The sequence below is a fragment of the Coregonus lavaretus genome (genome assembly GCF_964263955.1).
Source record: "Coregonus lavaretus genome assembly, chromosome: 23".
NCBI lineage: Eukaryota > Metazoa > Chordata > Actinopteri > Salmoniformes > Salmonidae > Coregonus > Coregonus lavaretus.
The window spans coordinates 21475090-21619268 of record NC_140010.1 but is presented as its reverse complement, the minus strand read 5'-3'; the positions used below and the strand labels follow the sequence as shown (position 1 = coordinate 21619268).

At 43.4% G+C, this 144179-nt stretch overlaps 1 protein-coding gene across 1 annotated transcript; it reads left to right on the top strand.

Moving 5' to 3' along the window:
* Nucleotides 1-69512: 69512 nt before the first annotated feature.
* On the top strand, nucleotides 69513-124076 carry LOC311150443 (cadherin-12-like; the record flags this gene model as incomplete). The annotated part of the gene is made up of 11 exons (XM_084187930.1): nucleotides 69513-69755; nucleotides 72917-73211; nucleotides 93298-93417; nucleotides 93991-94158; nucleotides 94531-94718; nucleotides 102152-102405; nucleotides 104725-104861; nucleotides 118924-119045; nucleotides 119344-119458; nucleotides 122460-122711; nucleotides 123550-124076. 11 exons carry the CDS (start codon nucleotides 69513-69515, stop codon nucleotides 124074-124076), a joined length of 2421 nt encoding a protein of 806 aa, XP_084044056.1.
* Between the last annotated feature and the right edge of the window lie 20103 nt (nucleotides 124077-144179).

Here is a 144179-nt window from a genome sequence, read left to right as displayed (position 1 = left end):
TGTGTCCAAAAACAAGCTACAAATGGACAGTACCAAAACAAATGATCTAATCATTCTGTCTCTTGCTATTGGTAGCAAGAATTTTATATAATAATTTAAATTGAAAGATTCTAAGTTTTGAATCCGGTGTCATTTTGCGTATCAATTCATAAACACTATGCCATGGGATCGGTACGTCAAAAATCTCTTCCCAACTATTTTGCAATCTATATGGGATGGCTGTCAATCCTTTGGTCCTTAAATGAAACTGGTATACTTTTGTATTTATCACAGTTTTCCTTAACCAATTATGTTCTTTAATGCAAGGCCGACAGACAAGTTCCTTACTTTCTCCCCCTTCCACTTTCCTCTTCCATTTTTGCGGTAAGGCTGCAATTATTTGGTTGTAATTTTGGGTAGAGCAGACATTTCCATATGTTTTTGTTAGCAGCATGTGCGACATAACTCCACCAGTTCTACCGATGATATCATTTACGAAGATTATACTTTTTTTTTTTTTGGGGTCAAAAAAAAAAGGTTTTTTGTCAATTAGTATATTTGAGTTTAACCACAATATTTGTTGCATTATTTGTTCTGTCGTTTCTGGAGGATTAAATTGAAATTGCAACCAACTTTCTATGGCTTGTTTTAGAAATAGTGATATTTGGGAGATGATTTCCTTTTCAAATAACTGAAAGTGAGAGGTTGTAATCTGAATAAAGGGAAAAAGGCCATTCTTGAACATTGGGTGAGATAATCTTACTAATTTCCCACTCCTCTTTGCAGATCTTCTCCAAGTCATTAAGGTTTCAAGCCTGACGTTTGGCAACTCGAACCTTCAGCTCCCTCCACAGATTTTCTATGGGATTAAGGTCTGGAGACTGGCTAGACCACTCCAGGACCTTAATGTGCTTCTTCTTGAGCCACTCCTTTGTTGCCTTGGCCGTGTGTTTTGGGTCATTGTCATGCTGGAATACCCATCCACGACCCATTTTCAATGCCCTGGCTGAGGGAAGGAGGTTCTCACCCAAGATTTGATGGTACATGGCGCCGTCCATCGTCCCTTTGATGCGGTGAAGTTGTCCTATCCCCTTAGCAGAAAAACACCCCCAAAGCATAATGTTTCCACCTCCATGTTTGACGGTGGGGATGGTGTTCTTGGGGTCATAGGCAGCATTCCTCCTCCTCCAAACACGGCGAGTTGAGTTGATGACAAAGAGCTCGATTTTGGTCTCATCTGACCACAACACTTTCACCCAGTTCTCCTCTGAATCCTTCAGATGTTCATTGGCAAACTTCAGACGGGCCTGTATATGAGCTTTCTTGAGCAGGGGGACCTTGCGGGCGCAGCAGGATTTCAGTCCTTCACGGCGTAGTGTGTTACCAATTGTTTTCTTGGTGACTCTGGTCCCAGCTGCCTTGAGATCATTGACAAGATCCTCCTGTGTAGTTCTGGGCTGATTCCTCACCATTCTCATGATCATTGCAACTCCACGAGGTGAGATCTTGCATGGAGCCCCAGGCCGAGGGAGATTGACAGTTATTTTGTGTTTCTTCCATTTGCGAATAATCACACCAACTGTTGTCACCTTCTCACCAAGCTGCTTGGCGATGGTCTTGTAGCCCATTCCAGCCTTATGTAGGTCTACAATCTTGTCCCTGACATCCTTGGAGAGCTCTTTGGTCTTGGCCATGGTGGAGAGTTTGGAATCTGATTGATTGATTGCTTCTGTGGACAGGTGTCTTTTATACAGGTAACAAACTGAGATTAGGAGCACTCCCTTTAAGAGTGTGCTCCTAATCTCAGCTCGTACCTGTATAAAAGACACCTGGGAGCCAGAAATCTTTCTGATTGAGAGGGGGTCAAATACTTATTTCCCTCATTAAAATGGAAATCAATTTATAACATTTTTGACATGCGTTTTTCTGGATTTTTTGTTGTTATTCTGTCTCTCACTGTTCAAATAAACCTACCATTAAAATTATAGACTGATAATTTCTTTGTCAGTGGGCAAACGTACAAAATCAGCAGGGGATCAAATACTTTTTCCCTCACTGTAGATTTGCTTGATGAAAAATCATGCTAATCGAAATTATGTTGTTAGAAGTATTTCACATTTAACTTTAAAATATGCTCATTGCAACAAAATAACATAATTCACATTCTGACTGAATAATAATTATTTCCCTCAGTGCCCACATGGCAACTTCTATTCTCCTTGACTCTTTCACATGCTGTTTTCTGTTCTTATAAACAGCCTTAACTAAAACAGCATGATCCATACTAAGAGGCAGTTCTCTTAATGTAATAATTGGCCTGCTAAGGGCATGGAGGGGCTAGGCCAACAAGGTGGGGTGCCAATCCCTGCACAGCAGGCAGGTAAGTGAGCGCTGCTGAGTTTACAGGTCAAGGATCACACATTCTAATATTCAACCTTGGGCCTGGTAGTATTAGCATGTTTTTCAATTGCTTTTAACAAGGTGAGGAGATAATGGGATCACTCTGGTACCTCTGGTGACAACAGAGGCTGTCCTTGGATCTAGTTCTTCCTTTACCTTGAGCTGGAGAACCGGAGACAGCTAATGTGATATTACACCCTCTCATGTAGTTAGACTGGACTTAAATCATACAGTACATCCTTGTTATGATTGAGTAACTCTAAAAGGCATAAAAGGATGTGCCTGTAAAGTTTCATGAATGTTTTTGATGGAACTGTTTGATGTATCTAAAACCATGATAGTACCCATGTTTTTGCCAGATGATGCAAAAGAGTGAAATGTGGGATGCTGCAAGATATCATGAAATATGCCCAGGGCAATGTCTCAATGGACTAAGGATGTTATTCAATGATATCAACTTAGGACAGTCAGGACACAACATTTCCTGAGTTAGTAGTAGCTAATAGATTTTTGGCAAAACACAAAACCACTATCAAATTCGGTCCGACTGCTAGACAGTCTGGTTTGATTGACATTGATGTAATCGTGCCAGACATCATATAGGGGAGAATGGCTCAGTATGTCAGTCCAACAGCCAACTCACTCCAGCAGAGCCATTGGGTTGAAAGTATTGATGTGCAAATCACATGGCTGATGTTCCAACATGTGTGAAACACACAAACACACACACTGCCCACTGGGCACACACTGGTTGAATCAACGTTTTTTCCACATCATTTCAATGAAATTACGTTTGTGCCAAGTGGGAGGTGTTTAGGCGTCCACATGCTTCCCAGCCAAAACAGTTCGGAAGAGTTTGTGCATATGTAATGACGACATTTTGTGATGTTTTTGTTCGTTTTCGGCATCGGTAAGGGTTGTTCGGGCACAGGAAATGTTTTCTTGAAGCAAGCCGAAATCGGTAGCCGAAGTCCACACCCCTTCGTCGGTGATTGGTCAACAGTAGGGATTCTTCAGTAAAGTATTTGCTGTCATTCAATGAGAGACGACTCGTTTTCCTGCACATTTAATCATTTAGAAATACTGCACCAAACATCTTGTTTAGATGTAATATTGCGCAAGAAGATCTCCTCGACAAAAATGTCAAAACTATTTTATTGAGTTATCTTAGATTAATTAGGACTAAGTGTATACTGGCTACAGCATCTCAAAATTGACAAACAGTACTATTGCAGTTTTTTTCTTGTTTTTCAAGCAAAGGTCTTTTAAGGGAGTATGCGAGCACACTCGTTCGGTTCGCCTAGCCGAGTTCAGTTAGCTGCCAGCCGAACTGACGCATGCTGACGCCTTCAGTCTCAGACTTGGCTCATACAAAATAAAATACTTGGAAATGAAACTCAAAAAAACTGCTGTGCTGATGACTTGATGATTGTGATGTTCCAAAGGTGATGGTGATGATTCTCTGTTCTCACTGTGTTGAAACTAAGGCTGTGTCCAAAATCTGTCTTGCCTACTATAGGCTACTTACTAAAACGTTAAATACTGCATACTAAATCGTACTTCATACTATCTAGAATGTACTATTTAGTACAAATGTATGCAGTAAGCAACACATAACACACTAGGCTCTCCCATACTGAGAATGCGTCATCTGATGAGCAATTGCGTTGTTTCCCACCATTCATTCATTTTTATCAGCTACTGTATAAACAACTATAAATCAACTGTTGCCAAACACACGTGGGCATGAAAAGATCATTATCTTCCTTAATAGCATGCAGCAGATTCTATTACATGAAAAGCCGAAATTATATTTGACATCCTGGCATTTAAAGCATTCTCCATTTTTACACACAACAAAACGTTCCATTTTCACTGACCCAAGTATAGAACCCAAGTATAGGTATTCAGACACGGCCTAAGTCCAATTTTTAGGTAACCGGTATACAGTATATGTGTCCTTGACAAAAGGAATGAAAGCTGACAGGCCACCGCGGGCTCCACTAACCTGTAAACCATTACTGCTGTCAATCTCAATGCACATGGCTCAACAAGCCACAGCTGGTGGACAGGCTTCCATTTCAAGGTAGCGATTAAGTCCCTTGTTTTCACCTGACACCAACTGCTGCGATCAGTGATTCAATTATTAAAACTATGGTTCCCTTCGACAAGCCTTTCAGAGCAGATAGGCAGGTCCAAAATAGCTTTCCAAGACAATACCCTTATGCATTTGACTCAAGAAGGTATCTGATGTTGTGTTCTTCACATTGTTGGGTTTTGTTTGATCTAATATATTTTAAATTCAGTTTAAATTATTTAAACTGTGTATTTCATGCTACAAGGATGTTGAAAATGTTTCATTTTTTAGGTTATATTGTTTGTAACACAGATCAATCTAGACTACAGTTTTCTATTTTTCTAAATTCAATATAAACAATCTCAGGTATAGTTTGACCTTGGTATTCCTGCCCTCATTCACTGATGACACCAACTGAGAAAAGTAAACCGGTGACCTGGGGCTAGCACAAATAATGTTGGCCGAGGATGATATATCTCTAGCCAATGGGAAATTGTCCCATGTCCCTAGATTAGTGTGAAGCACAACCCTAACTACTAACAGCCACGAGTGAATGACAAACTCACTTTACTAACAACCATGAGAGGATAGTAAACTCACTTTCCTTGTGTTTATGACTGGAAGCTCCTGCATTCTAAGAAGTCTATTGAACACAACCCTGGCCTGAATGTAAACAGTCACAAGACCATTTCACACTGATAAAGATCATCAATAACGCAGCAGCTTCCATCAGACCAGTCTGGCATAGCAGAAATTTATCATTGCACTTTCAGACAGTATATATGCTGTATCGGCCTCACAATGAATCACTCAATGAGGCTTGTTCAAATGTGATTTATATAGGATTTCACAGGCAATCATTCACAAATGGTATTTTAACCATCTTATAAAACAGGGAATAATCTCAAGAAGAAGCAGCAGTAAATTGAACTGTCAAAACAAAATATGGGAGGTAGTTTATCAAAGAGCACAATGTGACTACCAATGTTCCCTATTTGTCTGGTCTTTGAATTTCCCTTTCCATTGAGCAGCGGAGAATTTCTCTTCATGTCATGTTGCTCTAGTGTGTGATGCTAGCTGCTGCATACTGGGTAATAAGGAACGGGAAAACTCCGGTGTAGTCAGAAATTAAATTCTGCACTTGTGGAAATAGCTTAGAACCTTATCAGATAAAACATTTCTGACTGGCCTGAAAATAGTCTTCAGATGCTGTTATTATGGCATTGGTTTATCGATGAGAACAATACGTGTGTTTACCCTCTATCACCTCAGGGTTGGAGGTTAACTTAGAGAAAAAGTATTACCAAACAGGGGATCAATAACTTGCAAACACAGCCTCAAGCTGTCTGGCCTTGATTGCATCTGGGCACAGTTAAATCACCATTTAACGCATAAATCATTGCATAGAACCAAACATTCATAATTTGCAGTATATCTGAGAAACATTGCCAATTATAGAGGGCTCTAACGAAACAGTATTTTTTCTCTAGCAATGCCTGAGAAATCAGAACTCATTGCCTGAGAAATCAGAGCGTCCAGACATTCTGTTTGTGTAGGGGCCATCTGTTGGCTGAGAGAAGGTGAGAGACTCTCAGGTCCTCAGCAGGCTGTCGAGTGGGCAGGGCCTGATTGGTCTATTTTGATGCTGATGGTGTACCAGCAGGATTTTGATGGCACCTGGGCTCTCACCGACCACTTACTGCATGATTTCAATCAATCAAGGGTGCCGGTGCACTGCCCAGGTTGCTAGGATTTGACTCTGACTGCATGGGATCATTATGTTCTTTTTTAGAATGTTGAAAAGTGTGATGTGTGATTCACTCATGCTTGGAAATCGTCTAATCTGTTCGAAATTAGCCTGCAATGGCTAAACTTGGTGATAATAAGGCTATTACGTATAACATGATTAGGTGCAGATTACTTGCAAGTGCAAAACATGGACGCAATGAAAAATGTGCACATTGTGCTTTTATGATGAGGGTTTTGTGAGCAGACCAGACAATGTGTCCCTACCAATCTCAGCCACACACACACCAGTGGAGAGCGGCTCCCTCCCTCACCTCTCCACATTGACAAAGCCGCCCACGTACTGTAGAGCTCCTGTACAGCTCAGCTTGATGTTTCATCATGTGCCTTTTCCTTATGTGACATGTAGCATGGGAAGTCTGAGAAGGGAGAGGCAGGCTGACAGTGAGTAAGGAGGGTGAGTGTTCCACACAAAAACCCTTTTGTCCTGAGATCGCTGATATGGTGGAGCATGTGAATGAACTGTTGAGCTTGGGTACCATGGCTCAGCTGAATCTAGTTTACCAGAATATTATTAAAGCTTTCTATTTGCAAAACAAGAACAGCATTTTGGTTTTGATTGAGACAGAAATGACTGCTACCATCACTGGTACAAGGAGCAATAATGGCAAATATATTATAATCCAATAAAAATTAATATGAGTTAAAGTACTTTTAACTCGGAACAGAAAACCCAACCATGAACCTGTGAAATATCATTATTCAGATGAGCGCACAATCTCTATGAAGATACATGTTTTAGTCTTCTGAGTCTACTACATCTAGCCTTGGTAAAGCAAATTAACACATGCATGTAACTTATTGTACTTTGTTAAAGGAGGGGGTCACAGTTCCAGAGCGATCCACTAGGTGTCCTCCTCCAACAACCTTAGCCACCTCCTCACTCACAGTCTGGACTAATCATGATCCTATTGGTGTCACCTGTGTCTACCTGTTCACCTGTGTATTGATGCCCTCAATTCCCTGTGTTCCCTTGCTCAGTTTTCTCTGCTAGTTTCTCTATGCCCAGCAGTACTAATCAGTGTCTGATCGGAGACGTATGTACAGGTACTTGAGAAGTGTTCTCCCTGTTTCTTTATTTGTTTCAGTCGTAGTTAGTATTTCGTATTTTGGCTGTCAGCCTGTTTTTGGAGACTTATTTGCTCCGCCTTTCTTTTATCGTGATAAGTCTGTTATTTTGTATCCTGGCTTCGGGACCACCCGTAAAGATCCTTGTTTCACCATCTCTGCCTACTGCCTAGTGTCTATCCTGCACCGCATCTGGGTCACACCTCACACCAACCCTTACAGTACTTGATGTATTAAACCTAGATCCAGAGTGAGAGATTGGAAAGCATTAACATTTCATTTGTGTTCCATCTGTTTCCTTGTCTACGATCCTGTACTAGTCATTCCCAGTGGGTCTGCCTCACTATCAAAGTGTGCCAATTATGAGAGACCATTTTATAACAACATGGGTACATCCAGGAAGACATTAGGGAACAGGAAGGAAGAGAGGAAACTTCCACCAGAGCTAGTTGGAGCTGAAGCGCTAGACAAATGTCCTGAAGGGGTATTTTTCATTGGGATTGTTGGAGCTCAGCTCAGACAAACCGTACTATTCAGAATTTATGCTTTTGGGATGTTGATATATTTGGATTCCAGTCCAATTATTTATGCCTGACAATAGTGGCACCATGACCTTTTAATTATTTTAAAAAATTGGAACTCAGTCTGGGTCTCAATTTACTGTTGAGAGTTAGAATAGTAGAATACACACGGTGAAATTTCGGAATTTGGTTGTACATCAGCATTTTTTCTATTATTATGTCAGTCACTGACAGTCACTCAATTAGCCCATTGTAGTGTCTGTTGTTGGTGGCTATTGCTGTCAACAAGGAGTCCGCTTAGGCTGCACCGTGTTTTAGAGGCTTTTATTAATATCACACGTTTACAGCATAAGTGACAGATGTCATGACATCCGGAGAGCGACGCCTCAGAATGGCCGCTCTGCCCTTTCTTTGTCTAGCCCCTACTTATAAACAATGCAAAAAGATGGGTGGCTCCCTCTTCTGGCCAATCACCAGTCTCCCCTGTCTACAACACACTTCCTGTCTGTTGTATGTGGCGTTACACTAAAACATTCCCTCTTGATACTAAAATTAACTCTGGTTCCACTTAAAACATTTACAAAGGCATAATCCTAATACACGACATTTCCCCCCTTCGAGACGAACTAAAAGTCTCGAAAACAAACAGAATAGGATTATGACAAGTGACAATTTATCTTATTGAGTATCTTTAACATTAAACCAAAAAACATTATTCTCTAGAGTGTAAATACCTTTCTATGAAATATGAATAACTGTTCATGAAGTGTGAATACATTACTATGAAATATGAACAAATCTTTATGGAGTGTAAGAGCGAAAAACTGTCCGGCAACCTTCGTTATCCATCCATCCATCAATCAAGACAGTAAAATTCTCTCACGGTCCCTCTGCCCCAGGCAACCACCTCGGTACTCCAGATAAACTCATAAACAATGTAAATGCATTTGAAACTATGATGCAATCAAATACACATGTAAGCCCCTGCAAACAAAATCCTATCCAAAAAATATCCACTCTAAGGCTGGTCAACCCATTGGACCCTATAGTGGACCTCTCCCTGCCTAGACTCCCTGTCCCTAAGCATCAACGAAATAAACAAAAACATCTAAGATCCTCACATGTATTCAATAACATCAAATATCATTCTACAAAAATTAATACGTAAGAATATGACACAATTATGTATTACACATCAAATATGTCTATATTTCATTGCAGACACTGGAATGTAGTCCACTACACTTCATCTCCCCGTAGTCTCGACTTCCAATGTATTGTTGATGATGGAATCGGAATCTTTCCACACCCTCCTTGTTTCATCTCCTCCAGTCATATTGTCCCTTCATATTGTCCTTGTTTGAGTATTTCAATCTCCATATGTTCCCCAAATGCTTCTGGAAGAAAAGGAAAAACCAAACAGTATCTTTTGCAAAACAACACTTTCAAATTAAACATCAATATCAACTAAGAATATAAAAATGATATATAAATGATGTATGAATCACATTAACCCATTCCCCCCTTTGATTCATAAAATCATACCAAAATCAGCCCAATATTGAAAAAAAAAAAAAAAATTGAAAAATGATCAAAAAGGATATTTATCATCCAGTCCCTCTTGTCCATCTTCATCCAGATCAGGAACAGTCAACAACGGCATCTGAGTGTTGTCTCCAGGCATCACTCTCCAACCTATCTCAATATCATAGCTTTCTCAAAGGTCAGTAACAAATTACAAACATCACACACAGTGCTATCAAAGCTGCAACTAAAATCTGAACCATCACTGCCCCTACTGGGCCTAACTGATCTTGCAACCAAGACTTCGCTGACTTCCCCTCCTTCAGATCTACCAAATGCATCCCTTATATTCTTCAATGCATATATAACCCTAGTGATAATATCTGAACTATCTGGACTCAAAGTATAACTAATATTATCAATATGATCTTCCCAAATGTTACACCATACCATGGAAAAAGTCCCCCCTTCTCCCTTAGCTTTATCCTTCAATGATAGGCTTGAAGACTATGACATGTAGCCATGTCTCTTTCCATCCAATTTCAAACCTAGCTTCAGATTTATCTGTGTTCGGTGCTACCCCTCTTTTAATGGTAGAAACCTCATATGGAAGCTTCAACGTCGACATGTAACAACATCCTGTCCATCCATAGGGTAAGAATATATATACTTTATCACCACAAACCCTCCAAATATCTCTAAAATTCCCCATAGTCACATTGACAGGCAAAAGCTAATCTTTTAACCATCAAAGTCCTGCTCTTCTTACTACCTGGAACATAAAAATTACATTATATTTGTCATTACTACCCTTAAGGTCATGCATACCCAAAGTTATCATATAACATCACAATCTGATATTCCCACAAACATACCCCTTACCTCATATGTTTTTATTAGAACCAAACAACTTTTAGCCCTCACTGCTTTCACCTCAAATGCTTCAGGGTTTGCTGTTACCTGAGTTTCCTTCCCATCTAACAAATGCACACAAGTTAATTCACTTAACCCAATACCACCTAACCCTAGGCTTAAACAAATGTTTTGACAACAACATTATTTTATCGGTTACTGATTGTTGCTGATACCACAGTCATGACAAAGCATAAGACTGACACACACTTGATAGAGGTCGAGCGACCGTCTCTAACATGTTTGTCTGGAATTCTCAACAGACATGGACCCTCAAGATTCCTCACTGATCTTACAGAATGAGCTGCTGGAACCTGCCCATCTATCTCTAATTTTCACAACAGAAGAATCAAACCACTCCATTTAGTTTATCTCTTCCCTAACGAGCGGTACTGATCAGATACCTCTCCTTGTCTGTCATTAAAATCAAAGACCTCATCCTGTACCTACATGATAGTACCCTTCACTATTTCAAATGAATCTATATTGTCTCTATTACTATCTGTTCTCCTATTTTAACCCTATTCGTACTATCATTGACAGCACTCTCCATCCGTAACATAAACCCCTGAGTCCTTCTTGCTACCCCCTTTAATTTCAGAAAAGTTGTTGTCGGTGTCATACTTCCTACATTTGCTATTGCCATCGTATCATTAATCCCTTATATACTCTGTGTATTATTTATTGTTGGAGTGACTACTGTAATAAACTTATCCTGAACTCCTTCGGTGACTGCGGAGGCTACAACAGACCTCAACTCTTCCATTATAAGCGTTACTTTATGAATTACATAGCCTTTTAACCAATAATTCTTAACCGGAACAAATTTTAATGCTTGCACTAGATAAGTACACATATTTCTCCCTGATCTTTCTCTGTAACATTACGCCAAATAAGTGAACAGTCACTCATAACCCTCTTCCACTTCATATCGTTGTACAAACTATATCTCCTTTGATTAGGTGCAACAGCTTCTACATCTGGTCCTGATAACAATACTTCTTCTCCATAATTATCTCTCCATGTGGGAGGAACGTCCCCATCCTAACCCTAATAAGTATTTTTCCTCTAAAATTGGTGCTGAAGCCATTGGCTCCCTTATAATCAAATGCGATATATTTATGGCTTTAATAACTATCAATGTTGAAAGAGTTAAATTGCTTCTCACTGTTGTTTTAATAGACTGAAGTGTTAATGTCCTTAGTTACTTCATCCATTTTCCCCAAAGCTTTGAACTCTTTGCTTGTACTTCCATCTATCACCACTAGTGTCAAATGACGTAAATGTAACTTACATTCACTCTCTCTCTTCCTACTCTAAACCCTAACTTTCAAACTTTTGATTATAAAAATACACCTATAATTACCTTGATCTTCCTACTCTAAAGTGTCCTTCACCATTGTTCTCTCTCTTACTACTAACTTTGAAACTTAGTTTACTGTCTTAGAGTTCCTTCAACCCTAGTTCTCCTAACTTTTTTAATCTAATCTTTTCTCCTAACCTTTAAAAACCTTTTCCCACTGATTTATTCACAAAATGCCTTTACCACCAAATTTAGAATATGTGATTGGGAAAGTCCCCACCTGCTTCTGACTTCTTTACACACAGACTTGGCAAACGACTAAACACCTTTTAGCCTAGCCTGAAATCTCTTGGTGTAAGAATGTAACCCAGAATAACAGTCACCCCTTTTAACTTTATTTCCCAGACAGATTGTCTAATAGGCAGTCTAATAGATTATCATCCTTCCTATGATATTATCTTTTTAAGCAAATATGATTCCAAAAAACCCTATTCTTTTAACATCTTCTACCAGACAGCCGTTTAGTGTACATCCTATTGTACAGTTCAATTTAAACAATGCATCTCTTCCCAACACTGCAATAGGTATATGTTATAATATTAGTATGTCTATTTTAATTTCTCCTTGATTTTTTATAGCATAGCTCAATTGGTTCCCTAAGAGTAATTAACTGTTTTACTACCTCAAATCCCTATCCTAATTAGTTAATTTTACATAGTGAGATGTTTAACCTCTTTAGGCTGAACACAGATAAGTTTTTCCACTATTCACTATCACTTCTCATAGTCCTGTTTTTACTTCAATTGTTGGATATTTTCTCTTCTTCTCTAATCGATGCTATCAGCTGACACCCCCCTTCGTATCTTCTAGGCACTCTAGAATCTTTAGGGTTCACCTGGAGAACAGGTGATCTTGACTGACCCCTGTATCTTCCTTAAAAATGTTCTCTGTTGTTTCCTCCTGACTTGTTGCAGTCACAGGTAAAGTGACCAATCTGTCCACAATTATAACCGTCTTCTGGAGATTTCTGGAAGTGTAGCTGAAATCTTCCTCCTCCTTCTAAGCCTTCTCGTCCTCTTCCTCTCCAATTCTGTGTCTGTCCAGAAACTGGCTGTGGATATGAAACACCTGGTACCCCCCTTGGCTGGTACAATTGCATTTGATATTGTTCAGTTGAAGCTGTAACAGTGATTGTTGATTTGGTTCACTCTGATTCTTCCTAACCAAAGCTTCTCTTCTCCACCAGTTGTATGATTGAGTTTTCTGAGAGTTTCTTGATCCTGTTCTTTCTTGCTGTTTACATATCAGGATTCTTCAAAAGCTTATATTCTAAGTTCTGTCCTCGAAATATCATCTTCCATCATCTTCTTACTATTTCTTCTGTGCCAGTCCTTGTAGGATAAACTCCTTTTGAATACACAGCACCTTTAGTCTACTCTTTATCGCTGTCTTCATCTGAACTCGAATCTCTTGTATCCTTCTTCCTTCAACTTCCATCAGAGATCAAATCTCTAGTATCCTTCTTTCCTCTCTTGCCAACTTCCTTCTGATCACAGAGTCATATCCACCCATGATCTCTTCTCAATCACTCTGATCATCTTCTTCATCATCTTCTTCAAACCTCATTCGTCTCTTAGTTTCCAGACATCTCGGTTTTTCTTACTTCTGGAGTTTTGGATTCATCTTCATTGTCGTTTCTGCTTGTCCTCTATCTATTATTCGTTCATCTTCCTCTCCGATGCAACAATCACCCTGCTGGATGATCACTGGAAGCTGAGGATAAACATCCCTAAGCTCTACTTCCTTCTCATAAGGTGGGTGTTTTACCGCTGAATCCGTATGTGAGAAAGGTATACTGACTTCTGCGCTTAGTTTTTCTGTCGCCTTCTCTATACCGTTGTTTATCTTATCGCTGGAATCTTTTATCCGTTTTTGTTTGAGAATGAAGGGCAACTTTCGTTTCATTTGCCGGATAACCTAGCAATACTCTAGTTAAAGGGTTACTATTTTTTACTATATCAATCGGTGTACTGACTTTTATAGCCTTGCTGTCCTTTCTCCCCATTGTAACAACCCTTTTATATTCCTTTATCGTGAATTATTTTATTTTAGACTATATAGCCTATGGCTTCCCCCCTTCAATTATTAATAAATCAATTAAAAATCATGAATAATTAAAACCAATTTTTATTCCTATATCCTATGTCACCAATTTATCAATTAGTGGTGGCTATCTTACCACAACCCATCAAATGCAAATGTAAGTTAGTCAACTTCAAAGCAATCCCAAACCAAAGCCTCTAACCCTTCAACACTACAATTCCCATAAATCCTTATCTTAATTTTACAGAATAATGTCAGTCCTTGATTCCCAACACATCTGTAATTAACCCAAGTGATGCACATAGCCTCCAAAATGCAATTTTTAATGAATCAGTTTGCCAAGCCTATGTGAAATTGTCATAACATCAAAGAAGATTTTGTAACCAGACCAGTCTCAAACCCTTTTTGACTTGATCCTCTGTCGCGTCACGTGACGCTACGTCACGCACACCCTCTCCTTCTCTCTCTCCCTCCTGTCGTCTCGTCCTATCGCCTCTCATATGACAAAAACAGAGACACAGAAAAAGATTTTAGTAGTTACTGCAATCACTGAGTTATCTCAACCATATTCAACATTCCTTCGTTCACCCATTATTCACTCTAAGACTAAACTCAGAACTAAATAGATCGCTCAAAAACATTTTTATTTTATTTTAATCCGTCATTTAATTTAATTCATTATACTCCGTCAACATATATTTAATGTATAAATTCACTACATCTCAACAAATAGTTTCATGTTCAAACAGCAGCCGCTTTAAAACTATAAGATTCGTGTTAAAATCTCTCCTCTTTGTTCCCTCGTCTGTGTCTCTCTGTCTCCCCCTGCAGTGTAACCCCACAGAATATGACACGTTACCCACAATGCCGTTTTGTAGTTTTACTATACCCTCGTGTTGTAGTTTAGTGCCGTAAAACAAAACGTGTCCTAATCTCGTGCCATAAACTCCCCCTTTCTGTAGTGTAGTGTCGCAAAATTAAACGCATGCGCAAATGCATTCAATGATACGATTCCCAGACAATAGAACGATAGCATTACGCTACAGCTTCACTATTTTATACCTTATACTCGAAGAATTACACGTAACAGAGCTCACATTTGCGTAGAACTCTGAATTCCACCCACACACAAACAAATTTAAGAGGCTTTAATCCATCGCAATGGCCCTCTAAGGACACGTTAGCATGTAGCACGCAACACAATTAGCATTTAGCCCTAGCATTTAGCATTAGCCGCTATGTATAATGTGGCATGACCCACACTCCAGCATTTAGCATTAACATTAGCCTTAGCCTTTAGCTAACTGCGGCCTACCACACACAAATAAGCATCCTGCACATCCCTACCATTTTGTGCTACCGTGGACTTAATGACAATTCACCGAGAAATCACACCCATGCAAACCCCCCGTCGGACGAAAGTCGAGCAATAATCACAATCAGATACATTTCATTAATCCGAGTTTTTCTTTAAAAAACACACCGAATTGCACATTCTATCGTACAAACGGATTTGTCGGCCCATTATCTAAAATGGCCCCCCTGGGGTCTTTAAGCGGTACAGTGCTCTAATGTATGCGCATATCTGTTTTAATTGTACACCTTCAATACTTAATTCCTACCGTTTTATGCTCTAAAATTCCAATTACCTGCCGTTTACCAATGGAATATATTATAACAGACTCCTAGTCGACCACAACAGCGCACATCAACAACGACCCAAGTACTTTTAACTGTACACCTTCAATGCCCTCTCATGAATCAGCGGAATAACCAATGCCCAAATTTTGTGAGTAATCTCACCTTTAAAGCCGGCTTGGGCAGTAGTTAACTCGCGACTCAGGAAAGGCACCAAGAACGATGCAATCAGAAATCCCGGGCGAGCCCCCATTTGTAGTGTCTGTTGTTGGTGGCTATTGCTGTCAACAAGGAGTCCGCTTAGGCTGCACCGTGTTTTAGAGGCTTTTATTAATATCACACGTTTACAGCATAAGTGACAGATGTCATGACATCCGGAGAGCGACGCCTCAGAATGGCCGCTCTGCCCTTTCTTTGTCTAGCCCCTACTTATAAACAATGCAAAAAGATGGGTGGCTCCCTCTTCTGGCCAATCACCAGTCTCCCCTGTCTACAACACACTTCCTGTCTGTTGTATGTGGCGTTACACTAAAACATTCCCTCTTGATACTAAAATTAACGTCCTCTCTGGTTCCACTTAAAACATTTAACAAAGGCATAATCCTAATACACGACACCATGTCAGCAAAAATGTTGTTGATTGGTAAATTAGTCTAGCAGCCAGCTATTTAAACTTATAGTAATCATGGTCGAATTGCCGACCCGGGGGCCCATACTGATTTTGTTAGTCACTCTCACTCAGATATCATATTAAAAACGGCAAACATTTCTCTCCACCCTATGGCAAAATGTGTAGAATTGCATGAAATTAGTTAGAATTGCAACAAACTTGCTTTAAAACTGCAACATTTTCTCTCTGCTCATAAGAGGAGGGGAGCTAAAATGTGTGTTGGGGGGGCTTAGGCAGACCCGCGAGCCACTGCGGCCCCTCGTGATGAGTTCAGATTTTCTGTGGCCCCCAGCCCCATCAAAGTTGCCCATCCCTGACCTAGGTCATGAGAAATAAAATACCTAAAAGCAAAGCAAAACAATTTATAATCATTGCCAAGATTATAGGCTACTGCAAAAACAAGTATTTGTCTGTTGACAGAGACAGCCATACAATAAGGTACCCATTCATCTTTCACCTGCACTTTAAAACACATTCTGGTAACAATGACTGCGGCAACCTCTCAGAATGAAAAAAGCAATACATCTATTATTGTGGGTTGTCTGTTCTCAAAATCATCTCTGGTTACAGTCATCTAGTAACACAAAAATCATATACCACTTCGTTTTTGAAAAATGAAAAGCATGTGAATCGTTGGAGTGATGTTGACCACCACCATTCACATTGCTAATTTAGAATATAATGAAAGCCAACAACTGTGTATAGAAACTCATCCCAGCACCGCTGGCCACAGACAGAGGTATTGATCTACTCTTTGATCCAGCTCATATACTACATCAAAATGAAAAGAGAAAAAAATTATATTTGCCAGCCCCTTCCTCTGCTCTTTCTTCCATACTGAGGATGGAGCATAGTACAGACTGTGGCTATGCACCTCCACACTGTCACCTAGTTGTTCACTTTCACCCATCCACTGTGAAATCATCCCAAATCATCCTGACACAAAAGAACAGAAGAGTCGAACATGAATTTCCAGCCTAATAGAACAGAGGGATACTCTAACACACACAGAACCATTACAATCACAATTCTGTAATCATCTTAGGTAGAGAGATGGTTTCAAATGAAAGCAGTGACATTTTAGGGAATTATATTTGACCATCTAGACCATTTCCAGGAAATACCTTTGAAATCCCAGGCAGGTGTGTTGAAAGAAAGAGGAGTTGAGGAGGTGAGAGGTAGGACCGCAGCATTCAGATGAGGAGTCTTTAAAACAAGGTGACAGTTAACCTTCTGTGGTGATTACTGTAACTGTGGGAAGATCATTTCAGAAGTTATCAAAAAACATTATCGACTCAGAGATTATGAACTTCATGACAAAATGTGTTTATTCGATCAGATAGACTATGGCAGTATATGTTATACTTGAGTCAACAGCTGTGTTTTTGTTCTGTTCCCTATAGTAGCTTCCCAGGAGCAAAACGCAGGTTGACATTTATTGTCATGAATCTTTCCCTGGAGGCAGAACTGAGTGATTTCCACTAGATGGGCCAGCTGCAAAGTGGCTATATTATAAAAATGTATGAAAACAAAAGTTAGCTTTTTGGTCTTTTTAATTTAATTTAAGGCAAGGGTTAGGCATAGGGGTTAGCAGTGTTTTTAAGGTTAGGGTTAAGGTTAAGGTTAGGTTTAAAATCAGATTTTATGACTGTGGCAATGCCAGCTAGTAATCACTCTGCAGAGCTGCCTCCAGAACAACATTCATTGTGAAAAATGCTAACCTCCGAACATTTTTACATTTTAGTCATTTAGCAGACACTGTTATCCAGAGCAACTTACAGTTAGTGCATTCATCTTAAGATAGCTAGGTGGGACAACCACATATCACAGGTATAGAAAGTACATTTTTCCTCAATAACGTAGCTATCAGTAGTTTGATGGCACAAGCGGGGAGCCCAGCCAACAGCGAGTTGCAGTAGTCCAGAAGGGAGAGGACAAGTGCCTGGATTAGGACCTGCGCCGCTTCCTGTGTGAGGTAGGGTCGTACTCTACAGATATTGTAGAGCATGAAACTGCAGGAACGGGTCACTGCTTTGATGTTTGCAGAGAACGACAGGGTGTTGTCCAGGGTCACGACAAGGTTCTTTGCACTCTGGGAGGGAACAATATGAGGCTACATCATAGTAAATATACAGTGATAAAACACAAGTATTCTTTTGCATCCTTGTGTTGCATAAAATGTCATGGTGCTGGAGAGACAGAGAACGAAGAAGAGACAGAGAGGAAGACAGAGAGAGAGAGACAGGAAGACAGAGAGAGAGAGACAGGAAGACAGAGAGAGGGCGAGAGAGAGGGCGAGAGAGAGACAGACAGAAAGAGAGAGACAGGAAGACAGAGAGAGAGAGACAGGAAGACAGAGAGAGAGAGAGAGAGACAGGAAGACAGAGAGAGAGACAGGAAGACAGAGAGAGAGAGACAGGAAGACAGAGAGAGAGATACAGGAAGACAGAGAGAGGGAGAGAGAGAGAGAGAGAGAGAGAGAGAGAGAGAGAGAGAGAGAGAGAGAGAGAGAGAGAGATTCTCACATTCAAAATAACTTCTAAGATGTCTAGCATCTGACATTCTGTTTGGAATTGCCATTAACTGCTATCTATTTTTCATCACATCCTGATGTTGGTGTTTCTTAGCATGTGTTTAGAGGTGTGTGTCTGATCTCTGGTAATAAAGATATCATGCAGGGAGGATATATCCTATGGGACTTTTGACCAGGTCCCATAGGAAATAGGGTGCTATTTGGGACATAGCCCTAAACTGAGCCACATCTTCTATTTTTTTCTTCTCACATTCTATAATTAGTGATGAACATTTCAAATGGGCAGAGCCCTAGGGATGGTCCTAAGCTTCTCTCTGGACCATGTGCCAGTGGATGGGAGGGGAGGGAGGAAGTAGCTTGTTATTAAATACTTTACTGTGGAAAAATGTCATCCACAAGACAATAAAATGTAATCCCATTACATAACATGTTAGATTTGACTTAATACAATATAAAAAAGCTAATTAGGAGTAACATACCATACAGCATAAGTAATGCTATGAGTATGATCCTTAAGAGTAAGGCTATGAGTCTTTCAGACTTTTCACTGACAGCCTACTTTAGCCCAATCCTCTTTACGGTACACAGTATAGCCATAATTCACATGAGCACTATTCAGAAGAGCAATCTCATATAAGTGTTTCTGTTTTACAGATATCCATGCATACACACACAAATCCTTTCAGTGCTATTGTCACATGTATAATTGGCTCTCAACACAGATAAATCATGTCTGTAGTCGTCCATTAGTCACACTTTGCCTCATGACAGAGGAGATCATCAGCAAAGCAATTTGCTTCATAATGAGACAGACATCTTCATCTATCATTATTCCTTTTTGGGGGGGATTTAAATGTGAATGTGAAGATCACTTATAGTTTTCTAAGTGAAAAGCAGCATCAGCACCCATATCAAACACATTAGATTGTAGTATTGATGGAGCAGAGGCAATGCATCAACATCTATCTACAATCTAATATGTAACATAAATGTTCGATACACCAAGGCCAGCATGCACTTTGTGCCTTCACTAAAATGTTCCTGCCATATTATCTTCTAATCGTAATATGAATTGAAAGCCATCTACTTTATTTACTATCTTCCACTTCACAAATGACCTGTGAACACTCCAAAGTGTGAGTGTTGGTATTCACCTGCCAATTGTTTCAATTTTCTCTGATGGCTAAGGCATTTCTCTGATGCTAAATGTAATACATTATGTGAGTTGTTATATTTAATGATAAGTTAGTCTTTCATGCCAGTGAGTGAGAGAGTCCCCCATGAAGACAGTCAAAATGCATCTTGGTCCAGTCCGTACTTAAGACTGCTAATAAAGAGGATACAGTGTGGAATTTCAGATGTGCCAGTTATGACTGCCATCCAGAATGAGGGATCAGGGATGGATGAATGATTGGTAGCATGCAGGAAAGGTCTTGGGCTCCACCAAGTGGCACCACCAGCACCTCACACACTGTCATAACTTTGTCATTCAATCTAAAGTGGGGAGGTGCATGTTGTAGGCTACTTGTAATTATTGTTGAAGAATATGATGCATCTTTTGCTATCAAAATCTAATTTGTTATAATGGGGTTCTTTACAGCTATGTAAGGAATGTCTCACTCTCTCTCTCTCTCTGCACGATTCACGACACTATTTCAATTAGTTTCAAACTATGACTATCCTAGAAGAAAAGGTTGCCTGAAAACCGAATAGTTCACATCAAATACTACAGCTTTTCTTCTTTTCAAATTACAGTATGTCACTAAACATTGCTCTAATGAGGACTCATCACTGAGGACTTAACAGGGTCCTCTCACACCAGAACAGTTGTGAAGAAGGCTCAGCAACGCCTCTTCTCCCTCAGGAGGCTGAAACTATTTGGCATGGCCCCTCAGATCCTCAGGAACTTTTACAGCTGCACCATCGAGAGCATCCTAACTCGTTGCATCACCGTCTTGTATGGCAACTCAACCGCCCTCGACCGGAAGGCCCTACAGAGGGTGGTGCGGACGGCCCAGCGCATCACTGGGGGTGAGTTCCCAGCCACGCAAGACATGGACTGTTCTCCATACTCCCATCTGGCAGGCGGTACCGGTGCGTCAAGGCTCAGACCAACAGACTCCTAAACAGCTTCTATCCCCCGGCCATAAGACTGTAAATGGCTAAAAACCAGGGGTGCAACTTTCACTGGGGATGGGGGGGACACCCCCACATTCTGAAATTGCTGTCCCCCCCCCCCCCCCTCCCACAGTTTTATCATTGGAATGTGATACAAAACGAGGAAACGGTGTGCTTTAGGACCATGCTGACTCCTCCGAGTGGTCGGGTAGGCTGTTTGGAGTGTTTCTCCGGCTGGATAAAAAAAATAAAAAATAATGTCCCCCCCACTTCTAAAACCAAAGTTGCGCCCCTGCTAAAAACTACCTCTCTCCCTCTCCAACAGACTATCCACACTGACTCTATGCCCACTGGCAGACCTTTACCCACTCACACCTTCACTGTCACTCTTACTCAAAGGCACACACACATAATTACATACACACACTCACATATACCCTCACTCACACACTCATTACTGACACCACACACTTACACCCTCACACCTACGCTGCTGCTAAATGATTATTGATCAGATTCATTACTACCATTATGCTGCTGTTATTGATTATTGAGTGCCATTACCGTTAGTATCCATCTATTTATCCTGCTACTGGTCACTATTACTCTTGTTTACTTGTTGATATTACCATTAGTATGTTACCATAGTAGTTATATATTCCTGCTCCCAGTCACTTTTCAGCCCTGTTTACACTGCTATATTGTTTGCTATTATTATTGTTTATCCTGCTACCTTTCTCCTAATCCCTGCCTACATGTACATATCTACCTCAACTACTCCAGTATCCCTGCACATTGTACATTTGGTACTGACCCTGAATAGAGCTTACACTCCCTTTTGTTTCTTCCTTTCTTATTTCTTGTGTTTTTTCTTTGATATTTTTCTAGTTATACTATTTTGATATTGAATACTGCATTGTTGTGAAGGGCTCGTAAGTTAAGGATTTCACTCTACTTGTGCATGTGACAAATACAACTTGAAACGTAATGCTACACATTCAGAAACATTTGAGTCATTGCTACTTTCAAAACAGCCACATGGCGCCACGCAGAGGTTTAGAAATGAATGACTTCTTTCTCATTTAAGTGTAAGAGGCAACGTGAGCTATTCACCGATGAACACTAGGGGGTAGACTAACATAGAAACAGCGGTGTCACAAATACGGTATGAACCTCTCAAACTGGGTGTTCAGTGTAATGTCATTCACTGTATATATATATATATATATATATATATATATATATATATATATATATATATATATATATATATAAGGAATAAGTTCTGTCAGTAAAATATACATACAGTAGGAGAAGAAGTACATACTGTAAGTCTCTCCCAATTAGATACTTTGCATTAAGTATTAACTAAGTATTTCCCAATTAGACATTTCTGTATAATTCATTATGATATATCGATACTGATAGGTAGCTGATTGACAGTGCTGGGAATGAGACCCTACAGGATAAGTAACCTACTTTTAATCTTATCGTATAAAATAGATAAAGCTGAGGTCAGCTCGAAGTCTTCAGTTCTGCCAGGTTTCAATGTCAGCTCTAATGTATGTCATGAAAACTAACGCTAGGACAGTACCATCAAGACTAATGACAGTGCTGCACTGAATGGACAATCTGTCTGAAAGAATAATATGCTTTCAGTGATCATGTTAAAGGTTATTGTCATGCTTCACTGAAGATTCAAAATGTGTTCTCATCCTGGTGGGTCGGTATCATACAGTTATTCTTGGTTACTTCTTGGTTGCAGATGGCGATATGATTGGTTGTCGCAACCAGACATTTCCTCGACTCACTGTTGTCACCGTTGTCAGGGGGTGCCAGCAGCAGTTGCTGCATGGCAATTTGTTATTCCTCCATCCCTAAGGATGTGGTGACATTGTTCAATGTCACTTTGTGCATGTGGAATATCTATCTTAAGGTCAATGCTCATTCGCCATTAACTGTGCTGTTGGAAACTGCAACCTGTTTCGTTGGCTTGTATTTAAACCTGTAACAAATTATGAACAAATTAATGATTAACGTGGTAGAAAATACATAGATAAATCATAATATGTTGTACCTGTCATGGCTTACAAAGACAATAGGGGTAATTGATAGTGAACTCCCATGGACTCCTATTGTACAGTATATGAAGACATGTTATTTCACAGTGCCTTCGGAAAGTACTCAGACCCCTTGACTTTTTCCACTTTGTTACGTTACAGCCTTTTTATAAAATGGATTAAAAAAAAGAAATTCCTCAGAGATCTACACACAATACCTCATCATGGCAAAGCGAAAACAGGTTTTTAGAAATGTTTGCAAATGTATTAAAAATAAAAAACAGAAATACCTTATTTACAGAAGTATAAAGACCCTTTGCTATGAGACTCGAAATTGAGCTTAGGTGCATCCTGTTTCCATTGATCATCCTTGAGATGTTTCTACAACTTGTTTGGAGTCCACCTGTGGCAAATTAAATTGATTTCACATGATTGGAAAGGCACACACGTCTATATAAGGTCCCACAGTTGACAGTGCATGTCAGAGCAAAAACCAATCCATGAGGTCGAAGGAATTGTCCGTAGAGCTCCGAGAAGGGGTTGGTTGAGGCACAGATCTGGGGAAGGGTACCAAAAAATGTCTGCACCATTGAAGGTCCCCAAGAACACAGTGGCCTCCATCATTCTTAAATAGAAGAAGTTTGGAACCACCAAGACTCTTCCTAGAGCTGGCATCCCGGCCAAACTGAGCAATCAGGGGAGAAGGGCATTGGTCAGGGAGGTGACCAAGAACCCGATGGTCACTCTGACAGAGCTCTAGAGTTCCTCTGTGGAGATGGGAGAACCTTCCAGAAGGACAACCATCTCTGCAGCACTTTACCAATCAGGCCTTTATGGTAGAGTGGCCAGACGGAAGCCACTCCTCAGTAAAAGGCACATGACAGCCTGCTTGGAGTTTGCCAAAAGGCACCTAAAGACCCTCAGACCATGAGAAACAAGATTCTCTGGTATGATGAAACCAAGATTGAACTCTTTGGCCTGAATGCCAAGTGTCACGTCTGGAGGAAACCTGGCATCATCCCTACAGTTAAGCATGGTGGTGGCAGCATCATGCTGTGGGGATGTTTTTCAGCGGCAGGGATGGGAGACTAGTCAGGATCGAGGCAAAGATGAACGGAGCAAAGTACAGAGAGATCCTTGATGAAAACCTGCTCCAGAGTGTTCAGGACCTCAGACTAGGGCGAAGGTTCAACCTTCCAACAGGACAATGACCCTAAGCACACAGCCAAGATAACGCTGGAGTGGCTTCGGGACAAGTCTCTGAATGTCCTTTTCAGAGACCTGAAAATAGCTGTGCAGCAACGCTCCCCATCCAACCTGACAGAGCTTGAGAGGATCTGCAGAGAAGAATGGGAGAAACTCCCCAAATACAGGTGTGCCAATCTTATAGCGTCATACCCAAGAAGAATCAAGGCTGTAATCGCTGCCAGAGGTGCTTCAACAAAGTAGTGAGTAAAGGGTCTGAATACTTATGTATATGTAATATTTTCGTTTTTTCTATGTATATACACTACCGTTCAAAAGTTTGGGGTCACTTAAAACTTTCCTGGTTTTCGAAAGAAAAGTCATTTCTTTGTCCATTAAAATAACATCAAATTTATGTTGTAAGAGGCTATTGTAGCTGGAAACGGCTGATTTTTTTATGGAATATCATCATAGGCGTACAGAGGCCCTTTATCAGCAACCATCAGTCCTGTGTTCCAATGGCAAGTTTTGTTTGCTAATCCAAGGCCCCGGTGCACAACTGAGCAAGAGGACAAATACAGTGTCTAGTTTGAGAAACAGGCGCCTCACAGGTCCTCAACTGGCAGCTTCATTAAATAGTACCCACAAAACACCAGTCTCAATGTCAACAGTGAAGAGGCGACCCCGGGATGCTGACCTTCTAGGCAGAGTTGCAAAGAAAAAGCCATATCTCAGACTGCACATCTTAATCTTTTATTTTTATTGGCCAGTCTGAGATATGGCTTTTTCTTTGCAACTCTGCCTAGAAGGTCAGCATCCCGGAGTCGCCTCTTCACTGTTGACATTGAGACTGGTGTTTTACGGGTACTATTTAATGAAGCTGGCAGTTGAGGACCTGTGAGGCGTCTGTTTCTCAAACTAGACACTGTATTTGTCCTCTTGCTCAGTTGTGCACCGGGGCCTCCCACTCCTCTTTCTATTCTGGTTAGAGCCAGTTTGCGCTGTTCTGTGAAGGGAGTAGTACACAGCGTTGTACGAGATCTTCAGTTTCTTGCCAATTTCTCGCATGGAATAGCCTACATTTCTCAGAACAAGAATAGACTGACGAGTTTCAGAAGAAAGTTATTTGTTTCTGGACATTTTGAGCCTGTAATCGAACCCACAATTGCTGATGCTCCAGATACTCAACTAATCTCAAGAAGGCCAGTTTTATTGCTTCTTTAATCAGCACAACAGTTTTCAGTTGTGCTAACATAATTGCAAAAGGTTTTTCTAATGATCAATTAGCCTTTTAAAATGATAAACTTGGATTAGCAAACACAACGTGCCTTTGGAACACAGTTGCTGATAATGGGCCTCTGTACGCCTATGTAGATATTCCATAAAAAATCAGCCGTTTCCAGCTACAATAGCCATTTACAACATTAACAATGTCTACACTGTATTTCTGATCAATTTGATGTTCTTTTAAAAGGACAAAAAAAAGAAGCTTTTTTTTCAAAAACAAGGACATTTCTAAGTGACCCCAAAATTTTGAACGGTAGTGTATATCAATTTTAGAATAAGGCTGTAACCTAAAAAAAATGTGGAAAACGTCAAGGGGTCTGAATACTTTACGAAGGCACTGTATATAGTGACATGTTAGGGACAATTGCTGTTTTCCTCATTCAATACTACCTCGACCAATTAGTCACTCATTCTACTGAGCATATGTAAACCATTGCTCAGTAGTTCATTACTGTAATTTGCCTTTGCACTGTGTGGTGTGAATGTACACTCATTATCTCCAAATGAGGGCCAATTGCAGTGTGATTAATGTACTGCTCTAGCCAAAGTAGCTGTATAGCAACAGATGGCAGTGAAGGTCATGGAAGAACCATTAGGATGGATTCAGCAGGATGACAAAATGAGAGAAAAATTGACTCTTTGCCACTTCAAAGCTCTAAACACTGGCAGAGCAACACAGCTGTCATCATGGTCACAGTCTGACTCTGAATATGAGGTATTTCCACTATGTCTAGGAATAAATAATTAATGACAAGTCAGAATATTTTAAGACAGTTTTTTACTATTGTCACAAAAAAGGATTTATGAAAAAGCATTGCATTTTTTCTGATCATAACATAGGCCTAAGTCATTAAGTGGCTACAACACAGTGGATTCCAATGCAGATATTCATGCGTATTTGTGAATTTCATAAGGGCCTGTGGTTCGTGATCTGTGTAATAATACATAATGGTTGTCCATGCAGCATATACTGTATACTGCATAGCTGTCAGAAGTAATAATCTTCCTAGGTCGGTCGATGGAAGATGAGTCGCATCGCGTTTTCTAAGTCTAGAACCCAGAGAAAAAATACAGCTCTCCTATTTTAAACTTGACGTTTCTGTCCACAACTCTTTCCTACTCCACCTCTGTTAAATGTTGCATCAGCATGAAAGGGGGCACAGGCAGATGGAGAGAGAGCGAGAGAGAAAGAGAGCGAGAGAGCTTGACCTGGGTTATTCTGGAGTGACGTAACAAGACCAACAGTAAAACTGTGTTCCCATAGTCCCCATGTTAGCCCTCCTCTGCATCTAACCTCTCAGATGAGATGACATTCATATGAAACTTATGTTTTAGTATAATGTTCTCATAATTCAACCAAATACTGTAAGTTCAAGGAGACAATGATGCTTCAATGTGAGATTGTAAATATTAACCTATGTGACCATTTGAAATTCAGATCCATCATAATTATGAAGGGAACATGTCATACAACAGGCAAATTGATGTGGTACTGCAGTGTAAGGTAACCCATGTACTGTAGTAATCCATGCACAGCTATATTAGCCCAACTCATAATAGTAAATTAATGACAGTAACAGGTTGACATGTGGCTGGTAGGAATAAAGGACAGTAGATTCCCTGAAAGCACTACAGAGATCAACAGGGTTAACTCATGATGATAGATACAATCCCAGAGTTACAGCAGGCTTTACTAAAGCAATACATCATTTGGAGATTATTCTAGGAATCAGGAGATATGGTTTACCAGGTAATCCATTTGAACAGCTCAAAAACACTCACAGATAAAACAATATATATATTTTTATAGCCTAAACTGTATCTATGTTCATCTGAAAAAGCTGAGAATAAGTGCACTTTAAGGTAGGAATAGGGCCATAGATTATCCTAGCAAACCACCCCTACTGTTTGACAAATGACAGAAGCAGGATGTTGCTGTACCGGCACAGCAGATACCATCTCTTGGAAAAGCCCTATGGACCTTGTTAAAGGATATAAGTAATGTGTAAAGTAAAGTACATTTGGTATTCCTCAGGATAAATATATTTTTGTTCATTCAAGTAAGAAGAACCTGTGTGGGCTTCATGGAGAAAAAATACAATTATTCTATAGAACAGAATGTACAGTTGAAGTCGGAAGTTTACATACACTTATGTTGGAGTCATTAAAACTTGTTTTTCAACCACTCCACAAATTTCTTGTTAACAAACTATAGTTTTGGCAAGTCGGTTAGGACATCTACTTTGTGCATGACAAGTAATTTTTCCAACAATTGTTTACAGACAGATTTTTTCACTTATAATTCACTGTATCACAATTCCAGTGGGTCAGAAGTTTACATACCCTAAGTTGACTGTGCCTTTAAACAGCTTGGAAAATTCCAGATAAATGATGTCATGGCTTTAGAAGCTTCTGATAGGCTAATTGACATCATTTGAGTCAATTGGAGGTGTACCTGTGGATGTATTTCAAGGCCTACCTTCAAACTCAGTAAAGGACCTTGTGAAGATGCTGGAGGAAACAGGTACAAAAATATCAATATGAAAGGCCGCTCAGCAAGGAAGAAGCCACTGCTCCAAAACTGCCATAAAAAAGCCAGACTACGGTTTGCAACTGCACATGGGGACAAAGATCGTACTTTTTGGAGTAATGTCCTCTGGTCTGATGAAACAAAACTAGAAATGTCATGGCTTTAGAAGCTTCTGATAGGCTAATTGACATCATTTGAGTCAATTGGAGGTGTACCTGTGGATGTATTTCAAGGCCTACCTTCAAACTCAGTGCCTCTTTGCTTGACATCATGGGAAAATCAAAAGAAATCAGCCAAGACCTCAGGAAAAAACGCCTGAAGGTACAACGTTCAGCTGTACAATCAATAGTACGCAAGTATAAACACCATGGGACCACGCAGCCGTCATACCGCTCAGGAAGGAGACGCTTTCTGTCTCCTAGAGATGAACGTACTTTGGTGGGAAAAGTGCAAATCAATCCCAGAACAACAGCAAAGGACCTTGTGAAGATGCTGGAGGAAACAGGTACAAAAGTATCTATATCCACAGTAAAATGAGTCCTATATCGACATTCAGCAAGGAAGAAGCCACTGCTCCAAAACTGCAATAAAAAAGCCTGACTATGCTTTGCAACTGCACATGGGGACAAAGATCGTACTTTTTTGAGAAATGTCCTCTGGTCTGATGAAACAAAAATAGAACTGTTTGGCCATAATGACCATCGTTATGTTTGAAGGAAAAAGGCGGACGCTTGCAAGCCGAAGATCACCATCCCAACTGTGAAGCACAGGGGTGGCAGCATCATGCTGTGGGGGTGCTTTGCTGCAGGAGGGACTGGTGCACTTCACAAAATAGATGGCATCTTGAGGAAGGAAAATTATGTGGATATATTGAAGCAACATCTCAAGACATCAGTCAGGAAGTTAAAGCTTGGTGGCAAATGGGTCTTCCAAATGGACAATGACCCCAAGCATACTTCCAAAGTTGTGGCAAAATGACTTAAGGACAACAAAGTCAAGGTATTGGAGTGGCCATCACAAATGCCTGACCTCAATCCTATAGAAAATGTGTGGGCAGAACTGAAAAAGCTTGTGCGAGCAAGGAGGCCTACAAACCTGACTCAGTTACACCAGCTCTGTCAGGAGGAATGGGCCAAAATTCACCCAACTTATTGTGGGAAGTTTGTGCAAGGCTACCCAAAACGTTTGACCCAAGTTAAACAATTTAAATGAAATGCTACCAAATACTAATTGAGTGTATGTAAACTTCTGACCCACTGGGAATGTGATGAAATAAATAAAAGCTGAAATAAATCATTCTCTCTACTATTATTCTGACATTTCACATTCTTAAAATAAAGTGGTGATCCTAACTGACCTAAGACAGGGAATTTTTACTAGGATTAAATATCAGTAATTGTGAAAAACTGAGTTTAAATGTATTTGGCTAAGGTGTATGTAAACTTCCGACTTCAACTGTATAGAAGTCAATGTTCTTGCTGAATTACGACTAACTACAAAACAAATTGCTCTACTCCATGTTTATGTGAACAACCAAAAAGTTTATGATTTGACAAACTCAATTGAACACTGGCTAAGATATTACTGCATTGTGAAATATTGTAATGGTATGTTCAGAGACAACCATGCTTTATGAAGAGACAACCATGCTTTATAACATGTCTCCTTATAATGCCGTGCACCACTGTAGAACCTGAAGAGTGGGAGGAGGAGTGTCCATTTTTGTTCATAAACGTTTTCAATTATTTTTAAGAGAGGACCTCGCACTTACATCTGATAACATTGATGTTGAATCTCTTTTCATAGAAATTCCCTTCTGATCATTTTTTGGTGGTAAGAAAGTGGTAATTGATGCATCTATCGGCCACCCGATTCGGACATTGGTTGTTTTATTGATATCCTTGGATTTTAATAATAATGAACATAAAATGTGTTTTCTATTGGGTGATTACAACATAAACATATTTAAAAGTGAGAACCACTCACTGACATTTGACTTTTTGAATACTTTATACTCCAGCTATATGTATCCCCTCATCTATAAGCCGAAAAGAGTGACCAATTCATCTGCCACCCTTATTGATAATATTCTTACAAATTCTTTGACTAATGTGGCTAATACAGGTATACTTTATACTGCCATTTCGGACCACTTTCCAATTTCCACTTCTCTTTGGCAGCTGGAAATGAACAATTATTAGGAGCATTAAGGGTAGAATATTTAACAAAAGTAATTGTGAGCGCTTTAAGATGTTGATTGGGAAATGTTTGTAATCAGGCCAATGTGGAGTCTGCTTACCAGATCTTTCAATTCTGTATTTCACCACTGCTTTCCCTTAGTTAAACCACATAAGAGAGCAGCAAATGGGTTCTGGAAACCTTGGTTTACAACTGGTCTCAAAAAATAATCTGTTAAAATCAACTGGCCTAGCCAGTCTCCAGATCTCAACCCCATAGAAAATCTTTGGAGGGAGTTGAAAGTCTGTGTTGCCCAGCGACAGCCCCAAAACATCACTGCTCTAGAGGAGATCTGCATGGAGGAATGGGCCAAAATACCAGCAACAGTGTGTGAAAACCTTGTGAAGACTTACAGAAAACGTTTGACCTGTGTCATTGCCAACAAAGGGCATATGACAAAGTATTGAGAAACTTTTGTTATTGACCAAATACTTATTTTCCACCATAATTTGCAAATAAATTCATTAAAAATCCTACAATGTGATTTTCTGGATTTTCTTTTCTCATTTTGTCTGTCATAGTTGACGTGTACCTATGATGAAAATTACAGGCCTCTCTCATCTTTTTAAGTGGGAGAACTTGCACAATTGGTGGCTGACTAAATACTTTTTTCCCCCACTGTAGATAGCCATTTCCAGCTACAATAGCCATTTACGACATTAACAATGTCTACACTGTATTTCTGATCAATTTGATGTTATTTTAATGGACATAACAATTGCTTTTCTTTCGAAAACAAGGACATTTCTATGTGACCCCAAACTTTTGAACGGTAGTGTATATATATACAGTGGGGAAAAAAAGTATTTAGTTTTAACAAATTATTTTCCACCATAATTTGCAAATAAATTCATTAAAAATCCTACAATGTGATTTTCTGGATTTTTTTTCCTCAATTTGTCTGTCATAGTTGACGTGTACCTATGATGAAAATGACAGGCCTCTCTCATCTTTTTAAGTGGGAGAACTTGCACAATTGGTGGCTGAAAAAAAAGAGGACTGAGCACGCCCCCATTCTCATCGACGGGGCTGTAGTGGAACAGGTTGAGAGCTTCAAGTTCCTTGTTGTCCACATCACCAACTAACTATCATGGTCCAAACACACCAAGACAGTCGTGAAGAGGGCACGACAAAGCCTATTCCCCCTCAGGAGACTAAAAAGATTTGGCATGGGTCCTCAGATCCTCAAAAAATTCTACAGCTGCACCATCGAGAGCATCCTGACTGGTTGCATCACCGCCTGGTATGGCAACTGCTTGGCCTCTGACCGCAAGGCACTACAGAGGGTAGTGCGTACGGCCCAGTACATCACTGGGGCAAAGCTCCCTGCCATCCAGGACCTCTATACCAGGCGGTGTCAGAGGAAGGCCCTCAAAATTGTCAAAGACTCCAGCCACCCTAGTTCTCTCTGCTACCGCACGGCAAGCGGTACCGGAGTGCCAAGTCTAGGTCCAAAAGACTTCTCAACAGCTTCTACCCCCAAGCCATAAGACTCCTGAACAGCTAATCATGGCTACCCGGACTATTTGCACTGCCCCCCCACCCCATCCTTTTTACGCTGCTGCTACTCTGTTAAGTAAGTATTTATGCATAGTCACTTTAACTCTACCCACATGTACATATTACCTCAACTACCTCAACTAGCCGGTGCCCCCGCACATTGACTCTGCAACGGTACCCCCCTGTATATATAGCCTCCCTACTGTCACTTTATTTTACTGTATATATAGCCTCCCTACTGTCACTTTATTTTACTTCTGCTCTTTTTTTCTCAACACTTTTTTTGTTGTTGTTTTATTCTTACTTTTTTGTTTAAAATAAATGCACTGTTGGTTAAGGGCTGTAAGTAAGCATTTCACTGTAATGTCTGCACCTGTTGTATTCGGCGCATGTGACCAATAAAATTTGATTTGATTTGATTTGATTTGACTAAATTCATTTTTTCCCCACTGTATATATATTTTTTTTAAGAGCCAGAATCTCAGTTGGTGGGAATGAAATGGAGCAAGTCACATCCACTAGATTCCTCGGAGTTGATGAAAAGTTATCCTGGAAAGATCATATTCAATTTGTCTGCAGCAAAGTGATGGAATCTGTTGGTATTATCAGAAAGATTAGTGGTTTGGTTCATTAGGCTTGCTTCCTAACTCTATAGTATAGCTTAATTTACCCATATCTCATTTATTGTAATATTGTCTGGGCCAGTACATATGCCTCCTACCTACACAAATTACTCATCATACAAAATACATTTGCAAGACTAGCCACCTCTGTCAGGTTTTGGCCATGACTGTTCGGGTTTTGGTCACTAGATGTCCCCATTGCACCTTTTTTGTACCTTTTGTTTTTCTTGCTCTAATTATTGTTTGCACCTGTAGGTCATTCCCTTGTTAGTATTTAAACCCTGTGTGTTCCTCAGTTCCTTGCTCAGTGTTTGTAAGTTAGCACCCAGCCCCAGCCCAAGCCTTGTTTTATATAGATATTTCTCTGGTGGGATTTTCCAGAGGTTCCCTGGTTTAGTTTTTGTGTTTTGTTTGAGTAGTCTTTTGAGGTTTGTTTTTCCCTGCTGTTTTTTACCACTTTGTGGAGTTTCTTTTGTTTTTTGGAGGTTTTCCTCTTTGTGCCTCTTGGCTTTATTTTTGGACATTGTGGATTTAGTTTCTTTGCCTGAAGATTTTGTTCTTTAATTAAACCACCATCTCCAGTACAGCTGTGTCTGCCTCATCTTCTGGGTTCTGACAATTATTAGTGACTGTTTCTCGCACCGGGTCGTGACAGAAACACTGAGCCATTATTATGAACCCAGAGGCAGCCAGTACCCAGGATCTTTTTTCCATGCTGTCCCACCATGAGGGGACTGTCCAACGCCACGAAGCTGCTCTGGTTCAGCAAGAGGCCTTAATGGCTAGACATTCTCAACTTCTGTCAGAGATGCTGACTTCCATAAAGCAGATTTCGGATCGACTTTCCCCGGCAACTGCTTCTGCTCCAGTTCATCCGATTCAAGGGCCCCTGGCAGTTAATCCCCTGGCTGAACCTCGTCTGCCGCCTCCCCAACGGTTCTCAGGGGATCCGAGTGTTTGTAAGGGGTTTTTCACCCAATGTTCTCTCTCCTTTGAGCTGCAACCATCGTCGTTTCCCACCGACCGGTCCAAGATAGCATATATCATCACCCTGCTGTCGGAAAAGGCCCTAGCCTGGGCTACTGCTGTGTGGGATGCCCAAAGTCCCTGCTGTGCCAGCTACTCTACCTTTGCTGAAGAATTCAAGCGAGTGTTTCAAGGTCCTACCAACGGCCCTGACTCAGCCAAACAGCTCCTGACTCTCCGCCAAGGTCGGCGCAGCGTGACGGACTATGCCATCCAGTTCCGCTCTGTGGCAGCAGCAAGTGGCTGGAACGACGAGGCGCTCACAGTGTGTTTTTTGAAGGGTCTTTCTGACACCATCAAAGATGAACTGGCCACTCGGGAACCACCGGACAACCTCGAGTCCCTTATCAAGTTGGCTTCACGCATAGACCAGCGTCTGAGAGAGAGAGAACAAAACCATAGACCGCTCACCCTAGTTCCTATCGGTTCCAGCTCCGAGTCTCCACCTTTATCCTCGCTGGCTCCACCAGAACCCATGCAGGTTGGACGCATCTCCCAGGCTGAGAGAGACCGCCGGATGAGGGAGCGATGCTGTCTATATTGCGGCAAACCGGGCCATTTCCGCTCCACGTGTCCCGGGCTCCAGGGAAACGCACTCTCCCGTGCAGGCCTGGGAGGACTGTAACGGGAAACATAACCTCCTCCCATCCATCCAACTCCCGCCTGCTCATTCCTGTTACCCTTTCCTGGGACGACCACGAGGTTTCTCTTCAAGCCTTGGTAGACTCTGGAGCCGCAGGTAACTTCATGGATGGGATCTGGGCGAAGGAGAATGGCGTTCCTTCTGAACCTCTAAGTGACCCCATAAGGGTTACTACGTTGGATAGAAGTCCTTTGGGATCTGGACTTGTCACTCGTGCCACTACCCCCTTACGACTTTCAGTTTCCCAACACCAGGAAGTGATGAACTTTCATCTGATCTCCTGTTCCGAGTTTCCTCTCGTCCTTGGTTATCCCTGGCTTCACAGCCATAACCCTCACATCGACTGGTCTGTGGGCACTATCAAGCAGTGGGGTCCTACGTGCCAAGCCACTTGTATCTTCCCGAGTTCCCAGAGTTCTCCTTCCGAGTCTCTAGAATCCATCGACTTGTCCCGAGTTCCCGAGTGTTACCATGACCTCAAACTGGTATTTAGCAAACAGAGGGCCACCAAACTACCACCCCATAGACCTTACGATTGCACCATCGACCTGTTGCCGGGGACCTGCCCTCCCAGGGGTCGGATCTTTTCCCTTTCTCCTCCCGAACGAGCTGCTATGGATACCTACATCAAGGACGCTCTGACAGCAGGCCTCATGCGTCCATCTACCTCGCCGGCGGGAGCAGGGTTTTTCTTTGTGGCCAAGAAAGACGGTGGATTACGACCTTGCATCGACTACCGGGGACTCAATGCCATAACCGTCCGTAACCGCTACCCGCTACCTCTTATGGCCACAGCCTTTGAGCTGCTCCAGGAAGCAGTTGTCTTCACTAAGCTTGACCTGCGGAACGCATACCATCTTGTGCGGATCAAACCCGGGGACGAGTGGAAGACCGCTTTCAACACGCCTACTGGTCACTACGAATACTCGGTGATGCCCTTCGGCCTGACCAACGCTCCGGCTGTGTTCCAAGCGCTCATAAACGATGTGCTTAGGGATATGCTTAACATCTTTGTGTTTGTTTACTTGGATGACATCCTCATCTTTTCAAGCTCCCTTCAAGAACACACTAAGCATGTCAGACAAGTGCTCAAACGCCTCCTAGACAGCCATTTGTACGTTAAGCCGGAGAAGTGTGAATTCCATTCCTCTCGAGTACAATTCCTGGGATTTATAGTGGAACCCGGACGAGTCCAGATGGACCCCAAGAAGGTAGAGGCGGTAGCGGATTGGCCCACCCCCAAGTCCGTTAAGGAAGTTCAGCGTTTCCTGGGCTTCACCAACTTTTACCGCAAGTTCATCAAGAACTTCAGCTCGGTGGCAGCTCCTCTCTCGGCGGTAACCAAGGGTGGCAACACAAGGTTTCTGTGGGGAAGAGAAGCTGAGACGGCCTTCCAAGGACTCAAGCAGCGCATCCTCTCTGCTCCCATCCTGACACTACCAACGGCGGATGAACCTTTTGTGGTGGAGGTAGACGCATCAGAGGTTGGGGTTGGAGCTGTCCTGTCTCAGAGGGGTGAAGACAAGAAGCTTCATCCTTGCGCCTTCTTCTCTCACCGGCTTACCCCGGCCGAGAGGAATTACGATGTGGGGGATCGTGAACTCCTAGCGGTTAAGATGGCATTGAAGGAATGGAGACACTGGCTCGAGGGGGCTTCTCAACCGTTTCAAGTGCTTACGGACCACAAGAATCTGGAGTATATCCAGCAGGCGAAGCGGTTGAACGCCAGACAAGCTCGATGGTCTCTTTTCTTCAGCCGATTTCAGTTTATCCTCACCTATAGACCCGGGTCGAAGAATCTCAAACCGGACGCCTTGTCACGAATCTACTCTCCTGCCATTCGAGAAGATACTGACATGACTGTCCTTCCGGCCGCTAAGATCGTGGCTCCGATCTCGTGGCAAGTGGAGGATACCGTGAAACAAGCTCAAGCCATCGAACCGGGCCCTGGAGGAGGTCCTGCTAATCGGTTGTTTGTTCCCAAGGCAGCAAGGTCCCAAGTCCTTCGGTGGGGGCACTCCTCTCGCCTCACCTGTCACCCGGGCGTAGGCCGCACCTTGGAGTTCATCCAGCGTAAGTTCTGGTGGCCCACCATAAAAGAAGACGTTGCCACTTTCATCAAGGCCTGTTCCGTGTGCTGCCAGGGCAAATCTTCTCACCTCCGCCCTCAAGGACTCCTTCACCCTCTATCTATTCCCCACCGACCCTGGTCCCATATCTCGTTGGACTTTATTACTGGCCTTCCTCCGTCCCATGGTAATACTACGATCCTAGTCATCATCGACAGGTTTTCTAAGGCGGCCAGGTTTGTTCCTTTGACCAAATTACCTTCTGCCAAGGAAACAGCTGAGTTGGTGATTAACCATGTGTTCCGAGTCTTTGGGATTCCGCAAGATATGGTTTCCGACAGAGGTCCCCAGTTCGCCTCAAGGTTTTGGAAGGCCTTCTGCCAACTCATAGGGGCCACGGCCAGTTTATCTTCAGGGTACCATCCGGAGTCCAATGGCCAAACTGAGAGGATGAATCAGGAGCTGGAAACCACCCTCAGATGCATGGTTTCCAACAACCCGTCCACTTGGTCATCCTTCATTGTTTGGGCCGAGTACGCGCACAACACCTTGTGCTCCTCCTCCACTGGTATGTCCCCGCATGAGTGTCAGTTTGGCTATGCGCCTCTATTGTTCCCGGACCAGGAGGCAGAAGTCAGAGTGCCTTCAGCCTCGAGGTTCATCAGACGCTGTCGGCTTACGTGGAAGAAGGCACGTCTTAATCTTCTGCGTTCCTCTCAGCAGTACCAACGACAAGCCAACAGAGGTCGCCGTCCCGGTCCTACCCTGTACCCCGGCCAGAGAGTATGGCTCTCAACTAAGAACCTACCACTACGGGTGGAGTCTCGCAAGCTGTCCCAGAGGTTCATCGGTCCCTTTAAGATTGCCAGGAGAGTCAATCCCGTTACTTTTCGCCTGCACTTACCCAGATCACTTAAGATCAATCCAACATTTCACATTTCTTTATTAAAACCTGTTGTTTTTTCTCCCCTTATCCCGGCAGGCAGACCTCCCCCTCCGCCCCGTGTCATCGGTGGCCAGTCGGCTTATACCGTCCACCGGATACTGGATTCCCGCCGGGTGCAGCGGTCCTGGCAGTATCTGGTGGACTGGGAAGGCTACGGTCCCGAGGAGCGCTCCTGGGTTCCTGCCAAGGACATACTGGACCCTGACCTCATTCGTCAGTTCAGGGCCCTCCACCCTGAGAAGGCTGGTAGGAACGTCAGGAGCCGTTCCTAGGAGGGGGATTCTGTCAGGTTTTGGCCATGACTGTTCGGGTTTTGGTCACTAGATGTCCCCATTGCACCTTTTTTGTACCTTTTTGTTTTTCTTGCTCTAATTATTGTTTGCACCTGTAGGTCATTCCCTTGTTAGTATTTAAACCCTGTGTGTTCCTCAGTTCCTTGCTCAGTGTTTGTAAGTTAGCACCCAGCCCCAGCCCAAGCCTTGTTTTATATAGATATTTCTCTGGTGGGATTTTCCAGAGGTTCCCTGGTTTAGTTTTTGTGTTTTGTTTGAGTAGTCTTTTGAGGTTTGTTTTTCCCTGCTGTTTTTTACCACTTTGTGGAGTTTCTTTTGTTTTTTGGAGGTTTTCCTCTTTGTGCCTCTTGGCTTTATTTTTGGACATTGTGGATTTAGTTTCTTTGCCTGAAGATTTTGTTCTTTAATTAAACCACCATCTCCAGTACAGCTGTGTCTGCCTCATCTTCTGGGTTCTGACAATTATTAGTGACTGTTTCTCGCACCGGGTCGTGACAACCTCCTCTAATTACCTGGCTCCATCTGCACCTTTGTTTAAGAAACTCTTGTCTGTTTACGACATTAATGTACATCAATTATGCACTTTCATCTACAAATACTCATACCTCCCAGACAGTTTACCTAAACCCTTCAATGGATTCTTCCAGGTTAATTCTGAAATCCATCTATATAACACAAGACACTGCGATAACCTTCACCCTCCCCACTGCCATACCTCACATAATCAATTCTCTATCAGATATAGAGGTACCATACATTGCCAAAACATCATCATCCCTCAATATCTTCAAGCGAAGACTGGAGGTCAGCCTGATGAACCTAACTACTCAGTAATCTCCTCCATGGAGACTGGAGGTCATCCTGATGAACCTAACTACTCAGTAATCTCCTCCATGGAGACTGGAGGTCAGCCTGATGAACCTAACTACTCAGTAATCTCCTCCATGGAGACTGGAGGTCATCCTGATGAACCTAACTACTCAGTAATCTCCTCCATAGAGCCCAACTCTTACACACTCACATGCACACATGCACACACATGTATTTTTTCGTGATTACTGATCAATTCAGTTATACATTTATAATTAGTAGGTTTTGTTATCTGTTTTAACAAATCTTTTTTATTTTTGTACTTATGTATTGTATATTGTTTTTTTGTGGTGAGGTTTTCATATAAACCCTTAGGCTTCCAACCACACCTGCACACCGTTTTTTGGTTTTATCTATATTGTTGTCTATCACTTGTTTTCTTTGGTGCAAATAAATAAATATGTTGAGGGAGGAGGCCTCTTCCAAAGCATCCTTATGTTCCATTTGATATACACATCTTTATAACGTTAAAACAAAGTCCTGCAGCATCAAAGTCCTATACAGGCTTAGGATAGAAGAGAGCAGAGAAACCCCTCATACATACATAACGGAGCTAAAATGCAGTGGATTACACAGCCCTGAGGAACTAAGAAATTACAACCCAATATCTTGAGTGTATTAGAACTGCAGTGAGCAGGTGGTTGGAACTTATGACCTCTCATGTCTAAATACCTACGACGCCAACTTGCACAGATGCACAGTAAGAGACTACAGGGAGTACTCAACAAGTAATACACGAGTACGTTCTCAACTGAGAAACAAGCCCACTGAGATGTAAAACTAAACCTGACCTTGGTGGGTGTAGTGTTCATCATTATTCAATTACATGCATAGCCCTTTTTATACTCTTGGGAATTCATGAATTCATGAATCAAATCTTACATTCTGAACACACCACCTTCCCACTGGGGGAAACGGAATTTGAGGAGCCCATACCAATCTCCAGAGAGGGAAATTACGTGCAAATGCATTTTAGATCATCGTTTTCTTTCTTCTCCTAAATATCCTGCATGATGGAAGACCATCATAAGTCTTACCAGGATGCTATAAGCTGACTGGGGGACAATTCTGCAGGAGATTGATAAAACACAATCCTGATATCGCTGTACTGTTTACGCCCACAAAGTATGTTCATTTCCATTTTGATGTCAGACTGGATGAGAAAATAATGCATTGCATGTATAAGAAATGCTTCTAAGCCCTTAAAAATATGCATAAGTCCTCAACATATTTTTTTTTACATATTTTTAACATAAGAGAAAATGACAAGTTTATACACATTACATGTAATTACCTTAGGGAAGTTAACTTCTGCTTCATTGAGCACATCAGGGCCTGATTTGTGTCCACCCTATCATGGTAGATTAGCCACCTTGTTAGAGAGGGTGCTACTCTACTTAGTCATGAACCTGTTGTGACTGACCTTGCCAGGGGCTAGATCTTGTTAGGTCTCCCTATCCTGTGTTAGCTGAGGACATGCTTCGTTAGTATGCAGCCCTAAGAAAGCCACTATCCAGACTGTGATAAAGATGAATAAGGATGATGATATCACTGACTACATTATACAGTATACTATAGATTATATAAATAGTTTTTTGGGCTGGTAATCTTGACTAGAATACTTTGCAATAAAGATTAGAAATCATATTATTTTCTGTATGTGTAAAATACAATTCTAAAATTCTAAAATATAGCAAAAATAATCTTGTAAAATGTAATTATAAAATATAGTAACCGTGTGCTTGGAGGCCAGTTAATTAGCGAGTTCATTATGCCTGTTCATAACATCTATTTCAGTCCTTTTCTGACCTGGTTATAGGTACTGTAGTCCTTTAAAAAATATATATATCCAGAGAAAGAAAATTATATTATTGTCACAATGATTAATCATTCCATGAAAAATATTGCAATAGGAAGGACAGGAAGGATAACCAAATCAGTTTGTAGCCTATTCTCTGAGACCTCATTACATCATTACACTGTCTATTTTCTCCTGTGGAAGTGAGAGACGGGACAAATTAAATGTGTGTGGCTGACCATGATTTAATTTGATAGCCATTGCAGAATGCCTCTCGGTATCTGATATGTCACCCTCATTTGTGGTCAGCCAGAGGCACAGGGACTATGAATAGAATAGTCTGTTGAACACGGAGAGACCTGTATGAATCTAAGCCTCTGCTGTATAATATCATGCACACTCTAAAATCTGATTCTTGTCCACTATTCTCCTCTCATATTTTCAGTTGGATTCTAGGGGACATGTTCAATCATTGTACAGAACCTCAGTAGCTCCACAGAGCACTGGAGACCCTTTGGTTTACAATGAAACACTGGTGGAAGGATTCGATGAGACCAACATGCCAATCTTATATTCCAAGTGGTTGGACAGAAATCATCTTCCTCCTCAAGGACCATCCTCTTCCCCCTCAAGGACCATCTCCAACTTCTTTGACCTCAGGGGGAGGTAGTGACTAGACTGCGTGCCATCTGTGCCCAAGTAATGTGTGTAAATAAAGGTTGTCATGGTAAAACCAAGACAAAGTATCAACAATTAGTGGGGACACATACAAGTACAATCAGCATTCTACTAGTGTATTTCCATTCAGGGATGCTCTACGGTATAGCCTACTAATGCCTGGTAAACAATAGTGATGAGTGAACGCTTTCATTGATCTGCCGTTATATTGTCCAGAGGGACAGAGTTGCCATCTTAGGTCAAGGGGAAGATGAAAAAACACAAGGAGAAAATGGTAACAATTTCCTGTCCCAGGAAATGCATAAAGGCATACAAAAATAGAATTACTCTTAACCAAGTAGGGCTGCATAAAGCGTTTCTGTAAGCTGACAGACAATATGAGTTTGAAAACAGCTACAGACTAATGGGCCAGTGCTCTCAGACCTCATTGTTTGCCAGAGGCATGGCAACTGTACAATTCAATTTGACCCTTCGCTAAGCCCCGCCCCAGAATTTAGGCAACCAAACGTAGCAACTCCAATTGATAGCAACTTCGAAGAGTCCGACACCTTGGAAAAGCTCACATTTCAAACATGAAAGCCAGGGCAATGGCAAAAACTGAGAGTTTTCTTTCAAAATAAATTGTTTAAATGGCTAAATAATTGAACAGTGCACCAGGGGTACTTGCTACTGGGATTCTTGAAATGCATAGTCTGTTGATGGAGTATTTTTGGAATCCAAAATTATACTTTTGCTACATTGTTTGCTAGCTCAGCTGGTTAGCTAGCTCTCAGTCTCACTGACCACCAAATGTTGCTAACGCTAGCTAGCTATGCTCTGGAAGTTTGGAGACTAGTAAGTATTTTAAACCTACCGCTTTGAGCTGGATGTGTCAATGTGTAGTTCATACATGCATAATCTATGAGCAGAATTACTATTTTACCTCAATTAGCCACCAAATCCCTAGTTTGAAAGTGACTGTTTACTGGAAGTAAGGTGTCCCAGAGTAGGTGAAAGCGCGCTTTGATGATGAAGTTCACTTCCTTATGTTATAAAATACATTTTACCAAGACAAATATGATTATTCATGTTCTGAATCATTCCCTGGGGTCTTTCTCTAACATATCATTAACATTATATCCAAAAAGTCGGATTTCGTAACCTTATACAACCGATAATAAGCACCAACCTCTGTTGACATAGTGGTGCAGGTTTCTCGTAACAACTTTTGAGGATTTTACATTTTGTGGTTGTCATCTTTAAAGTTTTTTCAGAGGGTTGCAAAAAGCTAAATTATCATGACACTAAATAAATTAAATATAAAAGGCTTTGAAAATAAAATGCTTGGTATATGCTCAGAGATACGCTTGTTTTTGTGAGAAATCTTAGAAAAATAACAGGAATTTCGAATTAATAGGAAAAGCATAAACTAAAATATGAAAACACTACATGTCATGTCTCAAAATCGATACCTTTACACTGAGTATACAAAACATTAAGAACACCTGCTCTTTCCATGACAAACTGACCAGGTGAATCCAGGTGAAAGTTACTATCCCTTATTGATGTCACTTGTTAAATCCACTTCATTCAGTGTAGATGAAGGGGAGGAAACAGGTTAAAGAAGGCTTTTTAAGCCTTGAGACAATTGAGAAATGGATTGTGTATGTGTGTCATTAAGAGGATGAATGGGCAAGATAAAAAATGGAAGTACCTTTGAACAGTAGGTGCCAGGCGCACCGGTTTGTGTCAAGAACTGCAATGCTGCTGGATTTTTCATGCTCAACAGTAGGAAGGTGTTCCTAATGTTTGGTATACTCAGTGTATATTGGTTTATGTCCTGCGGAATCGAGACGAAAGATGACAAGATCAACAGGAAAGTGAGCCTGTCAGGTAGCCAGTAGCCTTAATTTTTTGCACAGAATCCAGACTAGTTGACGTGATGCAATTTTCCGGATTTCTGACCACTTTTTTTTTCTGGCCTCCTTTGATTTAGTCACCCTAACTCTGGCCATCTTACAAGGGTAAACACTCCAATAACTTTATAACGGATTATGATAGAGACATGAGGTTTGGACCATTGGTTTTCTTAGAGGATTATCTACACAATTAACATATTACTTTACTCATTGGTCAAAAGATGCGTTTTTGATTGGACACCCTACTGGAAGCTGTGCGGCGCCTTTTCCCTTACATTTTCCCACACGTGGGCCAGCCTCCTAGCAATTCAAGTTCTAGCCAATGACCTTCTGCCTCTCACCGTTTGAGTGAAAGCTAGCAAGATGCACACACAGCAGAGCGAGAAAGAGAGCAATGACGTGGCGCACACAGTGGTGGAAAAAGTAGCCAATTGTTATACTTAAGTAAAAGTAAACATATCCTAATAGAAAATGACTCAAGTAAAAGTGAATGTCACCCAGTAAAACACTACTTGAGTAAAAGTCTAAAAGTATTTGGTTTTAAATATACTTAAGTATCAAAAGTTACTGTAATTGCTCAAATATACTTAAGTATCAAAGTAAAAGGGAAAGTATAAATCATTTCAAATTCCTTATATTAAGCAAAGTGAACTTTGCAGTTACTTTTAAGACATGTATTCAATAATGAATAACAACTATTTACTTAATACAAAACACAATACATGAAATCCATTGACATGAGTGCCCGTGTTCTTCTTTCACTCACTCTCACACTCACAGTGTCTGTCTGCATTGTTGTCGCAGTATATGCATACACGTGCACATGTATAAGTGCACACTTATATGTGCACGTGTGCATGTGTATACGTGCACACATTTCTACATATACGTTTGTACACATAAAAGCAACAGAATGTATTGGCTACATTCACTTATTTTCACATGCACACGTGCGTGTACACACATGTACACATGCACCACATGTACACTTGCATGCACATGTACACACATACATGCACATTCACACTGTATGTATGACAGAGAAACACTCTCACACTGCACATGTTCATGCCATGATACTGTATGTGCGAGGACTACATGCGGTGTGCACGTGTTTGCGTGCATGTGTATTTGCACGTGCACATGCATACATGTGCACATACACGTACACAACCCATGTATTCCTCGCACATGTCATGGTTGTGGCCCTTTTAGTTTCTCCATGTCAGATTACATTCAGAGATAAGGATAAATAATTAATAAATGATCATGTTAAATAACATCTCTTAGAAATACATGTCACAGAGAATGTGTATAGGCTATACTCAAACACATCTGACAAGTCCCTGGGTCCAGCACACAGCATATGCAGATGTACCCAAGCAACCCTCTCACAAACCCAAGACCTGCATTTTTATGACGGTCACACAGAGTAAAGGACATCTGAAAAGAGCTAAAACAGGGAAGGGGATGGAGGGGGTGAGAGCTAAAAAGGGTTAGAGTAAGCTCTGTTCTCTCTAAGCAGCAACTAAAATGAGAAGTGTTAAAGAAAATATGACCGTCCTGGGAGCGGCATCGCGTGGACATCGGCGAAGTTGTTGACATAGTGGACGATTCGCTTAATGTCTTCGTAGAACAGCATCCGTTTACTGGCGAGACAACCACCACACCTCTTCTTCCTTGGAACCACACTATGTTCCTTGTAGAACTTTATCACTGCAGTCAGTTTATTTGTAGAAATTATGAAACCAGAAAATACATTATTTAAAACATCCCTTTAATACGTGCTGAAATGCAAAACGTATTCTCAGCTCTTTTTTTTCCAATTCATGACACAGCCTACAACTAATTATTTCTTAAATACCTCATGAACTTAAAAACGTTATTTATACTCTGAATTTGGCAATAAGACATACAGATTATGAAAGCAAAGAGATTGTTTTGTTAATACCAGATGAAACCCCCAAACAGCGAAAAATCTAAATTTGGACAAAAACACAATTTATATGCAAATTAGCCATAGCAACTTCCGACTGATTATAATAGAGCGCGTCACATATGTGACATAGTATGCAATTTTCGGGCTAGCTAAGTTAGCCAAGTTATGAATACAACTGTCATATGCTGTTGACATCAGGATATGATTTGAGAGCCCTTGTTAGCTCCAAAAGTGGCTAGTAGCTTTGACTGCTTGCTGACAGTGAATTCAGAGCCATTCAGCAGCTGGCCACGCCATACCAGGTTCCTGTGAAGCAATTGTAATGATAGTCCACCACAACATACCCGAGTGTCTTCTGATTAGCAAGGAGTAGTCTGTGTTTAATTTAATTGTGTATAAAAAACATTTAGCCAGTGGTTTGAGTGGTGAATTGGGCTTTCTGGGAAAATGTTGTCCGAGGTTGCAACAGTAACCACGGGTGACAGGGCTTAGCGAAGTGTCAATTCCCTTGTGATTTCATAGAATCTCATAGCATCTCTGCACAATTCCTTTGTATTGCAATGGATTATCTTCACTTTAGTGACAGCCAACCCCCATCGGTCACAAAGCATACAAATCCACAATGGGTACGGTACGGGACATACAGGTTTATTTATTTCTGTATATATTTATCTGTATATGTTATGTATGTATGTACAGTGAGGGAAAAAAGTATTTGATCCCCTGCTGATTTTGCACGTTTTCCCACTGACAAAGAAATGATCAGTCTATAATTTTAATGGTAGGTTTATTTGAACAGTGAGAGACAGAATAACAAAATAATCCAGAAAAACGCATGTAAAACATTTTATAAATTGATTTGCATTTTAATGAGGGAAATAAGTATTTGACCCCCTCTCAATCAGAAAGATTTCTGGCTCACAGGTGTCTTTTATACAGGTAACGAGCTGAGATTAGGAGCACACTCTTAAAGGGAGTGCTCCTAATCTCAGTTTGTTACCTGTATAAAAGACACCTGTCCACAGAAGCAATCAATCAATCAGATTCCAAACTCTCCACCATGGCCAAGACCAAAGAGCTCTCAAAGGATGTCAGGGACAAGATTGTAGACCTACACAAGGCTGGAATGGGCTACAAGACCATCGCCAAGCAGCTTGGTGAGAAGGTGACAACAGTTGGTGCGATTATTCGCAAATGGAAGAAACACAAAAGAACTGTCAATCTCCCTCGGCCTGGGGCTCCATGCAAGATCTCACCTCGTGGAGTTGCAATGATCAAGGGGACAGGACAACTTCACCGCATCAAAGGGACGATGGACGGGGCCATGTACCGTCAAATCTTGGGTGAGAACCTCCTTCCCTCAGCCAGGGCATTTAAAATGGGTCATGGATGGGTATTCCAGCATGACAATGACCCAAAACACACGGCCAAGGCAACAAAGGAGTGGCTCAAGAAGAAGCACATTAAGGTCCTGGAGTGGCCTAGCCAGTCTCCAGACCTTAATCCCATAGAAAATCTGTGGAGGGAGCTGAATGTTTGAGTTGCCAAACGTCAGCCTCGAAACCTTAATGACTTGGAGAAGATCTGCAAAGAGGAGTGGGACAAAATCCCTCCTGAGATGTGTGCAAACCTGGTGGCCAACTACAAGAAACGTCTGACATCTGTGATTGCCAACAAGGGTTTTACCACGAAGTACTAAGTCATGTTTTGCAGAGGGGTCAAATGTTTATTTCCCTCATTAAAATGCAAATCATTTTATAACATTTTTGACATGCGTTTTTCTGAATTTTTTGTTGTTATTCTGTCTCTCACTGTTCAAATAAACCTACCATAAAAATTATAGACTGATCATTTCTTTGTTAGTGGGCAAACGTACAAAATCAGCAGGGGATCAAATACTTTTTTCCCTCACTGTATGTGTATATATACAGTGTGTATGTATGTATGTATATTAATTTTACTGCTCTAGGGATATAATTATTGTTTGGATAACCTTATTTACTATTATGTATTGATTTTGTCCTTAAATTTTTTCACTCTTTATGCGATGCGCAATGCAGAGAACACCAGAAAAATTATTATAATTTAATTACCACAGTGAATTATTGTAATGTTTGTTTATGTGTCAATTAATCCCATAAGGGATGGGTTGCCAATTGGCGATTTGACATGAAAATAAAATGTAATACATTCATTCATTCATTCATACAGTATGTAGTTTCCATTTCTTTCTTTTTTTGCCTCTAAGCTTCATCATTTCCATAAGGCAAAGAAGGCCTCTAGAGCTACTTTAACCTGTAATGTTATGCCAGTATTCTTTGTTCCGACTGCAAAGTGTAACATGAAAAAAGGGAATAGATGATCTGCATCATATGGTCACAGTGTGTGGTGGGGTTATAAGCTCTTAGGTCGTCATATCGAAGGCGATTGTAGGGAGTGTTTTAGCGCTACCTCAGTTATCAGAACATATGATTCTTCCTTTGTACACTGCATCAACCGTACACAAGTGCTTCATTATTAACAGGTTTTTTGAAAGTGTCATTAAACAAGCTATAAAAATAAGGTAAGTTAATATACTCCACTCTATGCTTATCCTGAGCACAAATACAGTGCATTCGGAAAGTATTCAGACCCCTTCACTTTTTCCATATTTTGTTAAATTACAGCCTTATTCTAAAATTGATTAAATGTTTTTTCCCTCATCAATCTACACACAATACCCCATAATGACAAAGCAAAAACAATTTTTTAGAAATGTTTGCAAATTAAAACGGAAATATTACATTTACATAAGTATTCAGACCCTTCACTCAGTACTTTGTTGAAGCACCTTTGGCAGCGATTACAGCCTTCAGTCTTCTTAGTATGATGCTACAAGCTTGGCACACCTGTATTTGGGGAGTTTCTCCCATTCTTCTCTGCAGATCCTCTCAAGCTCTGTCAGTTTGGATGGGGAGCGTCGCTGCACAGCTATTTTCAGCTCTCTCCAGAGATGTTCGATCGGTTTCAAGTCCGGGCTCTGGCTGGGCCACTCAAGGACATTCAGAGACTTGTCCAGAATTCACTCCTGCGTTGTCTTGACTGTGGGCTTAAGGTCGTTGTCCTGTTGGAAGGTGAACCTTCCCCCCAGTCTGAGATCCTGAGCGCTCTGGAGCAGGTTTTCATCAAGGATCTCTCTGTACTTTGCTCCATTCATATTTTCCTCGATCCTGACTAGTCTCCCAGTCCCTGCCGCTGAAAAACATCCCCACTGCATGATGCTGCCACCACCATGCTTCACCGTAGGGATGGTATTGGCCAGGTGATGAGCGGTGCCTGTTTTCCTCCAGACGTGACGCTTGGCATTCAGGCCAAAGAGTTCTATCTTGGTTTCATCAGACCAGAGAATCTTGTTTTTCGTGGTCTGAGAGTCCTTTAGGTGCCTTTTGGCAAACTCCAAACGGGCTGTCATGTGCCTTTTACTGAGGAGGGGCTTCCATCTGGCCTCTCTACCATAAAGGCCTGATTGGTCTTGTGTAGCTCAGTTGGTAGAGCATGGCGCTTGCAACGCCAGGGTTGTGGGTTCGATTCCCACGGGGGGCCAGTATGAAAATGTATGCACTCACTAACTGTAAATTGCTCTGGATAAGAGCGTCTGCTAAATGACTAAAATGTAAAATTGGTAGAGTGCTGCAGAGATGGTTGTTCTCCCATCTCCACAGAGGAACTCTGGAGCTCTGACAGCGTGACCATTGGGTTCTTGGTCACCTCCGTGACCAAGGCCCTTCTCCTCAGTTTGGCTGGGCGGCCAGCTCTAGGAAGAGTCTTGGTGGTTCCAAACTTCTTCCATTTAAGAATTATGGAGGCCACTGTGTTCTTCGGGACCTTCAATGCTGCAGACATTTTTTGGTACCCTTCCATAGATCTGTGCCTCGACACACACACACGCACGCACGCACGCACACACACACACACACACACACACACAGGGCTTGACTCAGCCCACCATGTGTTCAGAGGATTAAATAGTGTTTTTCAGGGGGCACGCCGTGCCATCTGGACAGGGGTTGATCAGAGCAGGCAGGGGATTCACATTACTCCATGAACTACAATCAAATTAAGAACACGTTAGGAGAAAAGGCAGAGGTTCAGACTCACAGACACAAACGCTATCATGCAATGTTATCATGATAGCATGCTACACACCACTACTACTGGGTGTTGTGGCTTAGTCTGTGGGGAGTTTCTTACAGTTTTTCTTGATTGCTAACAAGCATTGTTCAATACTGCAGATACATGTGCAAAACTCTAAATACAGTTATCAAAACAACATGCAACTTGGCAATGCAGATCCTATATGTCTCAAAAGCAAATATTTCTACCAAATGAAAGTTAACAGTCTCTCACGACATGTACACTTTGTCATTCATAGTATCATGACCTACAAAACTCTAAAAACAGCTACCACTTGAAAATGTGTAAATTTGTCTTTAACATCATTTTTTGGGGGGGAGAACAAACAGTCATTTTTACAAAAGAAGAGTGGCAAAACTGTACTGTATAGAATGTCCTGCAAGATATGTAAAGAAATAAAGCCGAAAGGCTGCAATATGCTTCAATAAAATGTACTGTATTTTTGCAAATGACTGTATTTTGCTTTTTGCAGAGTAATTCCAAAATACACAAAAATAAATAATTCCAGTACTGTTAAACAAACAAAAAGTAACGAATAAGCATAGCATATTGTCCAAATGAAACAGATATATAACAATGCTAGTCAACCCTGTCGGCTGCATTGGGCCACAAGTTCTCATCCGCATCACACCGTATGGCCTCTCGCACAATGCACCTGGGAAATAATCTCTTTGCATGCCTGATCCATCCCTGACAATCTTCTATACAGAGATATCCAGGCATCCTGCATTCATTGCATCCAAGAGTGATATTTGATCATGTGGATGGTGGTCATAAACTTTGAGGAAAATAATTATTCTATGGGGTTGAGGAAGGGAGAGTAAGGGGGAGGAAAAGTGACACCATCCTGGGATGGGCTGCAAACCACTCTGTGACTGCATGGGAGTGGTGAAATGCCACATTGTCCCATACAATCACCCAAGTTTCCATATTTCTTCTGACTTGCCCTCTTTCTTCACCTGGCAAAAGCCTTCCATAAAGGTCATCCATGAATGAAATGAGGCGCTCTGTGTTGTATGGCCCAATTAGTGGTTTATGCAACAGCAATCCTTCAGAGGATATTGCGGCACACATTGTGATGTTGGCACCTCTCTGGCCCGGGACATTCACTGTTGCTCTTTTCCCAATCACATTCCTTCCACGTCAGCGTGTTTTGGCCATGTTAAAACCAGCCTCATCCAAAAAGACGAACATGTGGGGTGTTGGCCTGGGTTCAAGCTCCATGACACTCTAAAATATTGTAAATCCACAGGGCAAAATAAGTTATTCTATAACAGTAGTTTACATTACAGTATACTGTAACTGAAATCACTGCTGAGTGTGCAGTGCTCTGGTGGGTTTTGTTTACAGTAAAAACAGTGCTGTATTACAGGATATAGACATCTTACCTGGACATATTGGTACCGGAGTCTACACCCCAAATGGCTCCATATTCCCTATATAGTGCACTACTTTTGACTAGAGTCCTACGGGCCCTGGTCAAAAGTGCACTACTGTACATAGGGAATAAAATGACATTTGATCTGGTGATCTTAATTGTTTGCCAGACATGTAGGCTACTGTGCTATACATTTGTTCCATAACTATGGGGACTGAGCTATGGTTTAAATCCCTATTTTCTGTTAACACCCTGACCCACCTCACTATCTAAACTCTAAACCTTTAAAATGCTTTTTTGGGATGTTCTGTATTCAAACACAACATGACATTTAGCCCCTGCAGTGCATTTACAGTTTTATACAGTTACATGTCATTTTTGTGGTTTGTTGACCGATTCTATTTACATGGAATAACTTTGCTGAGGTGATTATTTTTTCATTACATAGCTTACATTTGTTGCCCATATAGGGAAAAAAATTAATTGAAAATATATTTTAGGATAAAAAATGTAGGATACATAATAGGGCAACTAATGTATTTTTAAAAAGATCTATTAAATATATTTGAAATACATTCCAACATATATTATGGAATTTCATTAAAATTGTTGTTAAATACTTTAGAAAATGTATTTAAGGTATTTTAAAATACATTCTGAAATACATTAAAGAATATAATTGGTAAATGTATTTTCCAATGTTTTGTTAAATATATTCCACCATGCATGTAAATGTACTGTATTTGTAAGAAATAGATATATAAAAATAAGATTAAAAAAGGCTAATCATATTGTAGAAACTGAACTGGAAGTGAAGCATGATAATCCATCTCATGGGAGACGAAAAACTACTATGATCAAGCCACGCCCCCAATAAGGCACGCCTCGAAGTCTTTCACTAGGCTGCATTGTCAAAATGCATTTTTTATTGTACTTGACACATACTAAAAGCATACCAAAAGCATTAACATGCATTTAAATTACTATAAAAATGACAGTTACAGTTATTTCTGAAGACTATTATTTATTTAATGTGATTAATGACTACTATTAATGATTACTTGAACGGAACTCTCGTTTTAATATGGTGAAACTATTGCTTTTTAAATACTTATTTCAAAAGAAGCATTGAACATCTAAAAGTCAAATCATAGTGTAAAAGCAGGTGAGATGGTTCTACTCTTTTTGACAATTTTCTGGTGTTTTGTGGTGAAAAACTGAGCGGGTCAAACATAACACGTCAATCCTGTTACCCATAGATAGACAACCTCCCGAGTGGCGCAGTGGTCTAAGGCACTGCATCGCAGTGCTAGCTGTGCCACTAGAGAATCCAGGCTCTGTCGTAGCCAGCCACGATCGGGAGACCCATGGGGCGGCGCACAATTGGCCCAGCATCGTCCAGGGTAGGGGAGGGAATGGCCAGCAGGGATGTAGCTCAGTTGGTAGAGCATGGCGTTTGCAATGCCAGGGTTGTGGGTTCGATTACATGAAAAAAAAAAATAATAATGTATGCACTCACTAACTGTAAGTCGCTCTGGATAAGAGCGTCTGCTAAATGACAAAAATGTAAATAGACAGGCTATAAAAAAATTTTTTAATGTAAAAATGTTTTTTAATCTTGCATTAAATTGCCCCTCCTTGTTGCACACAACAAGCTTACATTCCCCCTGTCACAAGGGGATTGGCTGATTTAACTAGTAATTACCAGTTGGACGGCCATTAAAGTGGAATTTTCCCAGATGTGGTAAATTCCCACTTCCCACTTGGTTACGAATGCAACATAACACCATCCACTGTAGAGCCCATTGGAAGCACAAAGCCTAGGCCTACACTTTGACATAATGTAGAGCGTTGTACGATGTATAGTTTTTGTTTAAATCGACATATACAATTTAAAAAACAGCCTAGTATCCGATTTAATTATTTAACTAAGCTGAAGGGAGGCACTTTTCTTTCTCTTCAGTTGGATTCTTTTTTTTAATGAAGATGACAGAATGTTAAGATTAGGTGAAATTAAGTTTTTTTTTACTCACCATCACAATTTCAATTATATCATGGCCAAGGTTTTGGCCAGGTGTCCCAAAAAAAGATCTTCACTGATCAATGCGTAAAGAACAATTTAAGAAGCCGATTTAGGAACCACTTTGGCCACCCTGTAGACAATATGTCATAGACATGCATTTCTGTAATATTGTCAGGCATTACATACAGTGGGGAAAAAAAATATTTAGTCAGCCACCAATTGTGCAAGTTCTCCCACTTAAAAAGATGAGAGAGGCCTGTAATTTTCATCATAGGTACACGTCAACTATGACAGACAAATTGAGGAAAAAAAATCCAGAATATCACATTGTATGATTTTTAATGAATTTATTTGCAAATGATGGTGGAAAATAAGTATTTGGTCACCTACAAACAAGCAAGATTTCTGGCTCTCACAGACCTGTAACTTCTTCTTTAAGAGGCTCCTCTGTATTAATGGCACCTGTTTGAACTTGTTATCAGTATAAAAGACACCTGTCCACAACCTCAAACAGTCACACTCCAAACTCCACTATGGCCAAGACCAAAGAGCTGTCAAAGGACACCAGAAACTAAATTGTAGACCTGCACCAGGCTGGGAAGACTGAATCTGCAATAGGTAAGCAGCTTGGTTTGAAGAAATCAACTGTGGGAGCAATTATTAGGAAATGGAAGACATACAAGACCACTGATAATCTCCCTCGATCTGGGGCTCCACGCAAGATCTCACCCCGTGGGGTCAAAATGATCACAAGAACGGTGAGCAAAAATCCCAGAACCACACGGGGGGACCTAGTGAATGACCTGCAGAGAGCTGGGACCAAAGTAACAAAGCCTACCATCAGTAACACACTACGCCGCCAGGGACTCAAATCCTGCAGTGCCAGACGTGTCCCCCTGCTTAAGCCAGTACATGTCCAGGCCCGTCTGAAGTTTGCTAGAGTGCATTTGGATGATCCAGAAGAGGATTGGGAGAATGTCATATGGTCAGATGAAACCAAAATATAACTTTTTGGTAAAAACTAAACTCGTCGTGTTTGGAGGACAAAGAATGCTGAGTTGCATCCAAAGAACACCATACCTACTGTGAAGCATGGGGGTGGAAACATCATGCTTTGGGGCTGTTTTTCTGCAAAGGGACCAGGACGACTGATCCGTGTAAAGGAAAGAATGAATGGGGCCATGTATCGTGAGATTTTGAGTGAAAACCTCCTTCCATCAGCAAGGGCATTGAAGATGAAACGTGGCTGGGTCTGTCAGCATGACAATGATCCCAAACACCCCGCCCGGGCAACGAAGGAGTGGCTTCGTAAGAAGCATTTCAAGGTCCTGGAGTGGCCTAGCCAGTCTCCAGATCTCAACCCCATAGAAAATCTTTGGAGGGAGTTGAAAGTCCGTGTTGCCCAGCGACAGCCCCAAAACATCACTGCTCTAGAGGAGATCTGCATGGAGGAATGGGCCAAAATACCAGCAACAGTGTGTGAAAACCTTGTGAAGACTTACAGAAAATGTTTGACCTGTGTCATTGCCAACAAAGGGTATATAACAAAGTATTGAGAAACTTTTGTTATTGACCAAATACTTATTTTCCACCATAATTTGCAAATAAATTCATTAAAAATCCTACAACGTGATTTTCTGGACTTTTTTTTCTCATTTTGTCTGTCATAGTTGATGTGTACCTATGATGAAAATTACAGGCCTCTCTCATCTTTTTAAGTGGGAGAACTTGCACAATTGGTGGCTGACTAAATACTTTTTTCCCCCACTGTATATATGAGTAAAGAGGAAAATGTATGTACATGCATCTCTGGAATACATTTTAAGGTATTACATGCATTTTAGCAAAGATGCAAATGTATCTACATGTATTTGAAATACATTTTACGTTAAATGTATTTTTTAGAAATTGCACCATTGAGAAAAAAAAAGACAATTTCATTATCTCTACCCTGCTTTTGGAGAAAACAACTCTCTCTTGCACAGCGAACCAACAAATAAGAGGCAAGCGACAGAAAAGGAGGGAACGATGAGAGAAAACTGTGGAATCCAAAATAGGTCAGCCCATAATGAAGGACATCATACATCAAAAGCTATCAAAAATGTAGGAACTGGAGTTTTTCTACTAAAATTGATCAAGTGCATATATCTAAGAGTTACTCTAATTCAGTGATATTCAAACTTTTTCAGCGGGCCCCCATTTTTTCCACCCAAATATCTGGGGATCCCATTTGTATCGCAATAATTTATTGAAAATGAAATACAGAAATATCTCATTTACATAAGTATTTACACCCCAGAGTCAATACATGTTACAAACACCTTTGGCAGTGATTACAGCTGTAGGGTTTTCTGGGTAAGTCTCTAAGAGCTTTGCGCACCTGGATTGTTCAATATTTGCACATTATTCTTAAAATAAATCTTCAAGCTCTGTCAAATTGGTTGTTGATCATTGCAAGACAGCCATTTTCAAGTCTTGCAATAGATTTTCAAGACGATTTATGTCAAAACTGTAACTAGGCCACTCAGGAACAATCAATGTCGTCATGGTGAGCAACCCCAGTGTATAGTTGGCCTTGTGTTTTAGGTTATTGTGCTGCTGAAAGGTGAATTTGTCTCCAAGTGTCTGTTGGAAAGCAGAATGAACCAGGTTCTCCTCTAGGATTTTGCCTGTGCTTAGCTATATTCCGTTTCTTTTTATGCTAAAAAACTCCCTAGTCCTTGCCGATGACAAGCATACCCATAACATGATGCAGCCACCACCATGCTTGAAAATATGAAGAGTGGTACTCAGTGATGTGTTGTGTTGGATTTGCCCCAAACATAGCGCTTCATTTTCAGGACATAAAGTTAATTTCTTTGCCACATGTTTTGCAGTTTTACTTTAGTGCCTTATTGCAAACAGGATGCATGTTTTGGAATATTTTTATTCTGTACAGGCTTTCTTCTTTTCACTGTCATTTAGGTTAGTATTGTGGAGTAACTACAATGTTGTTGACCCATCCTCAATTTTCTCCTATCACAGCCATTAAACTTTATCTGGTTTAAAGTCACCATTGGCCTCTTGGTGAAAATCCTAAGCGGTTTCCTTCCCCTCCAGCAACTGAGTTTGGAAGAATGCCTGTATCTTTGTAGTGACTGGGTGTATTGATACACCATCCAAAGTGTAATTAATAACTTCACCACGACAAAAGGGATATCCAATGTTTGCTTATTTTATTTTTACCCATCTACCAATAGGTGCCCTTCTTTGCGAGGCATTGGAAAACCTCCATGGTCTTTGTGGTTGAATCTGTTTTTGAAATTCACTACTCGACTGAGGGACCTTGCAGATAATTGTATGTGTGGGGTACAGAGATGAGGTAGTCATTCAAAAATCATGTTAAACACTATTATTCCACTAGGGGTCACGACCCCGACTTTGAATACCACTGCTCTAATCTATCCATTTCTGTAGACTAGAATATGCTAAATTTCCTGTAGCCAAACTCTCTTTCTCGCATGCACACACACACACACACACACACACACACACACACACACACACACACACACACACACACACACACACACACACACACACATACACATACACACACACACACACACACACACACACACACACACACACACACACTACATGACAGCACCTCATTAACAATTGTATCAGTAATTGCATTAGCAATAAATCGTGCTGAGGCTCTTTACCATCAAAGTCTCAGGGCTCAAGTAAACTCCTCAGATGATGACCACAACAGAGCACATCACAGGCTGGTTTCAGCAGGGGGTGGTTCCTCCCCTCTACTCATCCAGGAATATAGAGGTGGGAGGAGGATTCCAGACCAGCATGGAGACCTTAAGGGAACTATATTCACAACACGGAACAGGAGCCCATCAGGGTGCTGGGCTTGCAGCTTGGCTTTACGCTCTGTGCACTGCTGAGCACTCCTGAATATAATACTACTACATACAGTTTATACTCTATCGCTCCTTTTTCATCTCTCCTCCACACTCGTCTGCTGTGAGAAGAGTGAGAACAAGTGTATTGGAAAACCTTGGAAAGAGAGGGAGAAAGAAAGAGAGAGAGAGAAAGAGGGAGAGAGTGAAAGAGAGAGAGAGTGAAAAATAGAGAGATTGAAAAGAGAGGTTGAGAGAAAGAGAGAGAGAGAGGGACAGAGAAAGCGGGAGAGATAGAGACAGAGGGATAATGTGTTTGAGGGGCTGTAAGTCTGAGTGTGTTCTTTGCTCGCAAGGGAGTTTCATCGCTTTTACCATCAGACGTTTGGATTAATCTGGTCTAACCCCACCAGCCTGGGAGGAGAGACTGTCAAGGTATGTGTCACTGTTACGGTCCTTGGTTGTTTTGTTTGTTTTGTGAGGATGAAATGCTACAATTAGGTAACAGAGAAGTGGAGTAGTTTAACCCACTGGGTTAATTTCACTGATTCATTAAAATAATAATTGAACTGAATATTTTATCTTTACAAAGATAAAGTGTGAAAGTAATGAAATAAGAAATTACTGGTACAGTAGCAAACCAATTATGTCTATATCACCACTCGAAATACATCCTACTACTAACATGACTCCAAACTCGATTAAGCCCCCATGGAGTATGCCTACATGGTTTAAAACATCGTTTTTATTGCATCTGAAGTGATAACATGCAGCAGCCCAGTTAGTCGTCTTGAGGTCAGTGATCTGCACTGGATGAAATTGATGCAAATGGTGCAGGCATTCAAATTCCATATAAAGAATTGCACTGAATTCCATATAAAGCTCCATGGTATTGTCTCCGTGTCTAGTTAAACACAAATACATGCAAGGAAGACAACTGCTTCAATTCTCTTTCCTTTCTCTTGCTGTTTTTATCTTTCCTTTCTAAATTCTGATGAAGGCACTGTGTGCCCAAGCGTTGGTTTTTGCCTTCAGTGCATTAATAAAAGATGAGAGTAGGCTACAATAGAATGTGTGACTCTCCACTTTTCTTTAAAATCACTTAAAAACAAAACATGATTTTATTGCAAAGGTTGGGTTTTAGCACAGATATGGCTGACTCATGGTGTGTGCATTTCTTTTTACTTGCCTCAGCTCAATACATACAGTCAGGGCCAGCCCTAGCTTTTTGGGGTGCACTAAGCGGATTTGGCTGGGGGTTCCCCCCATCTCTCAGGCAAAACATTTCAGTGGCCCCCATCTTTGCAGTATATTTTTTTTTTGCTGTTTTAAAGTTAATTTTCTGCGATTGTACACATTATGCCATGGTGATACAGAAAATGTAGTTTTAAAGCAGGTTTTCTGCAATTCTACACATTTGTGACCTAACGCCTCGATTCGGTCTTATGTAATAAAAATTTTAGCTAGAAAATGGTATATCATACACTGAAGTTGAGGAACAACTTTCGAAACAATGTTTTTGGTTCGTTTCTAGCTTGATAGAAGATGTAAACGGAACAGTGAAATGGTTACTTGCATAGTGGAGTGTTTTGTTTAGACATGTACTAGCTTGCTAGCTAGCTAAACAATGAATCATAATCCCAACTCATAACATTACTATCCTGCATGGCTAGCTAACATTAGGCTATAACTAGCAATTCAAATGGATCTGAGATACGAATAACATTACTACAAAGATCATACACGTAATGTTAGCTAAAGAGCCAGCCAGTCAGCTAACGTTAGATAGCTTGCTAACAGTAAGCTTTAACTTGCAATGAAAACGACTTTGACAAAATTAGAAACGTATACTATATGAAAATGTTGCTAGCTAGACTCTCTTACCCGTATACATGGATGAACTCTTAACCCTCTCTGTCACGGATGCCATGGTTGCCCTTAGTTTGAAGATGTAATCCAGACAGGTGTTTTTTTACAACAGCCTTCTGTGTTCTCTTTTCGACTCCCGCCGCATTTGCAATCAAACGCCTGCATTTTCTCCATCTCCTTAGCTATCATACTCTGCTCCCACCGGGCATTCCACTGATTTCAAAACTCGGTCCTCCAGAAAGTGGAGAGCAACACGTGCAGTTCATCGTGATATTTTTTTTAAAAAGCCGCTTTAAAAAGGATTACCTACACATACTAAGCAGCTCATGTTATCGATAGAAGCATGCTACATGGCAGACCAATCATGGCTAGCAGGAAGGTTCCTGTCTTTTTCCGTGGCTAAACCAGCTAGGCTCATAATTTAACAATTTTATTCGCATTTACAGATGGCATACAAGTTTGTTTTTAAGGCACATGAAAGTTCACATGTTCCAGAAGGCATTTCTGCCCCAAAAAAAGCATTTTGATAAAAAATATAAATAATACGTTAAAATGCCTGTCCTGTGAAGTAGTGAAACACGACATACTTCCAGTTTCCTGAAACAAGTCACATTTTGACATGGGGCAGATTTTTCTTAGCAGTTTTAAAACTAATTTCACGCAATTATACTCATTTTGCCATGGGGCAGAGATACATTTTTGCGGTTTAAAAGCACATTTCTTGCAATTCTAAACATTTTGCCATGGGTTGGAGATTTTGTTGTTGTTGCAGTATTAAAGCTAGTTTCCTGCAATTCTACACATTTTGCCATGTTCATACGATATATGGTTGAGAGTGACTAATAAAATCAATGGGGGCCCCCTGGAGGTCAGGGCCCCTGTGTACGTGCCCTGCGTGCCTGGTTGGTAAATCGGCCAGGATTACTGCAAGGTTTAGATAGCTGGCTAGACTAATTTACCTAGCAATAAAAATAAAATGGCTGAGTGACTATCAGTGACTGACATAGCAAGAAGAAAACTGTTGATGCATTACCAAATTTCCAAATTGCACCTTGTGTATTGTAATATAATAACTCTGAACAGTAAGTTGATACCCCGACTGACTTCCCTTTTATTTTGATGGGGGGCCCCTTAGCGGCCACTTATTTCGCTTATTGGCAGGGCCGGCCCTGCATACATTATGTAATGGAGTAAGTTGACTAACACAACATTAAATAAATTGGGCTACCCATAAAGATAATTGGCCATATTCAAAATGCTTGTCATCCCTCTGCCCCTTTTATAAACTGTGACTTAGCGTTAAAACTGTTGACAGTGGAGAATCCAGTGATACATTGTGTTGATATGTTCCAAACCAGAATTCCTAAATTCTTCTACAACTGGGGCAGCAGAGCTGGTTTGACATCATAGGATGATTGATTACTTTTGTGTTTGGGAGGATTTGCACATGTTTCAGGGACAGTGTATGGTGTGTGTGTGTGTGAGAGAGTGATAATTATGTAGTAACATACAGTACAGATTGTTTAATGGTCCATAAGGGCATCTCAGATCATACTTTCAAGCCTCTGGTGATGTTTGTGCCTTTGGCCATGACTTTAAAGATATGATAATTCGCTAAGGATAAATCATTACTGTACTGTACAATATACAGGCCAGAGGGTCATATGTGTGTGTTGATGCATTAATGCCAACACTGTTCCTCTAGGCTATGCTGGTTCATATTGGGTTCTACTTTAAATGACAAACTGTCTCTTACGTAACACAATTGCAGTCAAACACAATAACATTTCCTTTGTCTCGGAAAATTGATGCAGCAACAATACTACACGAAATTGCATTATACAGCACAAAGAGGTCTCCTTGAAAAATGCCATTGTGAGTGAGTTTTATGCTTTGCAATGGTCTGTGTTCTTGTATGCCTGTCTTCGCAAACTTGTTCTTCGTTTCTATCTAAAAGTTGTGACACATATCTCAATATAGAGATGGGGTGCCCATGCAAAACATACAAGTTTGTTCTTGCTTACTGTAGTATTTTACATTTGAATTCAATATAGTTCAGCCATCACAGAAGTTTCTGCTACTGCCTTTCTCAAGGGATGCTGTTGGACATCTCACAACACATCTCTCAACCCACAGGATAATGCTGGTGGATTAGGGGTGGTTGTCTTTTAGGGATGTGCATCTTTCCCTTTGAAGACGATTCAATACTTATCTACACTGAAAAAAAATATTAACACAACATGCTAAAATGTCAAAGATTTTACTGAGTTACAGTTTATATAAGGAAATAAGTCAATTGAAATAAATTAATTAGGCCCAAATTTATGGATTTCACATGACTGGGAATACATATATGCATCTGTTGGTCACAGATACCTTAAAAAAAAAAAGGTAGGGGTGTGGATCAGAAAACCAGTCAGTATCTGGTGTAACCACCATTTTCCTCATGCAGTATGGGCCACTCTGTTCACAACTTTGACGTCTGTCATCTGTCCGGTATAGTTGAAACGGGGATTCATCCATGAAGAGCATTTGCCCACATCGGTTATGACGCTGAACTGCAGTCAGGTCACCCTGGTGAGGACGACGAGCACGCAGATGAGCTTCTCTGAGATGGTTTCTGACAGTTTGTGCAGAAATTCTTCGGTTGTGCAAACCACAATTTAATCAACTGTCCGGGTGGCTGGTCTCAGACGATCCCGCAGGTGAAGAAGCCGGATTTGGAGGTCCTGGGCTGGAGTGGTTGCACGTGGTCTGCAGCTGTGAGGCCGGTTGGACGTACTGCCAAATTCTCTAAAATGATGTTGGAAGCGGCTTATGGTAGAGAAATTAACATTCAATTATCTGGCAACAGCTCTGGTGGACATTCCTGCAGTCAGTATGCCAATTGCACATTCCCTCAACATCTGTGTCATTGAGTTGTGTGACAAAACTGCACATTTTAAAGTGTCCTTTTATTGTCCCCAGTACAAGGTTCACCTGTGTAATGATCATGTTGTTTAATCAGCTTCTTGATCCACTCCAGTCAGGTTATCTTGGCAAAAGATAAATGCTCACTAACAGGGATGTAAACACATTTGTGCACACATTTGGGTGTATGGAACATTTCTGGGATATTTTATTTCAGCTCATGAGACCAACACTTTACATGTTGCATTTATATTTTTATTCAGTATAGATACAGTCCATTCGGAAGGTATTCAGATCCCTTCCCCTTTTCCAGATTTTGTTATGTTACAGCATTATTCTAAAATGGATTGTATTTTATTTTTCTTCTCATCAATCTACACACAATACCCCATAATGACAAAGCAAAAACAGGTTTGTAGAAATACAGAAATACCTTATTTACACAAGAATTCAGCTCCTTTGCTATGAGATTCGAAATTGAGCTCAGGTCCATCCTGTTCCCATTGACCATCTACAACTTGATTGGAGTCCACTTGTGGTATGTTCAATTGATTGGACATGATTTGGAAAGGCACACACCAGTCTATATAAGGTCCCACAGTTGACAGTGCATGCAGAGCAAAAACCGAGCCATGAGTTCAAAGGAATTGTCTGTAGAGCTCCGAGACAGGATTGTGTCGAGGCACAGATCTGGTGAAGGGTACCAAAACATTTATGCAGCATTGAAGGTCCCCAAGAACACAGTTTGGAACCACCAAGACTCTTCCTAGAGCTGGCCACCCGGCCAAACTGAGCAATCGGGGGAGAAGGGCCTTGGTCAGGGAGGTGACCAAGAATCAGATGGTCACTCTGACAGAGCTCCAGAGTTCCTCTGTGGAGATGGGAGAATCTTCCAGAAGGACAACCATCTCTGCAGCACTCCACCAATCAGGCCTGTATGGTAGAGTGGCCAGACGAAAGCCACTCCTCAGTATAAGGCTGTCACGCCCTGGCTCTGGGGACTCTTAAATGTTGAGCCAGGGTGTGTAGTTTCGATGTTGTGTTTGTCTATGTTAGTTTCTAGATCGTTTAGATCTATGTTGGCCAGGGTTGTTCCCAATCAGAGGCAGCTGTAGCTCGTTGTCTCTGATTGGGGTCCATACCTAGGCAGCCTTTTGGCACCAGTCAGTTGTGGGATCTTGTTCCGTGTGAGGTATGTTATTTGTCTACCTTGGACGTCACGTTTCGTTTGTTGTTTTGGTTGTGCGTTTATTCGTGAAATAAATATGAATGCATATCACACTGCGCCTTGGTCCTTCTCGTTCATGAACGATCGTGACAGAAGATCCCACCAATCCTAGATCAAGCAGCGTGACGAGGAGAGAGGATGGACTTGGGAGGAGATGAGCGAGAGTCTGGCAAGAGGGATGGAGGCCATGATCACGGGGGAGAGACAAGCCCAAAAAATGTTTAGGGGGGGGCTCACGCCGTGGACGACGAGGCAGCAGGAGGCCGCGATAGAGCGGTTTAGCTGTTTAGCAGAGGAGGCCGCCAAATTAAGGGGGTCATTGGTTCAGAGGGAGCAGAAGGAAAGTGTAGAGGCACGGCGAGAGGAGCTGGTTAGGCAGCAGAAGGAGCGGGGGTTAATGAAGGAACCCAGTCCCGCTCCTCGCACCAATCAAGTGGTGCGTGTCGCCAGTCCGGTCCGGCCCGTTCCTGCTTCCCGCACTAAGCCAGTGGTGTGTGTTCCCAGTACGGTGCGGCCCATTCCGGCTCCTCGCATCAAGCCAGTGGTGCGTGTCGCCAGCCCGGTCCGGCCTGTTCCTGTCCCTTGCACCAAGTCAGTGGTGCGCGTCGCCAGCCCGGCCCGGCCTGTTCCTGCCCCTCGCACCAAGCCAGTGGTGCACGTCGCCAGCCCGGTCCGACCTGTTCCTGTCCCTCGCACCAAGTCAGTGGTGCGCGTCGCCAGCCCGGCCCGGCCTGTTCCTGCCCCTCGCACCAAGCCAGTGGTGAGCGTTGACAGCCCGGTCCAACCTGTGCCTGTCCCTCGCACCAAGCCAGTGGTGCGCGTCGCCAGCCCGGCCCGGCCTGTTCCTGCTCCCCGCACCAAGCCAGGGGTGCGCGTCATCAGCCAGATCCAACCTGTGCCTGTCCCTCGCACCAAGCCAGAGCGGTTTAGCTGTTTAGCAGAGGAGGCCGCCAAATTAAGGGGGTCATTGGTTCAGAGGGAGCAGAAGGAAAGTGTAGAGGCACGGCGAGAGGAGCTGGTTAGGCAGCAGAAGGAGCGGGGGTTAATGAAGGAACCCAGTCCCGCTCCTCGCACCAATCAAGTGGTGCGTGTCGCCAGTCCGGTCCGGCCCGTTCCTGCTTCCCGCACTAAGCCAGTGGTGTGTGTTCCCAGTACGGTGCGGCCCATTCCGGCTCCTCGCATCAAGCCAGTGGTGCGTGTCGCCAGCCCGTCCGGCCTGTTCCTGTCCCTTGCACCAAGTCAGTGGTGCGCGTCGCCAGCCCGGCCCGGCCTGTTCCTGCCCCTCGCACCAAGCCTGTGGTGCGCGTCGCCAGCCCAGTCCGACCTGTTCCTGTCCCTCGCACCAAGTCAGTGGTGCGCGTCGCCAGCCCGGCCCGGCCTGTTCCTGCCCCTCGCACCAAGCCAGTGGTGAGCGTTGACAGCCCGGTCCAACCTGTGCCTGTCCCTCGCACCAAGCCAGTGGTGCGCGTCGCCAGCCCGGCCCGGCCTGTTCCTGCTCCCCGCACCAAGCCAGGGGTGCGCGTCATCAGCCAGATCCAACCTGTGCCTGTCCCTGGCACCAAGCCAGAGCGGTTTAGCTGTTTAGCAGAGGAGGCCGCCAAATTAAGGGGGTCATTGGTTCAGAGGGAGCAGAAGGAAAGTGTAGAGGCACGGCGAGAGGAGCTGGTTAGGCAGCAGAAGGAGCGGGGGTTAATGAAGGAACCCAGTCCCGCTCCTCGCACCAATCAAGTGGTGCGTGTTGCCAGTCCGGTCCGGCCCGTTCCTGCTTCCCGCACTAAGCCAGTGGTGTGTGTTCCCAGTATGGTGCGGCCCATTCCGGCTCCTCGCATCAAGCCAGTGGTGCGTGTCGCCAGCCCGGTCCGGCCTGTTCCTGTCCCTTGCACCAAGTCAGTGGTGCGCGTCGCCAGCCCGGCCCGGCCTGTTCCTGCCCCTCGCACCAAGCCAGTGGTGCGCGTCGCCAGCCCGGCCCGGCCTGTTCCTGCCCCTCGCACCAAGCCAGTGGTGAGCGTTGACAGCCCGGTCCAACCTGTGCCTGTCCCTCGCACCAAGCCAGTGGTGCGCGTCGCCAGCCCGGCCCGGCCTGTTCCTGCTCCCCGCCCCAAGCCAGGGGTGCGCGTCATCAGCCAGATCCAACCTGTGCCTGTCCCTCGCACCAAGCCAGAGCGGTTTAGCTGTTTAGCAGAGGAGGCCGCCAAATTAAGGGGGTCATTGGTTCAGAGGGAGCAGAAGGAAAGTGTAGAGGCACGGCGAGAGGAGCTGGTTAGGCAGCAGAAGGAGCGGGGGTTAATGAAGGAACCCAGTCCCGCTCCTCGCACCAATCAAGTGGTGCGTGTCGCCAGTCCGGTCCGGCCCGTTCCTGCTTCCCGCACTAAGACAGTGGTGTGTGTTCCCAGTACGGTGCGGCCCATTCCGGCTCCTCGCATCAAGCCAGTGGTGCGTGTCGCCAGCCCGTCCGGCCTGTTCCTGTCCCTTGCACCAAGTCAGTGGTGCGCGTCGCCAGCCCGGCCCGGCCTGTTCCTGCCCCTCGCACCAAGCCAGTGGTGCGCGTCGCCAGCCCAGTCCGACCTGTTCCTGTCCCTCGCACCAAGTCAGTGGTGCGCGTCGCCAGCCCGGCCCGGCCTGTTCCTGCCCCTCGCACCAAGCCAGTGGTGAGCGTTGACAGCCCGGTCCAACCTGTGCCTGTCCCTCGCACCAAGCCAGTGGTGCGCGTCGCCAGCCCGGCCCGGCCTGTTCCTGCTCCCCGCACCAAGCCAGGGGTGCGCGTCATCAGCCAGATCCAACCTGTGCCTGTCCCTCGCACCAAGCCAGAGCGGTTTAGCTGTTTAGAAGAGGAGGCCGCCAAATTAAGGGGGTCATTGGTTCAGAGGGAGCAGAAGGAAAGTGTAGAGGCACGGCGAGAGGAGCTGGTTAGGCAGCAGAAGGAGCGGGGGTTAATGAAGGAACCCAGTCCCGCTCCTCGCACCAATCAAGTGGTGCGTGTCGCCAGTCCGGTCCGGCCCGTTCCTGCTTCCCGCACTAAGCCAGTGGTGTGTGTTCCCAGTACGGTGCGGCCCATTCCGGCTCCTCGCATCAAGCCAGTGGTGCGTGTCGCCAGCCCGGTCCGGCCTGTTCCTGTCCCTTGCACCAAGTCAGTGGTGCGCGTCGCCAGCCCGGCCCGGCCTGTTCCTGCCCCTCGCACCAAGCCAGTGGTGCGCGTCGCCAGCCCGGTCCGACCTGTTCCTGTCCCTCGCACCAAGTCAGTGGTGCGCGTCGCCAGCCCGGCCCGGCCTGTTCCTGCCCCTCGCACCAAGCCAGTGGTGAGCGTTGACAGCCCGGTCCAACCTGTGCCTGTCCCTCGCACCAAGCCAGTGGTGCGCGTCGCCAGCCCGGCCCGGCCTGTTCCTGCTCCCCGCACCAAGCCAGGGGTGCGCGTCATCAGCCAGATCCGGCCTGTTCCTGCTCCCCGCACCAGGCCAGTGGTGCGCGTCGCCAGTCTGGTACGGCCCGTTCCTGCTCCCCGCACCAAGCCAGTGGTGCGTGTCGTCAGCCAGGTCCGGCCCGTTCCTACTCCCCGCACCAAGCCAGGGGTGCGCGTCATCAGCCAGGTCCGGCCTGTTCCTGCTCCCCGCACCAAGCCAGGGGTGCGCGTCATCAGCCAGGTCCGGCCCGTTCCTACTCCCCGCACCAAGCCAGTGGTGCGTGTGTCCAGTCCGGCACGGCCCGTGCCTGTTCCACCGGTGCCTGGTCCGGCACCGGTCAGCTGCTCCACTCCGGAGCCAGAGCAGTCCGCTCCACCGGTGCCTGATCCAGCTCCGGTCAGCGGCTCCACTCCGGAGCCAGAGCAGTTCGATCCACCGTCGTCGGGTCCAGCTCCAGTCAGCGGTTCCAGACCAGACCAGGGGCGCAACAGGGAGGCAGATAATAGGTGGTGGTCACGCCCGGAGCCGGATCCGCCTCCGAGGTGGAATGCCCACCCGGCCCCTACCCTGTTATGTTTAGGTTGCGCGGTCGGAGTCCGCACCTTTGGGGGGGGGTACTGTCACGCCCTGGCTCTGGGGACTCTTAAATGTTGAGCCAGGGTGTGTAGTTTCGATGTTGTGTTTGTCTATGTTAGTTTCTAGATCGTTTAGATCTATGTTGGCCAGGGTGGTTCCCAATCAGAGGCAGCTGTTGCTCGTTGTCTCTGATTGGGGCCCATACTTAGGCAGCCTTTTGGGACCAGTCAGTTGTGGGATCTTGTTCCGTGTGAGGTATGTTATTTGTCTACCTTGGACGTCACGTTTCGTTTGTTGTTTTGGTTGTGCGTTTATTTGTGAAATAAATATGAAAGCATATCACGCTGCGCCTTGGTCCTTCTCGTTCATGAACGATCGTGACAAAGGCACATGACAGCCCGTTTGGAGTTTGCCAAAAGGCACCTAAAGGACTCTCAGACCATGAGAAACAAGATTCTCTGGTCTGATGAAACCAAGATTGAACTCTTTGGCCTGAATGCCGAGCTTCACGTCTGCAGGAAACCTGGCATCATCCCTATGGTGAAGCATGGTGGTGGCAGCATCATGCTGTGGGGATGTTTTTCAGCGGCAGGGACTGGGAGACTAGTCAGGATCGAGGGAAAGATGAACGGAGCAAAGTACAGAGAGATCCTTGATGAAAACCTGCTTCAGAGCACTCAGGACCTCAGACTGGGGTGAAGGTTCACCTTCCAACAGGACAACGACCTTGAGTACACAGCCAAGACAACGCAGGAGTGGTTTCGGGACAGGTCTCTGAATGTCCTTGAGTCGCCCAGCCAGAGCCCGGACTTGAACCCGATCGAACATCTCTGGAGAGACCTGAAAATAGCTATGCAACGACACTCCCCATCCAACCTGACAGAGTTTGAGAGGATCTGCAGAGAAGAATGGGAGAAACTCCCCAAATACAGGTGTGCCAAGCTTGTAGCGTCATACCCAAGAAGACTCAAGGCCGTAATTGCTGCCTAAGGTGCTTCAACAAAGTACTGAGTAAAAGGTCTGAATACTTATGTAAATGTTATATTTCAGTTGTAATTTTTTTGTACATTTGCAAAAATGTATAAAGAACAGTTTTTGCTTTGTCATTATGGGGTATTGTGTGTAGATTGATGAGTGGAACAAACAATTTAATCAATTTTAGAATAAGGCTGTAACGTATCAAAATGTGGAAAAAGTGAAGGGGTCTGAATACTTTCCGAATGCAATGTACATACAGGAACAATACGATACAGGAACGATAAGTTTTAGTTTGAAATGACTCGGTGCTGTTCGGTTTGATTAGAGGAACTAATCGATGTGATTCAATAACATTTGTTGCATAAAGATTTATTTTCCGTTCTAAATTTAAATCTTGCTGCTGATGGAGCTCATGAGCTGGGCCTATGAGCTGGATCGGCCTGAGCTAAATGTGTGTGTGACTCATGTCTATGGTGTATGTAGTTACCTGAGCTGAGCTAAGGGAGAATAGTGGGCATCCACCACCCCACTATCAGATTAGGGGTGGCTGTCTGTTAAGTCACACGTTTGTGCAGCAAAGGTGTTGGTTGAGCCCTCCTTGGCCAGTATTAGTGCCATGCAGGCTCCCACTACACACACACACACACACACACACACACACACACACACACACACACACACACACACACACACACACACGTCTGTTCTCATTTGGCCTTCTGCTCTGGAGGCAGAAACTACAGAAGACAGCTCACATTAACTGTGAAATAATAGTGATGACTTATGATGGCCTACTCGTTATGTCAAACAGTACTTTATAGGACAGAACAATATCATTTGTGGGAAAAAGTCATATGGATGCAGGTACTATAATCAACAAGGTCATCCAACACGTCATCAGTCAGATGTTGTCATCATTCGGTGACCACTCAATCTCAGAAACTGGGATATGGAATAGCCGAGTGTGGCATGATACAAGGACATTTCGTTCAATCTTGGGACTTGCCTTCCAGACAGATAAGAACAGCAGGTGTTCAGCCTTCAGAGAATACAGCCATGGATGCACAATAACCTATTAACCAAGGAATATAGCCTACCATCGCCTTTCACCTGATTTCAGTCTGGGAGCATAATGAAGGAGAGAAACTACTGTAAATTTGTTTAAACCCAAAGCTAGAAATAAACGGGTCTGTTGAAGCAGATTTGGAGGGGGAGGGATAGAAGTAAAGAAGGATGAGGGGTGGGATCAGTGGAAGTGGGCCTACAGCTGTCATTCAGTACTATGCATACAGACACAGCACTAACACTAGTTTAGAAGAGGTGGACTGTTTAAGGAAGTTTTGACTGGTTCAGAATGCCACTATTGTGAATCGATAAGGCAGATGAAACGAGGAGATGAAGCAAGAATCCAAATAGTGGGGTTTATTGTACACACAGACACAGAAGCACTTGGGGAAAAGTTGCAGGAGAATGTTGAGGTTTACTAGGGAAATACAAGAGGTAGATAAAAACACTTGTTAACATACAAGCATGACTGACAAGTGCAAAAGGGATAACTGAAATGAATCTCACATGCTGGACTGACAGGAAATTGTACTAATTTGGAAGCAGAATATAAACTTAAACATCAACTGAAAAGGATCTTAATATGAACATTTATACATATTCTTCAATAATGAAAGGTACTCACTTGTCAGTCACGCACAACATGGAAAGAAAAAACATAAGTTGGCCGCCCCATGCATTCACCAACAGGAATAAGGAAGACTGGAGGGTGCTAATGAGTAGAGTGTAGAGGAGGGAGGTGAGTGGCAAGGGAGGGGCATGGCCAGAGGTTAAGGGTGAGGACATAAGTCTTCACAACAGCTAGTGTGTAATGTCTTTGAAGGGGACTACAAAGTATCCCCTTCAAGTCAAAAGGTGACAGTTCTAGTTGATTATGCAACATGTAAAGTATTCTCTAATCTCTAGAATGCAGTTGTTGTTAGAAATGCAGGAATTTCACATACTTTATGCAAAGTAAATTAGAAAGTCAAAACACTGACAGAGAACCTGGATCCTTGACATCTAGCTCTAGTACTGTTTCCTCCAGTCACTTCAAGTAAATCAATGTTTGGACCAATATCCTGGACACTGGCACAATGTATTGCATCTTTCATGCTCCCTTACAGTGATTTTTCTGGACCTGGAGTCTCTTCATTTGATCTAATCTCCCTTTCCTCTGTGTGTGTGACTTTTTTTGATGTCTTCTCCTGCTCCACTAACTTCACATAGCCTGACTCGCAGAATTAAATGCACGCCAGAGGACCAATTTGCTCATGTTCCATTTTCCCTGAATCATGATCCGTAAAATCCTTCTGGTAAGATACTGTCAAGGTTGACTAGACATACATAGAAAGTGCATTATGACCTCAATTAGAAAGGAAATCTGAGTAGATATAGTCTGAGCAGAGTTCGTTAATAACGATGAGTTACTGATGGGCCAGTTCTAAGATTGGGACTGTATGAAGTACTGCTGTTTATTTCAATGTAGTACTTTGTATGTAACCTCGTCCCCAGGCTATATTGCTACCGCATATAGAAAGAGAGACAGGTTCAATTGGCTAGTGGATGTAACTTCTTTAACTGCATTGTAAAATAAGCCCATGTCTTCCCTCTTTCCACCAGGAGACCAAAGTCAATGAGGACTAGTTGAGTGACAAGCCAAACATCCTGGAGACCAATCTACCAATGTCACCACAACATCATCCCGTCCCTTTCTTCATTGGATCTACAACCCAGCTGCTATTGTCTCACTGACAGTCTCTCACTGGAATTCAACAGAGATATTCCACTGCCCAGATTGCCAATGATTACAAGGAACGGTCTGCTGTTGGTCTTTTGGTTTCTCTTGGACAAAGGCTTCCTGGCTCCCCTCCACTCTCCGCCCCAAAGCAGGATGGGAAGAGAGCAACACCTGAGGGGTGTGGCAGGACTGGGACAGAGGAGACATGGGGCATCAGGGGTTCAGAGGGTGAAGAGAGGATGGGTGTGGAACCAGTTCTTTGTACTGGAGCAATATATGGGATCGGAACCACAATATGTTGGGAAGGTAAGCCACCATCATTTTAAAGCTTTCTTTAAGACTTATCTATATCAACTTTCCCACAATAGGTTGGAAAAGTAAGACAACATAATTTCAAGGTTATGGTTCTCTAAGACTAATCAATATAAACCTCTTAACTTCTGTCTTTATTCTACTGATGACAGTTTGAGGTCAGAAATCAAACTGAAAAGGAGTTCAAAAGCTTGGGCCTCTGTTTGTTAAGACTTTAAGAATATAAGAATACAAGCAGCACGACACGAATCACATCTAATTGCTTGAGCTGCTTGATCGCTTCTGACTGCGATATTGCAATTTTCTCAGCATCGGCTCTAATTATCCACACACAGAGGAGGTGAAAGGGATTTTTGGGCAGTTCCAAATCAAATTTTAAGAGGCATTAAGAACCATTCTGGAATCTGGCACTTCCAGCTCAAATGGAATAATGGTTTAGATTGACTTGTCAACTGCTGATGCCAAGGCAATCTACCACAGCCTTTCTCAGCACGCACGATCCCGCTGGATGTGTTTCTGTTGGCTGAGAAAGGAGGGATGGGATAGTCACATCCACACATTGTCAAACAGATGCTACAATTACTGAGTGATTCACTCCTCACAGTGGGTGCGTCCCCAAATGGCACCCTATTCCCTATACACTGTAGTGCACTACTACCATTTGGAATGTAACCAGTGTCTGTGTTGAGAATGAGGATGGCAGAAGTCGTACCCGGCCAGCCCTGAGACCACTGATTAATCTGTTGCTGGTTAATAGGGGACAGTGTGAAGGATCAGGACCTTGATTATCACTGTGAGCTGCATTTTTGGAAAAGGGAACATAAACTAAATCTGGCTTGAAAACCATGTGACTGCCAGTTCATGAATCCCCCTCCAGCTAGAGAGAGCTGTCTAATGGTTTCTGTTACTCTATTTAGAAAACCTACAGAGGCATATTACAGTATATAAAGATAATTTTCACCTGAAGACTTTCCTCAGCCATTACTTTGGTTATTGTTTCCATATCGCCTTTGTACTGACATTTATTAAGACAACACTATGATTTATAAACAGATACAAAATGACAACTTTTAATTTAACAACAGGTAATGGCCACAGCCTTCCTGGCAAAAACAGGAGAAAAAGCATTTTCTTCCATTAGTCGCACACCTTTGTGTGAGCATTTTGAAGACAGAAAATGACTGCACCACTGATCCACGTTGCCCAAAGCTCCTCTGCTGTGTTTGTTCCCATGTATTATGCAACTGTAGAGGCAGACACAGACAAAGCTGACCAACTAAGAGTGAAAGATCCACATTTAAACACCAGTTTGCCTTGTGCCCCTGGATCTGACATTCAGCAAGCCTTATGGGGAAAACAGTTATATGCTGCTGTACTCTGTACAACTAAACAGTCTGCTACTGGGCCCCATACTAAGCAAATGCCATCTGCAAGGAAGACTGAGCTAGTGGGCTTGTCTGGTCTAAACTAAAACACACTAAGCTTCTCTCTAGTCTAAATCACTGGGTTAAATTGTTTGTGGTGCTGATGATCATTTAAGCATTCTGGTTGGGTCTCTCAAGGATAGCCACTTCTCAGCTGAAACTACAACATGTCACTTTGGCTATCATATCATTTTGCATTGCATGTTTGCAGCTACAACTAGAAAACCGGTATATGCAGAGCCAATAGCCCCCATGACTATTCATTGCAGAGAAATGCTGCATCAGATGATAAACTGCTCATCATTTGCTTCAATCATGAAAAGAGCACACCTCTCACACCCTTTTGAGCAAGGATATATCAACCCCTTGCCTCCTATTCCTTATTGCTGAATAACCTTTTACAATGACAGGTTCATTTATCTTACTGTTGCCCCTGTATGTGACTATCAGACACCCAAATGACCACATGATGTATCATAGTATATGGATTCAGCTAAATATCATTCTATTCTATAACTGCCTGATGCCGACAGTTACCCCATCCCAACACTACTTTGTACTCAGGACACAAGCGATTCATTGGCATTAAAGCACTGGATGGATGCTGTTAAATATTCCATTCAAATATTTATTTCCTCCCGATTTATTTTAATCCAGACATTGTTCCTGTGGAGGTTTCATTTGGGGTTTTTTTATACCACAAATGGCATTAATATCTGATTCACTTTAAAAATCATTATATCCGAACCCACTGTCAAGAGTAAAATCGTGTTCTGCCTGCTGAATGCGGTACATCAGACAGTGAGTGAATGGACATAAAACAATGTAATGAGTGACTGTGTCTTGAGATTCAGCCCTCTGATTTAATTACATTTAATTCACTGCCTTTCTAAATAAACCATTAATCTCATGGATGGAAAGGGTTTTATTGTCCCCTGCATACTGAAACTGAATCACAGGCTATGTACCAAATGGCATCCTATTCCCTATATAGTGCACTACTTTTGACCAGATCCCTATGGGCCCTGGTCAAAAGCAGTGCACTACATAAGGGCAGGGGTCAGAAACAGGTGTGGCCCCCCAAAGTTTTTAGTAAGAAAATCACCAGGAATTCAGCTAAAAAGATATATATATTTAGGAAATCTGTTCCCAAGTATTCCCACGAATAAAGAAAGTGACATACTGTATGTGATCGTGTCTCAATGTAATCAAGGTATGAAATTATTGTTATTTTCAAATAAAATCTCTTAATGGGCTTAGTTGTGGTCAATTTATTATAATTATGGTCTGGCCCCATGACCAAAAATCGGCCCGCAGTTGAATTTAGTTGCCATCCCCTGACATAGGGAATAGGACGGGACTCATCCCATTTTATCGTTGTTGTTGTGGCTCATGGATTATCTGCTATGTAAATCCTAACCCTTGCCATCCAGCCTAAGTAATGAATCCCTTTATGGGATAACCGAGCCACAGGTCAACTAAAGGATTTCTTCATTAACTCGGGGGTCTGTGCTCTGCCACTACAGTATATGTATTTATCAATGGCACAACATGTCCTCAGCATTTCCATATGGTCGGTGATGGTTGGAAGGAATGAGGAGGAAATAGACACAGCTCAGCAACAAAACTCTGTCCCCTATGCATCTTGTCATCCATCAAACAAGACACTGTATGCACTTATGCTCAAGTCTCATAAGTATATGTGTATTCCTAATCTGATTCTCTATGCAGCTTCACACTGACCTGGACAGGGGCGACAGCAACGTGAAGTACACTCTCTCAGGAGAAGGAGCCGGAACCATCTTCACCATAGACCAGACGACGGGTGACATCCATGCCTTGATGGGTCTGGACAGAGAGGAGAAGTCTTATTACACGTTACGAGCCCAGGCTGTGGACATGTACACAGGCAGGCCTCTGGAGCCTGAGTCTGAATTCATAATCAAAGTTCAAGACATCAACGACAATGAACCAAAGTTCTTGGATGGCCCATATACTGCCAGTGTCCCAGAGATGTCACCAGGGGGTAAGAAAGGCACCTACAGTGGCTTGGGAAACTATTCACCCTCCTTGGCATTTTTCCTATTTTGTTAAATTACAACCTGGAATTAAAATGGATTTTTGGGGGGTTTGTATTACATTTACATTTACATTTACATCATTTACCAGACGCTCTTATCCAGAGCGACTTACAAATTGGTGCATTCAACTTATGATAGCAAGTGGGACAACCACTTTATTTTATTTTATTTTTATGTGGGGTGGGGGAAGAAGGATTACTTTATACTATTCCATGTATTCCTTAAAGAGGTAGGGTTTCAAGTGTCTCCGGAAGGTGGTCAGTGACTCCGCTGTCCTGGCGTCGTGGGGGAGCTTGTTCCACCATTGGGGTGCCAGAGCAGCGAATAGCTTTGACTGGGCTGAGCGGGAACTGTGCTTCCATAGATGTAGGGGAGCTAGCAGGCCAGAGGTGGATGAACGTAGTGCCCTCGTTTGGGTGTAGGGTCCGATCAGAGCCTGAAGGTAAGGAGGTGCCGTTCCCCTCACAACTCCGTAGGCAAGCACCATTGGCTTGTAGTAGATGCAAGCCTCAACTGGAAGCCAGTGGAGTGTGCGGAGTAGCGGGGTGACATGAGAGAACTTGGGAAGGTTGAACACCAGACGGGCTGCAGCGTTCTGGATAAGTTGTAGGGGTTTAATGGCACAGGCAGGGAGCCCAGCCAACAGCGAGTTGCAGTAATCTAGACGGGAGATGACAAGTGCCTGGATTAGGACCTGTGCCGCTTTCTGTGTAAGGTAGGGTCGTACTCTGCGAATGTTGTAGAGCATGAAACTGCAGGATCGGGTCACCGCTTTGATGTTAGTGGAGAATGACAGGGTGTTGTCCAGGGTCACGCCAAGGTTCTTTGCACTCTGGGAGGAGGACACAATGGAGTTGTCAACCGTGATGGCGAGATCATGGAGCGGGCAGTCCTTCCCCGGGAGGAAGAGCAGCTCCGTCTTGCCGAGGTTCAGCTTGAGGTGGTGATCCGACATCCACACTGATATGTCTGCCAGACATTCAGAGATGTGATTCGCCACCTGGTTTTCAGAAGGGGGAAAGGAGAAAATTAATTGTGTGTCGTCTGCATAGCAATGATAGGAGAAACCATGTGAGGATATGACAGAGCCAAGTGACTTGGTGTATAGAGAGAATAGGAGAGGGAGTAGAACTGAGCCCTGGGGGACACCAGTGGTGAGAGCACGTGGTGCGGAGACAGATTCTCGCCACGCCACCTGGTACGAGCGACCTGTCAGGTAGGACACAATCCAAGAGTGAGCAGCGCCGGAGATGCTAAACTCGGAGAGGGTGGAGAGGAGGATCTGATGGTTCACAGCATTAAAGGCAGCGGATAGGTCTAGAAGGATAAGAGCAGAGAGAGTTAAGCTTTAGCAGTGCGAAGAGCCTCCATGACATAGAGAAGAGCAGTCTCAGTTGAATGACCAGTCTTGAAATCTGACTGGTTTGGATCAAGAAGGTCATTCTGAGAGAGATAGCAGGAGAGTTGGCTAGAGACGGCATGCTCAATAGTTGTATCATTTGATTTACACAACATGCCTACCACTTTGGAGATGCAAAATATTTTTTGGGGTGAAACAAACAAGAAATAAGACAAAAAAACTGAACACTTGAGCGTGCATAACTATTCACCCCCCCCCCCCCCCCCCAAAGTCAATCCTTTGTAGAGCCACCTTTTGCAGCAAATCCAGCTGCAAGTCTCTTGGGGTATGTCTCTATAAACTTGGCACATCTAGCCACTGGGATTTTTGCCCATTCCTCAAGGCAAAACTGCTCCAGCTCCTTCAAGTTGGATGGATTGCGCTGGTGTACCTAGGCTTTGACTAGGCCATTCCAAGACATTTAAATGTTTCACCTTAAACCACTCGAGTGTTGCTTTAGCAGTATGCCTAGGGTCATTGTCCTGCTGGAAGGTGAACCTCCGTCCCAGTCTCAAATCTCTGGAAGACTGAAACAGGTTTCCCTCAAGAATTTCCCTATTTTTAGCGCCATCCATCATTCCTTAAATTCTGACCAGTTTCCCAGTCCCTCCCGATGAAAAACATCCCCACAGCATGATGCTGCCACCACCATGCTTCACTGTGGGGATGATGTTCTCGGGGTGATGAGAGGTGTTGGGTTTGTGCCAGACATAGCATTTTCCTTGATGGCCAAAAAGCTCAATTTTAGTCTCATCTGACCAGAGTACCTTCTTCCATATGTTTGGGGAGTCTCCCACATGCCTTTTAGTGAACACCAAACGTGTTTGCTTATTTTTTTTTTAAGCAATGGCTTTTTTCTGGCCACTCTTTCCTTAAAGCCCAGTTCTGTGGAGTATACGGCTTAAAGTGGTCCTATGGACAGATACTCCAATCTCTGCTGTGAAGCTTTGCAGCTCCTTCAGGGTTATCTTTGGTCTCTTTGTTGCCTCTCTGATTAATGCCCTCCTTGCCTGGTCACTGAGGTTTGGGGGGCGGCCCTCCTGTGATGCCATATTCTTTCCATTTTTTAATAATGCATTTAATGGTGCTCCGTGGGATGTTCAAAGTTTCTGATATTTTTTTATAACCCAACACTGATCTGTACTTCTCCACAACTTTGTCCCTGACCTGTTTCGAGAGCTCCTTGGTCTTCATGGTGCCGCTTGTTTGGTGGTGCCCCTGTTGTAGAAATATTTGACTAATAGATAATCAGCTAAAAAATATCTCTCAAGACACCGGAGCTTGTGAATCCAAGAATTAGACTTTATTGCATAACAAAGCCGAGCTTGCTCCATGGAACAACTGTCTCTCTCTGGCTTAGAGATCTCTTATATACACACAAATGAAAAAACATGCGTACATTCCTAACTTATTTTAGTTCTGCACCACCCTTTTTTTTCAACGTCCAGCTGTCACACAATGTCCACTCCAAAATGTCATGAATGCTTTTTTTCTATATGAAGCCTCTCATTCTATCATTCTATTGGCTGCGTGGCTTAGGCCCCTTCTTAAAAAACTAATGTAATGCACACTGTTGAGGGCCTCTGTGAAAGAACACATGCATTCATTTAAAACACAGCATATACTACATGTCTATATTCCTTATTTAAGCATGTATCTGTATTATAAAATATCAAACATGTTTATTATATTTTACCTTTGGCATCTCCCTACATGTGCCATAATGATACCCGAGTGGCGCAGTGGTCTAAGGCACTGCATCGCAGTGCTAGCTGTGCCACTAGAGATCCTGGTTCGAATCCAGGCTCTGTCGTAGCCGGCCGCGACCGGGAGACCCATGGGGCGGCGCACAATTGGCCCAGCGTCGTCTAGGGTAGGGGAGGGAATGGCCGGCAGGGGATGTAGCTCAGTTTGTAGAGCATGGCGTTTGCAACGCCAGGGTTGTGGGTTCGATTCCCACTGGGGGTATAAAAAAAGATAAAAATAAAGTAATGTATGCACTAACTGTAAGTCGCTCTGGATAAGAGCGTCTGCTAAATGACTTAAATGTAAAATGTAAATAAAATAATCCTATATAATCCCCCCTATGGGACATTCCAACAATGTCCCAAATAATACAAAGATTAATTTTAAAAGGAATGTAAGCATGTGCATTTACTTATTCTTAGCCTTGCCATATGTGGTTTCATTTCACACGCATATATTTAAACCAATATATCTTCCTCATTACTTGACCCATCCTGATGAGGACCCATAGCCCAGTCAGGTATTGGATACAAGTCTGCAAGGTTTTCCTCTAAATTAACCTCCACATTTTCCTGTTGGGCTTTGTAACCATGGCAGGCCCATCCACCCCCAGGAACAACTCCATACAGACATTCAGGATTCCCAAATGGACAGTCCATTGGTCCTCCTTTAACATTACAAGATTTCCCATATTTATTAACATACTGTCCTGGAGCTCCCTGAACTGGGTGTATTTATTTGGCTGAACTAGTAACAATTGTCTGTACAGTCATTTGTTTTACTGTGGTTTGAATCAAAAGTGATTTTAACAGAGGTAGTATATAACAAAACACTACTCCCATTACTACAAGTGATATTCCTATCATTATTGCCATTTTTGTAAACATTGCATCCCATTTTCCCAAAGTTAATTCCATCCAGTCCCAAACATGAGCATCATACCCAGCATTATCCTTAACCTCTTTTCGTAGTCCCTTGAGTTTAGTCATTGCTTCAGTGAAAGAACCATCCGGGGCAGTATTATTGGGGATAAAAGTACAACATTCATCTCCAAACATAACACAAACTCCACCTTTTTCCGCTAATAGCCAGTTTAGAGCCTGCCTATTCTGCCATGCCATTCTACTGGTAGCCTGTACTTGCTCTCCTAAAGCTGATAATGCAGAATCTGTGTAATTAATAAACCTTTGTTGATTATAATAAATATAATTGATCCATTCTAGGTTTTTGTTGGTTGAAATCCAGACAAATATTGATTCAAATCCTGCTTTAATTTCATCTCTTGCCTTATATTCATTTGGAATTCCTCTGGGTTGACCTATTGCATCCAAATATACACTGGGGTCATGTTCATATGATATTTTTACCCTTTTATTATTATTCTGTGCATCCCTATTTATTGTTTGGTCTACCTCCCACTCCGATATGACCACCTCCTGAAGCATTTGTACTCTAGCACATACTCCCTTCCATCCTTTAAGCAAAGTAGCTCTAATCCTTTGTCCTCCACATACCCAAAAGAAATCTGCCACTGCCACCGATTGATCCTCATAAGGAGAAATCAATGGCATTGCCAGTGTTTGCTGCTCACATTCCCCAGGGTCACCCGGCCCTCCATTTGTAGCTATTGCCCCAGTACTTGATCCTGCTGCCTGATAAACTGCTCTGTGGGGGGTATCTGCATTCCAGGACATATCATTATTTAGGTGCCATATGATCTCACACTTTCCCTTAAATTTTCCCAAATCGTGCTCCCCATCTGTTTTATTGTAGCATTCATAATTTTGATTATAGTCTATATGGTATTTTTCCGGTGCTTCCATTTTCCTCGGCTCTATTCTGGTATCTAATTTTTTACACCACTCTCCCATCCTACTTGATTATAGAATCTGTAATGATAGGGATTTCCCAAAAATGATAAACATTCTGCAGGACAGTAGGGCCTTTCTCCTCTTTTAAGATGACAGTAGCTCTTTTTAAAGTTAGCACAGTCCTTGTAACTGTGTGGACTTGGTATTACTATCAATTATTTTAATGGAGAAGGAGCACATACTAAACAATTAGCTTTTCTATTAATTATTTTAGCTGAATATTGTGCCCATTTGTACCAATCATTTTGCATGGCTCCCTCCCATAGCCTTTCTATTTTTGGTGATGCTATTATTACTTTCGGTATTACTGTTGGGGCTGAAGTAGATTGTCTATTTTCCTGACTTCCCCAGTTTGTTAAAGAATCCCATACATTTTGAAAAAACCCATTTGTTCCTATTTTTTCTAATCCTGTCTTTGTTGGTTCTACTGCTATATTAATTAGTGGTCCTTGGGTAGTGGTCATAGTTACATTAACTATTTCAGGTTCTTCTTCCTGTCTAGATTGGTGTTTGGAAATAGGATCAATATCCATTGTTATCATACTATTCCCTTCTAACCCCTTAACACTAACTATTTCCAATATGTACTTTGCATTATTTTCTTGAGCCAATTCCTTAAAGGTAATTTCCCAACTAGTGTCTCCTTTGTTAACTTCTATTTGGCAGCCATATTCATCCCAGATTGCTTCTCCTCTTGTTTGATGATTAGCCCACCCACAAAGTTACTTCTCCGGCAGAGGTTTCATCCTTCGTATTGAAAAAGATTTTTGAGTTTCCATAACTGTCAGTACTTGGGCTGGAATAGAAATACTGTTTCGAGCTATTTCCAAAGGTACATGCTTTTTTATTCTATTCCTTATTTTAGCTTCAGGAACCAATTTTTTAAGTACTGACGAAATCATGAGATGATTGGCTTGTTTTATATCCATTATTTTTTCATGTCCATTCACTTTTAGCTCAACTTCTACACAATGATTTTTTAGACATTTTATTCTAAACATTACATATCCTTCAATCTGACATTTCCCCAATCTAGGCCATCCTGTATACGATACTTGTTCTTTGTTTACAACAGCAATTATTCCTGGCTCAGTAAGACTATCTCTAGAATATTGCATAGTTGTAGGCAGACTCACCACCATCTCTCCTAGGTTAACTGCTATTACCGTTAGAGCAATTCCACAGTTCTTAAATTGTCGGAGATCATGTGAGGGCAGAGAAGTCAATTGTGGGAAAGTCTCTTTCCTCAACAGCAGAGGAGTCTCTTCCTTCAATGGTAGAAAGATCGCTTCTTCCTCCTTCTCCTGTTGTCCCTCCACTCCCTGGGTGTCTGCTTGTGTTTGGGGGATCTGCCATGGCAGGTATCCTATCAGCAGTATTCCCCACATCATCAGGCCCCACCTCCCGACTCTCCGGATTTTCAGGTGGGAGTGGCTGTTGTCCTTCGACGTTGGCACTTGGACTCGTGCATGCTTCTTCTTCTTGGACTCCATCTGGTGCCTCGACATCCTCCTCTTACCCATGGCTCGCCGATGGCAGACCGGTTCTCTTCGGGACCTGGTGCAGTGGTTTAGATGGTACCACGTCGTGCTTCCTTCCACCTGTACTGCTGTGGGCGTCGCTCGGATCACCGTATATGGTCCTTCTCTCCTGGGCTCGTTCCACGTCCTACGAAACACTCGGATGTAGACTTGATCTGCTGGAATCACCAGCCCTGGCTCCTCTGGTCCAGGTTCCGGTTCTCACCCTTTTCCTGGATATAGATCACTTTATGTATAGCAGTTAGTTGTCTTACATATGCTTTAAGTTCCATCTCTAATTGTTCCAATGGGGGTCCTTTGTAGGGCCCTCTTAGACCTGGCACTGGCATGGGTCGACCCGTAAGCATTTCATGCTGGGTTAGATGCGTATTTCTGTTAGTTTGCATGCGATAACTCATCAATGCTAGTGGTAGTGCATCCACCCAATTGAGCTTTGCACTAGCACAGATTTTATTCAGTTTAGCCTTGAGGGTGCCATTAATTCTCTCAACCATCCCCTGAGATTGCGGCTGATACACACACCCTAATCTTTGCTTAATCCTTAGCTGCTGTAATACTTGCTTCATTGTTTTCTGAATAAACGCTGATCCATTGTCTGAACTGATTTCTGTTGGTATTCCGAATCTGGGTATTACTTCTCTAGTTAGACATTTGTTTACTGTTCCTGATCCTAGATCCACTGAGGGTACCGCTTCTACCCATCTACTGAATCTATCTATGATCACTAGCATGTACCTTTTGCCATTCACCTTTTTTATCATATCTACATAGTCCATGACTAAATGTCGAAATGGTCCTTCAGGAACCGGTATGTGCCCTGTAGGCGTTGTTATTCCTTTCCTTACATTGTTTTGTGCACACACCTCACATCTTGCTAATGCCTCATCTATTGTTGCCTGTAGGTATGGAGACCAGTATCCTTGTTTTTTAATTTTCCTTACTATTTCCCCCCTTGCGCAATGGTCAAAACCATGCGCATCAGTTATCAGTAAGCTGAGCAACACAATGGGTGCTACGATGGTTCCTTCATGAGACCTCCATAATCCCTTCACATCTTTGGTGGCCCCTCTTTGGTGCCACATAGTCTGTTCATAAGGTCCTGCTCTTTCCTGCATCCTTATTATATCGTCTGGCTGTGGCATGGATTCAATAATGACCATTGGTGCTGTTAACACTGGGATGGTGCATCTAGATGCCTTTCTTGCAGCTTCATCAGCTGCATTGTTTCCTTTAGTTATAAATCATTTTCCTTTTCTATGCGCCTGACATTTCACTATCGCCAATTTAGTGGGATACATTAACGCCATCATTAATTCCACAATCTGCTCGTGGTGTTGTATGGGTGTACCATCGCTTTTCTTGAACCCTCGCTGCTTCCAGACTGCCCCAAATAGATGACACACCCCATGTGCATATGCTGAATCAGTATAGATATGAACAGTTTTTCGTTTTCCTAGGATGCAAGCTGCAGTGAGTGCTTTTAGTTCAGCCAACTGGGCTGAGCATGGCTGTGGACAGTACTCTGCTATCACCTCTTTGAAACTTTCTCCTTGTTTTTGCACTACTGCATAGCCTGCATGATTTCCCACATGATCTTTATAACAGGATCCATCAACAAAATACTCTTCTATGCACTCTTCCCCTAGGCTGGACAACGGGGTTGACTCTAAGTCTGGCCTTAGTCGAGTAAATGTCAGTGAATCTGCTACACAGTCATGTGCTTGCCCCTCAAACTCTAAGGGGATTCTTTCAGCTGGGTTTACTGTACTGCATCGTTTAATGGAAACATCTGGATAGGTCAATAGAGTCAAGTATTCCAAAGTTCTAGCATTGGTAAGGACAAACTTCCCTTGTTCTATTAGTTCCACTATTTTATGGTGTTTATATATTATTACCGGGTATCCCATAGTAATTGTGGACGCTTTGTCATATGCATATTGTAATGCAGCTAGACCTTGATAACAGGGTGGATATCCCTGGGCAACAGAATCTAGTTTAGAACTATAATATGCAATAGGTTGTTTTCGTCTTCCACTGCATGTCTCTTGCATAAGTACCGCTGTTGCATACCTATCACATCTATTTGCCACATACAACAAGAATGGTTTTGTGTAATCTGGGGCTGCTAGAGCCGGAGCTGACTGTATTTCCTTCTTTATTGTTTCGAACGCAGTCAATGCGTCACTGTTCCATTCCAGGCTTGCTCTAAGGTCTAGTTGTCCTGCTTCTTTCATGATTTCTCGCAGAGGAGCAGTTTTAACTGCATACTCCTCTATCCAGTCTGAGCTGAATCCAGTCATCCCTAAGAACGTCATCATCTGAGCAACTGTTTGAGGTAGTGGTGCCTTGCTGATTCCTTCCAATTGTCCTGGTGCTATTGCCTTCGTTCCATGTGCAATTGTTCTTCCTAAATATTCAACTTGAGATTGGCAATACTGAAGTTTCTTTTTTGACACCTTGTGTCCTCCTTCTGCCAGTCGCTTTAAACCTTCATAGAATCAGCATGGCATTGTTCTAAGGAGGGAGTGCAGATCAACAGGTCATCCACGTACTGGATCAATGTTCCTTCAAGTATTAGATCTTCTAGATCTACTCTTAACACCCGATTGAACACATGAGGAGAATGCTTAAATCCCTGTGGAGTTCGAGTATATGTAAGTTGTTTACCTTTGTAGGTAAATGCAAACAAGTATCTGCACTCTTCTGCCAGGGGCACACTAAAAAATGCTCCACATAGGTCAATCACTGTGAAGTACTTTGCTTCTGGGGGAACATTGGTGAGTAGCGTATGAGGGTTTGGAACATCAGCAGGCCAATCTTGTACTATTTCATTTATGGCCCTTAAATCATGTATCAGCCTCCACGTTTTCCCATCTGCTTTAAGGACCGGCAACAAAGGTGTATTACAACAACTTTGTGTTTCTATTAGTACTCCTGCTTTTATCAGTCCTTCAATTGTGCCACTGATGCCCTCTTCTGCTTCAGGTTTCATATGGTATTGAGCCCTCCAAGGGGGCTTAACATCTGGCTTTGTTTTGACAAACACAGGACTTGCCGATTTTACCAATCCAACATCTGTATCGTGTTGTGACCATACCTCCTGAGGTATGTTTTTCTCCATTTCCCGTTTTAGCTTGTCCTCAAATTCTGTTACTTCCCCTAGCTGTGTTAGCTGTTGGGATGTAACTTCCACTGCCCTGGGGTCCCCAGTCATTATTGTAGTATGGTGTATCTTGATTAAGGCTTTATCTTTCGAGTGATAAATCAGTGGATTTTCTGTTTTGTTCCATTGAATTGTTTTTGCTCGCATCATCATGGTGCCCAAATCCTTAGCCTCCATTCCCTTGTTCACCAGCAAGGTAATGTGTGGGGCAGCTTCAGAAACATTATACCATTTTGCCACAAAGTCTGAGCCATCCATGTCCGTCACCTCCATTGCTGCTCCTTGTTTTCCTATAATTATGTACTGAGACATTATAGGTACTGATTTCCCATTTGTATTTAACAACCACAGTTGCTCTAAAAGATCATCACGATAGGGATCATGGTGCAGTGAAATTCTGACTTTCCTCTTTCCGCTTCTGGTATCTGAGCCTGAATAAACCTACCCCATTTCTTTACTACTCTATCTACTTCTGTCTCAATATCCCCTAACCAATAGACATTTGCTGTATCCTGTTTCATTACCATTTGTAAGTTTAACCCTGCCCTCTCTATAATTACTCATTCAGAGGAACATCGAATTTGTATACCCATTTTGCATAGGGCATCTCTTCCCAATAGATTGACAGGGGTGTGTTCTGATACAAGTATAGGGAGGGTTGCGGATTTGTCATCCGCTGTCAGGCGAACTGGAGCTGTCATTGGAATTAACTGCGTTTGTCCCGAGAATCCTATAGTTTTTGCATATTTGCCAGACATGGGGAGGTGAGAGGCATAATTTGGACTTACACAAGTGTAAGTGGCTCCAGTATCAACCATCATTGGTGTGCCTCTGTTCTCTATTTGAACCTGCAGCATAGGTTCTTGATCAGCTTGTGTAGTTAGTACTGTAAACTGACCCTCCCCGGTAGGATTCTCTGGGCACCCCTAGTACCCCTGATTAGGCCAGCCCATGGATTCACAGGACCTTGGATTTGTTGCTTATTTTGTTGCCAGCCGCCAGGTTGCTTCCAATTATTTTGGTTTTTGTTCCCCTGTTGTTGCCAGGGCTTTGTGGGGCAGTTTCGTCTGATATGCCCTTGCTGCTGGCATCCCCAGCAAATTCCAGGTTGCCCTTGTGGGCCCTGATTTCCTCCTTTTTGATTATTTTGCTGAAATTTTTGTTGTTTATTGTTATTATTCCATTGCCGGGGTTGTTGTGCATACACATTCACTACTGGTACTGTGGGTTGTACTTGGGCCTGTGGCGCGGGAGGCAGATATGGCCCTCCTGGAGTAACTGCAGCCATCATTCCTGTTTCATTCGCAGGTGCTGTTACTGGGGCCTGGATTTTCTTCTTCCCTCTGTTTGTCAGTTCTTCCAATTGGAGTTGAGTCAGTTTCCTCTGAATGTCTCTCCCCTGCTCCAGAAGTCTCTGTTCATCCTTTCTGTGTTTTTCTACTGCATGTATCACATGGTCACAGAATTCTTTGTGTGTCTTTGAGGTTAGTCCCACCACATCCTCCAGCCTGCTTCTTACTGATTGGGGTATTGCTTCTATTATGGAGTTTCGGAATAGAGTTGTCATCAGTGGGTCCCCTTCTGGATCTCGTTCCGTTTCCAGTCTCCATCGTTTCATCTGTTCATGTAGATAGGCAGCTGGATTCTCAGTTTCTCCCAGTGTCCCCCCTTTCAGTGACTTGGGGTCAATTCTCGCCGGGTATTCCAGTCTTAGTGCTTGCAAGACTTCGGGGCGGTGTGAATCAAAGTCCATCCCATCTCCTTGTGGGTCACTCACTTCTCTACTCAGGTCACTGTTCCCCAGTATATCCTCCATCTTTGCCTTTCCAACCACCCTTGCCAACAGTGCCTTCAGATCCCCCACAGCCAGCAGTTTCCCCATGGTCTGTTCCTCAAAAATCCTAATCCATTTTCCCGCCCCATCATGCAAATCTGGCAGACGGGCAACCAATCCTTCCAGGTCCTGTGATCCCCACGGAACATAGTGAGCCTGGGTACCTTTTATCAGAATTGGATATTGTCCCTTATAGTTTTCAGGTCTTCTCAATGTTCTCCTATTGCGCAATCTTTCTTCCCTTACGCCTTGATTGCAATCTCCCCATATCTCAGCTGATGCTCCTTCTTCCCCCTCTAGCTCTCTGCCTGTATGCTGTCTTACCTCACTTTGCTCCCTCTTTTTTTCTTCCTTTTCTCTCAACATTCGCCTCATCCTGTCCATTTCTCTCTCTATTTGTTCGTTTGTTGCTTCAATATCTGCCATTTCTTCATCTGAGAGTTCTCCATCATCTCTCTTCGTCATTTTCATTCTTCCCAATGCTTCCCTCAGCTCTCCATAGCAGTCCAATCTATTTGGCTTGATTTCTACCCTTCGCTTGATTCCTTCTGTTTCCTTTGAGTCTTTTTCCATCCTTTGGGAGGATGTAAACAAAGGTCTTTCTTCTTCCATTTCTATTTCTCCTTTTATTGATACTACTCCGGACACCTGGGGATATTGTCCACCAACATATGGTGGGGGTCCCACAGACCAATCTGCATTCTTTTTGTTTGTTTTCTCATCATATTTTCTCAACATGTTTCTGGCTTCTCGCATGTTCTTTAGCAATCCTTCTCCTTCCATTTTGAACATGTTGAGTACTTCTTTTTCTCTTTCTTTTTTGACGCTTCTCTTCTTTCCTGTGTCTTTTGCTTTATGGTTCTTTATCAGTGTTTCCATTTCCTCACACACCGAGACATCAAATGTTCCTCCTTCTGGCCATTTGGTGCCCATTTTCCTGGTGCGTTTCTCCCATTTTTCAGATGTTTTCGCTATTTCTTCCTTGCCTAAGGGATACCTGGCACTCAGTATTTCTACCGCGGTTTTATTCATATTTATGGCCTATATTTTTTAACTTCCTTTTTAATCTATTTTAGTATTCCTCCTATTTATTTATTTTTATATTAGTATTTGCTTTTATTGTTAGACTATTTGTGCTTCTTTGATTATTGTTTGGTTAGAACTTATTTATTATTAATGGGCATTTGACAGTCTCCTTATATCATAATAATATTTCCTGATGTCCACTTTTCTTTTGTGTGGACACCTCATAAATCTTTCCCTTACTAGTGTTTTTATCTTAGCTTTAAATCACTCAGCTATATTCTTTATGTAATAATAAAATGATTTATCCTGATGTCCACTTTTCTTTTGTGTGGACACCTCATAAATCTTTCCCTTACTAGTGTTTTTATCTTAGCTTTAAATCACTCAGCTATATTCTTTATGTAATAATGAAATGATTTATCCTGATGTCCACTTTTCTTTTGTGTGGACACCTCATAAATCTTTCCCTTCCAAGGACAGAGATTTTCACACTCACTTGCACTCTCACTCTTTCACTCTTTCACTCTTGGTGTGAGACCGGGTGCGTCCTTCTTACCAGGTCACACTTAAGTAACGGTCCAGAAAAGGTGCGCCAACCTTTCCCCACCAAGGACAGAGATTTTCACACTCACTTGCACTCTCACTCTTTCACTCTTTCACTCTTGGTGTGAGACCGGGTGCGTCCTTCTTACCAGGTTACACTTAAGTAACGGTCCAGAAAAGGTGCGCCAACCTTTCCCCACCAAGGACAGAGATTTTCACACTCACTTGCACTCTCACTCTTTCACTCTTTCACTCTTGGTGTGAGACCGGGTGCGTCCTTCTTACCAGGTTACACTTAAGTAACGGTCCAGAAAAGGTGCGCCAACCTTTCCCCACCAAGGACAGAGATTTTCACACTCACTTGCACTCTCACTCTTTCACTCTTTCACTCTTGGTGTGAGACCGGGTGCGTCCTTCTTACCAGGTTACACTTAAGTAACAGTCCAGAAAAGGTGCGCCAACCTTTCTCCACCAAACACCGACACTTCAAACGACCTCAAACACAGCTTCTCTCCTCAACACAGAAAATGAGCTGTTATCTGCAGGATTTCTTATTATTCTCATTCATATAGATGAGCAGCCACTTGTGCCCAAATGAATCAGACAGTTGAATGACTCACAGCCGACAAAGCAAACCACTCACTCACACAAGATGAGCAGACCTACTCTATTTAACACTTTATCAAAATGTTTAAGCCCTTGTGACTATTTAACCCGTTCACCTACTCAGGATGACCGGTGTTACTCCAATTTATGGTGTCACCTACGCCGGATGACCTAACTTTTTTACCTGATCGACCCTACCTAATTTTGGCATCACCACAACACAGGATGATGCCCTACCTGCCCGTTCAGACCTCTGGAATGCTATTTTTTCTCTCCAAAGCTGTATCCACAGGATTTCTATTTATTTAGCCCCCTAGGTGTTACACTTCCTCTACACACCTGGACTTCTACTACGCTTTCCTAAGCGACCTGTAAATTCTGCCCTATTTTTTCTGTTACACTTCCTCAACACAGAAAAAGGAGCGGTATTACACAGGATTTCTGCCTATCTAAGCAGCCTATAAACGATACACTTTCGCTACACGTTTATAGCGGTATTCGCAGGACTTAACATGTTATTGTCTGATCGCTCAACCAGCTGGACAGCCGCCCGTGTCGAAATGACCCAGAGAGAGCGATCAGCAAAATGAATCAAATGAATCGACCGAATCGAACAGACGCATCAGATGAGCAACCGAGTGACCCCGACGATTGAACGCACGAGTTGAGCAGTCGAATCAGACTGTCCAACTCAGCAACCCGAATGAGACAGATTAATCATCCAACCTGACCACAATCTATCAAATCACAATGGATTAAACAGAATTAGTAGCAGGATGAACAATTGAATCAAATGTTTTGAAGAAACGGTTCAGACGAACAACCGAGTGTCATTGACGAGTACAAGACGCGTCAAACCGTCGGTTTAGTCAAACAGATGCATTCATACTGACCAAATGATCAACTCAAACGAGACAGATAACCCACCCCACTCAACCACAATGACTGACCTACACCAACCCAGGCAGACCTATTTATACTATTTTCTACTTATTGCAACCCTCGAGGCTATTCATCATTTAGCAAGTATTTTAAATTCAAAAGCTCCCAGTGTCTAATTTTCTGGTTCTTATATTTGGAGAGACCTACTAGGTTTTTCTGCAGATGTTGCCGAGCCCCGGATCGAACCACACAAACGTTATACTATATAAGTAAGAACTTGGCTTACCTCTTAAAAGCGGCCGCTTTTGTTTGTATGGTCCGTCCAAGCCGTTTCACAACTGCAGATGTACATCGTCTCTGACCCCTATTTTTCAACTCCTGGCCAAGCTCGCCAATTATGTTGTAGAAATATTTGACTAATAGATAATCAACTCAAAAATATCTCTCAAGACACCGGAGCTTGTGAATCCAAGAATTAGACTTTATTGCATAACAAAGCCGAGCTTGCTCCATGGAACAACTGTCTCTCTCTGGCTTAGAGATCTCTTATATACACACAAATGAAAAAACATGCGTACATTCCTAACTTATTTTAGTTCTGCACCACCCTTTTTTTTCAACGTCCAGCTGTCACACAATGTCCACTCCAAAATGTCATGAATGCTTTTTTTCTATATGAAGCCTCTCATTCTATCATTCTAGTGGCTGCGTGGCTTAGGCCCCTTCTTAAAAGACTAATGTAATGCACACTGTTGAGGGCCTCTGTGAAAGAACACATGCATTCATTTAAAACACAGCATATACTACATGTCTATATTCCTTATTTAAGCATGTATCTGGATTATAAAATATCAAACATGTTTATTATATTTTACCTTTGGCATCTCCCTACATGTGCCATAATGATACATAAAATAATCCTATACCCCTTGTTTAGTGGTGTTGCAGACTCTGGGGCCTTTCAAAACAGGTGTATATATACTGAGATCATGTGACAGATCATGTGACACTTAGATTGCACACAGGTGGACTTTATTTAACTAATTATGTGACTTCTGAAGGTAATTGGTTGCACCAGATCTTATTTAGGGGCTTCATAGCAAAGGGGGTGAATACATATGCACGTACCACTTTTCCGTTATTTATTTTTTAGAATTCTTTGAAACAAGTTTTTTTTTTTTTTTTTTTTACCAATTTGGACTAGTTTGTGTCTGTCCATTACATGAAATCCAAATAAAAATTCATTTAAATTACAGGTTGTAATGGAACAAAATAGGAAAAACGCCAATGGGGATGAATACTTTTGCAAGGCACAATATACTGTACTTTTTGGCTTATACAAATCCATATGGGGTAAAGTTACTATGACAATTGGACATTAAGCTACACTAGGTTATTTGAAGGGAATCCTGTAGGTATACAGGCCTAGTTCTACTGTCTATGAATTTCATCTTCATAAAATCATATGATTGAGATCTGACTCCAATTGGAATGATAGGCAAAGGTTGCTGTTGCTTGGTTTCATTTCAAGTCATGGCACGCAGGTGGCATTGGTGTTTTTGTGTTGTGATGTTTTTGCAGTAAAAAGGAATAAAGTCCACTATTTTGACACTCATTCACAGTAAATTGTGGTGGACTCAACAAATGTTGCTAGTCTCGAACAAACCGTGCCATTTTTCTAAACGTTTGTCCCGCACACTGATCACCATGAGCAGTGGTAGGGACCCAAAGAATGCTAACAATTTGGCCTAAAGCCAAACATTTTCAGTCTTTATATGATACAGGCTACGTCCGTGTTTAAGTGGTACAAAAGGATTTAGTGGTACAAAACACTGAATTGATATTAAATCAAAGTAATAGCGGTTAGTTCTCCTACCTATTTTGAGCACAGGTTGGATACCATGGATACAGTATCCATATTAGGACACTCTCAGTTTCAGTAAGAGTTGGTCTCAGTAGAAGTGGAGTTGGTCTCAGTAGAAGTTGAATTATTATTATTATTTATTTAACTAGGCAAGTCAGTTAAGAACAAATTCTTATTTACAATGATGGTGAATTATTATGAATGAACTGTAGAGTTTAATGGACTATGAGGTAGAACTGGGTTAATGAAGAGCATAAAGTTAGAATTCTTTGTTACTGGGCCAGGAATTGTATTGGGTCATTTAATTTCACTGTGTGGGTGAGTAGAGAGGGAATCTGCCCTAGGGTCAGATTGCTTGCTCTTACTTAAATCCATGGCTGTCTTATCTGATGAGAGACTGAAACTAGCTTGTGGCCTTTTGTCTCTCTCTTCTAACACAGTGAAGGGAGCGGCACCAGGGTTGAATAGAGTTTGGGCTAGACCTTTGTCTCCTTGGTATCTTCTTGATTGATTACAGCATGAGGGGGTGAGGTTTGTGGATGATTCAAGAATTTAGGGCCTTGTCATGTTTAAACTAAACATGAGTGTGTGTGCAAGACAGGGGAGCGAGTGATTGGTTGGAGTAATAGTTCAGCCGTCCTCAGGGACAAAGGAAGTGGGTGTGGAGTGATAAAGAGCGGGAAACTGAAGAGGGAGGGATTTAGAGCTAGAAGAGTTGGGGATGATGGTATATAATGTGACGTGAGGAAGGAGAACGGGGTGCCATTCTGTAGACTGGTATCGGCTTTGTTGAAATTTTAATGAAGTCATTTCTTGATGCAACAAAAACTCTGTAAGACCTTATTTGTAATAAAGTATAGTGGTTATTTTCCACAACACCTACACCGGCCAAACCCAGACGATGCTGGGTCAATTGTGCGCCGCACTATGGGACTCCCAATCACGGCCGGTTGTGATACAGCCTGGAATCGAACCAGGGGGTCTGTAGTGACACTGAGATGCATTGCCTTAGACCTCAGTCTCAGTAGAAGTTGAATCCATCTCAGTAAGAATTGAGTCATTCTCAGTAAGAGTTGAGTCAGTCTCAGTAGGAGTTGAGTCAGTCTCAGTAGAAGTTGAGTCAGTCTCTATAGAAGATGAGGGTGTCTCCGTAAAAGTTGAGTCAGTCTCAGTAAGAGTTGAGTCATTCTCAGTAGGAGTTGAGTCAGTAGAAGTTGAGTCAGTCTCAGTAAGAGTTGTCTTTCCTCTTTTTCTATCTTCCTTTCCTAAATCCCTTTCCTTCGTTCCTTTCCTAGCTTCCTTTCCTCCTTTCCTAGACCCCTTTCATTCTTTAATTTCCTAGCTCTCTTTTCTCCTTTCCTTTCTTAGCTGTATTTCCACCTTTCCTAACTTCCTTACCTCTTTTCGTTCCCTAACTCCTTTCCTCCTATTGGTTCTAAGCTTCCTTTCCAATCATCCATTCCTAGCATTATTTCCTACATATATTTCCTTAATTCCTTTCCTAGCCTCCTTTCCTAGCCCCTATCCTTATTTCATTTCCTAGCACGATTTCCTAATTTCCTTTCCTATCTTCCTTTCCTATTTTCCTATCCTAGCTCTATTTCCTCCTTTCCTAGATAAATGAGCTAGTAGAGGAGGAAAGGAAGCTAGGAAAGGATAGGAGGAAGGGGAGCTAGGAATCCAAAGGAGGAGAGGAAAGGAAGGCAAGGGTTCAAGGAAATTAAGCTAGGAAATTAGGAAAGAAAGATAGGAAAGGCAGAAAGGAAGCTAGGATAGGAGGAAAGGACATTTTGTTTGTAAAGAATAGGAGGAAAGGTAGCTAGGATTATGCAAAGAGAGTGCAAATGTATGTGGTAAGGATTCACAAGCCGCCAGTAGATGTCAATAGTATTGGCTTTAATGCGAGGCCAGTTATTTTGTGACAGGCCAGTTTTAGTGACAACCAATGGTGTCATACTGACACATTATCAGTAACCACAGCTGTCACCGAAAGGTGGTAGCATAATCATCATATATTTATTACTCTCCTTATGTTCTAAAGAAATGTACGTAAATGTAACTTGTGTCACCGTGCTGCTACCAGCTTCTCTTCCTCCACTGTCCCTGTCCCCTTATTGGGCTCAAACCAGTGATCCTCTGATTGCAAATACACGTGACTGCCCGCCTGACAAACAGACCAGGGGTGCATTCAGTAGGATGCAACGTTTTGGAATGTTCAGATAGAAATATGCTATGTAGAACAAACACCCTTCTCTGACATGTAGAATAAGGAATCACTTAGTCTCTACTCGTGGCGTATCTATCTACAATGTTCAACAATGTTTGGCTACCGAACGAGGCCCTGCTGTCAAAAAACAATGGAGGCTTTATTTAGCATTGGCAGCGCCATTAAGGACTTTCACTATTTTTAAATAATCAACTTGGTGGGACTTCCTATGGGTTAAGGAAGGATCACATGATTCCATCCGGGTCATCGGGAGGGATCAGCCAAGAATTATACCCTTGAGTAAACATTCCATAACTGCAGGTGGCAGTAAATCGCAAACCACCTAGCTCAGCTGGTAGAGCACGGCGCTTGTAACGCCAAAGTAGTGGGTTCGATCCCCGGGACCACCCATGCACAAAAATGTATGCACGCATGACTGTAAGTCGCTTTGGATAAAAGCGTCTGCTAAATGGCATATTATTATTATTATAAACCTTGGCTTTATACCTGTTCATGGAAACCATGTGTTTGATGTTTTTGATACCGTTCCACTAATTCCGCTCCAGTCATTAACAGGAGCCTGTTCTCCCCAATTAAGGTGCCACCAACCTCCTGTGGTGAAAACGCAGAAACACAAACATAAGAAACAAGGATATGAAAATCTCCCGAGTGGCGCAGTGGTCTAAGGCACTGCATCGCAGTGCTAGCTGTGCCACTAGAGATCCTGGTTCAAATCCAGGCTCTGTTGTAGCTGGCTGTGACCGGGAGACCCATAGGGCGACGCACAATTGGCCCAGGGTAGGGGAGGGAATGTCCGGCAGGGATGTAGCTCAGTTGGTAGAGCATAGCGTTTGCAACGCCAGGGTTGTGGGTTCGATTCCCACGGGGGGCCAGTTTGAAAAATAAATGAAAATAATGTATGCACTCACTAACTGTAAGTCGCTCTGGATAAGAGCATCTGCTAAATGGCTAAAATGTTTTAAAAAATGTAAATGTAATAAGATTATATGAAATAAAGAAAACCTCTACCTCATGCTGCCTAGTCTTTATATTAGTTATGCCTGCTGATTTTTTTAAAGCTGTTTTAAAGCAAATTTCCTGAAATTCTATGCATTCTTACATGTATTATGTGTGTTTATATGATACCAGGGGTCGAAGCCCGACAACAAAAAATACAAAATAGCTTATGTAGGTTACATTGCATGCCAGAATTTGTCAAATTATGTCATTAAATGTTTCATTATGAATTCAAAAGAATCTTGTACTATTCTTAAGACATAATGCTCAAAGTTATGAAAATAACAGTATTTATTAACAATTTCCTTCCCTTTGTCTCTGTATGATGCACAGGTACTTTTGTTATGCAGGTGACTGCCACAGATGCTGACGACCCCACCTATGGGAATAGTGCACGGATCGTGTACAGTATCCTACATGGACAGCCTTACTTTTCAGTCGACTCCAAAACTGGTGAGATCACAACATAGTTGGAATCAAGGCACATCCACATCCACAATATCAAATGGAGAGATTTGAAAACCAAAGAGTTAAATGTGTTAACTGCCTTTACAATGGCAAAATGTAAAGCTTTACCACTGCAATATGTGATTATTGTAAATACTTTGAGATTATATTGCAGCTGAAGTTGGACTGAGAGTATAGGGGAACACTCTGAATCGGTGGCAACTTGTGACCCTGTAGTACCCGTACCATGAGACTCACTCCTGATCAAACGCTATTCACACAGGGAGAGGCACTATTAGGGCAGATTAGTATTTTGCAGGGTGTCAAAGGTCTCCTTTTTCTGGCATCCTACACAGATGTGTAACATTCTCCTTAATGAATGCATGAGTCAAAATCCACCTCTTCTCTATTCCCTCGACTAACATCAAAGAGGATACGATCTCTTATAATCACAACTCATCTCTCTTTCTTCCCCTCACTACTCTTTGCTCTTGCTTGCCTCTCCCTCTCTCTCTCTCTCACACACACACACACACACACACTCACATCTTCTCCGTTGCTTTTTGTGACCTTGAACAGGGGTTATCAGGACTGCGTTGCCTAACATGGACCGTGAAGTGAAGGAGCTGTACCAGGTCCTTATTCAGGCAAAAGATATGGGCGGTCAGCTGGGAGGACTAGCCGGAACCACCACCATTAACATCACCCTCAGCGACGTCAACGACAACCCACCCAGGTTTTCAAAAAGTGTGCCAAATTGCATTTTAATGACAATGGCTTTGTTTGCTATTACCCAATGAATCTAAAAAGTACTGTATGAATATTGTGGGCACTGAAAGTGAATCTTTCTGCACATAAGGGATCTCATCATATCTCTAGGCAATTAGATGTTACTTTAATAATAGTCATATATATTTGTATGAGCTGTTTATATATAATCAATGGTTTAACAACACCAGCGAAGTGATGCTTGTATAAATAGGCTTCACATTATTAAAAGAGGGTAATGTGAGTCTCTGGTCCTTACATAAAACTACAACTGAGACTTGACTCATTCAAGAAGCAGCCAATGACATATTTTGTACTTCTACATTTTAATCTATTTTTATTGTATGGCAGGTATATTCCATCTCAGGGTCCCAGAGTCTTCATCAGTGGGCTCAGCAGTGGGGAAGATCAGAGCTCATGACCTGGACTCTGAGAAGAATGCAGAGGTGGAATATTCTATTGTTCCTGGAGATGAAGGAAACATGTTTAACATCACCTCCAACGGGGACAGTCAAGAGGGAATCATAGTCCTTAGTGAGGTGGGAATTAACAACCCTTCACCAGTCACTTCATTTTACTTGAACCATTTTACTCTGTGATGAGGAAAGGTCCACACATGATCTCCATCGCACTCTGTTTTGGGCCAGTTTCTCAAGTAAGAATTGCAGATCTGTTATGATAGATCATGAGCAAAGCTGTGCTCATTTAGATCATTAAACTGATGTACTACATAGGCCTTGGAATATTAATAGAAAATTGCTGCATACATCCTTTTATCACAACTACAAACCATCCTCAGAACCTAACCATGAGGAAGTATGGAGAAATTGATTATCCCTATTTTCTAGCAGTCCAAAAATGAATTTTGATATTTTTTCAGGAAAATGCTTGGATGTGTTTGGATATAGCCTACATGAATAAATTAATACTTTTGAGGCTATGATCAGACAACACACCTCCTGATTGGATGTGACAAGCAGGAATCCCTTTAGACATCCCCTTTACAACAGCTTATTCTCTCTCTGTGGCCCACAGACTCCCAAACACTGGTATCTGTCAGAACGCTGAGTGTGGATGTGGTGCAGGGAATCAAGCGCAGGCACAAAAGTGTTCGTCAACAGTCTTTAGTGATGAAAAAACAACTCCAAACAGGAGAAATAGCCAACCCAACCGGGAGGCAAGAGCGACAAAACGCACACAACACAGTGCGTAAAAACAAGAAAAGGCGCACGCAGTGCGGACTCTCAAAATCAACAGAATGAGAGCAAAATCCCATGAACATGAACAGCTGACACAAACAATCACACATAACACCTGACCCAATTACGAAACTTAAATAGGGAACACAATCAAACACTAACAAGGGACAGGTGTTACAAACAGACAAAACCAAACAAACATGAAACATCGAACGGTGGCAGCTAGTACTCCGGGGACGACGACCGCCGAAGCCTGCCCGAACAAGGAGGAGGAGCAGCCTCGGCCGAAACCGTGACAGTACCCCCCCCTTGACGCGCGGCTCCAGCCGTGCGCCGACCCCGGCCTCGGGGACGACCAGGACGACGCGGAGCAGGGCGCGTAGGATGACCCCGATGGAACTCGGTCAGCAGGGACTGGTCTAATATGTCCCTCCTCGGCACCCAGCACCGCTCCTCCGGGCCGTACCCCTCCCACTCCATGAGATATTGAAGACCCCCCATCCGGCGTCTCGAATCAAGGATGGACCTCACAGTGTACGCCGGAGCCCCCTCGATGTCCAACGGGGGCGGAGGAGTCTCCTCTATCTCATACTCCTGGAGTGGACCAGCTACCACCGGCCTGAGGAGAGACACATGGAACGAGGGGTTAATATTCCTATAGTCAATAGGCAGTTCTAACCTGTAACACACCTCGTTCAACCTCCTCAGGACTTTGAATGGCCCCACAAACCGCCGACCCAGCTTCCGGCAGGGCAGGCGGAGGGGCAGGTTTCTGGTCGAGAGCCAGACTCGATCTCCAGGTGCGTACACAGGCCCCTCACTGCGGTGGAGATCGGCGCTCGTTTTCTGCCGACGGATGGCCCGCTGCAGATGTACGTGGGCAGCGTTCCATGTCTCCTCCGAGCGCCGCACCCATTCATCCACCGCAGGGGCCTCGATCTGGCTCTCGTGCCAAGGTGCCAGAACCGGCTGGTACCCTAACACACACTGGAAAGGGGTTAGTTGGGTGGAGGAGTGGCGGAGAGAGTTCTGTGCCATCTCGGCCCAAGGAACGTATCTCGCCCACTCCTCCGGCCGGCCCTGGCAATAAGACCTCAGAAACCTACCCACATCCTGGTTAACACGTTCAACCTGCCCATTACTCTCCGGATGGTAACCCGAGGTTAGGCTTACCGAAACCCCCAACCGTTCCATAAACGCTCTCCACACTCTGGAGGTGAACTGGGGGCCTCGATCAGACACTATATCCTCGGGTACCCCGTAATGCCGGAAGACATGGGTAAACAGAGCCTCAGCGGTCTGTAGGGCAGTGGGTAGACCCGGCATGGGAAGGAGACGACAGGCCTTCGAGAACCGATCCACAACGACCAGGATGGTAGTATTCCCCTGTGAGGGGGGAAGGTCGGTAACAAAATCCACCGAGAGGTGGGACCAGGGTCGTTGTGGAACGGGCAGGGGTTGTAGCTTACCCCTGGGCAAATGTCTGGGCGCCTTACACTGGGCACACACCGAACAGGAGGAGACATAAATCCTCACATCCCTGGCTAACGTTGGCCACCAGTACTTAGTGCTAAGGCAGTGAACTGTCCGGCCGATACCCGGATGTCCAGAGGAGGGGGACGTATGAGCCCAATAAATGAGGCGATAGCGTACCTCGAGCGGAACGTACGTCCGACCCACTGGACACTGTGGAGGACTTGGGTCGGTGCGTAACACCCGCTCGATCTCGGCATCAACCTCCCACACCACCGGTGCAACCAGACAAGACTCTGGTAGTATGGGAGTGGGCTCAACGGACCTCTCCTCCGCGTCATACCGCCGAGACAGAGCATCTGCCTTCCCGTTCTGGGACCCAGGGATGTAAGTGATTTTAAACACAAACCGGGCTAGAAACATAGTCCAGCGGGCCTGGCGAGGATTCAGTCTCCTAGCTGCCCGGATGTATTCCAGGTTACGGTGGTCAGTTAGAATGAGGAAAGGGTGTTGAGCCCCCTCAAGCCAATGCCGCCACACCTTTAGGGCCTGTACCACGGCTAACAGCTCCCTGTCTCCTACGTCATAATTCCGCTCCGCCGGACTGAGCTTTTTAGAATAAAAAGCACAGGGACGGAGTTTAGGTGGTGTGCCAGACCGTTGGGAGAGAACGGCCCCTATACCGGCCTCTGACGCGTCTACCTCTACCTGGAAAGGTAAAGAGGGATCCGGATGTGCCAACACCGGCGCCGAGGTAAACAGGTCCTTCAGTTTCCCAAAAGCCCTGTCCGCCTCAGCTGACCACCGCAAGCGCACCGGACCCCCCTTCAACAGAGACGTGATGGGAGCTGCCACCTGTCCAAAACCCCGGATAAACCTCCGGTAATAATTTGCAAAACCCAAGAACTGTTGCACCTCCTTCACAGTGGTTGGGGTCTGCCAATTACGCACAGCTGACACCCGGTCCACCTCCATCTTCACCCCTGACGCAGACAACTGATAACCCAGAAAGGAGACCGACTTCTGAAAGAACAGACATTTCTCTGCCTTGACATATAGGTCATGCTCCAACAGCCTCCTCAATACTCGGCGCACCAGGGCTACATGCTCTGTTCGGGTAGGACTGTACACCAGAATATCGTCTATGTACACGACTACTCCCTGTCCCTGCATGTCCCGGAAAATCTCATCGACGAAGGATTGGAAGACTGAGGGAGCATTCATCAACCCATATGGCATGACTAGATACTCGTAATGTCCGGAAGTCGTGCTAAACGCTGTCTTCCATTCATCGCCCTCTCTAATGCGCACCAAGTTATATGCGCTCCTGAGATCCAATTTTGTGAAGAACTGAGCACCGTGTAATGACTCCGTCAGAGTCGCAATCAGAGGAAGTGGATAGCTGTACTTCACCGTAATCTGATTGAGACCGCGGTAATCAATACACGGGCGCAGACCTCCATCCTTTTTCTTCACAAAAAAGAAACTCGAGGAAGCGGGTGAAGTGGAGGCCCGTATGTATCCCTGTCTCAGAGACTCAGCGATGTACGTCTCCATTGCCTTCCTCTCCTCTTGAGACAAGGGATACACATGGCTCCGCGGGAGAGCTGCTCCTGACTGGAGATCTATCGCACAATCCCCCAGTCTATGAGGTGGCAGCTGCGCCGCCCTAGTTTTACTAAACACCAGTTTCAAATCCTCATACTCGGGGGGAATATGCAGTGCTGGCATTAGATTCGGACTTTCCACCGAGGTCGCCCCTATGGAAACACCCAGACACCGCCCCTCACACTGGGCAGACCACCCTTTAAGAGCTTTCTCTTGCCACAAAATAGTAGGGTCATGGGTCATCAACCAGGGAAGGCCCAGCACCACCGGATACGCAGGAGAGTCAATCAGATAGAGCTGAATCGTCTCCTCATGACCCTCCTGCGCCATCATCTTAAGGGGTGCCGTGACCTCCCTAATCAACCCAGATCCTAACGGACGGCTATCTAGGGCATGAACAGGGAAAGGCTTATCAACGGGAAGGAGGGGAATCCCTAACTCTACACAGAACTGGCGATCTACAAAATTCCCAGCTGCGCCTGAATCTACCAGCGCCTTATGCTGGGAACGAGGTGCAACCTGTGGAAAACAAACAGGCAAGGTTAGGTGAACGACAGAAAGCTCTGGGTAAGTAGGGCGCCTACTCACCTGGGGGGACCCCCCAATGCGTGGCCTGCCTTCTCCTCTACCGGGGGACCCTCCCCAACACCAAGCCGCGGTGTGCCCTCCACGGCCACAGTTAGTGCAGGGAACGGCCCCCCTCGGGTTCCTACTCCTCCGTTCTCTAGCGCCAGCACCCCCGAGCTCCATAGGGCTCGGCTCGGAGGTGCTGGAGGGTGAAATGGGCGAACCCCACCCGGGACGTCCACGGGTGGCGAGCAGGGTATCCAGCCGAATGGCCATGTCGACAAGTTGGTCAAACGTCAACGAGGTGTCCCTGCACGCCAGCTCTCTCTGGACGTCCTCCCGGAGGCTGCAACGGAAGTGGTCTATGAGGGCCCGCTCATTCCACCCTGCATCTGCCGCTAGAGTCCGGAATTCCAGAGCAAAGTCCTGGGCGCTCCTCATCCCCTGTCGGAGGTAGAACAGACGCTCCCCCGCCGCCTTCCCTTCCGGTGGATGGTCAAACACAGCACGGAAGCGGCGGGAGAACTCCGCATAGGTAGTGGTAGCGGCGTCCATTCTCCTCCATTCGGCGTTGGCCCACTCCAACGCCTTGCCGGTGAGACAGGAGATGAGGGCGGAGACGCTCTCGTGTCCCGAGGGCGCCGGGTGTACGGTGGCGAGGTAGAGCTCCACTTGCAGCAGGAACCCTTGACACCCGGCAGCGGAGCCGTCGTACGCCCTCGGGAGCGAGAGCCGAATCCCACTGGGTTCCGGAAGTTGGACAGGAGGACTGACCGATGGGGATGGTCCCGTAGGTTGGGCCGTGGGTACCCCGCTGGTCTCCCATCGGTGGAGAGTGTTCATCACCCCCTCCAGGGCATGACAGACCTGGTTAATCCGGTCCTCCTGCCCACGAAGACGGTCTTCCATGCTCGCTGTTGGCGCGGTTGCTCCTGCTGATTCCATGGGTGTTGTGTGATTCTGTCAGAACGCTGAGTGTGGATGTGGTGCAGGGAATCAAGCGCAGGCACAAAAGTGTTCGTCAACAGTCTTTAGTGATGAAAAAACAACTCCAAACAGGAGAAATAGCCAACCCAACCGGGAGGCAAGAGCGACAAAACGCACACAACACAGTGCGTAAAAACAAGAAAAGGCGCACGCAGTGCGGACTCTCAAAATCAACAGAATGAGAGCAAAAACACCATCAACATGAACAGCTGACACAAACAATCACACATAACACCTGACCCAATTACGAAACTTAAATAGGGAACACAATCAAACACTAACAAGGGACAGGTGTTACAAACAGACAAAACCAAACAAACATGAAACATCGAACGGTGGCAGCTAGTACTCCGGGGACGACGACCGCCGAAGCCTGCCCGAACAAGGAGGAGGAGCAGCCTCGGCCGAAACCGTGACAGTATCCTATCTTCACATAAGTGGGTAGTTGCACCAAAGCTTTTGAACTGGGTTTGAGTGCATGTCTCGTCTGGGTTTGGATGATATTATTATTCACAGATGGGGTGTGTATCTTGCAGCTATGTGAGTTACCTTGATAGAAGTATATCATAGTGCTACTTGTACTTGTCTAGATGTTGATAATGAACATTCAACACATTAGGCACTTTCTTGCAAATACATAGTGGGGATAAACAAAGGCCCTTTTGCCTTCTGAAATTGAAATGATTGTAGGGCTATAGGTCTATTTGTAGCTGTTTGTTCCTCTGCTAAAACAGCACCTGTAAAACTGTGAAAGCCCATGTGTTGGAGGAAAGGATGGAAAATGGCTTGGGGAGGGCTCAGCCAAGGTCTGTCACAGTGTGTGATAAGAGGATTTGGAAGAGTAACAGGTTCAAGTGATAATCACCTCCGTCAAAATAAAATATTATAGTGAAACTTATAGGTAAACCATCTGTGGGATTCAAATGCCCTCTACATATATTTATGTGCCAAGATATCGGGTCTATACTTTGTTTCTATGTTGGACAGTGCTGGATATAGTTTAGGCTTAAAAGCCCTCCCAATTTAAGATATGGTTCAAGACTCCAGTAGTTATTATCTGTAAGGTTCCAACCAAAATAACACCAAAGCGATTATAAAAAACTGTAGTATGCAGGAAGTCAAGCATTTTGATATGGAAATGTCAATCCTTTATACGTTAGAACATCAACCACAGTAATCTATTTTATTTATTTGAGATAATATGATCTCTTTCCATGCCGAAAATAGTTATTACCATGTGGGTTATCAGTGAATTTAAAAAAAGTGTGCCCTCACACATGAAGTGGGAGGTTGAGGCGCTATGCTATCCCATGGATCTCCTTTATGATGAGACATGGCAGGTGAGTCAGGCACTTAGGAGGGAACAGTGAAAACAGCAGGAGCTTCCTGATACAAATACTGTGATTGACACCTCTGTGCCGTTAATAAGAAGGAATTGTCACTAGGTTGTGGGTGTGTGGTGGGAGGTAGAGTTGGAGGATATAGGCCCAAACCAACAAAGGATGGGTTCAATTTCCAGATAACAATATTTTCCCTGCTAATTTGCATGTATGCAGTGTTGCAAGAATTGTGTTCCCTGCAGGTAACGCTGAGCGGTGCTTTTTGGATGGGATGGCACACATGCTGTGGTGTCTGTCCTCCTGCATCTCCTGCCCAGTCCTGTTGTCTGTCTGGTTGTTATGCAGTCAGCAGGGTGGCTGCCCATTCCACAGACAACCAGACTTTTGCATGTGTGTGTCTCAGACAGGGACTGCTGTGTGTGTGTTGACAGTGAAAACTGCTCTGCTGTCAATGCTAACTAGGGACCCAGCTGAGTTAATGTGAGACTGTAATATAGGGTTAGAAAGCTGTTCTCAAAGTGTCTTCCTGAAAATGTGTTAAAACCCCAAACATTGGCTGTTCAAGTCTCAAATTGCTTAAAAACTGAGACACTGAAGAACATGATTCTGTATTGGAAAAGGAATATTGAAACTAACCCTTTTGGTTCATTTAACATAAATCAATCTTGGTTGGTGCAATTAACAGGCATGTTTCCATATCAAAGTGCTTGACTTCCGTGTCTGTTGAGCATACTAAACCAAACAGAGATGTTAACAAACTGAATAAATGCATTTCACCTTTCACTCATTATCTTTCAGCATCTCGACTATGAAACCAAAAGGTCATACACCTTTAAAGTGGAGGCATCCAATGCTCACCTGGATCCCCGGTTCCTCCTCCGGGGCCCCTTCAAAGACACTGCCACCGTCAAGGTCAACGTGCTGGATGTGGATGAACCCCCTGTGTTCACTAAGACCTCTTACACTATAGATGTGTATGAGGACACTCCTGTGAGCACCATCATTGGATCTGTTACAGCGCAGGACCTAGATGCAGGTACCAGTGCAGTTAGGTAAGGACTCTTGAATACATTTATACATACATGTATAGTAAGTCATATGTACCTACTGTATGGTTATTCAAAATGAGATTCATCAAGGCTGGTGTTGAGAAATGGGACCATGATGGATTGAGGTATTTTCCATTTGGGCACCTGTATCCGACACCTTAAATGGCAACAAAACTCAGCTGTCAACATAGATCAACTGTACAGTATCTATTTAGCGAGATGGGAGTATTTTGGTATGGTGACTGGAGTGTTGGATGTTTGATTTAACCAACAGAGACACACTTTCCTCCTCAGAGTTATGAACACTGACAACTAATATCCATTTGGCTTGTTGTTTTTCTGTTCTTCCAAATGTTTTCAAAGTACAGTTGACTTCCTGTTGGTGTTGAGAGACAGAGCGTGAGACACAGGACATCTGCACAAGAACATAAAAATACGTTGTGGCCCAGCAGTGTGTTCTTTGTTATCGATGAATATTTAATGTCTTTCTAGAAATGGAGGATGCAGTAATTCACCTTGCTTAAAAGGCCGTCCTTGTTATGTCTGCTTAATATTTAAAAGCATTACATTTGTCATTGTTCTTATGGGACATGAAACACTTAAACATACTAGAACGCTGATCAGAACACAATCACATGGCATTCTATTCCCTATCAGGGTCTGGTCATAAGAAGTGCACTATATAGGGAATAAGGTACTATTTGGTACGCATCCCTAGTTTCTACATGAAAAGAGAATGATTATTCTTCTGTGTAATGTTTGCCGTCATTACCTTGGTCTTTCTTTGATTAATCGTTATGACATTTCTCCTTCGGGACCAATAAAATATTTAAGCCTATCTATCTCTATAGACCTATTACATTCAGATTTTCTATTACAGTGCCTTCAGAAAGTATTCACACCCCTTGACTTTTTCCACATTTTGTTGTGTTACAGCCTGATTTTTAAATTTATTAAATTGAGATTTTTTGGGTCACTGCCCTACACACAATACCCCATAATGTCAAAGTTGAAATATGTTCTTTTCAAAATGTTTACAAATTAATAAAAAATGAAAAGCTGAAATGTCTTCAGTCAGTAAGTCAGTAAGTTTGTTATGGAAAGCCTAAATAAATGTAGGAGTAAAAATGTGTTTAACAAGTCACTCTATGTGCAATAATAGTGTTTAACATGATTTTTGAAAGACTACCCCATCTCTGTACCCCACACATACAATTATCTGCAAGGTCCCTCAGTCGAGCAGTGAATTTCAAACACATATTTAACCACAAAGACCAGGGAGGTTTTCCAATGCCTCGCAAGGAAGGGCACCTATTGGTAGATGAAAAAAAAAGCTGACATTGAATATCCCTTTGAGAATGGTGAAGTTATTAATTACACTTCGGATGGCGTATCAATACACCCAGTCAGTACAAAGATAAAGGCGTCCTTCCTAACTTAGTTGAGAGGAAGGAAACCGTTTATGGATTTCACCATGAGGCCAATGGTCACTTTAAAACAATTAAAGAGTTTAATGGCTGTGATAGCTACTCCACAATACTAAACTAATTGACAGAGTGAAAAGAAGGAAGCATGTACAGAATAAAAATATTCCAAAACTGTTTACAAAAAGGCACTGAAGTAATACTGCAAAATATTTTGCAAAGCAATTAACTTTTTGTCCTGAATACAAAGTGTTATGTACCACTCTCCATATTTTCAAGCATAGTGGTGACTGTATCATGTTATGGGTATGCTGGTAATCATTTTAGACTGGGGAGTTTTTCAGGATAAAAAAGAAACGGAATGGAGATAAACACAGGCAAAATCCTAGAGGAAGACATGGTTAAGTCTGCTTTCCACCAGACCCTGGGAGATGAATTCACCTTTCAGCAGGACAATAACCTAAAACACAACGCCAAATCTACACTGGAGTTGCTTACCAAGAAGGCAGTTAATGTTCCTGAGTGGCCGAGTTACAGTTTTGACTTAAATCTGCTGAAAATCCATGGCAAGACCTGGAAATGGTTGTATAGCAATGATATTATTATTACCCAGAAAGACTCACAGCTTTAAACGTTGCCAAAGGTGCTTCCACAAGTATTGTTTTCACGTTGTCATTATTTAATAAATTTTGAATTCAGGCTGTAACACAACAAAATGTGGAGTAAGTCAAGGGGCATGAATACTTTCTGAAGGCACTGTACATGCAAATTAAGATGTGGAAAGAGTAGTTCAGCTGTAAGTATTGATTAAAATATGCTGTGTGAGGTTGAAGAAATCATACTCTATATGTTCAGTTGTTTTTTTCATGTATTCATGTTTTTTGTGCATGTTTTGTAGATACTCTATTGAGTGGAAGAGGCCTGTGGACAGCTGCTTTGGCATTGATACTGTGGAAGGGACCATCTCCACCAACGAGATGTTGGACAGAGAGAGTAATAGGCAGCACAATATCTCTGTTGTGGCCACTAAAGTTAGTAAGTATAGGACGAAGGGTAAATATGTACAGTATATAATATGTGTTATTATACACAGAGTGTATAAAACATTAGGAATACCTTCCTAATATTGAATAGCACCCCCTTTTGCCCTCAGAACAGCCTCAATTCGTCAGGGCATGGACTCTACAAGGTGTTGAAGGTGTTCCACAGGGATGCTGGCCCATGTTGACTCCAATGCTTTCAACAGTTGTGTCAAGTTGGCTGGATGGTCTTTGGGTGGTGGATCATTCTTTTTATTTTTATTTTATTTTATATTTTATAAACAATACAATACATACACACACACAAACGACATCACACAAACATCAACTACATCACACCTGTCCAGACCCACTAGCACACACCCCCATCTCTAGTGCCCACATGGCCTCAAACTATACCATTTTGTTTCTGTTCGTAGCCCATGCACTTTCAATATTTAAATAATAACTTATTCGATTTTTCCATTGTGTTAATGATGGCGGATTGATAGATTTTTAGTATATGTTTTTTCAAGATGAGTGATGAGAAGAGAATCGTCCAACCCATCGGGTATCTCACTACACCCCCTTATGCCATGTCTTGGAATATGCAGACAGACGGATTGAAAGTATGTTTACATTGTAATACTTCTGACAGCCAACTTTCTAGCTCTGCCCACAACTTCCAGACTGTATAGCATTCCCAGAAAGCATGGATTATTGAGTCCTTAGATTTACACTTAAGACATGACCCTGCCGTTGTGCTATAGAATTTGTGAATTCTGTCTCTTGTAAATTCTATACATTAGTTTATACTGGATCAAACGTACATTTTAGTTAACTGTAATTTTGTTAGTTATGCTCCAACCTCCCCTCCATCTTGTGCCAACATCAGTTCTTTTTAAGTCTTGGTTCCAATAGTTTATATTTTTTTCTGAGATTGTTGTTTGGATATGCTCTCTGCAAGGTTTTGTATATCTTCCCTATCATATTAACATAATTTCTGACTCACATAAGATTCCCTCAAGGTTGCTCTGATGTCCAAAAGATTTCCTGTTACCAAGTCATTTACGGTTTCTATGCCTTTACGGTTTCTATGGTTGACCATTCCTGATACACACGGGAAACTGTTGCGCCTGGCACCTACTACCTACCATACCCCGTTCAAAGGCACTTAAATACACTGCTCAAAAAAATTAAGGGAACACTTAAACGACACAATGTAACTCCAAGTCAATCACACTTCTGTGAAATCAAACTGTCCACTTAGGAAGCAACACTGATTGACAATACATTTCACATGCTGTTGTGCAAATGGAATAGACAACAGGTGGAAATTATAGGCAATTAGAAAGACACCCCCAATAAAGGACTGGTTTTGCAGGTGGTGACCACAGACCACTTCTCAGTTCCTATGCTTCCTGGCTGATGTTTTGGTCACTTTTGAATGCTGGCGGTGCTTTCACTCTAGTGGTAGCATGAGACGGAGTCTACAACCCACACAAGTGGCTCAGGTAGTGCAGCTCATCCAGGATGGCACATCAATGCGAGCTGTGGCAAGAAGGTTTGCTGTGTCTGTCAGCGTAGTGTCCAGAGCATGGAGGTGCTACCAGGAGACAGGCCAGTACATCAGGAGACGTGGAGGAGGCCGTAGGAGGGCAACAACCCAGCAGCAGGACTGCTACCTCCGCCTTTGTGCAAGGAGGAGCAGGAGGAGCACTGCCAGAGCCCTGCAAAATGACCTCCAGCAGGCCACAAATGTTCATGTGTCTGCTCAAACGGTCAGAAACAGACTCCATGAGGGTGGTATGAGGGCCCGACGTCCACAGGTGGGGGTTGTGCTTACAGCCCAACACCATGCAGGACGTTTGGCATTTGCCAGAGAACACCAAGATTGGCAAATTTGCCACTGGCGCCCTGTGCTCTTCACAGATGAAAGTAGGTTCACACTGAGCACGTGACAGACGTGACAGAGTCTGGAGACGCCATGGAGAATGTTCTGCTGCCTGCAACATCCTCCAGCATGAACGGTTTGGCGGTGGGTCAGTCATGGTGTGGGGTGGCATTTCTTTGGGGGGCCGCACAGCCCTCCATGTGCTCGCCAGAGGTAGCCTGACTGCCATTAGGTACCGAGATGAGATCCTCAGACCCCTTGTGAGACCATATGCTGGTGCGGTTGGCCCTGGGTTCCTCCTAATGCAAGACAATGCTAGACCTCATGTGGCTGGAGTGTGTCAGCAGTTCCTGCAAGAGGAAGGCATTGATGCTATGGACTGGCCCGCCCGTTCCCCAGACCTGAATCCAATTGAGCACATCTGGGACATCATGTCTCTCTCCATCCACCAACACCACGTTGCACCACAGACTGTCCAGGAGTTGGCGGATGCTTTAGTCCAGGTCTGGGAGGAGATCCCTCAGGAGACCATCCGCCACCTCATCAGGAGCATGCCCAGGCATTGTAGGGAGGTCATACAGGCACATGGAGGCCACACACACTACTGAGCCTCATTTTGACTTGTTTTAAGGACATTACATCAAAGTTGGATCAGCCTGTAGTGTAGTTTTCCACTTTAATTTTGAGGGTGACTCCAAATCCAGACCTCCATGGGTTGATAAATTTGATTTCCATTGATCATTTTTGTGTGATTTTGTTGTCAGCACATTCAACTATATAAAGAAAAAAGTATTTAATAAGATTATTTCGTTCATTCAGATCTAGGATGTGTTATTTTAGTGTTCCCTTAATTTTTTTGAGCAGTGTATTTTGTCTTGCCCATTCACCCTCTCAATGGCACACATACACAATCCATATCGCAATTGTCTGAAAGGCTTAAAATCCTTCTTTAACCTCTTAAGGATCGGACCATTTTTTCCAATTTTCGCCTAAAATGACATACCCAAATCTAACTGCCTGTAGCTCAGGACCTGAAGCAAGGATATGCATATTCTTGATACCATTTGAAAGGAAACACTTTGAAGTTTGTGGAAATGTGAAATTAATGTAAGAGAATATAACACATTAGATCTGGTAAAAGATAATAGAAACAAAAAAACGTGTTTTGTTTTGTTTTTTTGTTCCATCATCTTTGAAATGCAAGAGAAAGGCCACAATATAATATTGCAGTTTAGGCGCAATTTAGATTGCAGTGTGTGTGCAAAGTTTCAGATTGATCCAGTGAAGCATTGCAATACTGGACTATTTTGTATGAAGTCTGCCCAAATGTGCCGAATTGGTCAATTGATACATTTTCAAGGACATAACTATAGAGAACATACAAAAATGATATGGTAATACAAAATGTAAGTTTACACACTGATGGATCATTAGCTTATACACTAACTTTCACACATCTAGATGGCCGGGCGGGGTGGGTGTGGAGCAGAGACAGCAGGGATGCAATCTGTAGAACCCAGTTCCTACATTTGAATATAAAAATGGATTTTATTGAACAAAACTATGCTACATTTTATCTCTGGGACCCTTAGGATGACAAATCAGAGCAAGATTACTGAATGTAAGTACATTATTTACCTTCAGAGGTGAATGTATCAAACCAGTTGCCGTGATAACTTTTTTGTTGTTGTGCACTCTCCTCAAACAATAGCATGGTATTTTTTCATTGTAATAGCTACTGTAAATTGGACAGTGCAGTTAGATTAACAATAATTTAACCTTTCTGCCCATATAAGACATGTCTATGTCCTGGAAAGTTTGCTGTTACTTACATTCACAAAGCGTCTCAGAGTAGAAGTGCTGATCTAGAATCAGTTTTGCCTTTTAAATCGTAATGAACACGAGGGTGGCCCTGATCCTAGATCAATCAGTACTTCTCTGAGACACTTTGTGAATAAGGGACAGAGTTTGCGCAAAGCAGGCCATACAGTAGTCTACATACACACACAAGGTTCCATACTTTTGACACCATCTAGTGGAATTGACTGATACTTACAGTAAAGCAGCTCAACAGATACGATTAACTCTTCCGAGTCGGCGAACGCTTCGGCGCGTTCAAATCGCGGGCCGGCTTTAGGACCGCGCAGCATCCAAACCAAGTGACGCAGAGGGCTGCCGTCGATTTCATGCAGAAATGGAGACCCGAAGCTACGTTTTGAGTGTTTGTTTCATGTAAATACACCAACTAAAACCAAAGTTATGATAATTTCAATTCCATGAAAAAAGTGCGTCAAAATATGCGCTCTTTTATGAGCGCTTTGCATTTATTATAATAACTTTGTCGTCTTTTGTGATAAAAAGGAACGGAAAAAAACGTGTGCTTGTGCTAACCCGGTTCTTCAGGATGCACACGAGTATATAAGCATTCATTCCCATGACAACTAGCCATTGCGAAAGAACGAACGAGAGGAATTAGTTCAGTTCATGAGTAGTTTTGGAGAGTTTTTCACGAGTTAGTATTTCAATTGTTAGTATTTCAAGAGTTTTATTGTCAGCAGTATCGTTTTTGTGAAGCAATATGAGGCGCACACTTCACGTTGAACAAGCCGTCGACTTGTTATTCCAAATGAGCGATGAAGAAACTTTGGAAAGTTCGTCGTCAGACAATGAGAGTGGCCAGGATGACTTCGAGGACCCTGATTTTGTTGCTGAAAACGTGAGGTAAGAAGACAAACATTTTTCTAAAATGAATTTGTTTTATTGCTTTCGTTTATCTTACTATAGTATTCTATTCTACTTCACTGTAGTGCAAATGCCAATGAACATCTTGAACTTTGAATAATCTTGAATCCGTTTACCTGTTTTGTATAGTGACGACGACGACGACGAGCAGCCTGGGCCATCAACAGCCCCCACCCCCACAACAAGCCGACGGAGGCCATCACAGAGGGGGCGTGGAAGGAAGGATCAGGCCAAGACCAGGTCAAGATCTCCAGCCCAGTCAGCAGCACAGCCAGAACAGAGCTCTGAGCCATGGAAAACAGAGACTGATCCTGACACTGCCCCACAAGCCAGTAGGTTCATGCCCCGCAGACCACCAGGAGCCCAGGTGGATTTGCATTCAGGGCACACACCAAAGGACCTCTTCCTGCTCTACTTCGCCGCAGATACAATGAGGACAATCTGCAGAAACACCAACAAACAGGCAGCAAGAAATCAGCAGAAGGGGAGCAAATATCAGTGGACTGACGTTGATGTGGAGGAACTGCACAGATTTCTGGGTCTCCTCATCTACACATTTTTTTACATTTTACATTTTAGTCATTTAGCAGACGCTCTTATCCAGAGCGACTTACAGTTAGTGAATCAAACCCACAACCCTGGCGTTGCAAACGCCATGCTCTATCAACTGAGCTACGTCCCTGCCGGCCATTCCCTCCCCTACCCTGGACGACACTGGGCCAATTGTGCGCCGCCCATGAGTCTCCCGGTCGCGGCCGGCTGCGACAGAGCCTGGATTCGAACCAGGATCTCTAGTGGCACAGTTAGCACTGCGATGCAGTGCCTTAGACCACTGCGCCACTCAGGAGGTGGCGCAGTGGTCACCTCATTGGTGACTCTGCCTAGTATCCAGGACTACTGGAAACAAAGCCACATATTGTCTGTTTCATTGCCAGCGAAGGTCATGCCAAGAGACAGATTCCGGTCCATCTCATGGAACATCCACCTAAGTGATCCAGAGGAGGATGTCATAAATGACCAGCGCAAAGGTACACCCCAGCATGACAAACTGTTCAGGGTCAAACCTCTGATGGACGACATTCGCACTGCCTGCCAGGCTCATTACCATCCTAAGAAGGAACTGTCAGTCGACGAGAGGATGGTGGCTACAAAAGCCAAAACTGGCATGACCCAGTACATGAAGGACAAGCCTAACAAATGGGGGATCAAGCTCTTTGTGTTGGCAGAGTCTAACAATGGCTACACTCTAAACTTCAACGTGTATGTTGGGAAAGCACACACACCCAGCGTGCATGGACTTTCATATGATGCTGTTATGGACCTCATTCAGCCATCACATCTTGGTACAGGATACCATATTTATATGGACAATTTCTACACCAGCCCAAAACTGTTCCTGAGTTTGGGAAGTATGAAGTTTGGAGCCTGTGGGACCTACAGAAGCAACAGAAAAGGGTGTCCTAGTGGCAGAGAAAATGCCCTCACCAGCAAATCGAAGAGGGGGTCTGTGAGATGGATCAGAGAGGATCGCCTGGTCTTTGTGAAGTGGATGGATACGCGGGAGGTGTCGGTGTGCTCCACAATCCACCCAGCGTTTTCGGGCGAGACAATCAAGAGGAAGGTGAAGGAAGGACCTGGACGCTGGGTAGCAAAAGACATTCCCTGCCCTACCCCCATCATGGCCTACAATAAGTACATGGGAGGGGTTGACCTGTCAGACCAGCTTCTCCAGTATTACTCAACCCATCGCAGAACTGCTCGCTGGTACCGTACCCTCTTCCTGCATTTTTTGGACATGGGAACAACAAATGCATACATCCTGCACTGTGACATCAGTGCGACCCAACAGGTCACACCCATGACGCACAAGAACTTTGTGGCAGAACTTGTGGCCCAGCTGTGCGGAGTGACCCAGACAGGGGTTCCACTTCAAAAAAGCACCAGCCATGTTTCTGTGGCCATTGCCAATGTTGCAGAGGCCAAAGACAAAGCCACAGCAGGCCGCAGGGTTTGTCAACGCTGTAAACAAGTTGACAAGAAGAGGTTTGTCACACCATGGAAGTGCAAGGCCTGTGATGTGGCTCTCTGTGTCATTGTGGACAGGAACTGTTTTGAAGAGTGGCACAAATAGGGTAAAGGCCAGTGGCTATACCTACTTTTTTTGTAAATAGTTGTGTATTGCTTGTATATATCTCAAGAATACTTTTATATGTTCATATTTGCACTTTGTGGTTCAATTTGAAGCTTTTTTTTTCATTTTGGACAGAAACTGTTTTGAGGAGTGGCACAAAAAGGTTTAGGGTTAGAATAGAAGAAAAACGCCAGTGGTTATACCTACTTTTTATTGTAAATAGTTATTTATTGCTTGTATATATCACCAAAATACTTTTATATGTTCATATTTGCACCTTGTGGTTCAATTTGAAGCTTTTTAAATGCTTGGTTCTGTCACGGACAGAAGAGGACCCAAGAGCGCAAGTTCAAATTCAGAGTTCTTTATTGAAGGTTTCAGGCGGGAAGAGGAGTGCCAGGGGTGTCAGGGGTTCCAGGGGTGCTTGGGGCTCTGGGGTTTTTCAGGGTCCTGTGGGTACCTGTGCTCCGGGGGTCACCAAATGTCCGGGGGTGTCCAGTCCAAATGCTTAGTGTGTGTGTTCCCCAGTGATGGAGCGGCGTATCGGGCTGAGGGTGGTGAAGCGTCTGGGCACGCTCATCTGGTGGTCGGAGACCTGGGGGAACACACACACAACAGCAATATGAATGGCAGGCAGAAGTACAGATCAGGGCTGGGCAAATATCGTGGTGAGAGACAGAAGGCAGAATCGAGTTACCGGAGGGGCTGAAGATCGGAGAGTAGTCGAGGTCCAGAAGGCAGGTCGGGATAGACGGGGCAGTAGAACAAGGAGGCAGTCAAGAAAGGATCGGTATCACAAACAGGAGTCAGAGCGCAGACAGGCAGGTTACTGGTCCGGGTTTGAAGACGATCTGACAGGGCTTGGCTGAAAAACAGGGCTTGATATACTGGGAGAGGTTAGTGGGGAAATGCAGTTCAGCTGGCAGAGTAATTAGAACAGAGTGAGGCAAGGTGAGGATGGTGAGTGGGAAATGCAGTGCAGCTGGCCAGGTAACAAGAGCAGAGCAGGGCGGAGCCAGGTGGAGCTCGTTAGGCAGAGTAGGGAGAGAGTGAGCAGAGTGGCAGAGAATTGAATGCAATTAATGTTGCTACCAGGGAGAGAGAGTGCTCATGACAGGACCCCCCCTCCAAGGGACGGCCCCAGAAGTCCCAAGAACAACATCATGCCGGGAGGGTGGAGGGGAGCAGGCGGCGGGTCAGAACTCCTCCGAGCGGTCCGAGTGAATCTCCTCATCCTCAGAAGGAGCTGGAGGGTCACGGTCGGGAGACAGGACAGGCACTGAGACAGGAGCAGGGTCAGGCACAGGACAGGAAGCAGGGCGGGCAGGACGGCTAGGAACCCCTCTTGGACGGCCCCTACGGATTGCAGGCTGATCAGGATGTAGTCGGTGGAAGTCAGTGATAAGGGTCCGGTCCACTATCCTCCTGGCCGGGATCCAGGTCCTCTCCTCTGGACCATATCCCTCCCAGTCAACGAGGTACTGGAGACCCCTACCCCTTCGCCTAGAGCGGAGCAGCCGCCGGACGGTGAAGACAGGACCGCCATCTACGAGGCGCGGAGGAGGTGGCGCCGGAGCTGCAGGGACCAGGGGACTTTCATGGACCGGCTTGACCTTGGAGACGTGGAAGGTGGGGTGGACCCGCATGGAAGCGGGCAACTGAAGTCGGACCGCCGTTGGACTGATGACTTTCTGCACAGGAAAAGGACCAATGAAGCGAGGGGCCAGCTTTCGTGATTCAACCCGCAGCGGCAGATCCCGGGCAGACAGCCAGACCTTCTGACCAACCCGGTAAGTAGGTGCTGGGGTCCTCCGTCGGTTGGCACCGACGGCGTAGCTGGTTCCAGACTTCAGGAGCACAGTGCGAGCCTGGGCCCAAGTGCGGCGGCAGCGGCGGGCATACGCAAGAGCAGACGGACAGGTGGCATCCGCCTCCTGGCTGGCAAACAGTGGAGGTTGATACCCGTAGACACACTGAAAGGGGGAGAGCCCGGTGGAGGAACTGGTGAGTGAATTATGGGCATATTCCACCCAGAGCAGGTGTTGAGCCCAGGCCCGGGGATTTTGGGAAGCCACACACCTCAGTGCCTTCTCCAGCTCCTGGTTCATGCGTTCAGTCTGGCCGTTTGACTGCGGGTGGAATCCAGACGATAGGCTGGCGGTGGCCCCAAGGAGATGACAGAACTCCTTCCAAAAGGTTGCTGAGAATTGCGGGCCCCGGTCTGACACTATATCCTGGGGTAGGCCATGGATACGAAACACATGTTCCAGGACCACCTGGGAGGTCTCTTTAGCAGAGGGTAGTTTGGGAAGGGGCACGAAGTGGGTCATCTTACTAAAGCGGTCAACAATGGTAAGGATGACTGTGTGTCCGTCAGAGGGCGGAAGGCCCGTAACAAAGTCCAGTGAAACGTGGGACCAGGGCCTCTTGGGTATGAGTAGGGGTTGCAGCAACCCAGCAGGAGGCTGGTTGGGGGTCTTGTTTCGGTTACAAGTGGGACAAGCTCGGATGAATTCTCGGACATCCCGTCTCATCCGCCGCCACCAGAACCGCTGGCGGACCAGATGAAGGGTGCGAGTGATGCCGGGATGACAGGCCAGACGGGATTCGTGCCCCCACTGAATCACAGGTGACCTGAGATTTGCTGGAACAAACAGACGGTTGGGGGCGCTGGTGCTTGGACCTGGCTGGTCCCGAAGAGCCTCCATGACCTGCTTCTCGATCTCCCAGGTGAGGGCCGCTACGACCAAGTGGCTGGGAAGAATGGGGACTGTCATGGCGGTGGTCTCGTCCTTCTGAAACATCCGGGAAAGAGCATCAGGTTTGATGTTGCGAGATCCCGGGCGGTAGGAGAGCGTGAAATTGAAGCGCGTAAAGAACAGAGACCACCGCTGTTGACGGGAGTTCAGCCTCCTGGCTGTTTGGATATACTCCAGGTTCTTGTGGTCTGTCCACACTACGAATGGTTCCTTTGACCCCTCTAACCAGTGCCGCCATTCTTCAAGGGCGAGCTTGACAGCCAACAGCTCGCGGTTCCCAATGTCGTAGTTGCATTCGGCAGGGGTTAGCCGACGGGAGTAGAAGGCACAGGGGTGCATCTTGCCATCCTCAGCTGCTCTTTGAGAAAGCACTGCACCCACTCCCACGTCCGAAGCATCTACCTCCACCACAAACTGCCTTGCTGCATCTGGCATCTGGAGGATGGGAGCAGAAGTGAAACATGTCTTGAGGATATTGAAGGCCTTATCAGCAGCTGATGTCCATTGGTACGGTTGTTTAGTGCTGGTTAGCGCCGTGAGGGGTGCAGCCACTGTGCTATAGTTTCTGATGAATCTCCTATAAAAGTTGGCAAAGCCCAGGAACTGTTGCAACTTTTTCCGAGACTCAGGAACTGGCCAGGAAGTGACAGCCGACACCTTCGTGAGATCCATCTGAATGCTGCCCTCGGTCACCACATACCCCAGGAATGAAACGGTTTTGGCATGGAACTCGCACTTCTCTGCCTTCACGAAAAGAGAGTTCTCCAGCAGGCGGCGCAGGACCAACTGGACGTGGTGCGTGTGTTCTGACAGAGTCTTTGAGAATATTAAAATATCGTCAAGGTACACAAATACGAACGTATTTAGCATGTCCCTGAGGATATCATTCACTAGGGCTTGAAAAACTGCTGGGGCATTGGTGAGGCCGAAGGGCATGACGAGATATTCATAGTGGCCGGTTGGTGTGTTGAACGCTGTCTTCCATTCGTCTCCCTCCCTCATCCGCACCAGATGGTAGGCATTGCGAAGGTCCAGCTTTGTGAATACAGTGGCTCCCTGCAGCAGTTCGAAGGCAGACGAAAGTAAGGGCAGTGGGTAGCGATTCTTAACCGTGATGTCGTTCAGACCCCGGTAATCTATGCATGGACGAAGAGAACCGTCCTTCTTGCCGACAAAGAAGAATCCCGCTCCTGCGGGGGAAGATGACGGTCTAATTATCCCGGCGGCAAGAGAGTCATTAATGTAGTCCTCCATGGCCTTTCTTTCCGGGGCTGACAGTGAATACAGACGACCCTTGGGAGGTGCTGTGCCAGGCAGGAGATCAATCGCGCAGTCATAGGGTCTGTGTGGGGGTAGAGATGTCGCCTTGGATTTGTTGAACACCTCTTTCAGGCTGTGGTAACAGGCCGGAACATTGGATATGTCGGGGGTAGCGCTAGATCTTTCCCGGTGAACGGGCAGGGTGGCCCCCCTTAAACAGGTCTGGTGACAACTCCTTCCCCACTCACGGACTGTTCCTGTCTCCCAGTCGATGTGGGGGTTGTGCTGACGGAGCCACGGGTATCCAAGAATGAGTGGTTGGCCAGGTGAGTGTAGGAGGTGAAACTGGATGGACTCCTGGTGGTTTCCTGACAGCAGGATTGTCACAGGGGCGGAGATATGAGTGACAGTGCCAAGATGATGCCCATCCAGGGCTCGTGCAGGAATGGGTTGTGTCAGTTGATGATGGTTCACGCCCAGTTGCTGTGCAAGCTCAGGGTCCATGATGTTTGCTTCGGCTCCGGAATCCACAAGGGCGGCCAATGTATGAGTCTTGTCAGAAAGCTGAAGGCGGAGATGAAGCAGGGTCTTTCGGATGGAGGGAGACTGAAGGCTTGTTGAGCTCACCCGGATCTCCCCTACACCTGGTGAGCTGCGGCTTTTGCCGGACAAGTGGCGACACGGTGATTTTCGCCACCACAGTAGAGGCAAAGGTTGGAGCTTAGACGGCGCCGACGCTCCTCGGGAGTCAGAGAGGCACGGCCAATCTCCATGGGCTCAGGCTGATTGAGTTGGCTATGGGACTTGACAGGCAGGGGCTGGACAGAAGCGGTATCGACCCGAGTGCGGATGGCAGGTTGACTGAGACGGCCCTTCTCCCTCCTCCGGGTCTGTATACGGCGGTCAATGCGGACGGCAAGGTCAATGGCGGCATCAAGCGTTGAGGGCGGGTCATGGGAAACAAGCTCGTCTTTGATATAGTCCGCCAGGCTATGGAGGAAGGCTTGCACCAGTGCCTCTGGGTTAAACGAGCTTTGACTGGCCAGGGTACGAAAGTCAATGGAGAAGTCTGCCACTGTCCGATTGCCCTGACGGATGGTGAGCAGAGCTTGTGACGCTTCGGCTGTTGGCGAGCCTAGGTCAAAGACCTTTAACATCTCCTCCTCAAAGGCACTGAAGGAGGCACAGGCTGGGGTTTGCCGGTCGAATTCCGCCGTTCCCCACAACCGAGCTCGACCGGTGAGATGTGTGATGACATACCCCACCTTGGCTCCCTCTGTTGAGAAAGTCCTGGGCTGTAGTGCAAACTGGATTCGGCAGCTGCTCAAGAATGGTCTTACTTGCTTCTGGTTGCCATCAAAATGTTCCGGGTTCCCAATCTTTGGTTCAGGAGCGTGGGGATCTGGTGGCAGCACTGCCGGGCCTGCAGCATTGGGACCTCCAGCGGAGGGATGAAGGAGTGTCGGTGGTACAGGAACAGAAGGACCAGGGGGGGGTGCAGGTGGAGTAGCCGGGTTTGAGAGTAGTTGCAGGGCTTGGGCTAGCTGTTGTTGCTGCAGTTGGAACTGTTGTTGCTGCTGTTGGAACTGTTGTTGCTGCTGGTTGAATAGCTGGAGAAGGGAAGCGATGTCGCCAGCCATCCGATTTATGTCTCCCTCAGAGCGTTCCAGCCGCTGTAGGGCAGTCATCTCTGGCTCTTCTTCCATCGTGGTCAGGGAGTGCGCTGGGTCCATGATGGTCAGATCGTTCTGTCACGGACAGAAGAGGACCCAAGAGCGCAAGTTCAAATTCAGAGTTCTTTATTGAAGGTTTCAGGCGGGAAGAGGAGTGCCAGGGGTGTCAGGGGTTCCAGGGGTGCTTGGGGCTCTGGGGTTTTTCAGGGTCCTGTGGGTACCTGTGCTCCGGGGGTCACCAAATGTCCGGGGGTGTCCAGTCCAAATGCTTAGTGTGTGTGTTCCCCAGTGATGGAGCGGCGTATCGGGCTGAGGGTGGTGAAGCGTCTGGGCACGCTCATCTGGTGGTCGGAGACCTGGGGGAACACACACACAACAGCAATATGAATGGCAGGCAGAAGTACAGATCAGGGCTGGGCAAATATCGTGGTGAGAGACAGAAGGCAGAATCGAGTTACCGGAGGGGCTGAAGATCGGAGAGTAGTCGAGGTCCAGAAGGCAGGTCGGGATAGACGGGGCAGTAGAACAAGGAGGCAGTCAAGAAAGGATCGGTATCACAAACAGGAGTCAGAGCGCAGACAGGCAGGTTACTGGTCCGGGTTTGAAGACGATCTGACAGGGCTTGGCTGAAAAACAGGGCTTGATATACTGGGAGAGGTTAGTGGGGAAATGCAGTTCAGCTGGCAGAGTAATTAGAACAGAGTGAGGCAAGGTGAGGATGGTGAGTGGGAAATGCAGTGCAGCTGGCCAGGTAACAAGAGCAGAGCAGGGCGGAGCCAGGTGGAGCTCGTTAGGCAGAGTAGGGAGAGAGTGAGCAGAGTGGCAGAGAATTGAATGCAATTAATGTTGCTACCAGGGAGAGAGAGTGCTCATGACAGGTTCACCATGTTTGAGGGTTTTACAATAAAAAAACCATCTTTTTTCTAAACGGACTTTGTGTTTTCTGTGTGTGTTTGGGTCCAGTGTGTTGAAATAGTATGTCAAAGTGAAAAACTTACTAACAGATCATATAGGTGAGGTTGTGCTGAAAAAAAAGATACCCAACATTGGTCTGGTAAACATTTCTTTATGTAGTATATCAGGGCAAAATTGAAGGTACCCAAAAACGGCCAAAAAAGCTCCAGACTCCGAAGAGTTAACTAATGCTATTTTTCCTCTGAAAGAGCAGTTTATTAAATTGGAAGCTTTTCAATAGATTTTTACAAATTCATTAGCATCATTCGAAATCACACAATACAATCAACAGTAATCATACAACACATAATACATCATGCACATAGTGGACCTCATTAATCTCTTATAATTTGACTGTGCAGCCATTTGTTTTTCTATGAAAACAAGTTATTATTTTTCAGTGACTCTATTTTCAAGTATTGTCATGTTATTTAATTGTCAATTTCATATTAATTGTATGAGGCCTGCAGTTTCAAGCGTAAACAGATAGTGTCACTGTTGCAAATTTTATCAAGCTACAGTAAACGTGCCCATTACACCATAACACTGTTTGTTTTACAAAACAGTTCAGACATGAGAGAAATGGCTTTGTGATGCTCACTGAGGTCCACTATGTGCATGATGTATTATGTGTTGTATGATTACTGTTTTCTTTGATTCTCCAGACAACCCTCTCCTATCCAACAAGGTCACAGTAACAATCAATGTGCTGGATGTCAACGAGTTCCCTCCAGAGTTCGCCATTCCCTTTGACACTTTTGTCTGTGAAAAAGCAAAAGTAGGCCAGGCAAGTACAGCTCCTCTATGATAAAGTGTGTGTGTGTGTGTGTGTGTGTGTGTGTGTGTGTGTGTGTGTGTGTGTGTGTGTGTGTGTGTGTGTGTGTGTGTGTGTGTGTGTGTGTGTGTGTGTGTGTGTGTGTGTGTGTGTGTGTGTGTGTGTGTGTGTGTGTGTGTGTGTGTGTGTGTGTGTGTGCGTGCGAGCGTGCGAGAGAGAGAATGAAAGAGAAATATAATAATTGTGATAATTGTCTCTCCACTTGCTTCTGTGCATATATTGTAGTTTAAAGCTCTTTGTGCTTTACCAGGTAATTCAGACCATCAGTGCTATGGACAAGGATCTTCCCGCTGTTGGACAGAAGTTATTCTTCAAGTCCCCCAGGGAAATCAGAAACCGAAATTTCACTGTGCGAGACTTTGGAAGTAAGCCACATTATTTTTTTCAGAGAAATAATGGAAGGGATACAAGAGAGCAAGAGATGGAGAGAAGGTGAAGGAGGGGATAGAGAGAGAGATGGAGTGAGAGTTGGAGAGAAGGTGAAGGAGGGAATATAGAGAGAGATGGAGTGAGAGATGTATAGAAAGTGAAGGAGGGGATAGAGAGAGATGGAGTGGGAGATGGAGAGAAGGTGAAAGAGGAGATAGAGAGAGATGGAGAGAAGGTGAAGGAGGGGATAGAGAGAGAGATGGAGTGAAGGTGGAGGAGGGGATAGAGAGAGAGATGGAGTGAAAGATGGTGAGAAGGTGAAGGAGGGAAAGAGAGAGAGGAAGAGAGAGGCGAGAGAGGGATAATTAAACAGTTGTGGCACGTTCAGTAAGGATCTTTGTATAAAGTCTATTGAAAGTATATACAGACTATTTATTATGATGCCGTGCCAGTGACTCGCTTCAAATCTGTTTTCTTGATACTAGCTCCCTACAATATCCACTAACAATTGGTATAGAATACGTTTAGAGTTTTTTGTCACAACCCAGGGGACGCCAGGGTGAAATTGTTTACATTGAGCAAACCCATACAGCCTTACCACCTCACCATCCTCAGTTAGTATTTTTCTAACACAGTAACACATAAATATTAGGGCTGATTCAGAGAGACAGCAGCGCTCATGGCCATCACAGCAAACAGGCACAAGGTGTGCTATAATGGCTCCTACCTTGTCAAATGAGATCATTGTCCAGCCAGGCAGAGGTAATGCTGTGTGACAGAGTCAGTTCACCACCACTATCCTGGTGCTGGAGAGGAGGCAAGGCACATCTCGACACGTCGTCTCTGTAAAAACACCAGGCCTGTGTTTGTTTCTCAGAGCCGTGCATTGTTCTGCTGGCCCTTTTTTGTTTAGTTTTTTTGTACATTCTAAGTACTCGCCTTCACCTTATTTCAAATAAGGCACTTGGCGAACAGCAAAAGCTGTAAAAGTGACATTCTAGATACAAGACCGGCAGCGATGGAAATCTTTAGTATGGGCCCTATATTTCTCCCTAAACGAAGAAGATTAAGTAAGAACTGCAGGTTCATGCTCTACAACATCCGTAGAGTACGACCTTTCCTCACACAGGAAGTGGCGCAGGTCCTAATCCAGGCACTCGTCACATCCCGTCTGTACTACTGCAACACTCTGTTGGCTGGGCTCCCCGCTTGTGCCATCAAACTCCTGCAACTTATCCAGAACGCCGCAGCCCGTCTGATGTTCAACCTTCCCATGTTCTCCCATGTCACCCCACTCCTCCGTACGCTCCATTGGCATCCAGTCAAAGCTTGCATCCACTAGAAGACCATGACTCTTGCATAGAGAGCAGCAAGGGGAACTGCCCCTCCCTACCTTTAGGCTATGTTCAAACCCTACACCCCACCCAAGCATTCTATTCTGACACCTCTGTTCTCTTGGCCGTCCCACCCCTACAGGAGGTCAGCTCCTGCTCAGCCCAGTTAAAGCTCTTCTCTGTCCTGGCACCCAAATGGTGGAACTACAGTGCCTTGCAAAAGTATTCATCCCCATTGGCATTTTTCCTATTTTATTGCATTAACCCTGTAATTTAAATGGATTTTTATTTGGATTTCATGTAATGGACATAAACAAAATAGTCAGAATTGGTGAAGTGAAATGAAAAAAATAACTTGTTTCAAAGAATTCAACAAAAAAAAGCCATTGCTTAAATTAAAAAAAATAAGGAAACACGTTTGGTGTTCACCAAAAGGCATGTGGGAGACTCCCCAAACATATGGAAGAAGGTACTCTGGTCAGATGAGACAAAAGTTTAGCTTTTTGGCCATCAAGGAAAACGCTATGTCTGGCGCAAACCCAACACCTCTCATCACCCCGAGAACAGTGAAGCATGGTGGTGGCAGCATCATGCTGTGGGGATGTTTTTCATCGGCAGGGACTTGGAAACTGGTCAGAATTGAAGGAATGATGGATGGCGCTAAATACAGTGAAATTCTTGAGGGAAACCTGTTTCAGTCTTCCAGAGATTTGAGACTGGGACGGAGGTTCACCTTCCAGCAGGACAATGACCCTAAGCATACTGCTAAAGCAACACTCGAGTGGTTTAAGGGGAAACATTTAAATGTCTTGGAATGGCCTAGTCAAAGCCCAGACCTCAATCCAATTGAGAATCTGTGGTATGACTTAAGGATTGCTGTACACCAGTGGAACCCATCCATCTTGAATGAGCTGGAGCAGTTTTACCTTGAAGAATGGGCAAAAATCCCAGTGGCTAGATGTGCCAAGCTTATAGAGACATACCCCAAGAGACTTGCAGCTGTAATTGCTGCAAAAGGTGGCTCTACAAAGTATTGACTTTGGGGGGGTGAATAGTTATACACGCTAAAATGTTCAGTTTTTTTGTCTTATTTCTTGTTTGTTTCACAATAAAACATATTTTGCATCTTCAAAGTGGTAGGCATGTTGTGTAAATCAAATGATACAAAGTAATATATAAAGTAATTTTAATTCCAGGTTGTAAGGCAACAAAATAGGAAAAATGCCAAGGGGGGTGAATACTTTCGCAAGCCACTGTAGCTTCCCTCTGATGCTAGGACAGTCCCTGCCCATCTTCTGAAAACAAAACATGTGCACTTGTTTTTTCCTGCTAGCACTGACTTTGCTGAAAAAATGTACTTACTACAACTGTGATATGTGGTTGTCTCACCTAGCTATCTTAAGATGAATGCACTAACTGTAAGTCGCTTTGGATAAGAGCATCTGCTAAATGACTAAAATGTAAATGTAACTATGTAAGTAAATACAGGTATGTACTCTCCGTTGCATCAGGGTGAACACGCTTTGATGGGCTCCCATTTGGCTTTTAGACTCTGCGGGGATAGAGACCAGACGTATAGTGTTCCAGACTTAATTGATTGATTGATTGATTGATTGATTTATTTAAGACATATAGGTTAATGATCGTGTCATTTGGTTTCCAGACAACACAGCAGGGATAGTGACTAAGCGTGTGGGGTTCCAGAGGCGGGTCCAGGAGTTCTATGTGGTGCCTGTGGTGGTGGAGGATAGTGGGTACCCAGCCCAGAGCAGCACCGGCACCCTCACTGTCCGGGTGTGTGCCTGTGAGACCGACGGGTCCCTCCTGTCCTGCACGGCAGAGGCAGTCTTCCTACCAGTGGGCCTCAGCACCGGGGCAGTGATGGCCATTTTACTGTGCATGGTCATACTCCTGGGTAAGTCATGTCTGTCAGTCAGAGATTCTAGTGTAGAAACGCAGTATTTCTGAACTTGTATATTATTTCCATTTGACACCCACCTTGACAATGATAAATGGTAATAATGGTAGTAATGGCTTCCCCCAAGTGTTCATTTCCTGCTATAGACTGTAAATGCACGTTGTCATAATGTTAATGTGTATAATTTTACACTAGGGGGAGCTGAAGTCCTAACGTACAGTAATATCATTCAATTGACGTCACAATTTCAAAAATGGCCCTTGAAACAATCCCATAATCATACTTGTAGGTCGATTTAGCTCACTTATCTTGGTCCAGCCATTCCCACCTACTTTTTCCTACTAAAGTATAATCTCTTGCTGTTGAATAACATAACACAGTGAGCACTACGGTAGTGTGGAGTAGGCTGCTGAATTGTACTCTCTACTGTCTGCCACTGGGAGGGAGGAAGAGAGAGGGAGGGAGGGAGAGGTAGAGATGAAAGCATTGTGAAACAGCCTTTCATCCTGTCTGACTACTGCCTCAGTATAATAGTGACAGATGGCATGTCAGAAATGGATCACGGCTGGCCTCAGGCTGTGATTCCTTTAAGTTCTCCTGCTGAAAAAAAAGAACGTCTGAAGAAAAGAGGAAATTAACTAATGGCTCCTCACACATGACATCCCACTGTCTCTCTTCCCATTGCCTCCTACAGTACTGTGAAAAGCTCTTCAAATGCACGTCACTGTATATTTTAACTGCAGTACATCTATGTATGGAGACGATAAAACGGTGGGTGCGCTTGTTTCTTTTGTATTGTAGTGATCGTGGTGCGCTTATTTCTTTTGTATTGTAGTGATTGTGGTGCTCTACGTGGGCCTGAGACGGCAGAAGAAAAGGGAGACATTGATGTCATCCAAGGAGGACATCCGGGACAACGTGATCCACTATGACGTTGAGGGGGGCGGCGAGGAGGACACCCACGCCTTCGACATGGGCACACTGAGGAACACCAAGGCCATCAAGGAGCACATGCTCCGCCAGGGCACTGGGTCATGGTCAGATGTCACCGCTCAAACTGAGATCAATGGGTCAACCCCCACCACAGAGGGCAGCACTGACATCATCAGGGACTATATTCACCAGTGTCTCCAGGAGAACCACCTGGGTTTCTCTTCTCCGCCATATGACTCCCTGGCTACATACGCCTACGAGGGGGATGGGTCAGTGGCAGAGTCGCTGAGCTCCATCGAGTCGTGGACGGCGGACGGCCGTGAGGACTTCAGATACCTCAGCGAGTGGGGGCCATCCTTCAAAACTCTGGCGGGGATATTAGACAAAGACAAAGCAGATCCTCCCACTGTGGAAGTGGAGGAGAGCTGAGAGTACTTGTAAAGACAGGAATGACAGAAAATACTACTTGATTTGCAAAAGTTATTTTACTTTTATTGTTTATTTTTTTAAGACAATGGGAATAAAATACAAGCCTTTCACTTCAGTTTTTATCATAGTTTTATGGTGGTTGTTACTGTTGTTGGTTTTTTTATTAAAATAAACTTGACAAGCTATCAAAGTGCCTCAGGAACTGCTCTGTTTTTATCGAACTACAGAATCTACAAAATGTCTTTATTGTAAGAATGTAATAATCTATTGAAAAGAGACCCCTCATCCATGCTCACATAGGCCAGATACACTCACCCACTTCAGCTAAACTGGGCCTTTAGACAATAATCCTTATAGCCCTTCAAAAGCATGCAGTTGTTAACTACAGTACTGTACAATAATCTTTACTTAAACCCTTCTCCATGGATTCTGATGACCCAGCTAGAATTGAAGGTGGTGCTAATCACAATAGGCAAATTGTTTCTGTCGAAAACAAGACCCAACCAATGCTCTTGTTTGTCTAGTTCATCTCCGAGGAGCTACAAGCTTTCATCCTCTTTTATTCTTGTCAAATTAAATGTCAAGTGATTTTCAAATGTCAACTGCAGTGGAATATTTTATTGTAAAGCGATTCTCGCATTAATTATGCTAAAGACTGTAAGGATAAGACAATTATCTTGAAAATTATGAGCTTTCTAGTTCACCATACTCAAAATGGTTTGACTTTACAGAAACGTAAGCAGGGTAGGATCAGACAGTTTCAGTGCATTATTTTATTTGTTCATTTATGTTTATCCACATAACCTTTTCAATGTATGTTGATCTACCTGAAAGCAGACATTAACATATAACATTGTATCCTTTTGAGTTTTGTTTCATATACTGTATGTTGTTATAATACATTAACACACACTCCTTGAGTAGGCAAGTGATGAACAGTTATTTTTTCTTCTCACAAGCATTTGCATGTGTTTCATTTGTCGAAGGAAGCAAATAGATAATTAACCTAAAGTCGTACCTTGAAGGTGACGAAGAAATATATAATTACATTTTTATTGTGCAGGTAAAAGCAACATTAATAATTTTTAAGTGTGTGGCTAAAAACAAATTAAATATCCACACACAGCGTTATTCTACTCCCAGAGAACAACATTACATGTTGACCCTAATAAACATGTCATCATACTAAATCATTATTTTGTTATTCACATCAACAGCAGTAACCCACAGCCCCCAGGCCAGAAGCACCTCTGGAAGTGAGAACATGGATGAAGACATCATCATCAGGCTGCTAAGCTGCCGGTATCCCACTGCATAGTATCATGTTCCTTGCTCACATGCTGGGGCCTAAATTGGCCAATCTAATTTAGTGCAAAGACATATTAATAGTGGATTTTTTTATTTATTCCCTTTTCCCCAACACTATGCCACCAGCAGAGCTCTAGAATTACCTTGTTTTATTTAGGCAGTTGAAATGGCATATTCTGAGGAATTCCTTTTATTTAACCTTAATTTTGACAGGGAGTCTGCTGAGTCCAAGGTCTCTTTCACAGATGAGCCCTGCATCACATCAATACACATCAATATACATTATGCACACCATTATACACATCATTATACACATCAATATTCACATCAATACACGGAAAGCAAAACACAATCATAGAAAACAAACACATCTTTCAGTAAATGGTCAATAAGCCTTTTGAATTGCCCTAGAGGCACCAATTCATCCAATTTTAGAGAGCATTGGAGATTATTCTGTAAATAAGGTGTAAAGAAACTAAAAGCAGATTAACTCAGTAGAGTTCAAAGGGATCTCCAGAGTTAGCCATCCCTGAGACTGAGTCTGGTATCTCGTACGTCTGTAAGTTAACAATGAAGTAAGGTACGGCGGAAGTTTATGCAGGAGGGCTTCATAAACAAAAACAGTGCAACGCATCGATCTACGAGACTTCAGAGAGGGTCAGCCTACTTTCTAATACAGAATGCAGTGATGTGTACTGATCCTATCACCTGTAATAATTGTAGTGTCCTATGATAAACTGTGTCCAATGGGTTCAATACAGTGGCAGCTGCATTCATATAGACAATATCCCCATAGTATGAATGTTGACTGAATGAGTTGTTTTCTGCTATTTAATGAAAGGATTTACCTATTCCTATATAATTAATTGTAATTCTTAATTTCTTATCTAACTAATCAACATGCTTTTTCAAAGATAGCCATTCGTCAATCCAGATACGCAGACATTTATAAGCGGGGACACGATCAATAAGGGCACCATCCAATGTACATACATAAATCATCAGATATATTTTTATGTGAGATGGAGAATAACATATACTTGGTTTTACTTGCATTAAGTACCAATTTCAGTTCAACAAAGGATTTCTGCAAAGCAATGATGGCAGATTGAGGTTCCAAAAGAGCTTGGTCAATCATGGGTTCAACTGAGCTCCATCATTCATTGAAACAGATGGCTCATTCATCATAAAACCCACTGATATTGCCAACCAAGGTAGTGGGTTCGATCCCCGGGACCACCCATACACAAAAATGTATGCACACATGACTGTAAGTCGCTTTGGATAAAAGCGTCTGCTAAATGGCATATTATATTATATTATAACTACTTTAATGTTTTTTTCATTGGCAAGATTAGCAAATTTAGGCATGACATGCCAGCAACAAACGCTGACACTACACATCCAAGTATAACTGATCAAATTATGAAAGACAAGCATTGTAATTTTGAATTCCGTAAAATGAGTGTGGAAGCAGTGAAAAATATATTGTTGTCTATCAACAACGACAAGCCACCGGGGTCTGACAACTTGGATGGATAATTACTGAGGATAATAGCGGACGATATTGCCACTCCTTTTTGCCATATCTTCAATCTAAGCCTACTAGAAAGTGTGTGCCCTCAGGCCTGGAGGGAAGCAAAAGTCATTCCGCTACCCAAGAATAGTAAAGCCCCATTTACTGGCTCAAATAGCTGACCAATCAGCCTGTTACCAACCCTTAGTAAACTTTTGGAGAAAATTGTGTTTGACCAGATACAATGCTATTTTACAGTAAACAAATTGACAACAGACTTTCAGCATGCTTATAGGGAAGGACATTCAACAAGCACAGCACTTACACAAATGACTGAGGATTGGCTGAGAGAAATTGATGATAAAAAGATTGTGGGAGCTGTTTCGTTAGACTTCAGTGCGGCTTTTGACTTTATCGATCATAGTCTGCTGATGGAAAAACGTATGCGTTATGGCTTTACACCCCCTGCTATATTGTGGATAAAGAGTTACCTGTCTAAAAGAACACAGAGGTTGTTCTTTAACGGAAGCCTCTCCAACATAATCCAGGTAGAATCAGGAATTCCCCAGGGCAGCTGTCTAGGCCCCTTACTTTTTTCAATCTTTACTAATTGCATGCCACTGGCCTTGAGTAAAGCCAATTTGGCCATGTATGCAGATGACTCAACACTATACACGTCAGTTACTACAGCGAGTGAAATCACTGCAACACTTAACAAAGAGCTGCAGTTTCAGAATGGGTGGCAAGGAATAAGTTAATCCTAAATATTTCAAAAACTAAAAGCATTGTATTTGGAACAAATCATTTACTAAACCATAAACCTCAACTAAATATTGTAATGAATAATGTGGAAATTGAGCAAGTTGAGGTGACTAAACTGCTTGGAGTAACCCTGGATTGTAAACTGTCATGTAGCGAAGATGGGGAGAAGTCTGTCTATAATAAAGCGCTGCTCTGCCTTTTTAACAACACTATCAACAAGGTAGGTCCTACAGGCTCTAGTTTTGTCGCACCTGGACTACTGTTCAGTCAGGTGGTCAGGTGCCACAAAGAGGGAGCTCGGAAAATTACAATTGACTCAGAACAGGGCAGCACGGCTGGCCCTTAAATGTAAACAGAGAGCTAACATTAATAATATGCATGTAAATCCCCTGTAGCTCAGTTGGTAGAGCATGGCGCTTGCAACGCCAGGGTTGTGGGTTCGTTTCCCACAGGGGGCCAGTATGAAAATGTATGCACTCACTAACTGTAAGTCGCTCTGGATAAGAGCGTCTGCTAAATGACTCAAATGTAAAATGTAAATCTCTCATGGCTCAAAGTGGAGGATAGATTGACTTCGTCACTACTTGTTTTTGTAAGAAGTGTTGACATGCTGAATGCACTGAGGTGTCTGTTTAAACTACTAGCACACAGCTCGGACACCCATGCATACCCCACAAGACATGCCACCAATGGTCTCTTCACAGTCCCCAAGTCAAGAACAAACTATGGGAGGCGCACAGTACTACATACAGCCATGGCTACATGGAGTACGTGGTGCAGACACAGATCCTCTCCATGTCACCTGGTAGGAGTGGCCTGCCAGGTAGGATGCAATCCAAGAGTGTGCAGAGCCTGAGACCTCCAACCTTGAGAGGGTGGAGAGCAGGATCTGATGGTTCATGGTGTCGAAGGCAGCAGATAGATCTAGGAGGAGGAGAACAGAGGAGAGAGTATCAGCTTTGGCAGTGTGGAGAGCCTCCATAACACAAAGGAGAGCAGTCTCGGTTGAGTGACATGTCTTGAAGCCTGACTGGTTAGGGTCAAGAAGATCGTTCTGAGAGATAGCAAGAGAGTTGGTCAGAGACAGCATGCTCAAGTGTTTTGGAAAGAAAAGAAAGAAGGATACCAGTCTGTAGTTTTTGACGTCAGAGGAGTCGAGTGTTGGTTTCTTGTGGAGCGGAGCGAGCGACTCCGGCCATTTTGAAGTCAGAGGGGAAGCAGACAGTTGTCAGGGATGAGTTGATGAGGGATATGATGATTGGGAGAAGGTATCCAGAGATGGTCTGGAGAAGGGAGGAGGGGGTGGGGTCGAGCTTTCAGGTTGTCGCAGGGTCGGACCTCACTAATCACAGGATTTCATCTGGAGAGAGAGGGGAGAAAGGGGTCAATGCGTAAGGTAATTCTGTGTGAGTAGGACCAATGGACTCAATAGGCTGAGTGAATGAGGAGCGGATGTCGTCAACCTTCTTTTCAAAGCAGTTGGCAAAGTCGTCTGCAGAGAGGGAGGAGGGAGGGAGTGGAGGATTAAGGAGGGAGTAGAAGGTGGAAAATAGTTTCCTAGGGTTAGAGGCACAAGCTTAACATTTTAATAGAAAGTGGCTTTAGCTGCAGATACAGAGGAAGTGAAGTTAGAGAGGAGGGAGTGAAAGGATGATAGGTCCTCTGGAAGTTTAGTTTTCCTCTGTTTTTGCTCAGCTGCCCGCAGCCCAGTTCTGTAAACTCGCAATGAGTCACTCTGAGACGGAGCAAGATGGGTAGGCTGAGCCGGCTGGGAGGAAAGGGGACAGAGCGAGTCATAGGATGAGGAAAGGGAGGAGAGTAGTGTCGAAGAGGCAGAATCAGGAGACAGGAGGGAGAAAGATTTAGCAGAATGGAGAGATTATAGGATAGAAGAGGAGAAAGTAGTGGGAGAGAGAGAGCAAAGATTGCCATGGCGCATGACAATCTGGGTAGGGGCTGAGTGGCTAGGGTTGGAGGAGAGGGAGACAGAAACGAAAACAAAGTAGTGATCAAAGACCTGAAGGGGGGGTTGCAGATTAGGTTAAGCGTATTGCCTGCGTATTGCCTGCCTGGAAAGGGGTGAGGTCAAAAGAGGCAAGGAGGGGAAAGGAAGAGGTGGAAAGAAATGAATTGAAGGCAGACATCGGGAGGTTGAAGTCGTACAGTACAATGAGCTGTGAGCCATCATCAGGAAATGAGCTTATCAAGGTGTCAAGCTCATTGAGGAACTCTCTAAGGGCACCTGGTGGGCGATAGATGACAACAATGTTAAGCTTGAGTGGACAAGTGACAGTGTCAGGATGGAATTCAAATGAGGAGATGAACAGGTGAGTGAGGGAGAAAATTCTAATAGTTCGCCTAATTTCAGTTTATATGACAAAACAAGCAACTATAGTGTAGAGAATCATTTTACCATCTAAACTGCTGTAAAATATATTTTCCATAACCATAAATATTGTATTTTCAGCTCTTTGAAGTTGGTGCACAAAACAGAAAGTAAAAGACGCAAAAATTAAACTTACGAACGGGAAGCATAGAACCAGCGCACATAGAACAGATGTACCGTTTCTTAGATTTGCTTTCAATGAGAATGACAGATATATAACTCACATTTCTGTGTGAATTTCGTCAGGTCGCCCAAAAAGTTAAATATTGCAGCTTTAAAGGGAAATGTCAAAATTCTTAAACTTCATACTCATTATCTCCAGCACCACCCCAACAACAACATATGTGAACATGTTTTGTAGTAAAAAAGATAGAGGAAGATAAGTGTTTTCAATGACATCATCGGTGTGCATTGTGTGATTTTAACCAATTATGAGTAGGCATTGCCTACTAATTACCTACTAATTGCCTGCTAATTTGTTAATGATGTAATTGGATACACCTCTATCTTTCTTAGTACAAAACATAGAAACACGCAATTTTCACGTATGTTGATGTTGAAGCGGTGCTGGAGATGATCAATATGAAGTTTTTTATATTTTTATATTTCCCTTTAAAGACGCACTCCAGCTATTTTTTTACTTTTCCAGTTGAAAAACAATATCCCATGTATAAATACAGTAATATACACACACTTAAGGGGAACAACAATATGTTTGGCGCAAAATAGACTGCAAACTTCAAGGAGTAGGCCGAATTAAGGAGTAGGCCTTATGGTGCCCTCTGATGTCATCGGCCTTCCCCCTTGCTTGCAGGAACAAAAGAGGAGCAATAGAGAACAAAAGGCCCACCCCCCCCACTGGACCACTTATTGAGATGTGCCTTTTGTTAAGTAAATCAGGTGATAAATGAGGTGAAAAGGAGACTGGAGTGCGACTTTAATTTTCACATGGATGATTCACTATCTGATAAAATATCTTAAAATACTGTGGCCTTATATGAACAGTTGCGTAATATCTTCGTGCTGTAAGTATTTTAAATTGTTAATGCTATTCCATTATAAAATGAAGAACCCTTCAGTACTCCTTCATGATAATTCCTAGAAGAACCTATCTGTTTTCCCTGTCTCTAGCACATGACTTTACATCTAAAGCATTCTTTAAGATACTCCAATTTGATGAATTGGATTTATAAACTGAAGGTTATTTTCAGAGATTTGAAGTATGATTACATTCAGGTCAAATCTTGTAACTATACTGTATTAGATAGTTACATACAGCCGGGGAAAACTATTGGATATCAGAGTGGCGGTAACTCACCAGCATTACGACCAGGAATACGACTTTCCCGAAGCAGATCCTTTGTTTGCTCTCCCCAGGGCAACTGAACTGATTCCAGCGGCTGACCCAAAACATCGCCGGCGGAGGAGAGGCACTCGGAGCGGCCTGCTGGTTCGACTTAGGAGGCGCGCACACCACCCACCGCTTCCAAGTATACTACTCACTAATGTTCAGTCTTTGGTTAACAAGATCGACGAACTCCGGGCAAGGATTTCTTTCCAGAGAGACATCAAGGCCTGTGACATACTTTGTTTCATGGAAACATGGCTCTCTTGGGATATTCTGTCGAAATCGGTCCAGCCAGAGAGGTTCACAGTTCATCGCGCAGACAGGAACAAATATCTCTCCGGGAAGCAGAAGGGTGGATGTGTGTGTTTCATGATTAACGACTCATGGTGTAATTGTAGTAACATACAGGAATTTTGTTCACCCGACCTAGAATATCTCACAATCAAATGCCGACCGTATTATCTCAGAAGAAAATTTTCTTCGGTTATAGTCACGGCCGTGTATATCCCCCCTCAAGTCGATACCACGACGGCCTTCAAAGAACTTCACTGGACTTTATGCAAACTGGAAACCACATATCCTGAGGCTGCATTTATTGTAGCCGGGGATTTTAACAAAGCAAATTTGAGGACTAGGCTGCCGAAGTTCTATCAACATATCGACTGTTGTACTCGCGCAGCAAAAATCCATGACCATTGCTACTCGAACTTCCGGGATGGTTATAAGGCCCTCCCCCGCCCTCCTTTCGGCAAATCTGACCACGACTCCATTTTACTCCTCCCTTCCAATAGGCAGAAACCCAAACAGGAAATACCAGTGCTAAGGACTATTCAACGCTGGTCTGACCAATCGGAATCCGCGCTTCAAAATTGTTTTGATCAAGCGGACTGGGATACAGTTGAAGTCGGAAGTTTACATACACCTTAGCCAAATAAATTTTAACTCTGTTTTTCACAATTCCTGACATTTAATCCTAGTAAACATTCCCTGTCTTAGGTCAGTTAGGATCACAACTTTATTTTAAGAGTGTGAAATGTCAGAATAATAGTAGAGAGAATTATTTATTTCAGCTTTTATTTCTTTCATCACATTCCCAGTGGGTCAGAAGTTTACATACACTCAATTAGTATTTGGTAGCATTGCCTTTAAATTCTTTAACTTGGGTCAAATGTTTCGGGTAGCCTTCCACAAGCTTCCCACAATAAGTTGGGTGAATTTTGGCCCATTCCTCCTGACAGAGCTGGTGTAACTGAGTCAGGTTTGTAGGCCTCCTTGCTCGTATATGCTTTTTCAGTTCTGCCACAATTCTATATGATTGAAGTCAGGGCCTAGTGATGGCCACTCCAATACCTTGACGTTGTTGTGCTTAAGCCATTTTGCCACAACTTTGGAAGTATGCTTGGGGTCATTGTCCATTTGGAAGACCCATTTGCGACCAAGCTTTAACTTCCTGACTGATGTCTTTAGATGTTGCTTCAATATATCCACATAACTTTCCTTCCTCATGATGCCATCTCTTTTGTGAAGTGCACCAGTCCCTCCTGCAGCAAAGCACCCCCACAGCATGATGCTACCACCCCCGTGCTTCACGGTTGGGATGGTGTTCTTCGGCTTGCAAGCCACCCCCTTTTCCCCCAAACATAACAATGGTCATTATGGCCAAACTGTTCTATTTTTGTTTCATCAGACCAGAGGACATTTCTCCAAAAAGTACGATCTTTGTCCCCATGTGCAGTTGCAAACCGTAGTCTGGCTTTTTTATGGCGGTTTTGGAGCAGTGGCTTCTTCCTTGCTGAGCGGCCTTTCAGGTTATGTCGATATAGGACTTGTTTTTACATTTACATTTACATTTTAGTCATTTAGCAGACGCTCTTATCCAGAGCGACTTACAGTTAGCGCATACATTATTTTATCGAACCCACAACCCTGGCGTTGCAAACGCCATGCTCTACCAACTGAGCTACACCCCCTTTTACTGTGGATATAGATACTTTTGTACCTGTTTCCTCCAGCATCTTCACAAGGTCCTTTGCTGTTGTTCTGGGATTGATTTGCACTTTTCGCACCAAAGTACGTTCATCTCTAGGAGACAGAACGCATCTCCTTCCTGAGCAGTATGACGGCTGTGTGGTCCCATGGTGTTTATACTTGCGTACTATTGTTTGTACAGATGAACGTGGTCCCTTCAGGCGTTTGGAAATTGATCCAAAGGATGAACCAGACTTGTGGAGGTCTACACATTTATTTCTGAGGTCTTGGCTGATTTTTTTTGATTTGCCCATGATGTCAAGCAAAGAGGCACTGAGTTTGAAGGTAGGCCTTGAAAAACATCCACAGGTACACTTCCAATTGACTCAAATGATGTCAATTAGCCTATCAGAAGCTTCTAAAGCCATGACATCATTTAATGGAATTTTCCAAGCTGTTTAAAGGCACAGTCAACTTAGTGTATGTAAACTTCTGACCCACTGGAATTGTGATACAGTGAATTATAAGTGAAATAATCTGTCTCTAAACAATTGTTGGGAAAATGACTTATATCATGCACAAAGTATATGTCCTAATCGACTTGCCAAAACTATAGTTTGCTAACAAGACATGTGTGGAGTGGTTGAAAAATGAGTTTTAATGACTCCAACCTAAGTGTATGTAAACTTCCGACTTCAACTGTATGTTCCGGGTAGCTTCCGAAAATAATTTAGACGAATACACTGAAACGGTGACTGAGTTTATCAGGAAGTGTATAGGTGATGTTGTGCCCACTGTGACTATTAAAACCTACCCTAACCAGAAACGGTGGATAGATGGCAGCATTCGCGCCAATCTGAAAGCGAGAACCACCGCATTCAACCATGGCAAGGTGACTGAGAATATGGCAGAATTCAAACAGTGTAGCTACTCACTCCGCAAACTGGCAAAACATCAGTATAGAGACAAAGTGGAGTCGCAATTCAACGGCTCAGACACGAGACGTATGTGGCAGAGTCTATAGACAATCACAGACTACAAAAGGAAAACCAGCCACGTCACCGACACCGACGTCTCGCTTCCAGACAAGCTAAACACCTTCTTCGCCCGCTTTGAGGATAACACAGTGCCACTGACGAGGCCCACTACCAAGGACTGTGGCCTCTCCTGATCAGTGGCCGGCGTGATTAAGACATTTAAGCATGTTAACCCCCGCAAGGTTGCCGGCCCAGACGGCATCCCTAGCCGCGTCCTCAGAGCATGCGCAGACCAGCTGGCTGGTGTGTTTATGGACATATTCAATCTCTCCCTTTCCCAGTCTGATGTTCCCACATGCTTCAAGATGGCCACCATTGTTCCTGTAACCAAGAAAGCAAATGTAACTGAAAGAAATGACTATCGCCCTGTAGCACTCACCTCTGTCATCATGAAGTGCTTTGAGAGACTAGTCAAGGATCATGACGGGCCGCCCCCAGGTGGTGAAGGTAGGAAACAACATCTCCACTTCGCTGATCTTCAACACTGGGGCCCCACAAGGGTGCGTGCTCAGCCCCCTCCTGTACTCCCTGTTCATTCCATTCCTTACTAGTTTTGTGTGTATTAGGTATATGTTGTGAAATTGTTAGATATTACTTGTTAGATATTACTGCACTGTCGGAGCTAGAAGCACAAGCATTTCGCTACACCCGCTATAACATCTGCTAAACACGTGTATGTGACAAATACGATTTGATTTGATTTGATTTGATAAGTGAAGTGTGTCCTCAGAATGAACAAAAAGAATGACCCAGACAATACATACATTTATTGAGTGCTTTTGGATGTGCATATGCTACAGTACACATACACAGTACATATACCCCCATTCAAATCCTTCCCCATTCTTCTGCCCATGATGCTACACAAGCAGCCTCCAATGAATCTGAAGACTATACAAGTCAAGTATATAATTTGTAGTTTTAGCCTCCAGGAGGAAGTAATGACGTTATCGAGACAAAAAAGGGCAGATGATAACCACCTCCGTTTTATAAACAGGATTTAGAAAATGTATTGCTGTGCCTTCTTTTGATTCATTATGTATTCATGGAGGTAGCAGAGGAAGTCAGACTCAAGCGAAAACAAAACAAACCGGAGACAGTCACATAATGTGTTTTACTCCTGCGGTTTTCAACCACCTTTAGCTTGTTCATGGGTAAACAAATATGGAGAGCGTACAGTGCATCAATGTTAGCCTGTGTTTTTATTATACTTAGCTGAATTTCTACTTGACCAGAAGACACACAGTGGGGAGTAACATTACGTTTTTTATCAAACAGTGAAAATTGTAGACTATTTTCCCCAAGGAGGACTACAGTATTCCCTAAGGAAGGTGCCAGTCAGTCCCCTTCCCACCCTTTGGATTTAAAATTGATTTTTTCTAGTAGCTCAAACATTACAACAATTGATGTGGTCTCAATGTTACAATGCTGCAGATTATATATTTTTTGTTTTGGGATATAGTGTGTGTGTCACACTCTGCCAAATGTCTAATTGGTGTGTTGTAATCCAATCAGTACAGGAGCAGCAGCCTGGGGTAGAGTCAGGGGGATACATCGTATTGATTGTCCTGTTCGAGTGCTATTATTTTCTATCAGATCCAATTGATTACACAGCTGTGAGTGCAAGAGCACAGAAGAGAGAGAGTGTGTGTGTATGAGGGAGAGAGAGAGAGAGAGAGAGAGAGAGAGAGGAGAGAAAAATAGATCGATAGAGAGAGTGGAGAGAGGGGGACAGAGAAAGAGATAAAGGGAGAGAGAGCAGACTGGCAGAGTTATGTGCTGGCATACTCTCCTTTCCCCCAGCTTTTTCTCTATCTTTTTTCATTTTTCTTGTCATGTACATTTTTTCCTTGGAGCTGTTTGCGACGGTGCTCAAATGAGGACAATACACATCCCTAGGTCTCGTGGGTGACTGGATCTGGATTTGTTCATTCTTTACACCATCCGGAATTCAGCGTGTGCATTGCATTCACCTCTGCATGTGTTTTCTGTACCTGAGCCACGTGCCTTTGAGATGGAGCCCTGAGATTTAATTGAAAGTGAAACAGGTAGGATGGATCACTTCTGAGATTTTCTAGTTGATAGAAAATGTTGTTTTCAGTTGCTTTTTAACCTCTTAAGGCCCAAGCTGTTTTTTTACATGCATTTTTTATTTCTCTTTGCTATTTGGGCTTATTGGAACCTAATTAGAATAAAAACTAAGTATCATCTTTTGATATGATGTACTTTTAGAGAAAAATGATGTCCACATATGTGGATTCATGGTCCGAATTGCATTAGGCTAACATTTTCAACACAACTAATTTAAGTATGTATGTATGTATTTAGTGATTTAATTGTTATTTATTTCATTGGGACCATGTACAGCTTTTTAGCTGCATCAGAGCTAGCTTTTTTCCCATTTTACGTGTGTGCATGTTTACAAGCATATTAGCTGTTTCGAGGAGCCTCAGTCCATAAGTACACTTACGTGTACTTTATGTTTAGCGACCTACAAAGTTGCTAGTTTTACACTTTTTTTTTCAAATTTGCATGTCATGACAAATATACAAGGCTTTTATAAATATCTAAATCAGAATAAGCCATGAAATATGACAGAACTTCTACACAATTGTGGACATAAGAGCTAAAAAGTGCTGTCCACGTATGTGACCACTAAGCCCTAGGAGGTTAAAGAATGCTTTGTGTGTGATTTTCAAGCGAGCCATTTCCGGCTTAGGGAATTTTCACTCATAAGGGATGGATTTTGTTGTGTTTGATTTTTAGAGAATGTTCAGAGGATGTGATGGAGGAGACCATAGAATTAAGAGTTAGAATACTGGAATGGACATGAACCTTCTTATGATGGTCGAAAGGTCAGCCATGTTGGTCAGGGAGTTGGTCAACCATGGTTTGCCAGTGATGTGATAAGATCATGTTTAAAACAATGAATGTGAAAAATGTTTCTGCACTGTATGTATGTTAGCTAGCTATCCAAACAGTTATGGAGGAATGATATCATTAATTATTCAAATTAACTGCCAATATGCCAACATTCCATTCAAACAATGCAGTCAATCCCTAGCCATACACTGTCTCAAATCAGTTGGTGATAGGACTTAGACAAGTTGTAAATGCAACAATTAAGTGATAATCCCATAGAAGCCGGTGTTTGGAGGATGTTGGCATGGGTGGTTAGGCCCGAGACAAGGTCGGCTTCGAGGGCATTATCACTTTTATACAACAGGCTACCAACATATTCCAATAATGGTTGACATATTTTCATTAAAAACTTTCTTTTGATGATTTTATACATAGTATTTCATTTTTCCACAAGATATAGTCCCGACACAAATCTAGGGTTGCTACCCAATTCGGCTGGTCGTTCGTTCTATCGGTTCGGTTGCCAGAGATGCGACCCAGTCATTCAGTCTTTTTGTTCTGTATCTATGGACACGACCCAGACGTTCGTTCTAAATGTTCCATTGCCATACTGGCTGGCAACATTCTCTATCCCTTGCTTGCTAGCTAGCCAACTCCGGCTAACTTACAGTCATGTCAAACAGTGCAGCCAGAATAACAACAAAGTAGGTGCATTTGCATTTGTTTAAGCATTTTACATTTATTTGGATACATCCATAACAATGAGCTAATGAGGTGCGATTTCTCCTGGCATAGAAAATGTGCTCTATCGTCCGGACATTGTTGTTCAAAGGAGCTAGCCAACAACACAGCTTACACAATCACTTCAAACTGAAGCTGGAAAGACTGCAAACTAGGTGCACTTCATTTCGTTTTACCTGTTTTCAATTGACATTCCTTTGTATATATCCATAGAAATTATGGTGAATTTGAATATTGAAACAAAATTGCAAATGTCAGAGAGACAGACAGCAAGGTTTATACAAATCTCTGCTATTGAAAACTAAATGTTAGTCTAAAAGAAATGTGAGATAATGTCTAGATGCTTTTTATAGATCCAGTTTATAAATGGCTTGGCTGGGCTGATGAGACAGTGGATTGCGCAGTCAGATGGAAAAGAGTATACACTGGCTGGAATGCGGTTTTAACCAATCAACATTCAGGATTAGAACCACCCATTGTAGAAGTACTGATATTGTATCGTATACTAGCACTCACAGCTTTCCAAGAAAACAAAATCTGAGACATATATGGTCTGTTTACAATGGCTTAGGAAAGTATTCACCCCCCTTGGGGCATTTTTCCTATTTTGTTGCCTTACAAACTGGAATTAAAAATTGATTTTTTGGGGGTTTGTATCATTTGATTTACACAACATGCCTACCACTTTGAAGATGCAAAATATTTTTTATTGTGAAACAAACAAGAAATAAGACAAAAAAACAGAATAGTTATGCACGCTCAAGTTTTCACCCCCCCCAAAGTCAATACTTTGTAGAGCCACCTTTTGCAGCAATTACAGCTGCAAGTCTCTTGGGGTATGTCCTTCAAAGCTATCTTTAAGTCATACCACAGATTCTCAATTGGATTGAGGTCTGGGCTTTGACTAGGCCATTCCAAGACATTTAAATGTTTCCCCTTAAACCCCTCGAGAGTCGCTTTAGCAGTATGTTTAGCGTCATTGTCCTGCTGGAAGGTGAACCTCCGTCCCAGTCTCAAATCTCTGGAAAACTGAAACAGGTTTCCCTCAAGAATTTCCCTGTATTTAGTGCCATCCATCATTCCTTCAATACTGACCAGTTTCCCAGTCCCTGCCGATGAAAAACATCCCCACAGCGTGATGCTGCCACCACCATGCTTCACTGTGGGGATGGTGTTCTTGGGGTGATGAGAGGTGTTGGGTTTGCGCCAGACATAGCGTTTTCCTTGATGGCCAAAAAGCTCAATTTTAGTCTCATCTGACCAGAGTACCGTCTTCCATATGTTTGGGGAGTCTCCTACATGCCTTTTGGCGAACACCAAACGTGTTTGCTTATTTTTTTCTTTAAGCAATGGCTTTTCTTTGGCCACTCTTCCGTATAGCCCAGCTCTGTGGAGAGTATGGCTTAAAGTGGTCCTATGGGCAGATACTCCAATCTCCGCTGTGGAGCTTTGCAGCTCCTTCAGGGTTATCTTTGGTCTCTTTGTTGCCTCTCTGATTAATGCCCTCCTTGCCTGGTCCGTGAGTTTTGGTTGGTGGCCTTTTCTTGGCAGGTTTGTTGTGGTGCCATATTCAATTTTTTAATGATGGATTTAATGGTGCTCCGTGGGATGTTCAAAGTTTCTGATATTTCTTTATAACCCAACCCTGATCTGTTCTTCTCCACAACTTTGTCCCTGACCTGTTTGAAGAGCTCCTTGGTCTTCATGGTGCCGCTTGCTTGGTGGTGCCCCTTGCTTGGTGGTGTTGCAAACTCTGGAGCCTTTCAGAACAGGTGTATATATACTGAGATTGTGGACTTTATTTAACTAATTATGTGACTTCTGAAGGTAATTGGTTGCACCAGATCTTATTTAGGGGCTTCATAGCAAAGGGGGTGAATACATATGCATGCACCACTTTTCCGTTATATATGTTTTAGAATTTTTTGAAATAAGTTATCTTTTTCATTTCACTTCACCAATTTTGACTATTTTGTGTATGTCCATTACATGAAATCCAAATAAAAATCCATTTAAATTACAGGTTGTAATGCAACAAAATAGGAACAACGCCAAGGGGGATGAATACTTTTGCAAGGCACTGTACATATATTTTAGAGGCCATTTATACAGAAAATTGGTATAGAACCCATATAAACTGTTTTTTTAATTATATGACAATATTTTAGGTTTACTATAATTCCATTACAACATTTCTGACATCACATGCATAAGTGAAAGCAGAAAATGCATCATCTATGCCTCAACTGCCATTCATTCCAATTAAACTGGTTTTGGATTTCTACCTGACCAAGATGACTGCCATTTTCACCCCATTATGGAACTTTGAGAGTTTATGACATAGCCCCTCTAGTAATTTAATAGGATCTCTATTGAGGAGACAGAGACAATATCAAACCCTTAAAATGTTAGGGAGAAATTCAGCAGACACAGTAAAAAGTATATTTGCAGTGCTGTGTACAATCTGTGCTCAATGAGGTGCTTTTGTGATGAAGCAATTCAAGTGAAAGCAGCCATTTAGAGTATAAATCCATGAACTGACAGACTAGTGAAGCGCACATCAAAAACCAAACATCAGAGGGTAAAAAGCAGGCAGCTCATATTATTCAATTTCAGTTTGCATGGCTGGATAACTTCAAGGTTTTGAGGCTACCGATAGGTGTGTGTGTGTGTGTAAATGCTTTAGAGCAGGCATTTGATGTGTATGAAAAAAATATATATGTATGCACTCACTTAACTGTAAGTCGCTCTGGATAAGAGCGTCTGCTAAAATGACAAAAAAAAAAAAAAAAAAAAGGTGTATTGGCAGGATAGTGTACTACACCCTAGTGTATTTCATTATGTTGTATGCATGTTTGTATTTTAATGGAAGGGCACCTTCATTCTCAGTGTGAAAACAAAATAATTGGTGAATATTCGTAATTGTTTACGTTTCTTAAAATCATATTCGGGATTAACATGGGTAACCGGGATCACTCTTCCGGGAACACTTCACATTTCTCGAAAATGTGAAAAAATACATTGACAAGACCCGGGAAATTATACAACATTTCCCCCAATGTCGCACTAACGCAATTCCACAAAATACACAACATGCGCAGCAGCAGATTAGCAAACATTTCATAGAACATTATCAAAACAGGTTGTCGCATGGAAGCCTATTTACTTCACACAAAGTCACCATAAATTCAAAGAACACACACAATTGCCACTGCCAGAATGCACACGCGACCCGAATGCAGTTAATAAACCCTACTGGGTTGGAAACCCCTACAGCAGGGTTCTCCATCCCTGTTCCTGGAGCGCAACCATCCTGTAGGTTTTCACTCCAACCCTAATTTAGCGCACTTCATTCTAATAATTAGCTGGTTGATAAACTGAATCTAGTTAGTTACAACTTGGGCAAAAGTCTACGGGAGGGTAGCTCTCCAGGAATAGTGTTGGAGACCCCTGCCCAACAGTATTGGCGCGTTTAAAACAACTGGGAACTCGGAACCGGGAACTCTGAAATCTCAAACTTCCAACTCGATTTGAATGGTCATCCAAATCGGAATTCCAACTATGGCCTCTTTCTAGAGCGCCAACTTTCCGACCTGAAAATCACTGATGTCATGAATTGACCTTGTATTTTTCTGAGTTCTCAGTCGATTTGAACGCGGCACAAAGCCTATAAAATCACGTATGCCTCTTTGAGCTGTCATTGTGACTCTTCAGACAGTCACAAATTTGATAGGTCTATGCACAATTCACTACATAGGCATCTCTGTCACAAACATGCAGTCCTGTCCTAGAGCCAAGGCTATTTTCCTATCCAGTTCCAATCCCACTGAAACCCAACATCCTGACTCCTGTCTCGCATGCAAATTCCTAACTTTATTCTGTAATCCATAGGTTGCATTATCAAAGCACATCTCACCTATGCATGTCAAAATACCATATAACATGTTTTACGTCTCGTACTTGCTGGCCATATGAGAGCTTCGGTAGAGAATGTGTGATCAACAAACAGTATAGATATTTTTTAAACAGAATTTGTCCCCGTTAAGATACAGTACCTTGATATTTAAACTATTTCCACTCTTCATCTCCCCGTTATTCATGAGCTGATCTGCTATCTGTATAATCATCAACTCGATTTTGCCAAATATAGGAGATATTCTGTCATTCGTTGAAGGTTATCTAGCAAGCCTAGCAACTTTGGTCATTTGACTTTTGTTTGATTGCCGTTCCAAAGTTTGTATGATTCGACAACGCTATGCTCGGGGTGAGCTCTATGTGTCCTGAGCACGCTCTGTGTCGAGACAGCCTACTGCTGAAATGCACTGAATTCATTGAGGAACGTGATATGACTAAATATCTGTTTCATTTCCTCTGAAATCTTTACATAGTGGCGCAGCCAAGCCAAAAAGGTGGCGCAGTGGGAGAACCCTGAAATAGTGACCATATGTTGGTTTTAAACGCTTTAAATGGGCACTTCCGATGATTTTTGCGGTATTTCCCGGGACTCTCAGGATAAATATGAATTATTCCCGGTATTGAAACTTTGTATACAGGTAAAAGTCAGTAAATTAGAATATTTTGAAAAACTTGATTTATTTCAGTAATTGCATTCAAAAGGTGTAACTTGTACATTATATTTATTCATTGCACACAGACTGATGCATTCAAATGTTTATTTCATTTAATTTTGATGATTTGAAGTGGCAACAAATGAAAATCCAAAATTCCGTGTGTCACAAAATTAGAATATTACTTAAGGCTAATACAAAAAAGGGATTTTTTAGAAATGTTGGCCAACTGAAAAGTATGAAAATGAAAAATATGAGCATGTACAATACTCAATACTTGGTTGGAGCTCCTTTTGCCTCAATTACTGCATTAATGCGGCGTGGCATGGAGTCGATGAGTTTCTGGCACTGCTCAGGTGTTATGAGAGCCCAGGTTGCTCTGATAGTGGCCTTCAACTCTTCTGCGTTGTTGGGTCTGGCATTCTGCATCTTCCTTTTCACAATACCCCACAGATTTTCTATGGGGCTAAGGTCAGGGGAGTTGGCTGGCCAATTTAGAACAGAAATACCATGGTCCGTAAACCAGGCACGGGTAGATTTTGCGCTGTGTGCAGGCGCCAAGTCCTGTTGGAACCTGAAATCTCCATCTCCATAGAGCAGGTCAGCAGCAGGAAGCATGAAGTGCTCTAAAACTTGCTGGTAGACGGCTGCGTTGACCCTTGATCTCAGGAAACAGAGTGGACCGACACCAGCAGATGACATGGCACCCCAAACCATCACTGATGGTGGAAACTTTACACTAGACTTCAGGCAACGTGGATCCTGTGCCTCTCCTGTCTTCCTCCAGACTCTGGGACCTCGATTTCCAAAGGAAATGCAAAATTTGCTTTCGTCAGAAAACATGACTTTAGACCACTCAGCAGCAGTCCAGCTCTTTTTTTCCTTAGCCCAGGTGAGACGCTTTTCGCGCTGTTTCTTGGTCAACAGTGGCTTGACACGAGGTATGCGGCAGTTGAAACCCATGTCTTTCAAGCGTCTCTTGGTGGTGGATCTTGAAGCCCTGACTCCAGCAGCTGTCCACTCCTTGTGAATCTCCCCCACATTTTTGAATGGGTTTTTTTTCACAATCTTGACTAGGGCGCGGTGATCCCTATCGCTTGTACACTTTTTCTGACCACAGTTTTTCCTTCCCTTTGCCTCTCTATTAATGTGTTTGGACACAGAGCTCTGAGAACAGCCAGCCTCTTCTGCAATAACCTTTTGTGTCTTTCCCTCCTTGTGCAATGTGTCGATGGTCGCCTTTTGGACAGCTGTCAAATCTGAAGTCTTCCCCATGTTTGTGTAGGCTTCAGAACTGGACTGAGAGACCATTTAAAGCCCTTTGCAGGTGTTTTGAGTTAATCAGCTGATTATTTTGTGGCACCAGGTGTCTTCAAAATGTAACCCTTACACAATATTCTAATTTTGTGACACACGGAATTTTGGATTTTCATTTGTTGCCACTTCAAATCATCAAAATTAAATGAAATAAACATTTGAATGCATCAGTCTGTGTGCAATGAATAAATATAATGTACAAGTTACACCTTTTGAATGCAATTACTGAAATAAATCAAGTTTTTCAAAATATTCTAATTTACTGACTTTTACCTGTATTTTCAGGAAAA